Source organism: Phacochoerus africanus, chromosome 11 (genome assembly GCF_016906955.1).
Source record: "Phacochoerus africanus isolate WHEZ1 chromosome 11, ROS_Pafr_v1, whole genome shotgun sequence".
NCBI classification, from domain to species: domain Eukaryota; kingdom Metazoa; phylum Chordata; class Mammalia; order Artiodactyla; family Suidae; genus Phacochoerus; species Phacochoerus africanus.
Window position 1 is genome coordinate 51379761 of NC_062554.1, and position 133362 is coordinate 51513122.

Here is a 133362-nt window from a genome sequence, read left to right on the forward strand (position 1 = left end):
ACTCCTGGGCATCTATCCAGAGAAAACCATGACTCGAAAAGACACATGTACTCCAATGTTCATTGCAGCACTATTTACAATAGCCAAAACACGGGAACAACCTAAATGTCCATCGACAGAGGAGTGGATCCAGAAGATGTGGTACATATACACAATGGAATATTACTCAGCCATTAAAAAGAACGGAATACCAGCATTTTTTGCAACATGGATGGACCTAGAAACTATCATGCTAAGTGAAGTCAGCCATACAATGAGACACCAACATCCAATGCTTTCACTGACATGTGGAATCTGAAAAAAGGACAGACGGAACTTCTTTGCACAACAGATGCTGACTCACAGACATTGAAAGACTTACTGGGAGTTCCTGTTGTGGCGTAGTGGTTAAAGAATCCGACTAGGAACCATGAGGTTGCGGGTTCCATCCCTGCCCTTGCTCAGTGGGTTAACGATCCGGCGTTGCCGTGAGCTGTGGTGTAGGTCACAGACTTGGCTCAGATCTGGCAGTTGCTGTGGCTGTGGTGTAGGCTGGCGGCTACAGCTCTGATTCGACCCCTAGCCTGGGAACCTCCATATGCCGCGGGAGTGGCCCAAGAAATAGCAAAAAGACAAAAAAAGAAAAAAAAAAAGAAAGACTTACTGTCTCCGTAGGAGACAGTTTGGGGGGTAGGAGGATGTGCTTGGGCTGTGGGATGGAAATCCTGTGAAATCAGATTGTGATGATCATTATACAACTACAGATGGGATAAATTCATTTGAGTAATAAAATAAATAAATAAACTTCATGTACAAATAAAAACCTGTTAGGACATAAAAATTAACCTCATTTTAAGGGAAAAGTAAAGTAAAATTCCTAGGCCAAAATCTAAGAATTTTACAAAACCTCTATGACTGAAGATAGAAACACACCTAAAGAATATGGAACCGAAAAGGACCCTGTGGGGCTTCTGGGCACACGAGCCTTTCCGAGTTCCTCATTTATTGTTTTTAGAAACTAAGCTTCAGGCTCCAAGACCTTCCCTGAGTTCCAAAGAGCAGGTGCAAACATTTACAGGGAAGGGAGGGGATGCAAAGACCAAGGAGGAACAGTCAACAGTGACAAGAGACAACAGTGCAGCCTTTGGACAGGGTCCTGGTTCCTCTTCACTGAATATACATAGAAATATCTTTGCCTCCGAACTAAAAACCCCACCAAATGGAAGATATTAGCTACATGATGGAGCATTCTTCATTTCTGAAAAGAGGAAAGGAGGAACCAGTCCTGGGGCCACTAAACACCAGCTTTGAAAGACAATGCAAGCTTGCCTCTACCCTAATCCTTATCTGTGGCCCTATTTCCCACTTCCAAAACCATAAAACCACCTCCTAGTCTTTCCCAAAAGGGGCACAGTCTTTAAGGCATTAGCCTGCTGTGGCCTCCTTTGCCTGGCAAAGCAGTAAAAGCTATCTTTTTCTCCTTCACCCAAAGCTCTGTCTCTGCCTTTCTATTCAGCACTGGTGCACAGAGGCCAGCTTTAGGCAACAAATGCAAAGAAGATCTAAGAAATAGAAAGACATTTCATATTCTCGAATTGGAATACTCAACCAAAATATCAACTCTTAAGCTTGTTTATGAGTGTAATGTGATTTCAAATAAAAATAGCATCGGGCTTTTTTTTTCAGGAGGAATATTAAAGAATAAACAAACGAGAATAGCTTGAAAAATCCTGAACACATGCATTGTTTAGAAGCTAACCCTAACATATGAAAACATTATAGAGCTTCTATAATTAAAACAGGTTTAGAGTTCCCTGGTCACTCAGGGGGTTAAGGATCTGGCATTGTCAGTGCTGTGGCACAGGTTCAATCCCTGGCCCAGGAACTTCTCTGTGCCGTAAGTGCAGAAAAAAAAACGGTGTTAATACATGAATAAAAAGATAGAATGTTGGAACAGAATATAAAGCTCACATATAGACCCTTGAACAGTAAAAATGTAAAATGTGAGGAAGGTAGTATCTTAAATCAGTAGGGAAAAAATGGGTTCCCATTTTTTTAAATAGTGATGATACAACTGGATAGCCATATGAAAAATAATAAAATTTGATTCATTTTTCATACCATAAGCAATATAAATTTCAGATGTATTTGAATGCATATATTTATATCTCAAACAAAAAGCTAATGTCATTCATATAGAGCTTCTAAAAATTGAGAATAAAAAGACCTACAACCCAAGAGAAACTGGGCAAAAGGTATGAAGAGATTCCAGAGAAAAGAGAAATATTAATGTTTTTTAAACATATGAAAAAGATGATCAACTTTTATCATATAAGAAATGTACATTAAAACTTCAGAAAAAAATACTTCAAGAAAAAAGTGGGGTTGAGGAGTTCCTGTTGTGACTCAGCAGAAATGAATCTGACTAGTATACATGAGGACACAGGTTCAATCCCCAGCCTCGCTCAGTGGGTTAAGAATCCCACATTGCTGTGAGCTGTGGTATAGGTTGCAGATGCGGCTCAGATCTGTGTTGCTGTGGCTCTGGCGCAGGCCAGCAGCTACAGGTCTAATTTGACCTCTAGCCTCAGAAACCCCGTATGCTGTGGGTACAACCCCCCCCCCCAAAAAAAAGTGGGGTTGAGTCTTTCTTTTCCAACCATAATGAAGCAACAAGTTTCAGACTTTCCTTATGCCTCAAACAACTAGAAAAATAAAGTATATGAAACAACTATTTTCAGACATTGACAAAAGGCAGCAGGAGAATCTAATTCTGGGGGTAGGGGTGGGAGAAGGAAAACAAATGTGATCATTCTGACTTTCTTCCTAGAGGCCATTTCCAAACAGGGGTGCCAGGAAAGGAAAGCAACAGAGCTTGGTAGTCTCACTGAAGTGAGGAGACAGATGCTGGAGCTCAGGGAGCCCAGAGCAGCTAGAATCTGTGGAGCAGAATATTGGAGCAGAGGGAGCTAGGCAAACTAGAACTCCACCAACCTGCATAAAAGTCCAGTTGAGACTTTGACTAAATTCCAAATCTGAGTACAGTTAAATTCCATAAGGCCAGGTTTAAGAAGGAAGGAGGGAAGGAAGGAAAGAGAAAGACAGAAAGACAGAAAGAAAGGAAGGAAGAAAGAAAGAAGGGAGAGAGAGAGAAAGAGAAAAAGAAAGAGAAAAAAAGAATTAATTCCTTGGACAAAGCCAGTTATCAGAGAACAATAAGCAGAACAATTCTTAGAGCTCACACAGCCTGACATCTTTCAAATTCCCACCAGCCAGAGAGAAAAGATTTCAATAAATGCCTGGGACATACCCTAGGCTATTCTAGATGTACCCTGGAAAAGCTTAAAAACAAACTTCAAAGGGTCACAGTGATTCTAAAGATACATAAAACGTGCCAGAAGAAAGTCCAGCACACTTTAAAAGAATATAATAAAATCCAGGATTCAACAACATATAATCCATAATGTCCACATCCAATCAAAAATTACTAGATATGGGAGTTCCTGTCATGGCGCAGTGGTTAATGAATCTGACTAGGAACCATGAGGTTGCCGGTTCCATCCCTGGCCTTGCTCAGTGGTTTAAGGATCTGGCATTATCGTGAGCTGTGGTGTAGGTTGCAGATGCAGCTCGGATCCCACATTGCTGTGGCGCTGGTGTAGGCCAGTGGCTACAGCTCCAATTGGACCCCTAACCTGGGAACCTCCATATGCTGTGAGAACTGCCCTAAAAAGCAAAATAAATTAAATAGAGTTGGAGTTCCCTAGTGGCTCAGCAGGTTAAGGATCCAGTGTCACTGCTGTGCCTCCAGCTACTGCTGTGGTTCTGGTTCAGTCCCTGACTAGAGAACTTCAGCATGCCATGGGCGTGGCCCAAAAAAATGAATAGAGTTTCAATAATCTTCAGAACAATATCAAAAAGTCTAACATAGGTATGAGTTGAGTCCTAACAAGAGAAAGGGAAAGAAAAATATTTAAATAAATAATAGCTAAATTTTTTCCAAATTAGATAAAAACTATATGCCCACATAACCAAGGAGCTCAATGAAACTACAAGCAGAATAAACAAAAATAAAACCACACAAAGCTACATCATAGTCAAATTACTGAATATCAATTATAAACAGAAATTTCGAAAGCAACCATAGGGAAAAAAGCACATTACATTCAGAGGAACAAAATAAGAATGACTATAGATTTCTCAACAGAAATGCAAAAGATACAAGCAAAAAGATAATGGAATGCATCATTGAAGTACAGAAAGAAAAAAATGTCAATCTTGAATTCTATATTCAGTGGAAGCATCTTTCAAAATCAAAGGTGAAAGAAAGCTTTCTTCAAACAAACAGAAGCTTAAGAGAATCTGCTGCCAACTGACTATACTATAAGAAATGTAAAGGGAAATTCTCCAGACAGAAGGAAAAAGATACCAGATAAAAACCAGGGACCCCCTAAAATAACCTTGGAAATATAAAGTAAATGTAAACTTGGAGAGCACCTAAAATTATAAAATGTGTAGATTTTTAAAAAAAGATATTTTTCACTATTTTTTATTATGCTCAAAACTAAAGCAAATAAAGATGGTCGAAAAGGAACGTCATGGGCTACAATTTTAGGTCAAGTGGTGAGGTTAGGCCTCATTATGAAGGTAATATTTGTACAAATACTTGGAAAAGACAAGGCCAGAGTTGCGCTCTGTAATATCAGCTATTCTAATGTCCTATTGGGTAATCGTAGCTCAGTGAAACATCCCTAGTGGGCAAAACATTTTTATCATGCACTTCAGTAACTAACTGTACCTTAACCCAAAACACTGGCTCTAAGGGAGAAAATTTTAGATATAGTGAGATCTTAAAGAAGCAAAAGAACTTTCTGAGCATTTTAAGAAATTATAAGTCATAACATTAAGGTAACTATATACACCTAATTCTGTTCTCCAAACACCTAGTCCTGGCACCTTTAAATTCCATACATTGTATAACTGACTTCGGGAAGGGTTTCTCATAAAATCATTCCTTCAAGGACTAATAAAGCTAATGTAACTACCCATACTCCACATTCCTTATTAAGGACTCTTTTTTTTTTTTTTAATAAAGTCAGACTTTTCAGCCAAAGCAGTAAGTCTGTTTGGGGAAATTAAAGCCCAGTAAGTGGATAAGTTAGAAATATTTTTAGTCAGAGTTAAGTGCTGGAGTCCCCTTGGAGAATTTATGAAATCATGATACAAAGGCCAAAACCCATCTTCTTCAAGGCCTGTTGATGCTTATGAGTATACATAAATACCTAGCAATGATTGCTTTTTCTGTGGCCAATATTCAGTAAAGACTCAGCTATGATGGTGCCTTATTTATAGATCTTCATTTAGAACTTTGCTACATCCTTCAATATCATTAATAAATCCCAATCCCTGTCCTCAATCCCACTGCACAAAATTTATAAATAGAGAAAAATAATGCTTGCTTCAGCAGCACATACACTGCACATAGGGAAAACAATTCATTATCACAAACTTCAAATAAGTCCCAGAAGGCTGACTCTCCTTGGGACTCAAGAGCAAATAAGACCTCAGGGATTCATTAAAAGTTGACTTTTCTCTAAAAACCTTTGAGGTTTCTTGTCTGAATGTTGCAACATCAGGGACAGTTCTCTGAGTTGATGTCACTGCCGAGACTGTTGCTATGGAAGCATCATTTCAAGTGCATTTCAAAGCTCTTTTCTTGTTCTGTTTTTTATTTTTATTTTTATTTTTATTTTTATTTTTATTGAGGTAAAATTCACTATTTTAAGGATTTTAAGGTATACATATTGGTGTTTTTAGTGCATTCACAATGCTGTGCAACCATCAGCACTATATAATTCCAGAACATTCTCCTGGCTGAAAAAGAAACCTCATATCCATAAGCAATCATTCCCTATTCTCCTAACCCCAGCCCCTGGCAATTATTAATCTGCTATCTGTCTCTGTTGATTTCCATTTTCAGATCATTTCATATGAAGAAAATCATACAGCACATGGCCTTCTGTATCTGGCTTCTTGCACTCAGCATAATTGTTTTCAAGTTTTGTCCATGTTGTAATATATATTAAGTACATCATTTCTTTTTCTTTTTTCAGTCACACCTGAGGCATATGAAAGTTCCCAAGCCAGGGGTCTAATCAGAAGGGCAGCTGTAATCTACATTGCAGCTTGAAGCAACTCTTAATCTCTAACCCACTGAGCGGGGTCAGGAATGGAACCTGCATCCTCACGGAGACAATGTCAGGTCCTTAACCCACTGAGTCACGTCAGGAATTCTGGATATGTCATTTTTGAGGACTGAATAATATTCCATTGTATGGATATACTGCATTTTATTTATCCATGCCTCAGTTGATGGATATTTGAGTTGTTTCATTTGGGGACCATTATAAATAATGCTGCCTGAAGGTCAGCCAGAGGTGAGAGTTTGGAGTTTTCTCAGGTCTTGTCTGAGCATATGCCCAGCTGTAACCAAGTAGGTGGACTTCTAGGTTCTCAGGAAAATGTGGGCTCTTTTCAAAGCCCTTATTTTCAAAAACATCTCATTCCCTAGTTTTTCCTCCCAAGATTTTTGGCTAATCTATTGTTTGCTCCAACTGTTATCCCTTGTGCCAGGTGGCAATGACTAATACATTTTCTTTTAAACATTTTCCACAAATGGCCTCCTCCCCCTGTAGCCTCATCAGCCCTGGGAGTGTTCCATGTTAGACAAAATAGAGGCAAGCAAGCCCTTTGATAGTCTTTCAGAGAGGTCAAAACAAACAACCACAGTTTTTGGAGAATGCGGTCTGTTGTGCTCCTTCCAGTACTGGTGCTTAAACCAGGAATGAAGGCTGTTGTCTTCAATGCCAACACTGAGCTGGGAGCAGGAGATACATCCAGAGTAAGTTAAAATGCCATAAAGCTCTCTTCCCAACATTCAGATTTTTTCTTGATTGTGTTCCCCTAGTTACTACAACCCAGAATTGCAAGCCAGTTTATTGTGAAAGTTTTTTCCAGTTTATTTACTGTTTTGCAGATTGAAAGACTGTAAGTTCCCTACTCTGCCATCTTGGCTAATGTCACTCTGGACTCAACCCTTTTCAAATGTGATATATCCCAGTTGAATGACAAATTATATGACCCTGCTAAGTATTCAGATGATAAACTTTGGAATCAGTCTGGCATCAGTACAAATCCTGGCTCTGCCACTTTCCCAACTGAATGACAGTGGTAAATTTGTTTAACTACTCACTGAACTTCAAATCCTTTATCTTAAAAGAGGGATCATAAACACAACTCAGAGTTGTAGTTATGAATAAATAGTGCCATTTCTGGCACCATATTTTAAGGTACAAAGATTATGATGCAATGTGGATTTCCCTGTCGTTACCACTGCAGCCTGAAGCCTAAAGCAGCATGGTTGGGGCAGGTATTGTTAGTGGAGAGTGTGTGGGTGTGTGGGGGGGTGTGCGTGCACTGAGAGGGGAATCCTATGAAACCATGTTTTTTTGTTTGTTTCTGTTTTTGTTTTTGTTTTGCTTTTTAGGGCCACACCTGCGGCATATGGAAGTTCCCAGGCTAGGGGTCCAATTGGAGCTTCAGCTGCCGGCCTACACCACAGCCACAGAAACACCAGATCCGAGCTGCATCTGGCCCTACACCACAGCTCATGGCAACGCTGGATCATTAATCCACTGAGCGAGGCCAGGGGTCAAAAACAAGTCCTCATGGATACTAGTGGGGTTCATTACCACTGAGCCACGAAGGGAACTCCTGAAACCATGTATTTTAAAAGGCAGCCCAATAAAGTAAGTTATAAACAGTATATGTAATATGATCTCATTTCAGAAAAAAAGAAATATGTATCCATATCTGGAAAGATAGACATTAAGTAGTTCAGAATATAGAGGAAATATGGTATTTTAATTTCTCATTTTTTTCTTACCTACTTATATTTTCTCACTTGCTTCATACATATATAATGCTTTAAAAATCTTTTTAGGAGTTCCCGTCGTGGCACAGCGGTTAACGAATCCGACTAGGAACCATGAGGTTGCGGGTTCGGTCCCTGCCCTTGCTCAGTGGGTTAACGATCCGGCGTTGCCGTGAGCTGTGGTGTAGGTTGCAGACGCGGCTCGGATCCCGCGTTGCTGTGGCTCTGGCGTAGGCCGGTGGCTACAGCTCCGATTAGACCCCTAGCCTGGGAATCTCCATATGCCACGGGAGTGGCCCAAAGAAATAGCAAAAAGACAAAAAACAAACAAACAAACAAAAAAAAACAACAGCACATTACAGAGAGGACAGGATGGACTGGTGTCAGGAGTCCTAGGTTCTAGGTCATGCCCAGGTCTGCCTCTTGCTCTCTCTGTGACCTTGGGTAACTTGAGTAAACTTCTTGAGCTTCAGTTTCCTCGAAGATGAATGCAGCATTCCTCTTTTTCCCTATGCTATGCTGATAAGACATCAAGAAAATCACCCACCTGAGAAATACAGGTGTACAGATTTAAAAAGCTCCAAACTCTAGCAGTGGTTCTCTAATATTAATGTACAGCAGAACCAGCTAGAAAAGCTGTTAAGACTCAGATTACTGGGCCCCATCTCCAGGTTTTTCCATAGGTCTGGGCTGGGCTTAAGGATTTTTTTTTTTCTTTTTACTGCTGGACCTGTGGCATATGGAAGTTCCCAGGCTAGGAGTCAAATTGGAGCTGCAGCTGCCAGCCTACACTACAGTCACGGCAACGCTGGATCCTTAACCCACTGAGCAAGGCCAGGGATCGAACCTGCATCCTCACAGAGACAATTTGAGGTTCTTAACCCACTGAGCCACAACAGAAACTCCTGCCCTAAGGATTTATATTAAAGTTCCCAAGCAGTGCTGATGATGCTGGTCTAGGGACCACATGTTGACAACCACTGAACTAGAGGCAAAGAAAAAAAGCAGAGAATCTTCAGGTTCAAGTTCCAAGTCACCTTTCTTAGTTTTGTGACTTTGAAGAAATCTCTTCATCTATCGGCATATGAGTTCCTTCACCAATTAAAAAATACATACACACACATATTATGATTCTTGCTAATAAATACCATCTGCCCCCAAGATTTTTATGAGATTAAAAGATTTAAACTTGTGAAAAGAATGCATAAACTCTACTGAATTATGCAAATAGCATTAATTATATAAGTTAGGCAACTAAAGTAGCTAGAATTTAAATTATTTTTATTTTAGGAAATACATCTCAGACACAGAGATGTCAGTTTAGATTCCCAACAGTGAAGATTCATGCTTCTAGAAAGCATGTCTGATATTTGAGTCCTTTGCCACTGCAGATGGAGATAAGAGTGCCTTAGTTAGGTACCATGAGATGAATATGTAAATAATAATAATAGTAAACAACATGAGTTAAAATTTATTGAACACTTACTATTTACCAGGTATTGTGGTAATTTAAACCTTACAATCCATGAAATAGCTGCTATAGTAATTCCCAACCTTTCTAAAGCTTTCTAAAAAGCTGGGGCTTCATACAGTCAAATAATTTGCTCAGGGTCACACAGCAAAGATTAGAAGCAGGGTTTCTAAACAATATGCTTACAGTGCTCTTTGTTGATTCATCTAATTTAGACATTATTCATTGATTCAGGGCCTAGAGTAGTAGCTAACCCATGATAGTTATTGCATCATGTTTTGTTTAGGAAATTACTGCCAATTAGATTTGATTGGGATTTAGACCTCTTATATTCCCCCACCCTCAGTTTGCTTCTCTTCTCCCAATGTGGGTATATCACGATTTGCATTTCTCAGCACTTAATGTCTGCTGTGCTATGGTTACATTCCCTTACTTGCTCCATTTTATTTTTTCCCAAAGTAGACATGTCCTCACAGTTTCCTATGTGCCTCTTCTTAATAATTCCATATACTTCAATATCAGGGGTAGAAGCTGACATGAGAAGAAGTCAGGGACAGACAGACTTCTTGAGACCCCAGTACAAAGGGCACAGAGCAGAGGGGATCTGGTTCCCCACTTAATCATTTCTCTTTTGATCTGTGAGTGTCATATTCTATTTCTAGTTCCACCTACTTCTAACCTGACCTAACCTGAATTTGCCTGAGCTCCTCTGAGCACAAAAGGAGCCATAGACCTCATCTTTTTTTCTTAGTTCCCTTATTTTACTCAGAGTAAGTTATAACCCAAGCCTGATATGCCCAATTTTTTAAAAGCTACAGACTTATTCTGATTCTCTAATTTTTCAAGCTACAAAATTCTCAGTTGCTATAATCTAACCTTTCTCTAGTAGAACAATGCCTTCAACCTAGAGTCAGAGATGCTGGCTTTTCAGCAATCATAGGACTTAAGCCCAATTACCAATTTGTTGGACTCAATTTCATATGCAGAATAAACCTAGTTCTTGGCCTAAATACACATAGTGCTATATCCTATTTCTTTTCATCATTTTAAACAACAAACATATATACAGTTTTCCACAAATATATAACTGTAATAGCATGCATGTTTTTTCAGATGTGTAGAATTCCTTGTTCTTTATTCATTTCCTTCCTCATTGACTACCTCAGGCCGTGCCATGGACAGGCCACATGCAGGCATTTAACACAGTCTTCACGGTCTCCTTTTACATCTGTGTGCATTAAAATTCAATTAGGAGTTCCCCTTGTGGCTCAGTGTATTAAGAACTCAACACAGTCTCCATGAGGATGCAGGTTCAATCCCTGGCCTCTCTCAGTGGGTTAAGGATCCGGTGGATCCAGCATTACTGTTGCTGTGGCTGTGGTATAGGCCTGCAGCTGCAGCTCCAATTGGACCCCTAGACTGGGAACTTCCATATGCCACAGTTGCAGCCATAAAGAAAGAAAAAATTCAATTAGCCAAGCTCCATCAGTGCTGATATGCATGGCCTGTCAGGGTGCCCATCATACTCCTTTAAGGAATGGCTTCTCAAGCTCTAAAGTGTTAAGTGTACTTTTTTTAATATTACATTTTAATATTATATAAGCTGTGCCTACATGTTAACCACAATAATGAGATTTGGGGGAGGAGTTCTGTATAGAAGTTTTTAATTCCAAATCAAACTCAAATCTTGAAAACCGATTTTTTGTGTTTATAAAAGTCCGTCACTTATAACCTCGTTTCAGATTTTTTTGCTTACAAAATAACATATTTCTTTTTAATAAAATACAGATATGTCTCAATGAAAAAGTATCATTATAAATGTAAATCACATTGCTTCTAAATACCACTGGTTTGATTAAACTATAAAATGGAAAAGAAAAAAAAAAAGGAATGGCTTCTCAGGAACTCCCACATGATGCTTTCACCCCAACTACTGCCCTCTGATTCACCTGGTAACTGACCTCCCCAAAGTAGGCATTAGATCACAGAGCCTCAAGTCCAGGGAAAAACTAAGGTCAATCTCCAGACGTCTAATGACAATTCACGTTTCTATAACAGACCTATTACATGTTAACATAGATGTTTTTGTGAAAAGTAACTATATTTTCCCCAAAAAACCCCACAAAAATGTAGTGAGAAGAGTGACACTGCTTTATATAAGTTTTGCAAATCTCTTTAATTCCCTTAATAAAAAAACAGATGGAATCTCCTATCTGCCTCTGCATTCAACCCATTGAAATATCACAGATCATGTAGCCTCCAGAAAAGTTTACGTTCATGAAAGAATGAGAGTTAAAGAGCACATAGTGCCAACATTATTATGAAAATAGTTTTGACCTTGCAGATCCCCTAAAAGGGCTTCAAGGACTCTCAGATTTTCCTGGACCTCACTTTGAGAACACTTGCTTAACATCCAATAGACTAACAAAAAAAATTTTTTTGTCTTTTGTCTTTTTAGGGCCGCATCCACCGCATGTGGAGGTTCCCGGGCTAGGGGTCAAATCGGAGCCGCAGCTTCTAGCCTTCCCCACAGCCACAGCAAGGTGGGATCCAAGCCACATCAGCAATTTACACCACAGCTCACGGCAACGCCAGATCCTTAACCCACTGAGCAAGGCCAGGGATCAAACCCACATCCTCATGAATGCCAGTCGGGTTTGCTAACTCCACTAACAAAAAATTTTTAAGTTGAATGGTCTGAACTTTTGATGAAAATGTAGGAATAAAGGAAACTTTGTGCACCACAGCCATTCCAGGAGCAATATACCACTTAAGAAAAGTGCTACCCTATTATCTAGAAATTCTAGTCCTGATGTATTGAAATCCCTTGTAGGACCATAAGGGGAAATGTGCATTATTTGTGGTATAAGGAGCACAGGCAAAATGAATGCTCATCAACAGGCAAGCATGTAGATAAAATGAAATCTTTTGCAGCAGTAGAAATAACACATTATCTGTGTACATAGCAACACAGATGGACTTTAGAGATACAGAGCTGAGTAAAAAATAAAGAGACAATAAAACATAAAATCACTTAAATGTATTCTAATTATAATGCACAGACTTTCAGGCAAAGTACAGAATGTTATAGCAGGCAAATGCTCCTGCAGCAAAAAGTAGAGGAGGCTGCATTAATTACAAAAATTGGAGTTCCCATCGTGGCTCAGTGGAAACAAATCCAACTAGGAACCATGAGATTTCAGGTTCGATCCCTGGCCTCGCTCAGTGGGTTGAGGATCCGGCATTGCCATGAACTGTGGTGTGGGTCGCAGACAAGACTTGGATCTGAGACTCAGATCCTGTGTTCCTGTGGCTCTGGTGTAGGTCGGCAGCTGTAGCTCCAGTTATACCCCTATCCTGGGAACTTCCATATGCTGCCGGTACAGCCCTAAAAAAAATATATATATACAAAAATTATGTTTTGTGGATATCAGGAAGTTGCGGAAGAAATGACAGCAAGATGAATTAAAATTCCCCAAGAGACAGAATGATTTGGGGGTAAGAAGACAATTTCCAGGAATTTATACCCTGGAGAAATTTTCTGCTTCTGGATGCCAACTCACCGTTGGTCTTGGTCCAAGCAGAGGGCCTCTGTGAGGGAAAAAAAAATGAACCACCAAGCTTTTAGTGGTTGTTGCAAGGGTGGAGTGACAATAGGAAATTTGAGAGACTGCAAATGCTTGCCCGGTTTTCCCCATAGGACATTTACTGGGTGCTGGGACTAGACAAAAAACTTCTAAAATGCAAAGTGAAATCTCCTACACTCCGTGGTAATTAGGAAACAAATACACTGCAAAGGAAAGGGCCCTACATTCAAATCACTAACGCAGACTCACTGAGGCTGTCTCTTCTTCAAAGCATTTGCCAGACTGAGAAGCTAAATGCAGTGGGAGTATAATGAGCTAAACTGAAATCCTCTGAATAGAATAAAAGACCCTCTCACAGTCTCTCAGAGTTTAAGGAACAAAGACCTAACAGACTCAATCAAAATCCTGGGGAGATCAGGCTCTAGGAATAGGAAAAACTAAATGTACACTGAATCTTAGTAAAACTCCAGTTCAGATCCTGGTTGGATTCAGTGGTCAGCTCCTTACCCTGTATGCCTAATAGAAGAAAGGGGGACCGTCTTTGGTGAAAGACATCATCCAGAGCATCTCTGGTCCATATGTTCCCTCATCCAAAATGTTCAGCATACAATGCAAAACTTCAAACAGCAGTTTTTGCAAAAAGTAGACAATAGAAGCAGATCTACAGATTACCCCAATTCTGGAGTTACCAGAAAGGATTTTAAAATTACTCATTAATATGATCAAAAAAATAGAAGATGGATGAATTAGGTGAAAGTATGGAGATTTTCACCAGAAAACTAGGATCTCTAAAAAATAATTAAATGGAATTTTCTGGAGCAATGACTACATCCTGGTCCTGACGAGGTGTTAATTACACAGGTGTATGCATTTGTAAGAATCTGTGTATGCATACTTGAGCTTTGTGCATTATACTGTACATAAATTTTGCCTTAAAAGAAAAAAACTGTAAACAAGTATTGAAGTATAGTTAGTGATGTGCGTGCTGAAATATTTAGGGAGACGGATATCAATATTTACAATTGGAAGTGTATCCAAAAGAAAATTAATGGATAGAGGGATGAATAGATAAACATGTAACAAAGCAAGCCAAGTGAAATACTAATGATAGAATAAACTATTACAGATGTTTATTGTAAAATTCTTTCAACTTGGCTCTATCTTTAAGTTAGTTTTTTTGTTTGTTTGTTTTTTGTCTTTTTAGGGCCCCACCTGGGGCATGTGGAAATTACCAGGTTAGGGGTCAAATCTGAGCTGTAGCTGCCAGCCTACACTGTAGCCAAAGCAACACCAGATCTGAGCTGTGGCTGAACCACATTTGCAACCTACACCACAGCTCACAGCAATGCCAGATCCTTAACCTACTGAGCAAGGTCAGAGATCGAACCCTCATCCTCATGGATACTAGTCTGGTTTGTTACTGCTGAGCCACAGCTGGGACTCCTATCTTTAAATTTTTAATACCATATAATGAGAGACTATTATGAATGATGGTATGCAAATAAATTTGACAATTTGGATGAAAAATGGACAAAAAAATTTAACTTATTTAATGTAATGGTTTAAAATATTCTACAAATTCTTTGACACTCCCTTAAAAAGGTGGAGCCCAATTCCTCTCCCCTTGCAGATAGACTGGATTTCATGACTTCCTTCTATTGAATAGGAAAGAAATAGAAGTAGCAGTGGCAACTTCAGAAATTAGGTTATTAAAGGCACCATGGCTCCTGCTTTGCTCTCTCTCAGATCATCAGATGAGAGGTGGAGAAGAGGCCCACGTGGGAAGGAACTGAGATCTCCTGCCAACACCCAACAAGGAACTGAGACTCCCAGAAGATATAAATTAAGCATATATCTGGTGATGGTCTCATATGCAGAATATAAAAACAAATTCTGCAGATCAGAGTTCATGTCGTGGCTCAGTGGAAACGAGTCTGACTGGTATCCATGAGGATGCAGGTTCCATCTCTGGCCTCACTCACTGGGTTAAGGATTCAGTGTTGCCGTGAGCTGTGGTGTAGGTCGAAGATGAGGCTAGGATCTTGTGTTGCTATGGCTGTGGCCAGCAGGTAGAGCTCCAATTAGACCCCTAGCCTAGGAACCTCCCTATGCCATGGTTGCGGCCCTAAAAAAAAAAGACAAAAAAAAATTCTACAAATCAATTTTCAAAAGCCATACAACTCAAGAGAAAAGCAGGCAAAAGACATAAACATACACCTCACAAAAGAAGATATCCCAATGGTCAAAGTGGCCACCTAGGTGTTCCCATTGTGGCAAAGTAGAAACAAATCTGACTGGTATCCATGAGGACGCAGGTTCGATCCCTGGCCTCACTCAGTGGATTAAGGATTCAGTGTTGCCATGAGCTATGGAGTAGGTCAAAGAAGTAGCTCGGATCCTGCATGGCTGTGGTGTAGGCCAGCAGCTGTAGTTCCAATTAGACCCCTGGCCTGGGTACCTCCATACACCCTGGGTGCAGCCCTAAAAAGCAAAAACAAAAAACAAAAACAAAGTGGCCAACTACATTCATCGTCAGAGAAATGCAAGTTAAACCCCAATCCAATGCTATTACACACCTTTTGAAATGGCAAACAAATTTTAATTGCAAAAATGTAAGGATATGGAGCAAATAGGACTCTCACAAAGTGTTGATAAAAATGTAAATTAATACAACCACTTGGACAACGAATAAAGATAAACATATGCAAAGCATTGTGACCCAGCAGTTCCAATATACTAATTCTCTTTGGTATATAACCAACAGAAATGGCATACACAGGGCTTCCCTTGTGGCTTAGCAGTTAACAAATCTGACTAGCATCCATGAGGACGCAGGTTCGATCCCAGGCCTTGCTCAGTGGGTTAAGGATCCAGCGTTGCCGTGAGCTGTGGTGTAGGTCACAGATGCGGCTCAGATCCTTCACTCCTGTGGCTGTGTCATAGGCCAACAGCTACTGTTCTGATTAGCCCCCTAGTCTGGGAACCTCCATATGCTGCAGGTATGGCCCTAAAAAGAAAAAAAAAAAAAAAAGAAGAAGAAATGCATACACATATTCACCATAAGACACAAATTAGAATGTTCATAGTAGCCTTATTTTATTTTATTTGCTATTTTTCTTTTAGGGCCACATCCTTGGCATATGAAAGTTCCCAGGCGAGGGGTTGAATCCGAGCTGCAGCTGCTGGCCTATGCCACAGCCACAGCAAGGTGGGATCCGAGCCACATCTGCAATTTTTTTTTTTTTTGGTCTTGTTGCTATTTCTTGGGCCGCTCCCGCGGCATATGGAAGTTCCCATGCTAGGGGTCGGAATCAGAGCTGTAGCGACTGGCCCACGCCACAGCCACAGCAATGCAGGATCTGAGCCACGTCTGCAACCTACACCACAGCTCACGGCAACGCCGGATCCTTAACCCACTGAGTGAGGCCAGGGATTAAATCTTCATCCTCATGGATACTAACCAAAACTAGAATCTCAAATGTCTATTGAGAATCTCAAATGTCTATTGGTGAATGGATAAACAAATGGTTGTGTTTCTGTGCAATAGAAAGGAATGGAGGAGTTCCCGTTGTGGCGCAGTGGTTAACGAATCCGACTAGGAACCATGAGGTTGCGGGTTCGATTCCTGCCCTTGCTCAGTGGGTTAACGATCCGGTGTTGCCGTGAGCTGTGGTGTAGGTTGCAGACGCAGCTCAGATCTTGCGTTGCTGTGGCCCTGGCGTAGGCCGGCGGCTACATCTCTGATTTGACCCCTAGCCTGTGAACCTCCATATGCCGCTGGAATGGCCCAAGAAATGGCAAAAAGACAAAAAAAAATAAAAATAAAAAAATAAAAAGGAATGGAAATCTGACACACACAACATGGATGAATCGTAGAAATATGTTAAGCAGAGAATCCAGACATAAAAAATATGATACATATGATTCCATTCACATAGAGTACAAAAACAGGCAATAAGGAGGATGATTCTCATAGATGTAATATAGAGCAATAGAAGCTAAACACAAAAAAGTATATACATACGATTCCATTCCTATAAAGCATAAGAAAGGCAAAACTAATGTATGCTATTAGAAGTGAGGATAATGATTACCCTTTGGGAAATGATGGTTATTAGAAAAGAGCACCAAGATGGCTTCTGGGGTGTTAACTAAGGTTCCGTTTCTATAAACGAGATGAGAAGTTATAGGACTATACACTTATTATATGTACATAATAATGTATGTATATTAGTTTCATCAAAAACAAAGTATTTTTAAAAGGAAAAAGAAAATTCATGCATATAAACCAATAATATTTAGCAAAATACATTTGACAAAAACACACACAGTGGAAAGAGACAGAAATGGGAGTGTGGAGAGGCTAACGGGGAATAGAAGTAAAGGATCATTTCTCCTGCTCCCAGGCCTGGATCGCTGCAGTTAGTACACGCAAGACAGCTCCAAATCAGAGTTGGCCTCCAGCCTGTGGATGGGGAGAGAGGCATTGCCAGCCCAAGCATTTGTGGGCCCAGGAATAGAGGCCCACATATCAAATATCTTAAAAAATTAGAAGTTATAAATCAAGCTAGCAAATTGCTAAATAAACTGTGCTCTATCTGCCTACTTTGATAAACATAGACACACACACACACCCCTTAATAATGATCGAGAATGCCAGGTTCACATTTAGAATCCTCAATGTGAGGATTCCCAGCACAGCTAAGTCTCACATTGCAGAAAGCCTCACAATGACATATGTGGATACCCAGGATTTCTAAATTCCATCCAAACTCCCACAACAAGCCATTCCTTAGGCCCAAGTGTGCACACCTGCACAGGCCCTGGACGCAGGCTTGGGCCATCTGGGCAGGGGCTTAGAGTGCCCCAGGTGCCGGAAGAGTGGTCTAGAGCAGGTGCATGGGCTCTGAATGGGCACATCCTCTTGGCCCCATGGACTCTTTGCCTTGTGGGAAGGCCACAGCCGAAGGAGACCAGCATGAAAGCCAAGGTCAGGGCCTCTCCTGCCACATCTCAGGGCAGTACTATAAATCAGAGTGCCCTGTGGCCCAGTGATTGCTTTTTCCAAAGTAATTTCACCAAATTTAAGTGAGTTGGCATTTACTTTACAGTTTACAAAGCATCTTCCCACACAATACTCTTCATCAATCCTCAGAATGTTGTACAATCAATATACCATTTAGTAGATGAGAATACTGAGCCAAAATAACTTCCTGCAGTCACGCAATAAAAAACAAGTACTGCTAGGTCTCCAGTGGGAGACTTTTCCCTCCAAATTTCAAAAATCATGTTCTATTACTCCACACTGCCACCCATCCCCCTGCTTTCTAGAGAACTGATGGGAGCTAAAAATAATTTTTTTAAGAAAGGGTAAATATACGGAAATTGTAAATAAGCAGTTGAAACATTTTAGAGAAGGAACAGAGGCAGGGAAGGGAATGTAACACCAAATACAGATCAGTTTCTGGGAAAGAGCCTGGCCCCAAGCAGAAATCATCACTGGGACAAAGAATACTATGTAGGAGCAGCAACTCTAGCTGAGTCTTAGGGGCTCCATTCCCACCCCAAACCACAAAATGAGGGCCTTCAGCATATTCAAGCAATCTCCACCCAAATTCTACACCAATTACATGGGGGGCCTGCTCCACAGCCCTCCTCCCTCCACCAAAAATACTTTATTAATGAGAGGGCAGCATAAAGCCACAGGCTGTATCTGCTCAGTGACAGTCCTGAGGGCAGCCTGGCACCAGCCCCAGATGACACCGGACCCTCCTCCAGTGAGGACCCACTAGGCTAGGCCTGCCTCTAATTACCAGGTGCCTGGCTCAGGGCCTGGCCAGTTATTTAAAGAACCAGTGCCCGCTCCTCACACAGATGTCCATGAGGCGGGGCGGGGTTGCAGGCACTGTCTGCTGAAAGCCGGCTACCTGAAGCTGCCAACTCCTGACTCCACTCTCCTAGAGCCCTCCTGCCACCTCTGCGTCCCAAGCTCGGCAGCATCATGTCACTCGCGCACACAGCTGCAGAGTACATGCTCTCGGATGCCCTGCTGCCCGACCGCAGGGGCCCCCGCCTCAAAGGACTGCGCCTGGAGCTTCCCCTGGACCGCATGGTCAAGTTCGTAGCCGTGGGCTTCCCCTTGTTGCTGATGTCCCTGGCATTTGCCCAGGAGTTCTCCTCAGGTAAGTGGCTTCCAAGACCCAGGGTACAAGAGAGACTCACTCTGCCTGGTCCCTTAAGTGAGACAGGCACCGCACTGGCTGAATGACTTGGGCCAGGCATCTCCTGAAAGGCAGACTGTGCATCAGTTCAGGGCATCTGCAAAGCGGAGGCACCAAAACACTTTGAAAGTCATTTCCAAAATATTGCAATAAAAAATATTTAGTGTTAATTTCAGTATGTATATTGTGTCATTGAAATAATTAAACTTTTATTTTGATTTTCGTGTAGATGAAAGAGATTAGGATCCTATAATCTTTGCAAGACTTTTGACCTCTAGGGGTCTTAATTAGCCAAGCTTTAGATAAATCCCTTATCTTCTCGTAGCTTCCTTCCTCCAGGGTTACTGACTTGAGAACATAAGTTAAGTTCCTGGCATAGCCTGGCTCATCACAGGTGCTGAATAAATCCATTCCATTCTCTGAATAAGTTCATTCCATGAACTGCAGCTATACTCACAAACATTAACAAACACACATATCTAGTGTTCCAGGTGCCAGATTAACTCAGCAAATCTACCCCTTTATTAAAGACAAAGTGGACTTTCTGAGAATTGGGATTTCTGCCTTTCTTCTCTGGCTGTTTGGTGAGCTTACACCCTTTCCCAAGGAGGTTTGTCCCCCTCCCACTGCCTCGTCATTCACCCACAGTGCTGAGCCCAGAAAACTGGGGCCTGGGAATAAGAAATTGCCTGCCAGATACAAAAATTAGCAGAATGGACAAGGCCAATCCCAAAAAGCACTTAGCTGCATGTCCCCTGGATTCCCATCCCTCCACCCCAACTCAGGGCTGCCTCAAAACTATGTTCCTATTCCAGGGTCACCCATCAGCTGCTTCTCTCCTGGCAACTTCAGCATCCGGCAGGCTGCCTACGTGGACAGTTCCTGTTGGGACTCACTGGTTCACCATGAACAGGATGAGTCTGGCCAGTTCAAGACAAAATCCCTCTGGCCTCACAAGGTAAAGCCGGCTGGGACCTTACCAGGCCGACTTCATGGCCCAGTGGGAGAGAGGGGTGGAACTGCCTTGTTCTGGTCTCTCCTGCCTCTTCACCACTTGCCCCTGCTTTTATATTTTGGTCATTAACTTTCATGTTTCAGACATTCTTCAAATATCTGGTAATATTTGCTCACCCACTTTAATGTGATTGCAAGTTTTGTGCCTAAGGTTGAGGCTGTCAGTTTAAAGTAATCCTTTTGGGCCATTGCACAGGGAAAACCTCAAATATTGATATCTACTATCATTTCTTTTGGGTTGATTGGTTTTCCCAGGAATTAAATCCCTTATTTATGCATTCAGTATTCACTCAACTTATCCCTTTTCTCAGTATGGTCCTCCTGCCTTCAATGGACTCATGTGCAGAATCTTTCCAGTTTAATATTTCAAAGAACAAACCACAGGACTTCTAGGAGAGGGAAAGAGTGGTTGGCTGAGTGCATCATGTTACAGAAGGGATCCGCATGTCTATTTTCTCAACATTCCCATCTCCAACCGCACCTACACCCCCATTTTTAGACATACCTCGTATCTCCAATTCCTGAGTCTTCCTTTTCTGTGGTGAAAAAGAGCTTGGCTGCCCCCACCTCAACTCTGCATGCTCCTCTCAGGCTGGCACCTTCTCTCATGCACCTGCTTCCCAGATTTTAGTGCTTTGTTATTCTGGTGTCCTCTCCTATTTCTTTCATCCTTATAGGATGGGTCCCTTTATTGTCTTTATAGTGCGGTTTCATAAGGCAGCAGAAGTAATATGGATGCTCAATTCACATTTTAATCAGAAGTCATTCATAACATTTTCTAGTTATGACAATGTGCAGGGCCTCAAAATGCCATAGTTCGAGGACTCAGACCAAATCAGAGACTTAGTAAAAAGAGTTCATGAGATGTCTGTCCTTGAAAGTGTTAAAGCAGGATCTAGATGGCAAGTTCCAGGTACATGCCAAGAGGGGATTTGTGTGTCAGAAAAGAGTCAAGCTGTCTAATCATCACATCACCTGAGAGCTCTTTAAGCCCAGATTCTCTGGCTTCACTTTACACCTACTGAAACAGAAGCTCTAGGGGTGACGAGTTTATTTTCAAGAAATGTCATTTCTTAGGAGTGAAAGGTTCTAATTTTTTCTCATGCCCTAGAATACCTTTCCTAACCTGTCTCTCTAGTTTAGTTCCAAAACACACACACAACCAAATATGCAACCCTGTCTCTTTTTGTTTGAACTGTCCTCTAAAATAAAAAGCATCCCAGGAGTTCCCATCGTGGCTCAGTGGCTAACGAATTCGACTAGGAACCATGAGGTTGTGGGTTCAATCCCTGGCCTTGCTCGTGGGTTGAGCATCCGGCGTTGCCGTGAGCTGTGGTGTAGGTCACAGACGCGGCTCGGATCTCCAGTTGCTATGACTCTGGCGTAGGCCAGCGGCTACAGCTCCAATTCGACCCCTAGCCTGGGAACCTCCATATGCCATGGGAGTGGCCCATGGCAAAAAGACCAAAAAATAATTAATTAATTAATTAATTAATTAAAATAAAAAGCATCTCTGGTTCAGGAGATGCCATAGTCAGTAATCATTAAGGGAATAAGATCCAAAATCAGACTGCCTGGCTCCAAACCTTGCTCACTCACCTACTAGACCTGTAACCCTATACAGGTTACTTCACATCTTCATGCTTCAGTTTCTCTGTCTGTAAAGTGGAGATACTAACGTACCTACTGATAGCACCCTTGAGGAGATGGGATGAATAATGCACATGAAGCACCTGGCACAAATGTCACTTAACAGAACCTCTACAAGTAGAGTTTTTACTGTGGGCAAAATAGTGGGTCCAACCTGTTAGGTGTAGTGAGTGTTGAGGAAATATAAGGAAGCAGTCAGAGAAAGAAAAGTGGAAGATTGAGAATGAAGACCCTCTCTCCTAGGATGCCATGACCACCACTGGCCATGATCTCTAGTTAGCCTAGTTTGCTATCCAAAGTAACATCCAACATGCATGGGGAAGGGGAAGGAAGCTAGCTCCCTTTCCCTCTCTCTCTCTCTCCCCCCACCCCCTGACCCCCTGCTCAAGCAGGAACAGGAGTGAGAGCCCCTCACTCAGCATTCTCTCCCCGAGGTCTCAGCCCCCTGGGCCCCCTCCTCAGCTAACTCTTGCCCCACAGGCTCTCCCCTATTCCCTACTGGCCCTGGCCATGGCCATGTACCTGCCAGTTCTGCTCTGGCAGTATGCAGCCGTGCCAGCCCTCAGCTCAGATCTGCTGTTCATCATCAGCGAACTGGACAAGTCCTACAATCGTGCCATCCGCCTGGTACAGCACATGCTGAAGATCCAGCAGAAGAGTTCGGACCCCCATGTGTTCTGGGATGAGCTGGAGAAGTGAGTTGTCTCTCCTACTCTTTTCTGAGAGACTCTGTCGAGCACTAAAATGATATCCTTGCAGAGTAATTTTAAACTATCTTCTGTGCCATCCTTCCCAAGAATTCAAAGTGCCTAACACATCATCTCCTTAACTGTCTATCACTTCTGTACAGAGAAAGGGAAAAAGGACTCTGCCTTCAGTTTACAGCTGAACCCACTGAGACACAAAGGGGTTGTTAACCTCTAAAATATCACTTTTTCAGGACCTGGAATAGTTTCTCCCAAGGCCAACACAGAAAGAAATATACAAATTCTCCCAAATAGTTTTCCTTAGGCTTTCCACACACCGTCATCAACTGCTTTCTCAAACTTCTTGTGAACTACCAAGTGACAGAAACCTTCCACTCCACCTAGGCAGCCTCTTTCTTTTCTCCTGAACCAACCATTCATTTATTTAAGCATTCGTCTGTCCCACACTGAGCACCAGACACAGCTCTAGGTGCTATGGATATGTTGAGAGGGGGCAGAGGCTTATATTCGATTGAGGGAACACAGACAATGAATAAGCATAACACAATGTAGAGTATATGGTGGAAGATAAGTGATGTAAAGAAAACTAAGGCATGGAGTTCCCTGGTGGTTCAACGGGTTAGGGATCCAGCATTGTTATTGCTAAGGCTCAGGTTGCTGCTGTGGTGCGGGTTCAGTCCCTGGCCTGGGAAATTACATATGCCCAGGCTCAGCCAAAACAATACAAAAAACAAAAACTAAGGGCAGGGTAAGAGACTCAGGAAAGCTGAGAGGTGGGGTGAGGGAGGGAGGTGCAGCTTTAAATAGAGTGGCCAGGGCCGGCCCCCTGAGCACAGTTGAACTAGGATCTGAAACCATATTCTGCCTCAAGTTTGTACACATCTCTGTTCTCTGGAACAGTTCCTTTCCCACCCATCTTTCTGAACCCTATCTGCCTTTTGAAGGCCAGTCTGAGACAGTATTCTCCACAGAGGTTTCTGAACACTCCAGCCCACACTGTTAGTGTCCCTCCCAACTTTTACAGCTACCATAGTTTGTGGCCATCATTTTAGCAACAAATCAAGCATTGTTTTTACTTCTTATCTGCAAGGCTCATCTGCCCCTTCCCTACAAGCCAATTTCTAGGCTTCAGAGCAGAGACTGGATTCCATGTACCTAAAATACCACAGCTCTCAACAAATACTTGTTAGCACACTTATTTTTATAAACTGAATGAACTGGCCTAAAAGTGATACACAAAGTAAACAGACTGAGAACCAGAACATGGTTACCTAGACTCCCAGTCCAGGGAGTCTTAATGCTTCCTGAGGATCTGATTTCAGCTTTTATTTAGATTTAGTCTGCAAAAATCCAGAGTGACCATTCATTATTCAAAGATCATTCACTGTGTTTACGGCATTGCACTCGTTTCTTGGAGAATTAAGATACATTCACATACCTCTTTTTAAAAGGGGAAAGGAGTGGTTATGCTCGAAGGCAGATATCCACATGAGCCAAGAATGCCATGTTGGACACAGAGGTTCTGTTACTTCCCTACGTGGCCTCCTCAGGGTACAGATCTAAATGGTCCCTCCTAATCATGCCTCCTTTCTTCCCCTGCCCAGGGCTCGGAAGGAACGATACTTTGAATTCCCCTTGCTAGAACGGTACCTGGCATGTAAGCAGCGCTCACACTCACTAGTGGCTACCTACCTCCTGAGGAACTCCCTCTTGCTCCTCTTCACCTCGGCCATCTACCTGTACCTTGGCCACTTCCACCTGGATGTCTTCTTCCAAGAGGAATTCAGCTGTTCCATCAAGACCGGGCTGCTAAGGGACGAGACCTACATCCCCGATCTGATCACATGCAGGCTGACCTCCTTGTCTGTCTTCCAGATTGTTAGTCTCGCCAGTGTAGCAATATACACCCTAATGGTTCCAGTGATAATGTACAACCTCACACGGCTATGTCGGTGGGACAAACGACTCCTATCCATCTATGAGATGCTCCCTGCCTTTGATCTCCTCAGCAGAAAGATGCTGGGATGTCCCATTAATGACCTCAATGTGATCCTTCTTTTTCTCAGAGCCAACATCTCTGAGCTCATCTCCTTTAGCTGGTTGAGTGTCTTATGCGCACTGAAGGACACAACCACCCAGAAGCACAACATCGACACAGTGGTTGATTTCATGACTTTATTGGCTGGCTTAGAACCCTCAAAACCTAAACATCTCACCCACGGGATGTGTGATGAAAACCCATAGTTAAGAAACCGTGAAGCAAGACGTTTTATGGAAATTAAAAATCTCTCCCCTTCTTCACAATCCTCCCACGCTGATATACAAAAACATCCGCTCTAGGATTGCTAAGCTTGGATTTAGCTGAATCATACGTCAGTATTGTTATCCCAAAGGTGAGAAGATATAATCAATACATGGAAACACATCTGAAAGTTGGAGATAAAGAGTTTAAAAACTAGGGAGTTCCTGTTGTAGTGCAGTGGAAATGAATCCAACTAGGAACCATGAAGTTTCGGGTTCGAGCCCTGGCCTCGCTCAGCGGGTTAAGGATCCAGCGTTGCCGTGAGCAGTAGGTCACAGACGTGGCTCAGATCTTGTGTTGCTGTGGCTGTGATGTAAGCTGGCAGCTGTAGTTCCGATTAGACCCCTAGCCTAGGAACCTCCACATGCTGCAGGTGGGGTTCCCCCCCCCAAAAAAAAAAGTTTAAAAACTAAAAAAACTAGGTCTAGGGCATAATATAAAGATGGGGACAAAAACTAAAACTAAAAGAAGTGTAGCCATTGTACAAAGGAAGAAGGTTCTGTAGGCTATTTATGGAGGCAGTTTCTTCTCACTGTTTTTATTTACTCCTTGGCCTTTCCAGGATATACGTTCAGTTTACCTCAAAGAGCAAAGGGGGTAATCTGATAAGAAAATAAAGATATGAAATCCCTGGAAACCCTCTGGTGTGCCTCAAATCCCAGGAATTTGCCCAGCCTGTTTTGTAGAAATCACTGATCTTGCCCAGGCACTCTGGCCTGCAAAGTGGTTCAAGAGATACTGTTGACAGGAATTTGTAATCTGCTATTGGAGCTTAAGGCCAGGGTCATGCATCAGCTATGTTTGGAGCCTAGAGGTGTATAGATAATGCTTTTTTCATCATTTACACCAGGAACTCACTTCACCAAAGACTGGGAGTATGGCCTGCGGACCCCTTCACAATTCTTAATGAGCCCAGATATGCTTTTAATATCCCAGGGGATGCTCTACCTCCACTTACAGCGAATCACTGATAGCAGCCACTTAAAACTAACAGGATAGACACTTAAGTGCCGTTGGGCCCCATCTCTCTCTTCTGCATCTTAGCCTCTAACTCCTATTCCTATGCCCGGATTTAATAGGGCCAGGCTCAGCCCACAATATCATGCTGTCTCTCATTTGCTATTTCTTTTTTTTTTTTTTGATTTTTTTTTAATTGTCTTTTTAGGGCTACACCCACGGCATATGGAGGTTCCCAGGCTAGGGGTCGAATCAGAGCTGTAGCTGCTGGCCTACACCACAAACACAGCAACACCACATCCGAGCCTCATCTGCAACCTATGCCAGAGCTTACGGCAATGCTGGATCCTTAACCCAGTGAGCGAGGCCAGGGATCGAACCTGTGTCCTCATGGATACCAGTCAGATTCATTTCCACAGAGCCCCAATGGGAACTCCTCATTTACTATTTATTTCTAGAGCTGCATGTGATGTATTTCTTCAGAGAATTTTTGCATAAGTCATTTACACCATTCTTCACATAGGTAAGTAGAAAGAGACAAATTTAGATACATTTACCTAAAACAGCAAAGGGGTTGATATACAGACATTCATCATCATGTTGGCTGTTCTCAGTTGGTACACAAGACCTCTCACAATCCAAATCCTGCCTGCTCCCTCCATCTCACCTCTTGCCTCTCTCCATATACATCTTTCACGCTAATCAACGACTTGCAGTTCCCACGCTTTTCATGATGCTGAGCCTGTGACTATGCTGTCCCCACTGCCCAAGATGCCCTTTTTCGTTCTACACTGGGCCAACCATTAGCTATCTTGCAAAGTCTGCCCAGGCATATTTCCTTAAAAATGCCTTTCCCAACTCCTCCCTCCTTCCCTAACTGGGTGCCGCCATATCATCCAATACCTACCTCTGAGATGAAACTTATTATACTGTATTCATATAGTCCATGCATTTTTCTTTCCCTCTCAAACAATTCTCCTAAAGGTTTTGTCACCAAAGGCACTAAATAAATACTCTCCTGAATACACAAGTCACTGAATCAGTTGCTTGGGGAACATTACATTGTTTGGAGCACACAGACCCAGGCACTAGATAACCCTGTATGTAAAAGGCTTTCTGCACCAAGATGCGCTTCACAGCAATTGATGACCAAAAAGTTAAACATGGAGATAATTATGTAAAATTACTATGCCATAACTGGAATATTAAGCAGTCATCTAATATTGCATTTATAAAGAAGTTATAATAACACTACAAAATGACTATAATAATGGTAAGTGAACAAAAAAAGGGAACGTTATATTGAGTATGAACTAACCTATATTAAAAAATATATTAAAATATTAAACATATGCTCTACCACATATAAAATACATAAGCAACAAGGATATATTATCTAGCACAGGGATTCATAGCCATTGTCTTATTTTAATAATTTTTAATGGAGTATAATCTGCAAAAATATTGAATCACTATACTGTGCACCTGAAACAAATATATTATAAATCAACTGTACTTAAATTTAGAAAATTACACATACATGTTAAAAATGATTCACTTAGTGTGGCAGCATTATGAATTTTCTAAAATCTTTGTATTATGTTTTCTAAATTTTTAAATTTTGCGTGAAATGTTTTATAAGTCATAAGGAAGTGTTTCTAATGAAGAAACAATAAATGTGTTAATGCAAATTCCACTAAAATCCATTTGCTAGAGTAGCTTGCAAACTAAGGCAAGTGGTAACACTTTCCTCCCACTAGGTATGATCTATGTATGTGAAGAGGAATAGTGAAAATAAAGCCAGATCACAGAGCCTGCCAAGGACAAAATACAGCTGAAAAGCAAATAAATCAGATAGTTAGTAAATAATGTTTAAAAAGGAAAAGAAAAAGAAAAAAAAGGGAGGGAGGGAGGGAAGGAGAAAAGAAAGAGGGAAGAAAAAGAAAGAGGGAGTTTCCATTGTGGTGCAAGAGAAAGGAATATGACTAGTATCCATGAGGATGCGGGTTCCATCCCTGGCCTGGCTCAGTTGTTCAGTGGGTCGGGGATCCAGCGTTGCTGTGAGCTGTGGTATAGGTCTCAGACATAGGCCTAAAAAGCAAAAAGAAAAAAAAAAAAGAGGGAGGAAGGATGGAAGGACTCTCTCTGCTAATCGGAACTATCTATTTTCAGGATCCAAGGCTAAATGACAGTCTACAGTATGAAAAGCATGAGTATGGATATTTTGTAGGCTGAAAGTATCCCTTGCAATTTCCAAAAATGAATCTATACTCCTGCCTTGCCTATGCTTGTAAAAGCACACTAGAACCATAAGGAACTGCTCTTTTGAAACCTAGCTATGTCCAACAGGGAAGCTTACAATATGGATGGACCAAAAGGACTTTTGTAAGCTTTCTCTGTTAAAACCATTTTGTAAAGACTCTTGTCATTATTCTTACAATTTCCAAAAATGAGGTACCTGGGTTATCGATTCTAAAACTCTTTTTTTTTCAAACTTATTTTAGCGTAAGCTTTTTCTCCAGTAACTTATTGAATTTATTGTTTTAACTCTGCACATATTTTCCTTAATTTCCATATACAATTCTAAAAGCCTAAATTTTGAGTATATAGAACAGTAATTATACATCAACAGAGTACCTTTCAATTTATAACTTTCACTTCATTATTCTAAAGAGTATATTCAGTTTCGAAAGGAAAAACCGGTAACCCAGAGGCTCACTCAGCTAGTTAGTGGAATTGCTGGGAGAAAAAATGAATACTACAAGTCTTCTGCCTTTCAGCCCAGCGCATTTACCAAGATTGCATTCTAAAAAACTGTTCACCTTACTTACTTGATGATTTTAGATAGTCTTTGGTTACAGAGAGCTTTATAAACACAAGTGTAGGCACGGAAACATACTTTTGATTTCATTAGGCAGATATTTACTGAGTGCCCACTTAGCGCAAGTTATTAAAACTGCCAGTTAAATCCCTTCCATCTTCCATACTAGATTCTAATCTGAGAGCAGAAGCCTTTTTTTTCTATTCACCACTGTAGTCCCAGCTCCCAGTAAAGTCACAGTGTAATAGGCTCTCAAGAAACCTGTGCAAGCTGTATAAAGGAAGGAAGAAAGGAAAGCCACAGTCCCAGCACTGCTTTCATGTGCATCCTACAATCTAGGAAGGTCAGTCTGTATGAAGTGTGGAAAAGTGATGTTGAAATGCAGTGTGGTGGAATGGATTAGGGGTTTGGAGTTAGTACATGCAAACTGTGACATTTAGAATGGATAAACAAGGTTCTATGGTAGCACAGGAAACTATACCCAATCTCCTGGGATAGAACATGATGGAAAAAAAATATTTAAAAAAGAACAGGGGTTCCCTGTAGTGGCTCAGCGGAAAAGAATCTGTCTAGGAACCATGAGGTTGCCGGTTCTGGATCCGACGTTGTTGCCGTGAGCTGTAGTGTAGGTCGCAGAGGCGGCTGGTTTCCGGCATTGCCCGTCGCTGCGGTGTAGGCCAACGGCTACAGCTCTGATGTGACCCCTAGCCTGGGAACTTCCACATGCCATGGGTGCGGCCCCCCCCCACAAAAAAATATATATACACACACATATATTGATATATGTGCATATATATTATATATGTGTATATATGTGTGTATATATGTATCTGCGGGACTGATTTTATATATATATATACACACACATATATACACATATATAATATATATGCACATAATAAATCTTTTTTTTTTTTAATTCAGTGGCTCGGCTTGGAAAGCGTATATGAGATAGGCTCATGTAAGATTTTTTTGTTTGTTCCTCTTTAGCTCGACAACAACACGCCTCAGCTAAGCACACACAGGCGCGAATCTCAGAGGGTCACTTCCCGCCGCCCTCCTTCCCACTTAGACCGCCCACTTTCCGATCCCCGCCTCCGGGGCCTCAGATGGGCGTGCCCTGCGGACCGACCCGGCTCCCAGCCCCGGAAGTTACACGCGGCCGGCGCCGAGACGTAACTTCCGGCAGAACTGACTTCCGAAGCAGACGCGGAAGTGCAAGGAGGCACCAGGAGCCGGGTTGGCTGCTGGGTTTCTGGCTCCGCTGTGTCCTTCAGGGACGTTCTGGGGCGGTCGGTTCCTAGAGGCCCGCATCCGCCAGCCCAGACCCGTACGAAGCCGGCGCTTGAGGCCGCTCTGAGTCCGAGGAGCTGATGCAGGCCGCGCCCTGGAGCCCCCGTAGCGGGGCCGGACCATGAGCCTGCTGGGCGGCCTGGCTTCCTCGCCGCGGGCCCCGCTGCAATCCAGCAGGGCCAGGATGAAAAAGCTCCCGAAGAAGAGCCAGAACGAGAAGTACCGGCTCAAGTACCTGCGGCTGCGCAAGGCGGCCAAAGCCACGGTGTTTGTGAGTGACCAGCGCCCAGCCCTTCTCCGCCTCGAGACTCTCCTGACGCGCGAAATCTTTTCCCCAAACTGTGCCCTTTCCCAGAGTGGCAGTATTAATACAGTGTTAGCTTTTACGATTTACATTACTTCTTGTAAGCCTTGTGCCTTGGACAAATGGTGTAATATCTATAATCCTGTTTCCTCATTTGCAAAAGCGATCAAATAACTACCTAGCAGAGTTCAAGAAGATTAAATGAGGAAAGTAAAGACCTCGTCAGCCAGAAGCGCCAATAAGTTTTAGTCATTATCGTTATTACCGCAAAACTCTTTGAAAGGCTTTTTATTCTCTAGAGAAACCTGAGAATAAGGCACTTTTTAGAATAGCAACACCGAAGCCGGCAGAGATGATTTGCTCACGGCCACTGTGTCAGGACCCAGACTCCCAACTCAGAACACCTGATTCTAGTTTCTTTATTACTTCCATTACACAGCCTGTTTCCCAAGGCCCGTAACACACGCGGTAATTGACCCTTTTTTTTCCCCCGAAAAGGCACATGAAACTTTCAATTATCCCTCCTTCCAACCACTTTTGAGTCTTCTGAGTGTTTCTACCCTTCGTTATTGTAGAGGTCCTGGGTTTATTGGATGAATGAACTGGTTTACCAGTCATTACTAAGAGTTACAATATTCAGGCTTGCTCAGGCTCACTCCAGTGCTTGGAAATAGGAAGTGGAGTCCTCAGATGTCTTCCCATCTGAATCACCACCTTACCTTTTCCACCTGAAGCTTGAACGCCCCTCAGGTCTTTGGAAGTGTGAGGAAAGTTTTAGAAATTAGAACATTCATTCCAAAAACATTTATTTAGCATTTGGCACGTGCACTAGAGAGAAATAAGAAAAGTGGAATTAAGAGGATTTGGTATCTAATTGGTGTTACCATTCTTTTGTCGCCTAAATGTCAGAGATGCCCATGTTGTTAGAAGGGTATTTTTTCCATTAAGCCCCTGAAGTAGATTTTGTGTTTTGAACGTTCAAATTTGAGGTCCCAAGTATGGAACACCCAGATTGAAGCACTCCCCTCAGGACTCGTGCTTGGGAAATAGATTGAGTCATCAGTAAAGAAAGATGACCCTTCAGTATACATAAATAGGTTATGAAGTTTAAGAGTTTTATAAGACAAAAGACAAAAAAAAAACTCAAGAAATGAGTTCCCGTTGTGGTGCAGCTGAAACGAATCCGACTAGGAACCATGAGGTTGTGGGTTCGATCCCTGGCCTTGCTCAGTGGGTTAAGGATCCGGCGTTGCCATCCTCGGCTCGGATCTGGCGTGGCTGTGGCGAAGGCCGGCAGCACCAGCTCCGATTCAACCCTAGCCTCGGAACCTCCCTATGCTGCAGGTGTGGCCCTAAAAAGACAAACAGACACACACACACAGAATTTTATGGGTTAGACTTGATTTTGTTCCATACAGATTTTCTCTTAAAGGTTCATGCTGCATGGGATCCTTTAGTGTGGGTTGGTTTTGTAAGCTCCCCAGGTGTCACTTGGGAATGAACTTTTCTCCATATTATAGCATTGAATTTAAGCTTCTGTGGATTTTAGCAGTATGCCCTTTTCTCTGTTAAAAGCTGGCCCTACTAAAGGTGACCATACATTTTGGTTTGCCTAGGACATACCTACCTTGCCATGTTCTGGCAAAATCATTAATAGCTCCTCCTTTTCACTCACAGGTGCCCCAGTTTCCGTAAATTACCGTGGCGCAGAGTAGAACTTGACCCTACCTTTACTTACAGGTTTACAGTTTGTAAGGTAGACAGATTAGAGCTCCTCAGCCACACAGACTTCTTTGATTTGGAATATTGCTCCTCTTCCCAACATAATACTTTGACTTTGTATTCATTTTGTGTGATTATATTCAAAATTTTTCTTAAAGGAAAATGCTGCTATTTGTGATGAAATTGCTCGTCTTGAGGAAAAATTTCTTAAAGCAAAAGAAGAAAGACGGTGAGCTGGGTTCATTTTGTGTTCAGAATCATTTTGGGTGATTGCTACAGTGTTACTGTTCCCAGGGATTTTTCCTCCAGTGGGATTTTTGTGCTTTGCACAGCCCATTGGCCACTATCTAGTACAGAGAAACTTGCAACATGTGGTGTTGGTTCCTGTTTACCCAGGTTGTGTCGGAACATGGTGATAAACCAGCTCTTTCCAGGCATCCCCGCCATGGCACAGCAGAAACAAGTCCAACTAGGAACCGTGAGGTTGCGGGTTCAATCCCTGGCCTCACTCAGTGGGTTAAGGATCTGGTGTTGCCATGAGCTGTGGTGTAGGTCGCAGACATGGCTCAGATCTGATGTGGCTGTGGCTGTGGCTCAGGCCGGCAGCTATAGCACCAATTGGACCCCTTGCCTTGGAACCTTCATATGCCGAGGGTATGGCCCTAAAAAGCTAATCTTATAACTCTGCAGTTGTAAGCCAAGGGACAAAAGAAACTGTATTTCACTTTCAAATATATATTCAGTAGGTACTACTCTTTGAGTATATATACATATATAGTTCATGATATTTGCCCTTCAGAAACCTGACACCTTCCAACATCCAGTTAGAAGAGCCCTCCACATGCAAAAAAGTTAGTCTATAATCCTTTATCCTTGGCATTTTGAGGTATTATCCTCTAGAGCTTCATTTTTCCTCAGGTCTCGTAGGAACCCTAGTTTTGTGAATGCAGTAATCTTTGTATATAGTTCTGGCTTTTCCCAATCCTCAAATAAAATATTGAATTGAGTATAAATAAAACAGAAGCGGGAGTTCCCATCATGGCGCAGTGGTTAATGAATCCAACTAGGAACCATGAGGTTGCGGGTTCGGTCCCTGCCCTTGCTCAGTGGGTTAACGATCCGGCATTGCCGTGAGCTGTGGTGTAGGTTGCAGACACGGCTCGGATCCCGCGTTGCTGTGGCTCTGGCGTAGGCTGGCAGCTATAGCTCTGATTCGACCCCTAGCCTGGAAACCTCCATATGCTGCGGGTGCAGCCCAAGAAATAGCAAAAAGACAAAAAAAAAACCAAGCAGAGTTCCTGTTGTGGCACAGCAGAAATGGATCTGACTAGGAACCATGAGGTTGCGGGTTTGATCCCTGGTCTTGCTCAGTGGGTTAAGGATCTGGCATTGCCATGAGCTGTGGTGAAGGTTGCAGATGCAGCTCGGATCTGGTGTGGCTGTGGCTGTGGCTGGCAGTTGTAGCTCCAATTGGACCCCTAGTCTGTGAACCTCCATATGCTGTGGGTGCAGCCCTAAAAAGCAAAGCAAACAAAGAAACAAAAACCAGAAGCTTATGCCTCTGCTCCCTTTCCTTCCCAACCTTAGGTACTTGCTAAAGAAGCTCCTCCAGCTTCAGGCTCTAACTGAAGGGGAAGTACAGGCTGCCGCTCCTTCCCACAGCTCCAGTTTGCCCCTGACCTATGGTGTGGCCAGCTCTGTGGGAACTGTACAGGGAGCAGGGCCGATTTCTGGGCCAAGCACTGGAGCTGAGGAACCATTTGGGAAGAAATCCAAGAAGGAGAAAAAAGAAAAAGGCAAAGAGAACAACAAATTGGAAGGTACCTTGGGAAGAGGATGTCACTTGCCCCAGTGGCTCAGCAGCTAATGACAAAGAGCTGGTACTAACTGGTAGACACTCGGTCACAGAAACAACTTAAACTCTCACCTGGTCCTGAAGCAGCCCTGGTAGCCCTGAAAAAAACAAGTGTCTTAAAGCCACTCTGGGAGTTCCAGCTGTGGTACAGTGGGTTAAGGATCCAGCGTTGTCTCTGTGGCAGTACAGGTTTGATCCCTGGCCCAGGAACTTCCATGTGCTGCAGGTGCAGCCAGGGGGGGTAAAAAAAAAAAAAAAAGCCACTTTGGGCAGAAACGCTGCAGCTAGACCTGATTAAACGTGGTGGGAGCAGGCCAAGGCCTCTCTCTTCTCCCACACGCTAACTCTCTGGGTGCCTGCAGTCCAGACTCTCCTAGAGGCAGGGAAATGGGCTCGGTGGCCTTTTGAGCACACAGATGGTTTGGGAAATTTCTTATAAATGAAGTAAGAGGCCTTAAAAAATATAAGGCTTTTAGATCTTAAGCACTGGTACTAAAATTGGTGACTGCCAGGTGGGTGGGTGAGAAAGGTAACTCAGGGCTTTGGGGAAAAGTCCCATGTGCCCATTCAGTGAGTGTGTAGAATCAGGATTGGCTTATTGCTCTTAGCATCGTGTACATTTTTCCCTTCCCCTCAGCATTGGGAGGGGTCTAAAGTGGGTGACCCCAGATTTGCGTTTCAGTTCTGAAGAAAACATCCAAGAAAAAGAAAATGGAGGGAGGTGCTCGCAAGCTGGTTCAGCCCATTGCCCTGGATCCCTCAGGACGGCCTGTGTTCCCCATCGGACTGGGGGGTCTAACAGTATATAGCCTGGGGGAGGTGAGTGAGACCAGCGGTAAAGAGAGAGGAGAATCAGAAGTACGGGAATGGGGTTGAGCCTTCCCTCCCTGGTCCCATTAGCAGCAGCCCCTGGCTGATCCAGACCAACCCCAGAAAATCTCCAGTCCCTAGGAAACCAGGTCAGTTTTGTCCACTACACATCCTACGCTCTCTCTCTTGTGGTTTGAGTCACTCTTGGCAGCCCCAAGGTGGTTCTAGAGGCTATCACAGTACCCTGGACTTTTTTAATTCTCTAGGAATCTCAATGGCAGGTTGGGTAAATCTTTTTTTAATAGATCATCACCGACCGACCTGGCTTTCATGACGAGAGTGCCATCTACCCTGTGGGCTACTGCAGTACTCGGATATATGCCAGCATGCAGCACCCAGACCAAGAGTGTCTGTACACATGTCAGATCAAGGATGGTGGCACGGGTCCCCAGGTAACCACTCTTAAGAATAACCGCTTCCCTTTTTTTTTTTTTTTTTTGAGAACATTCTCTGCAATAGGTACTTAATATTTATTACCTATTCAGACACTTTACAAGATACATAGTGTGCAAGATACAGAAAGTGATTGGCTCTGAGTTACACCTCCATTAAGTGATTAAGCTGGGATGTGAATCTGCATTTGTGTGGTTCTCCCGACTCCCTTTCCCTTGACCATGCTTCCTTTGCTGTCAATACAGTGACCATGTGAGGCCCGATCAAGCTGCTTTTTTGTTAAGTGCAGGCCTACATTCAGGGAAGATTGACACTCTCCCAGTTCAGGTGGGACCAAAATGGAGGTAGCAAAGAAATAGCGTATTTGTTTCTGACTGCACATACTCTTAAAGACCTTGGAGAACTGAATCCTACCAGTCTTGTTAAATATCTTTGTTCATCCTTCTCAATGCTGTGGTTCAAGACAGTTCATTTTACCAAACCATCACCTCTGGTCATTAGGGAAAAATAGACCATTTGTGGAGTTCCAGGCTTCACTGCCTCGTGATGTTAACAGAACACTTGAAAATGGGGTGGGAGAAGATAGGAGCAAGGGAAGGAACCTTTGAGCAGAAGCTAAGAGCCTGCCTGACACAGGTGGATAATATTGCATCATTCCCATCTTGGTTAGAACTCTGTTGGATGCACCTTGAGAGTTCAGATGACCTTGGCCACACAACATTTCTCTTTAGAAAGTGCTCTAACAGGAGTTCCCATCGTGGTGCAGCGGAAATAAATCCAACTAGGAACCGTGAGGTTGTGGGTTCAATCCCTGGCCTCACTCAGTGGGTTAAGGATCTGGTGTGGCCGTGAGCTGTGGTATAGGTCGCAGACACGGCTCGGATCTGGCGTGGCTGTGGCTGGCGGCTGGCGGCTGTAGCTCTGGTTCAACCCCTAGCCTGGGAACCTCCATATGCCACAGGTGCGGCCCTAAAAAGCAAAGAAACAAAAGAAAAAAAGTGCTCTAACAGACAGATTCACTATTGTAACAGTATGCCATATTTATAACAAATCTGTACATTCAAAGATCTAATCAAAATCCTAATAGAATGTAAGTGACAACTGACAAGCTGGTCCTAAATTTCCTCTAAAAGACAATTGCTAAATATTTTTGAAAAATAAGAGTGTGGAGTTTTCTATTTTCTTTTTTAGGCCATTAACCCATCTGGACATGATTTTTAGGTGTATTGTGAGCTTTAATTTTTTTTCCCAGCTAAGATCAAATGACACCCTTAGTATATACTAAATAAAATGTTTGAACACGTTTCTAGACAATTTCACCTACTTGTCTATAAATGCCAAGGACTTTAAATTTTTTAGCTTTATAGAATGTTTTATGTTATAAATAGGTTGAAAGAAAATATAGAAGAATATTTTTATAATCTTTGGGTGAGGTGAAAAGCTTTTCTTTAGCAAGACATGAAAAGTAGAAGCCATAAAGGAAAAGAGTAACAGATTTAACTATTAAAAATTTAAATGCTTCTGAATGACAGAACCCACCGTAATCAAAGTTAAACTTAAGCAGCAAACAAGAAGATATATAACAGTGGATTAATATCCAGATGAAGTGCTCTTATAGTCTGAAATAAAAAGCAATCAGGAAGTTCCCGTCATGGCGCAGTGGTTAACGAATCCGACTAGGAACCATGAGGTTGCAGGTTCGGTCCCTGCCCTTGCTTAGTGGGTTGATGATCCAGCGTTGCCATGAGCTGTGGTGCAGGTTGCAGACCCAGCTCGGATCCCGCGTTGCTGCGGCTCTGGCGTAGGCTGCCGGCTACAGCTCCAATTCGACCCCTAGCCTGGGAACCTCCATATGCCGCAGGAACGGCCCAAGAAATAGCAAAAAGACCAAAAAAAAAAAAAAAAAGGCAATCAGATATACCAGGCATTTAACAGAAAAGTGAGGATAGACAATAAGAGCAGACCTCACTAGTAGTTAGGGGGATGCAAGTAAAACAGATCTTATTTTTCTCATAGGCAAATATTGGAGAGATTGACAATATCAAGTATTGGCCAGAGTGTAGGAAAACAAGTAAAAATGTATTAGTAGGAATAAAAATTTGTGAAATCTTTTTGGAAGGCAACTAGGCAATAATAACAATTTTAAAATGTATATCCTTTGATCGAGAATACTTCTAGGTATTTCAGTATTTCTTAGAGAAACATGTAAGTGTGAACAAAAGAGTGTATAACAGTATAATTGCGATATGATTTGCAACAGCAAGAAGTTAGATGTAGCTTAAATACTCATCAGTAGGAGAATAGTTAAAAATTAAAATATATCCATCTTGTGTAATAACAAATGAAGTAGATAGAACTTGTTACAGAAGAAATTTTTTGCAAAGTCATTGAACTTTATAGAAAACTAGTCAAGTAATAAAGTTGAGTAGACAGCACTTGTTACAAAAATACTCTCTTGGCAAAAATTCCTCAGTATAATTTTGATTTAACAATTTCTTTTTATAAATAGTCAAGTTATTTTACAACTCAAAAAATAAAGTGAGGAGTTCCCATTGTGGCACAGTGGAAACGAATCCAGCTGGTATCCATGAGGATGTGGGTTTGATCCCTGGCCTCACTCATTGGTTAAAGAACCGGCATTGCTGGGAGCTGTGGCGTAGGTCATAGATGCAGCTCAGATCTCACGTGGCTGTGGCATAGGCCACTGGCTACAGCTCCAGTTCAACTCCTAGTGTGGGGACTTCCATATGCCACGGGTGAAGCCCTAAAAAGCAGATAGAGAAAGTGAAATGAGGATTTGCAGTCAAAATAGCCTATACTTTTCCTAGATATTATAAAAGATTACATCATTGGAGAATGATCTTGTTTTTAAAATACCATTTATATTTGTACTTATAAATGTAAGTAAGTGAAAAGAAAGCATCTGGAAAGTACATAACAAGTGTTGACCTCTGGAGAGCAGTCACGTAGAGAGGAGAATTAAAGGACTTTCTGTTTTCTTGGCTTGGAATTTTTATTAGCCCTCTAGGAAATTGTGCTGGCCTCTTAGCTGGGATACTCAGCTTCAAGTTCCAGAGTGAAGAAATAGTTACACCAGGCAGATGACTGTACTACCTTCTCCTTGAATACTGAGCTCATTGCTCCTTTGTCTTTCTCAGTTTGAAATTGTTCCTGAAGATGACCCCCAGAATGCCATTGTCAGCTCTTCCGCAGATGCCTGTCATGCCGAACTGCTCAAGACCATAAGTGCTGCCATGTAAGTTGACAACCAGCTTGAAGACAGGCTAAAAAGATCACTTTTGGTACAGTAAGACCATCTCTCTTGCTTTCAATGAGTAGAGATCCCTTATTTTATAGAAGACTGTCCTTTGAATGTCTTAGCAGCTATGGTCTTCGGAGTATCCATGTCCAAAAACCCTATTCCATATGTTTGTACCCACAGTCCACTCCTAACCCATTGTCATCTTCCTGTCCTATTTAAGGGGGAAACTAATGCCCAACGTGCTTCCATCCGGAGCTGATTTTTTTGGGTTTTCTCATCCAGCCATCCACAACCTGATCCAGAGTTGTCCAGGAGCTCGAAAATGCGTCAGGTAAGTGGGGTCAGCTCCATCCCCTTGAAAGAAGCTCCATGATCAGTCGGCCAGGGACCTAAACTGTCAGTTTCCGTGCTGCTCATTCATGTATTTACTGAGCTGCTTCTGTGCACAAGGAACAGGCTTCTAGATGGTGAGCAGGACCCAGTACCCGGTACTGGAGTTGTAGTGTTTTTTGTGTACATCATGACAGCAGAAGAGTTGGGAAGTCCTGCAGGATAAGTGTCATTAAGAAGCCTCTCTGTGCTCTTTTCATTTTTTTGGTTAATATGTTTTTCCGATATTTATGGGAAAGACCTAAAGAAAAAAATGCCTGATCACTTTGGAGGGCAGAGTGGGTTATTATGGCCAACAGACAATTCAGTAATGGTCCCTTTGGCCCTGCAGTTACCAGTGGGTGAAGTTTGATGTGTGCAAACCTGGAGATGGGCCACCGCCCCAAAGGCAGCTGGAGGATGACTCAGCAACAAGCTTTGAAGCCTTTCAGAGACAGACCTTCGGTGAAGATCATAATGATCCCATTCTACAAGGTATGTTTATTTTTCCTTTCTGGTTTAAATATTGACCATTTTTGAGGCTCCCCTTCCCTCCTCATTGCTGAGTTCCCCACATGTCTGGGCAGTAATTGAGAGAAGCTTCCCCTGTTCCAACAGTCAAGAACCCTGGGCTGGGGGTCCTGCTGAGATTCTAGGGTGTCTCATTTCCTAACCTAAGTAAGACCTAAGCAGCACTACAAGGCAAAGTTCACTGTGGGACTCAAGTTTCAGATGAAGTAAAGGGAATAGGATCATGGGCTCGGTCCTGCCTTGTTCCATGGATTCCCTCCCACAAGTGAGTGATCAGGGGATCCAGCATTGGAGTCAGGTGTGGAGAGCTCGGGACTTGAAATAAGAAAATAGAATTAAATTCTCTCTCTTTGCCTCAAATGCTCTATAATCCTAGGCAAGTCACTTAATTTCAGCCACAGCTTTCTTCATTGTAAAAGTATCTATCCTGTCTTAGCAAGCAAGGGCAAAATGGGGCTGACAGATGCAAGGGAATCAAGAATTGAAAGGACATACATGTGTCTGATCAAGCCAGTCCTCCTGAGATTCCCAGGCAACAGTGAAACTTAAGGCATTTTTTCCCCTAGGATCCTTGGACCTCCCGGAGCTTCAGCCTACAGCCTTTGTGTCTTCCTACCAACCCATGTTCCTGACACACGAACCATTGGTAGAAACTCACCTACAACACTTGAAGTCTCCATCGCATTGTAGCCCAACTCAGTCTTCAGACTAAACAAGAAGGGATCAGATACCACATCATCTTTAACATGATCAGTTTTGTTAACTTAAAACTTAGACTAGAAGAAGGCAGCAACTCAGGAGTGAAGATAGTAAATTAACACATTGTGTCAAGGAGGTTCCCATGGTGACAGCTTTCCTGAGAAAAATTTCAGCTGCTTTATTTTTAGTAATAAATTTCTCTTGAAAATTCTGCTTATTTTCATCTTGCAATCAGGATATAATCTTTTTGCTTAGCTCTGCCTGAGGTAGAGTGAACTTAGGTCCTTTATAAACCGGAGATAGCTGCTGACTCATGAAGAAAAGAGTAAGATTCTAACATCCTTCTACCCTTGATTCTGATCGTAGTTCAGTGTTAAGTTTCCCAGACCTAACTACCAGCTGCTGCTTTATTTTCCTGTCAGTGTCATAGAATCAAATCCTGCTTATCCCAGTCCAAGGCCCACACTGTTCATCTTGTTCACATTTCACACATTCTTCCAGGGGATCTAAAAACCCTCTCTAACGCTTTATACATCCCGTTTATGGTTCCTTACTGGATAATGTGCTTTTAGCTAAATACATTGAAACTGCAGGATAACACAGATTTAGTTAGGACATGAACGGGGATTGGTTCCCATCCTCCATAACAGACTCACCCCATCAGCTCATTAAATCCACTGTAATAACTTTGTATTCTGTATAACTGAATTTTTTGGACCCTACTTATGGCATAAAGGTAGAGGCTTAGGGCATCACCGAACACCAACCAGTACAACCCCACACCCTGTGGAATGCCCTCACTGCCCATCCCACCAGGTACCAGGGCTGGCTGGCATGGGAAGGAACGGAAGTGTTACCGACCACAGTTCTTGGCCTTCCCAATCAGTAGAAATTGATGAGGCCAGACGAGAAAGTCAAGCAAGGCCTCATTCCAGGAGGGAGCTATGGCAAGAGGGAGCAAAAACAGGTAACGGGTTCTTTTGCCCGATCCCCCCAGGGGGGCAGGGGTTTGCTGGTTTCTCTATGGGGGGAGGGGCAGGTCCATGGGTGAGGCTACCCCTTTGGTGCTGGTTTGTGCTGGGGGAACATGCAGTACCCTGCTTTTGCTCCCAGCTCTTCAGCAGTGGCACTTGGGGATTTTTGATCTTTTTGTATCTTGTCTATAACTTGCCCCAACTAGGCATGCATGCAGTTTTTAGTCCCTTATAGTTTCTTTGTATTTTTGTTGTTTGAGGAGATGTTTTTCTGGGTGCAAGCACTGCAACAAAGGGCCCCAGGTCCCAACTGTCTCAGAAGGATCCCAGAAGTAGAAAAATGGGGAAGGATTGGTAAGAACTGGACTATTACTGTGTGACAGTCCGTAACTGCTAAACGGGGAGAGATCGGAACTAGCACTTTACAGGAATATATGTAGACAGCAGAGCAAGGGGATCAGATGCAGCATTTAGAGCACACCATATTGGCCACTGTAAATTATCAGAAACTAAAGTAGCTAATACTAATTTTATGACTCTTAATTATAGTCTTATAAGTTTGTATAGCTTTTACCATGCAAAAAAAATAATTAAATCTGGATAATAGCAAATCAGGAATGGGAAGGAGCTGTTAATGTTTTTCTTTTGCCTTTTTTCTGTGCATAAAATGCCTGAAATCTATTTGCACTGACAGAGAAATATATACTGCTTTTATCATATAGCAAATATCCATGCAGTTACAGCCTGAGCAAATCACAAAGTTTCATTTTAAGAAAGATTTTTTAAGAAATTTTTGGGGAATTCCCTTGTGGCAAAGCAGGTTTAAGATCCAGCATTGTTACTGCAGCAGCCCAGTAGCTGCTGCGGCAAGGCTTTGATCCCTGGCTCAAGAACTTCCTTGTGCTATGGGCATGCCCCCCCTCCTTTTTTGTTAAATAAGTTAGCGCACTGCCTACAAAATATAAAGCTACTTTGTAAATTTCCCAGAAAAGTGTTTTTCAAACTACAGATCTCATTAGTTTTTGTTTGTTTTTCTTTAGGGCCACACCCAGAGCACATGGAAGTTCCCAGGCTAGGGGTTGAATTTGGAGCTCCACTACAGCTACCAGCCTACACCACAGCCCCAGCACCTTGGGATCTGAGCCACGTCTGTGACCTACACCACAGCCCACAGCAACAACCAGATCCTTAAACCCACTGACCAAGGCCAGGGATTAAACCCACAGCCTCGTGGATCCTAGTTGGGCTTGTTTCTGCTGAGCTACAAAGGGAATGCCAACCCTTTTTTTTTTTCCTTTGCTTTTTAGGGCCGTGCCTGTGGCATATGGAGGTTCCCACACTAGGGGTCGAATCAGCTACAGCTGCCAGCCTGCACCACAGCTCACAGCAACACCGAATCCTTAACCCACTGAGCAACACCAGGGATCAAACCCGAAACCTCATGGTTCCTAGTTGGATTCATTTCTGCTGCCCCACAATGGGAACTCTCCAACCCATTAGTTCTTAAACTAGGTAATCAAGACATATCTTTAGGACCCTATGGAGTTGTACTTTATGGTGTTTGCATGTAACAGTTAACAGTATTCGCTTAATAGTGAAAAACCCTATATGTTCACTAATGGGAAGTTGGTTAAAGTAAGGGACTCCCAGAGACTGAAACAAACTAAATCTATACTCAATCTATATAAGAAAGTTATTTTGCTAGAAAACATCAAAAGCACAGATTACAAAACAAGATACCGTGTAATAGTATGTAAAATGTGACCCAAATAAATCAAGTGACTGTTCACCAAAATATTGTTTCCAAACGAATTTTGAGGCGGTTTTTACTTATACGTTTCTTTAGTATCCAAGTCTTCTGAAGTGATTTTATTTAAATTGTGTTTTTCAAACAGTAAAAAGTTATTTTCCTTTGGGAAATAAACTGAATGCCCACACAGAATGTTTTAAATTATTCACCCATTAAAAGTAAATGAACTTTCACTTGGCTTTTCATTAACATATCCACTGCCTAAACCTAGTTTTTTGTCCTGGTGTGCCCAGGGCTACTGGAGGTGCAGGGAACCTGGAGCCAGAGCTCTGGGCTCTCTGCTGCCTCCAAGTTAGAACAGCCCCTGAGCGGTGTTGGGGTGAGGAGGGGTGAATGGATGTAGATTCGCTTTTTCTCAGGAGTTTGTTACTGGGTTGGTGGTTCCCATCAAGGCAGATGAGCAAGAAGTCGAGGTTCACGCAGGGTGTTAGGAGGTCTTCAAAGGATCCAAGGAGTTCCTTGCAAACTGCGGAGCGGTTTCAAATTTTTTGTTTTGTTTCTTTGCTTTTCAGGGCTGCACCCGAGGCATATGGAAGTTTCCAGGCTACGGGTCCAATCGGAGCTACAACTGCTGGCCTACACCACAGCCACAGCAACGATGGATCCATACCACATCTGCAACCTATGCCATAGCTCATGGCAACTCGTCAGGGATTGAACCCCAATCCTCATGGATCCTAGTCAGGTTTGTCCGCTAGCCACGAAGGGAACTCTGCTGTTTTGGTTCTTTACTCACTAAAATCCTGGCACTGACTCTTCCTACTGCTCGGCAACACACCAGGACCCCAGGGAGGGCAGCTGGGAAGAGAGTGAAGCTTCTGCTGTCTTCTCGTTTCACATTAAGGGGATGGAAGCTACCGACAGGTAAGTCTCATTATTCTTTTCTCAGTTTCAGAGGACAGTGTGCAAGCCCGCTCCTAAACCAGTTTTGACTGGATATAAACATGTACACATGGCTAATGATTATACTTTTATTTTCAACTTTTTGCAGATTACAGTTATCAAGTGCCATTAGCTGTCTTAATCAACCAGTATATAGCATAATGATTCTTAACAGTATACGCAAAAGCCCCTTTCACATTGTCCCATCTGGATTATTTGTCTAAATGCTTTACTTTCAGCCTCACTTTGTTCTTCCATCTGGATTAGCCTTTTTGTAGTTAAACTCTCTTCCATCTAAAGAGCATGGTGTCTGTATTTGCCTCTCAGTGACCTATACTGTCACGTGGTTCTCACTGGGCAGCTACCACCTTGCCCTTGCACTTCCCTCCCCAGGCAGTCCCTTAGTGCCTCCCAAAGGCCCACACATGGTTCTGGTTTGTTTTATTTTTTTTTTATTTTATTTTTTTTTTTGCCTTTTCTAGGGCCGCTCCCGCTGCATATGGAGGTTCCCAGGCTAGGGGTCCAATCGGAGCTGTAGCCGCCGGCCTATGCCAGAGCCACGGCAACTCGGGATCCAAGCCGTGTCTGCAACCTACATCACAGCTCACGGCAACACCGGATCCTTACCCCACTGAGCAAGGCCAGGGATCGAACCTGCAACCTCATGGTTCCTAGTCAGATTCGTTAACCACTGAGCCACGAGGGAAACTCCGGTTCTGGTTTGTTTAAACATTCACATCATCATTATTCAGAGTGAAGGAACAGAACTATTTGGCTTAGAACAAAACAGAGCTATCTTCAGTTCTCTGAAAGACTGCTGTAAAGAGAAAGATTTCAGTTCCACATGAGGAAAAACTGGGCAAGTTTAAAATGGAAATTTTATACAGAGATTTGATAACCATTTGTCATATTTGGTAGAAAACACATAAATACCAGCTAGCTTCTTCCATAGCCTTGAAATCTCTTCCAACCCTGAGTTTCCATGCCCTGGATGTAAGGGGACAAAAGTGTTAGGACATTTCACTCCCAATAATTAAGGAAGTGAATGACATTGAGATTCAAGTTGTTTGCAGTTCAGAATTAAGTCTAATACAGATACCTGGCCTCATTGAAGGACAGAAGGCAAGCATTTCATTTGCCTACCAGCCTTGGCATCTCAGAATATAGAAACAACCATGTGCTAGTTGGGTGCTGTCAATGAGACAGTTCTGTTAATTTCCATTAAAAATGACAGTCGTCATTTAAATTCCTAAATGCCCAAATAAGGATCCATACTTACAGCAGGATGTGATCATAATGCATTGAAATCATTTGCCCCCTTGCTGAGATCATCAGGAATCTGGTTTGTAATGAAAGCAGTGAAGGGAGGAGCTGGCAGGGTACTGGTGGGGTGGTACAAGGGACATTGTTTATATTCACAAGGCCATGTGCTCCAGGCATAGCGAACAGCAACCAGGGTGTCCTGACAAGATGTGATATCCAGGGCCAAGGTCTGAGTGGAGAAAGTGTCCATGGGAGCTGGAAGCCACTTGCACTGCTGGTCACTGCAACATGAGACCTAAACGGAAGAGTCATAAACAGGAATGGTCAGGACAGAGGGATGTACTGAGAGAAGGAGCTGCCCTTTGAGATGGACTCAAAGGAGAGAAGGGGCCACTCTCAGCTAAGGACACATTTCCTCCAATAACCAGAACAAACCTGAGTCAAGATTGGGTCTGGTCAGCACGGCCACAAATGGATAATAAAAGTTCACATAAGATAAATAGCTTTTGTTGGAGTTCCCGTCGTGGCGCAGTGGTTAACGAATCCGACTAGGAACCATGAGGTTGCAGGTTCAGTCCCTGCCCTTGCTCGGTGGGTTAACGATCCCGCGTTGCCGTGAGCTGTGGTGTAGGTTGCAGACGCGGCTCGGATCCCGAGTAGGCCGGTGGCTACAGCTCCGATTCAACCCCTAGCCTCGGAGCCTCCATATGCCGCGGGAGCGGCCCAAGAAATAGCAACAGCAACAACAACAAAGACAGACAAAAGACAAAAAAAAAAAATAGCTTTTGTGTAACTTGGTCCCCATGCTGTACAGCGGGCGGGGGGCGGGAGGAATAGCTTAAATCAAAAACTAGAGCACTGAGTTACAAGGGAGACAAGGCAGTGTTGTCACGTGAAGCATTTAGGGACAGCTCTCCAGAACATTCTTCCAGTGATCCTCCTGCCAAACAGCAAAGCAGGCAGAAATTTGAGTGAGTAGAGTTTCCATTGTGACTCAGAGGTAACAAACCCAACTAGTATCCATGAGGACGCAGGTTCAATCCCTGGCCTCGCTTACTGGGTTAAGGATATGGCATTGCTGTGGCTGTGGTGTAGACTGGAAGCTACAGCTCCAATTCAACCCCTAGCCTGGAAACTTCTATATGCCATGGGTGTGGATCTAAAGAAAAAAGAAATTTGAGTGAAGCAAATCTGGAGAGCAAAGAAGGGGCCCAGAAGAACTATGGCTGAGAAACTGTCCTCAGGCCAGAAAGCAATCCACTGCAGGGAACACAGAATATCCAGCTCACAAAGGTTAAATTCTGTCCTGGCCCCAGCTGTGATTCCAGGTTCTGGCGATGTAGTCCGGGTCCGGACTGCCAGCTGGGGTTCCAATTGACTACAGAGAACTCAGAATGCAGACTGCTCGGGAGCTAGAATTCACCTAAAATCTAGCATCTAAAGAAGCTAAGTAGAGCAAGTGCTGAGCACCCAAGCCAAGTGGACATGGTACTTAGGATTCCAGAGGAGGAACAGTCCTAGACAGAGTCCTGTGTAATTAGTCTTTTACATTCTTTCATCCTCTCCAGTGCCCTATTTTCATACACAGCTGCCCACAACCTAGTCGCCTAGGAATCCTAAACACTCATTTAAACGCTCCATCTAGGAGTTCACGTTGTGGCTCAGTGGTTAATGAATTCGACTAGGAACCATGAGGTTGTGGGTTCGATCCTTGGCCTTACTCAGTGGGTTAAGGACCCAGCGCTGCCATGAGCTGTGGTGTAGATGGCAGATGAGGCTCGGAACCAGCATTGCTGTGGCTCTGGTGTAGGCCGGCGGCTACGGCTCCGAGTAGACCCCTAGGCTGGGAATCTCTGTATGCCACGGGAGCGGCCCTAGAAATGACAATTAAAAAATTTAAAAACACTCCATCTAGGACTGCCTCCATCCCCACCTTAGAAGACCTTAGAAAACTCCTAAATAAGCTCTTTAATACCCCAGTTCCACAATGGAATAATCGTCACCAGATATTAGAAGAAAGTATGAAGATTCATTACAGAAATTCACAGTTATAAATCACCAAGCTTAAACCTCTTAAAGGTGACATTAAACTCAAAACAAAATCAGAATTTAGGACAGTGTGACCAAAAAAGACATGTATAGATGAGGGGATATTCTGGAGCAAGGATCCTCTCAAAAGGTAACCTACTAGTAAAGCTGCTGGCCCTTCCCTGAGGATAGACAGTTGTGGAAGGGAAAAGAGAGAAGGAGTATCATTTTATTATGGACTCATTTCCTTTCCTTAACTGTCTATCAACATTGCCTCTGTGGGAATGAATTAACAGCTGCTTATCTGTCACTCTGAGATACATAAACGCAGCCCCCTACCAACCAAGACCTGCCTCCTAGTCACGTTATAATCAGAGACGGGCCTCGGCGTGGAGATCCTGACTCCCACGTAGTATGAACCCCTCTGACTAGTCTCACCTCAAATATCTTTTTGTCCTGCCTCTGCACCAGGATTTGCTGGGAATATGTGAGGTTAAGCAGCCCCCTGTCGGCCAAAAGTTCCATCTTCTGAGGCAGTGGTCCTTGGAAGGTCAACTTCTCCCCATACGCCACGGCGCGGGCCCCCAAGTGCAGCCTGTAGGCCACCGTCTGTTTATCTCGAGGGTGGGCACTACAGGACAAAGAACAAGTAGAGGACTTTGGGTTTGAGCTCAACAATAATCAGATTAAAAAGAAAACATACAAAGCACCCTTTAAGGAGGTGAGCACCAAGTTAACTGATCCTAGCCAGTGATAAATGGCTTGTCAGCCCAAAAGAAGTGATGAATGGTAACCACAGATGGGGCTCTCGGCCTTCTATGGGCCAGAAATCTTGAAACAACTGGGGATTTGGAAGGAAGGAATAAAGGGAGAGAAGGGAGGGCAGGCAGGCATTGGTACTAACCTGGGAGAGCTCTCAAGAAGCTACTGCAACCACTAAAAAAAGCCCTGTGGTTCATCTGAATCAGCTGTTCATTACCTGGTCCCCTCCAGGTTTTATTCATTCAAAAAACATTCATTCATTCATCAATAAATATTCATGCAACCTCCTAATATAATCCAGACACTCTGTGTGGGGCTCCATTTCACACTGAAATCTCCTCGTATCCTACAGCTAGCAGGTGGCAGTCACCAGAGCTGTTCAGATACTCCAGTGGTCCTCCTCTGAGTCCACAGCAGAATTGATTTTCTGCTCTTGCTGAAGACAAGCATGGCCATGGGACTTGCTTTGGCCACTGCGATGTTAGCAGAAGCGACTTCCATTGCCTCTGGTGGAAGGATTTAATTACCAATATCAGACCCTGACAGTGGAAACACAGATCACCTTGGAGCTGCTGTTGCTCTGGATTTGTGAATGACAATGATAGGAAAGCCTCTCTATTAACCTTCTTTGGTCACAGAGTGTGAAGAAGAGATAAGGCTCTGCTGCACTGAGGCACTGAGATTCGCGGGAATTTTTGTTACTGCAGCACATGATTAATAGATCATGCTTTTAAGGTCCAGTCCTTAGGCCACCTACTCTCTGCCCCCTCACAAGTGAATGCAGAGTGAAGGCCACAAAAAACATACATTATTGTTTAGGCAAAGACAAAAAAGCACCAACCTGCCAAAAGGTGAATTCCTATCACAGAGATCCATAGCTACAGCCATGAAAGTGTTGGGCATCCTTAGGTTGGGAACGTAGCCAAAGTCTGCTGTTTGATGCCATCGAATGTGGGGAAGTCCATCACTGGAGGTTGCACCAGACAGAAATGAAGATAACTAGAAAGTAGACATTGTTGTGTCAATTTTATTGCATAAGAACCCTACACTGGAGTCTTTCACAAGTAGACCCTGCTTCTGCTTCACCTGCTTCGCTCACTTGCTCATTCAACACATTATTTACTGAGCCTCCTATCCTTGTGGCTGAACCTCTCATCCCACAGGCCACAGTGTAACTCTGCCACCCCTCTCAGCAGGAAGTGAGTCTATTTCTCCTCCCACTGAACCTAGGCTGAGCCTGTGATTTTCTCTGACGAAGAGAATACTGCAGGGGTGATGCTGTGCAGCTTCTGAGTCTGCCCTTGCCTCTGACTTCATGAATCCTGAGATGGCCATGTAACAAAAGTGCAGCTACCCTTCCTGGAGAAATGTGGAGAGAGCAGCCTTGGAAGTTGGAAGGTCATGAGGAGAGAGGCATTAATGTCCCAGCCATCCCAGCTGAGGGACAAGTTGTGTGAATCCTTCAGACTGCAGCCACATGAGCAAGTCTGGTTGACATTACAGAGCCAAGATGGGCCATCCCAGCTGAGCCCTGCCCATAAAATCCTAAGCAAACATAATGGCTGACGTTGTAAGCCCCAAAGCTCTAAGGTAGTTTGTTACAAAGCGATAGGTAACTGATATATCTGTGTAGAATACATGGCCAAACACTGCAGGGAAGCAGAGAGGAATTTGCCCTGGAACAGGTGGCAAATTGCAACAAAGACCCCAATTCTTCACACCTTCCACTAGCCACACCCTGTCACCATATGGCTTTATGGTTTCTCCCACTAAGAGAAAGAGTGTATTTTCCCACTACTTGATTTTTACTAAAAATCTCTTATGCAAATTGGCATTAACATATGACACGATAAAAGGTGCTGAAGCTTCACAATGAAATTTCATGAAAACTAGAAAAAGGGAATAAAAAGATCCAGTGAGTAATCCTACCACGTCCCATACAACACCAAAAAGAAAATTCAAAGTGGAGCCATGTTCAAACCAATACAATGATAAGGATCACTGAAACAAGGACACTAGAAAGTGTTGAGTGTGAGTAATGGCCTGAAGCCCTCAGGGAAAAGTGCTAGTAGCAGTCACTCAAGCCAAGGAAGTTGTCTCAAAATGGCAGTTTGCTGAGTATTCCTGCCACAATTTTCCATTCTAGTTCATGGTTGCACAACTACAAACCGGCCACAAGGGGGCACCAGCATACTCCACACCCCAGTGAAATTCCTGTGTTTTTCCTAAACTGAGATAAAGCAGGGCACTTGTCCCACAGTGATTAGTAGAAATACTGCTGCTAATGAAGTCATATAACAGCCAAAGAATACGAAAGTGGCCACATTCAGAGGGCTTTACAATAGCTCTGTAGTTTGTAGTGTATAAAAAACACACTCCTGGAGTTCCTGTCATGGCTCAGCAGAAACAAATCTGACTAGCATCCCTGACGACGCAGGCCCGATCCCTGGCCTCGCTCAGTGGGTTAAGGATCAGGCATTTCCATGAGCTGTGGTGTAGGTCGGAGACATGGCTTGGATCTGGCGTTGCTGTGGCTGTGGCCTAGACCAGCGGCTATAGCTCCGATTTGACCCCTAGTCTGGGAACCTCCATATGCCATGGGTGTGGCCCTAAAAAGACAAAAAAATAATAAAATAAAAAGCACACTCTTAGGGACTCCAGCCCTGGACCCTGCTCCTCTCTCTCCCTCTCCACCAGATACATGTGTCTAGCCCTGCTCTCTCTCCATGTAGTTCTGAGTTCTGCCTCTGTAACTGTGCTCCAGTTATTGCCACCATCATTTCACACTCAGCACTTTTATCAAGCCACTTCAATTTTCCCTATAGACCAACTGTCCCTCCGGATTTTTCTGGCTTCTCGCATTAATAATAAAAAACACTGACATGATCTAGCATGTGCCAGGCTTTACATAGATTAACTCAATGAATACTTAACAAAGAAGTTCAGTATCTTGTAACAAAGATGGGTCAGAGCTGGGATCTGACCAAGCAGACTAGCCCCAGACCATCCTCTGAACCATTACACTGTCATATTTGATAGTTCCCTTTGAAGGTATACATTTATACTCCCAGTTTTCTACAAACCAGCATGATGATGATAAAGTTAACACCCAAGGTGAAGGGGCTTCTACTAAACCATGAGGCACAAGTGCAAGACCACTCTCTCTGCTTTATGTTCTATTTCCAGCACCTCACACAGTTCATAGCATATAATAAGCATGCAACACATATTTCTGGTCTGAATTGGTTGAAGTCACATTCAAATCAGCATGTACACAGGCTGAGAGACAAAAAAAGTACCCCAGAAGACCAAATGCAGTTGCCACCAACAGTAACACAGAACTGGTGACAGGAGTTGCTATTTTGAAAATAATGAGCAGAATAATCTTGTTCAAAGTCAAAACAAATGCAAGAAAGAAGAAAGAAAATAACTGTAAAGTAATTATAAGTGGAAACAAGGTCTATAAAAATCTTTATCCAAAAAAGGTATGTGAAATAGGACGAGGTAGAGGAGATGGGAGGATGGTGAGAGGAAAGCCTGTGTGGGGTCTGCAGAGGCAGACGCCTGGACGTAGGTGTGTCCAGCCCAAATATTAAAGTCTATTCCATGTCTATGCTATGAGTTGGGCCTTGTTTTTGTAGCACCTTACTTATTCAATTCCTGTGTTCCAGAAAAGTCAGAACCACCACCCTGCTAGAAGGTCTAGGTCTTCGAGGGGTCATAGGAACAGGTGAAGCAGAGCAACTATGAACTTCGTTAAATATGTTTATTTCTTTTAGACAATGCTGAGAGCAGAATCCCCCTGACTAGGTACCACTGACTGAAAGTATGGTTTCCCTTGATGACAGATATATTTATTTGGGGGCGGGGGGGGGCCTTTTTTTTAGGGCCACACCCATAGCATGTGGAAGTTCCCGGGCTAGGGGTTGAATTGGAGCCCACAGCTGCCGGCCTACACCACAGCTCACAGCAACACCGGATCCTTAACCCACTGAGCGAGTCCAGGGATCAAACCTGAATCCTCATGGACACCAGTCAGACTTGTTTACGCTTCACCACAATGGGAACTCCTTGATATATTTTTTCATTTGTGTGCTAGACCACATTTAATGAGTGCCAATCAATTAGGTACTAGGGATGGAAATGTGATTCAGGAAAAGTGGTCATGTGCACCTGCATGCCAGCCAAAAGGGGATGTAGAAGGGAGCAGCCACACCTATGGGGACAGAGTCTGGATAGTCCAAGAAGGCTTCCTAGCTGATATGCCGGCTGAGATCTACGGGAGGAGTGACAGTTACCTAGGGGAGTTCAATGGGCACAATGGATTAAGAATCCAACTGCAGCAGCTCAGGTCGCTGTAGAGGCAGTGGGTTAAGGATCTGGCGTCGCAGCTGAGGCTCAGATTCAATCCCTGGCCCAGGAATTTCCATATGCCATGGGGTGCAGCCATTAAAAAAAAAAAAAAAGTTACTCAGGAAAGCATGGCAGAGAGAGATTGTTCAGGCAAGGAGCATGTGCAGTGGGCTGGCGGTGAATGTGCATCACTCTAAGAGGTGGAAGGGCTAACACCAAGTTCAGGAGGGTGTGCAGAAGTGGACACTCACACTCACTTGCTAAGAGTATAAATTTATACTAATTGGCAAATTGCCACAGAGAAATTTGGGGACATGCTCAAAGCCTTAAAAAGTATCCAATTTAACCTAATAATTTCATTTCTAGGAGCTTATCTTAGGGAAATAATTAAGCACGTATGCAGTGATTTAGCTACAAGGAAAATAAATACACCACTGCTTATAGAAGCAAAATGTTTAAAGCAACCTGTGGAGACCTAGTTAACTAATTTATAATACAGCCACATCTCAGAATCCAATAATTATAAATTGTGCTGAAAATATCTACTGGCATGGAAATAAATTCACAATATGACACATGTTCATACTAAGAAAAAAAGCAAGATATGGTACAGTATTATGGTGTGGATCCTATTTCAAAAACATATGAGCAGAAAAGGTGTGCTTATTTCTGGATTGTGGAATTGTGGATGTTTTTAGCTTATTTTTTTGCCTTTCTTTTAGATATTTCTTTAATGAACGTGTACTGTTTTTTAGTAAGAAAAAATATTAGTTACTTATTAGCTTTTCAAAGATTGAATTGTCCCATCAGTGAATTGAGATGAATTTAATTCCTACATTCAGTTCTTGACCAGTAGACAGGCTATGAGGGCAAGAAAAGGAATAGAAAGAGACCTCACCAGCACCTCCCCACACCAGTGCCCATGAACCCTCTCCCCTGGGCACATACCTGGACAAATCCAAACGGGAAGAAGCGTTCTGTCTGCCCCTGGGAGCCACGGTGGAAGGTTTGGCGCCAGTCTTCGATCAGCGCAGGGAACGTACAATTGTACAGGTCCCTGTTAAAATTTATATTGGATTCCCCTAAAAACAGTCCATACTGTGAGACTGGGATAGATACAAAGATGGCCACACATCCCCCCCTCCATCCATGCCCTTAGATCATGGGCCTTCTTGGGGTCTCTCTGGACAGGCCTTATGCTTGCTCAGGCTGATGGGGCATCAGTGAATGTAACGTAAGTAGAGGCTTGGAAAGCAATTCAGCTCTGGGGTTTGTTCTCTCCTGATAGACTTGGAGCCCTGAAGCTTCTATGTAAATGATAAATAAGTCTGAACCAGCTTTCTGAAGGATGAGAGGCCCCAGCAGACAGACAGCCTGGGTCAAAAGACATGAGGGAGGAGTTCCCGTCGTGGTGCAGTGGTTAATGAATCCGACTAGGAACCATGAGGTTGCGGGTTCGGTCCCTGCCCTTGCTCAGTGGGTTAACGATCTGGCGTTGCCGTGAGCTGTGGTGTAGGTTGCAGACGTGGCTGGATCCCGAGTTGCTGTGGCTCTGGCGTAGGCCGGTGGCTACAGCTCCGATTCAACCCCTAGCCTGGGAACCTCCATATGCCGCGGGAGAGGCCCAAGAAATAGCAATAGCAACAACAACAACAACAACAACAACAACAACAACGACAAAAAAAAAAAAAAAAGACATGAGGGAGAGGCCATTTTAGGTCATTCAGCCACCAAACAACCTGGCAGGTGGCCAAAGACATATAAATGATTCTAGCAGAAATTATCTAAAGCAGCCCAGACAGAAAAACTTGCCCTGCTAACCTAGAAAACAGTGAGCTAAATAATTATTACTGTTTGAAGTCACTAAGTTCTAGGTTGGTTGGTTATACAGCAAAAGCTAACTGCTAAGAATGGGAAAAGCAAATTGAACACTCACCCTGGTACCATATCACCCCTTTCAGAGTCATGTTATGTAGTGGATGGACCATGGCATTCCAGAGAACAGAGTTTTCACTGGGACCGGTTTCAAAATCAGATGGTATGAACCTGAAATCAGTAAGGTGCACAAGTGTCAGGAGAGAGCTGGTGACTGATCACATGATAACCCCTAAGCTGGGCATCTATCCAGCTTCACTTGGGGCAAACTCCTGATGAAAGCCACAGCGTTTAAGTCAACCACTCTGTCCCCATGAGGAAATGTGAACAGTCTCTGAATTTTACTCCAGGCTCTTCCCGAGGTAAGTATATCTGTCAGCTTTCTCTTAAGTTCGGAGTGGGGTCATCTCCATTTCCAGATAAAGTGGTTAAAAACAGAGAAGGGTATTTTATAATGAGTCTATCACACAGGCAATAAATTTATTTAACTAATATTTAGATTGTTGTAAGCTCTTTGCTTTTATAAGCAATGCCGTGATTACCTTCCTTGAAGCTAAATCATTACATACAGCCTTACTTATTTCCTTTAGATAAATTCTCAGAGGTGAAATTGCCAGGTCAAAAGGCACAGGTTTTTGGTTTTTTTTTAAGACTCTGAACATGTCCCTAAACTGTCTCTATGAAATACTTTATGAATTTACACTTGTAGCAGCTGTGTATAATTTCCTGGCAGGCTTTTCCACAGAATGGTGGATGCTTTTTTATCCTTACCTAGGGACCCCACAGGCTTTCAGTGACCTTTCAGATGACCAGGCTTCAATGGGCGTCCCAGCCCAGGAGGAGGCGATCAGCCCAACGGGATACTGCAGAGTGTCGTACAGGTAACGCCCAAAGAGCCAGCACACTGCTGACATGTACTTAAAATCTCCATGGCCCAAGTTTTCTGTTCAGAGAAACAGTTAAAGAAAAACAGGGAAAAAGCAGATGGATACAGACTGTGGCTCCTAAGTGGGTCGAGGTGAGAAGAATGGGTGTGGGTTAGGCCTTGCATTCCTTTCTAAGACATTCCAAGACTAGGATAAGACTGAGAGGCAGCTGTCTCGACAGCAGAAAAACTAAAGCTCTCTGCCAGGCATGCAGGCTTTGCCCCTGCTTCCCCACCAACATGCAGGTCCCTGAGAATCTAGGACTATTAAGACTCCTCTTCCACAGCTGAGAAGCAGAAAGGCCTTGGGCCCCTACTCCTCTTACCCAGCATGCATCCCACTTAGCTCTGAAAAAGGGAACAAGCAAGCATGGAGCATGTGGAGAAGAAAGGTATTTCTGGGAGTTCCTCTTGTGGCTCAGCAGTAACAAACCTGACTAGTTTTCATGAGGATGTGGGTTCAATCCCTGGCCCCACTCAGCAGGTTAAGGATGTGGCATTGCCCTGACCTGTGGTATAGGTTGCAGACTCAGCTCAGATCTGGCATTGCTGTGATGGTGGTGGAGGCCGGCAGCTGCAGCTCTGATTTAACCCCCAGCCTGGGAACTTCCATATGCCATGTGTGTGGCCCTGAAAAGAAAGAAAGAAAAAGAAAAGGAAAGGAAAGGAAATCTTTTTCTGGAGAGTTTCATACCCAATTTTATAGCTGTGGTAATGAAAACAAGAACAATCAATGGGGAGTTTGGCCAAAAGGGAGCAACAGAAACCAAAATCAGTATTTAAATGTTCAGCATCGCCTAGCTGGTTCATCCATACAGCCCAGAAACCAAAAAGGGCCAGAATGGGCAATTTCCATATCAGAAGAAAGCTGATGAACAGGGGGACATGCACACATATAACTGATAGGATCAATCCAATTCAGTAGCTGTTAAAGAACCGTTACGTATAAATCACTGGCAAGGCACGTGGACAATCCAATCTCAGTACAGTTCTGGCCCTCAAACCTCTGATAGTGTAACAATGGGAACTGAAATCAATGGATTGAGCACCTACCAGGTGCCAGTCACTTCTAGATGACTGGGATACAGTATTTAAAGACATATGGAGAGACATGGAACCTCTCCTCAGAGGTCTTATATTTCTACAGAATAAGACAAATATCTAGCTGAGTAAAGTACATGGCAAAATATGGTTTAGCGCGTTAAGAGGTACAAACAAGTGTGAAGAGGTTTCAACAGCTGAAGAAAGAATATGAAATGAAAGGCAGATTGTAAAAAGCCCAGTAAAGATGGATCTTCCCTGCGCTCCCATAATATCAGGTGCTTAGTGCCTCCCTCACCCACTAAACCACTAGGACTTCATCTCATTCGCTTCCATACTCCCCATGTCTGGAACCCAAGAGAGAGTCAGTGAATGTTTGTTGGCTGGTGTTGGGTGGCTGTGGGTAGCTGGAGTAAAGGTGGGTTCACTGATGGGTAAGTAGAAAGAAAAGGTATTTAAGAGCTAAGGAGAGGAACTCCCATTGTGACTCAGCAGGTTAACGACCCAACACGGTCTCCATGAGGATGTAGGTTCGATCCCTGGCCTTGCTCAGTGGGCTAAGGATCCAGCATTGCCACAAGCAGCAGCATAGGTCACAGATGGTCACAGGTCACACTTGGATCCGGTGTTGCTTTGGTGTAGGCCACAGCTGCAGCTCTGATTTGACCCCTAGCCCAGGAACTTCCACAAGCCCCAAGCGCAGCCATAAAAAAGGGGGGGTTGGGGAGAGAAGTGACAAGGCCTTGAAAGATGGGCAGGAACTCAACAAACAGGGCTTGCATTCTAGGCAGAAGAAACAGTAGGCACAAAGGCATGCAGAACTGGAAAAAATGTTATAAGTATTTGACTAGAGCATAGATTACAAAAGGAGATTAGTATAACCTGAAAGGGAGGCTGGAGTCACATCTTGGACTGAAGAAAATGGAAAGCCACTGGAAAATGCTTGAGCATGAGGGTGTGTGCTGGGCAAAACAGCCTGCAACGACGTCCATGTTCTGAGGCCTGGAACCTATGGATGAACCTTATGTGGCTAGAGGCTCATTGTAGATGTTACAGGGGTAAGGACTTTAAGAGGAGGTGGTTGTCCTGGGTTTTCCAGACAGGTCCAATCTAATTACAAGAGTCTTTAAAGTCAGAGACCATTCCCAGCTTGTTCCAAGCTACAATCAGAAACATGATGACAGCAGAAGAGGCAGGAGAGACCTGGAACGTGAAAGGGGCCTGACCTACTATGCTCGTCCCCAGACACGTGTGCTGCCTCACCTCTTTCAGGTTATTACGGAAATGCTGGGATTTCCATGGCCACTCTAAACCAGAAATCATCACCCCATCCTAGGCCCGAGAGCCAAACTGCCACCCTTTCCTAATGGTATTTTATATACTTATTTTTGTCTCGATACGCATCGCTATCTAAACTATCCCTTGAAACTCAAAAATTTAAGAAGTTTTTTCTCTCAGGTTCAGAGAATAAAGGGAGCCAGTAGCAAGGTATATCCTGAGTGTTGGATGGCAGTAAGAGAGTGTCTGCCATGGCGAAGCAGGTTAAGGATCCCACTGTGGTTCGATCCCTGGGCTGACACAGTTAAGGATCCAGTGTCACTGCAGCTGTGGCGTAGGTTACCGCTATGGCTTGAATTCAGTCCCTAGCCCAGGAACTTCCATACGCTGCAGGTACAGCAGGGAAAACAAACAAAAAAAAAAGGGTTCACAGACCAAAGGAGTCATAAACACATGGACCCAAATCTATTCAGTTCCTGAGTTCTTGTAGGGAGAGCTCAGATGGTGCAGCACTGAATAGTACCAGACACAGTATATAAATCACTAATTTTACTCCTCATTTTCTATACCCACGACCTCCACCCCCACAGGGGACTGTCAGCTCCAGGAGACCAGGCGCTCTTGCCTGCTCTTTATTCACTGCTATACCCCCAGCAGTTAGAATAGGGCCTGGTGCATAGTAGGCACTCAAATATTTGTTGAATGAATTACAACTTGAAAATGTAGGTGCAACGGAGGTTACCAAGGAACGCTCATACAGGTGAAAGAGGAAAGGGACTAGAAAGGGCACGAGGGGCCACATCTGGAGGAAGAGGTTGAAGAGAGGAAAGAAATGAGGAGGGAGAGGACAGAGCAAGAGAAGAGGGCAAAGGAAGTACCACAGGGCTGAGAGGAAGGTGCAGTCTCTAAAAGCAGTGGTCAGCGGTGTCAGTGCTACAGGGCGTCCAGAGTGCAGCCCCGGAAGGACAGCAGTAACCTTGGGGGAACAAGGTGCTGAGATGGACCAGAAGCCAGGTTACAAAGTGTTAAAGAGCGAACATGTGGGAAAGCAGTGAAAAGAATGAAAAGATGTTCTTAAAAGGCCTAAACAGGAGTTCTACTATAGAGATACACGTTCGGTCCTGCCCGGCGCAATGACCTAAAGATTCTGCATTGGCACACCTGTGGCATGGGTCACAGCTGGGGCTTGGATTCGATCCCTGGCTGGGGAACTTCAATATGCCTCCAATGTGGCCAAAAATAAATCAATTAATTAATAGGTTTAACAAAGCAAAGGAGAGAAGGGTGTGTGTTGTCCTTAGCTTTTGGTCTTGTTAGAATAAAAGAAAAGATAAGCTCTGAATGAAGGGACTGTGTCTGTCCTGCTTATGCTGTATCCTTGGGGTCTAGAACAGAGCCTGACGCAGGGTAGGCCTGAAATTGAGCAGACTGCACAGTGGGTAAAAGAACAGAGCCTGAGGAGTTCCTGCTGTGGCACAATGGCATTTCTGCAGCACCAGGACGCGGGTTCGATCCCCGGCCAGCACAGTGGGTTAAGGATCTGATCCCTGGTTGGAGAGTTCCATCTGCTGGGCAGGGCAACCACAAAAGAAGAAAAAAAAAAAGCAGAGCCTGAGGGACAAGAAGAGGCCCTGGAGGAGTTAAGAGCCCACATCAGAGGCAGCCCTGAAAGAAAACAGCTGGTTGTATTCAGCCACAGAAACCAAGCAAGAAGAGGGAAAGAGCACCAGTGCTGAAGAAACGCTGGCGGAGCTCGTGCTGAGTGGCCTCCATTGGGCCAGCGAAGTTAGAGGAAGGATCATCTGCTCAGAGAAGGGGGAAGGCTCACTGTGGAGTTTCCAGAAAAAATGTAGGAAATGGGTCCCATCAGGAATAGGGGTGGGGGAGGGCCGATGAATAAAAGGATGGGTGAACCATGACAGAGAGATCAGAATCAATTCAGGATCAGATTCCATGCAGGCTACCAGCCCCTCACAGAGAGGTGGCAATCACTCACCTGAGGTAGGCTTAGACCATCGCAGGTCAACCCCAGCAAGGTCCTCCAGCTCTTGCAGGGCCTGACTGAGGGACACGGCGAGGATGCGCACAGACTGATAGGCGGCAGTGTCAGACAACTCGCTTGTGGCATTAAATATCTGGAAAAAAATAGGAATGTCATTTCTTATCTCAACCTAGTGGATGGCCAATGGTCCTACTGCCTCCTAGAAAATACTACTAACGCTCTTAGCTCCTTCTGAGTCTTCAGGACACCAAAACCAAAGGAACAGCCAAAACCAATGATGGGCTGCTCCAGATGACCTTGATCCACCTTGACCAACAGAGACCATGATAAACCACATCCCCCAACAAAGAAATCTGAGATGTCAAGGACAAGTCTGTACTAGATGAGAGGAGCTGTGGACTGGTTTAGGCTGAAGAAGGCCAATATCTTGAAACTAAAATACTTCTATTCAGAAAAAGAACCTGCTAACATAAAACCATGGCATTAAGTTATTTCAAAAATGGAGCCAAAAAGGCTGTGGGGAGGTAGGTTTATATAATCCATTCCCCACAAGAGGAGTGTATTCAAAAGGAACACATCTGAGAAATGTTCGCTGAACAACTAAAACATACTGAAATCAGTCTCAAAATGCCTGTCTTCTCATCTCAGTCCTGGCAAATTACCAAAGAAAAGCACACGAGGCCTGGCCATGTAATAGGTGGTGTTTCAGGTAATTGCAGAGAACGTCCCAAAAAGCCAGACAAAGAGGGTCCATCCACAGACACATCACTTTCTCCCAAACCACTTTATGAAACCTCATCTGTCGCCAAGAGCATGACAGGAATGGCCTAGGGTTCCTCCTACATGGATGCCTATGCTACACCAAGGGGTTCCTTTGTTAGTCTTATTAAGCATCAACGTCTATGAGCTTACACATAAGCGCGCTTTCCTTCAATCCTGATTTTTCAGTAGTTACATTTCTTTTGGGTTTTTTTTTTAATGTATCATGAATAGATTGTTTTTCTTTAGTATTAGTGTTGTTTTTTCTAGTCTTCTCTCCATCCCTCTGGACAGTCTGGTCTTCCCAAAACAAAGGGCTAATAGGAGGCTCAGGAAGCCCAGTTATCCCTGGCCTCAGGGAACAAGAGCTCCAGCTGAGACAAGACTGCTACAGCAGAGGCACAGGAGGCCCGGACGCTTTCCATTGGCCGCTGGCCACAGAGCGTGCAGCTGGCTTGCTTCTCCTCCCACCCACCACAGAGAATACAGCTGGCCCTGCAGCCCACAGTGTGGGGGAACCTTGGAGCAGCCAGAGTGTCCCCCACAGAGCATTTCATTGAAATGAGCTGCCCCTTGAATCGCCTTCTGACTTGCCACTGAGCCTGCTGTGGCCAACAAGATGGCCAGATGCAAAAGAAGTGGCTCTTTTGGCCACAGTGGGAGCTGCAGCCTGAAATGCTCCCTGGGTGACAGCAGCTCTTAGGCCATCAGGGTTACTGGTCCTTCACATGCGGCCTCAGGAAAATTCCACAGGAAATCCAGACCTGCTTGGTTCAGGCTCTTGCCTGGCAAGTTTCATGTAAAATAAACATTAAAGAGTAAGAACAGGATAATGTACTCACAGTGTATTTTGGCAGGGAAATTATTTTTCAGCAGCAAGTACCTGTAAAAAGTCTCCTCTTGAAATTCAGTTCTGCACCAAGCGCTAAGGATCATATGTTGCTTCCATGGAAACAGTGGATAAAACTGCTTTCATTCTCTCCACCCACACCAGCTTCCGCACCGACTGGGAACTCCTCCTCACACTGAGCCGCCAGCTTGGGGAGGCAGCGCGGCCAACATGCTCCTGTCTTTTAGACCCACTGCTAACACTCTAGACTATTGCAAGTCCAACAGAATTGGGGGGATGGGGGTGGTTGGCATCCTCCTCTATTGTTACCAGCATACAGGACTGCATCCAAGGCATTGGCTGGAAAACCTCCATTTTCAAACTCACATTTGTGCATTATTTCAAGCCGAAACCCAAAAGCCACAGAAAGTGTTAGCAGAGATGGGGGATGGGAGAAAGTCTGCTGTACCTGGTGACAATTACTTCTGAAATCAGTATCCTTTCCCAGAATCGCCACGCCTTTTTGACGGATTCATTTCCTCAGGGATATTGGCAGCAAACTTAGGAATAAAGAGATTTCAGGAAGATTTTCATTTAAATGACACTTGGTTTCCCTGCTGATGAAAGGGGAAGCCTTACTCCATCTGCTGAGATCAAATTTCATCTCATCAAACACCTCAGTGTAATTATTTTTCTACCAAGTATTGAAATGAGGATGTAAATGAATACCAAGGTATTTGAAGTCATTAAGGCTGCAGCGACTGGGAGAGCCTCTGCTGCCTCCCTGGGGACCTGTGGTTCACCATCAAAGCAGCTGCTCACTGGTGTTCATTTTGTAACCTTTATACCACATTCTTGAATTAATGAAGAAACGTCAAGAATCTATTTCCTTGGAGAATCTTAGCATGGGGTCTTTGTGGGGGAGCAGTGTGTGTGTGTGTGTGCGCACGCACTGAAGGACACAGGGAAACTTAAAAGACTGTGAATCTGTATGTTACTTTACCTTCTCTTACAGTAAAATACAGCAAATTTAAAGTTGAGAGAATAACTATAAATAAGCCCCTGGGAATCTTTTATTATAATGTGGTAACCAGCAGCCTTTCCGGATGTTAACTCCCCTATTTGTAAAGTAGGAGAGTGGGGGCTGCTGAGATACTGACAAAGGGGTTTCCTATCTAACACTGGTCATCATCTTCTGAGCCTAACTAGAAATATCCAAGTCTTCAGACATACCCTGACTTAGGAGGAGACAGATAAACATTTAGACTTTCCTCCATTTATAAACATCTCACTCAGTGTTATAAATAACCCTTGATTTTAAAATTCCACTTTACCCGAATGACAAAATGGGCATACAATCTGCCATTTCCTTCATCTGGCTGGTTATAGTGGAAATATTATCTCCTCAGAAAAATCACCTGGAGGGAAGAAAAGAGACACAGAAACACCGTGTGTGCACGTGTGCGTGCGTGTGTGTGTGTGTGTGTGTGTGTGTGTGTGCGCGTGCATGCACACGCGTGCACGCGGGGGGGGTCCTCAAGGGAAAAGGAGCAAAAGGAATAAAGGAATTATGTGATGCATCCTTTTGATCAAAAAATAAAGTTCTACAGAGTGTTAAGAGACTAGAAAACTTGGCTTTTGGTCCTGTCAGCACCTAAAATGCTGTCTTGCAGACTAAGTGCATGATTTTAAACAAAAAAAATAAAAAATTAACACTTGGCTGTTTCAAATAGAATCTTTTTTTCTCTTTTCCCTGTATCTCTGAGCTTATCGCCTTGGTTTAATATAGAAGATGCTTAACAGCAAATTCTAGGCAGAAAGAATGTGTTCACTCTTAATCAAAATCTGATTTAGGAGAGTTCCTGTGGTGGCTCAGTAGAAACGAACCCAACTAGTATCCATGAGGACACAGGTTCGATCCCTGGCCTCGATCAGTGGGTTAAGGATCCAGCATTGCCATAAGCTGTGATGTAGGTCACAGACTCAGCTCGGATCTCAGGTTGCTATGGCTGTGGCACAGGCCAGCAGCTGTTAGTGCCAATTTGACCCCTAGCCTAGGAACCTCCAGAAACAGCCCTAAAAAGCCAGAAACAGGAGTTCCGGTCGTGGCTCAGTGGTTAACGAATCCGACTAAGAACCATGAGGTTGTGAGTTTAATCCCTAGCTTTGCTCAGTGGGTTAAGGCATTGCCGTGAGCTGTGGTGTAGGTCGCAGATGCGGCCTGGATCCCAAGTTGCTGTGGCTCTGGTGTAGGCTGGCAGCTATAGCTTCGATTCGACCTCTAGCCTGGGAATCTCCATATGCCGCGAGAGCAGCCCTAGAAAAGGCAAAAAGACCAAAAAAATAAAATAAAAAATAAAAAGCCAAAAACAAACAAAAAGCTGATTTAGATGGACAGAAAATGAGATGCGATACCCTGGCACAGACTGCTCTTGAAAACCAAACTGCATAGCTACAAACAGATCTAGTCCAGGCTTTTCTGTGTGAACAGGAAACTGCAATTAAAGCATTAAGGAAGGGAGTTCTCATCATGGTTCATCAGTTAATGAACGTGACTAGCATCCATGAAGATGTGGGTTTGATTCCTGGCCTTGCTCGGGGGGTTAAGGATCCGGCATTGTCGTGAGCTGTGGTTAAAGTCTCAGATGCGGCTCGGATCCTGCATTGCTGTGGCTGTGGCATAGGCCAGCAGCTACAGCTCCAATTGGACCCCTAGCCAGGGAACTTTCATATGCCTCGGCTTCGGCCCTAAAAGACAAAAAAAAAAAAAAAAAAAAAAGAAAAGAAAAAGGCCTTAAGGAAAATACTGTTTTCCTTAACAGCAATCCTACTTCTATATAAAACCATGCTTTTCATCATGATATAAAACTTCAATTTTGCTTCTACTCACTTATGTTAAAAGGGAGCCCAGTTAAAGTCAAGTTTAATAAATGTTTCAACACAAAAGTTTCCATATATTTAAGTAGGGCAGGAATCAAGACTAAGTAAAATATTGGTTAGGAAGATATAAATGCAAACATTTAAATTAGAAAACCAAAACCAAAATGAAGCAGGTATGTCCGGATTAGAATCTTTTTAGTAGCACTATCTAGTAATTGGTTAAAAAAAGAAACTAGAAGGAAGAGAAGCTACGGTAACAAAATGCAAGTCATAGAGTATGTGCAAGGTCTTGATTTTATAAATTTTTTTAAAAAGATGAATTGAGATCATGGTCTAGTTGTAGAGTTTTTGGTTTTTTTTTTTTGTCTTTTTCTTTTTTCAGCTACAACTACAGCATGCGGAAGTTCCTGGGCTAGGAGTCAAATCAGAGCTGCAGAAACACCTGATCTGAGCATCATCTGCAATATACATGGTACCTTGCAGCAACGCTGGATCCTTAACCCACCTGGTGCAAGGCCAGGAATCAAATCTGCATCCTCACAGAGACAACACTGGGTCCTTAACCTGCTGATCCACAATGGAAACTCCTCGTTGTAGAGATTTTTAAATCCCAAATGTGAATATTTCTCAAAGGTGGAGAAGTAGATAATGAAAAAAAAATAAAAATAAACTTGAGAAGGAATTGAGTTTTAGAGGAAGACCTAGGGAAGACAATAATCTCTTCAAGTTCTTAACCTATTAAAGGAAACAAATGAAAGTACACATCAGTGTACACAGAACATAGTTGTTCTAATAATGCAAATTAAATCATTTATTCCTAAGATTCTCCCTTACATGATATGCCTCTTTATCACAACATTAGTCTTTGATAGATATTTCAGATATTAGTTAAGTGGATATAAATTTCTTGCTTTTATAACTTCCTCTCAAAAATTATAGTTATCTCCTGCCAATTACAGAAAAATCAGAAACTACATGCAAGCAAAGAAAATCAATCTCAATTTCAAATTGTGCCAAAGAATTTCACTCACACTAATTTCGCTGAAGCTCTAATACCAAGTAAAAAATATTGACTAATTGTGCAGCAATATTTTAAGCTGATATACTTAAATATGTCTATGAACTTGCTATTGTCCAGCCCTGATCCTAATATTTAATGAAACAGCAATGGTCTCCCTTACTTTTATTTTTAAAGCAGACAGCTTCCACTAAACAAAGCAATGGCAATTCCGAGGTCCAAAGCAATAACCCTATCACACGCTATCCACAATCTACTCTTTTTATTCTAGACTTTTTGGTGTGTTCACAAAAAAAGTAGAGGAAGTTCATGTGTGGCTCAATGCATTAAGGATCTGGCTTTGCTGCAAATGTGGTGCCCAGGCCAGGGATCTGTGGCGGGCGAGGGATCTGTGGCGTCGGTTCAATCCCTGGCCTGGGAACTTCCTCATGCCATAGATGTGGCCAAAAAAAAAAAAAAAAAAAAAAAAGAAGAAGAAAGAAAGTACAGTTGTTCCCCAAAAGAAATCTGAGTGCTAAAGACATAGAGCACCAATGCTTTTATTCAACCACTGCTGTCTTGATAGAATACAATTGGGAGCGTAGGCCCTTGGTAAAGTTTTCCAATGTCCTTTTTATCCAACTTTACTTAAGAGACTTCACTCAGAGTCTATCGGAGGGGCTCTGATGGCAATGGAGACAGGAACACTTCAAGATCAGCAATCCCTTGTTCTGACCCACTGGCTTCTCCAGGTACTGTCTATGCCCCACCCCTACCTGGGATCCCAGGCAGTGCTCTCCGTCCCAACATTCTATCAGGGTAAAGAGAGCCCAGTGAAGTCTCTCTATAGTTATAATAAGGGGGGAAAGGTTAGGTCTCAAAATTTAAGAAAAGTTAATCTTCAAAGGCCATGATTGAAAGAAAAAAAATCGATGTTAACAAAAGAAATCCTGGGCTATGAAAAAGTTGAGCAAAAAGAGTCATCACTGGCCTATTGTTTCTCCTTTATTTGACATATGAATATATGTATCAATTTGACATACGACACCTAATTGAAGTATCAAGATGTCTGAAGCTTACCCTGAGATGGTTCATCAACAATAGCAATGACAAATAGATAAACTAAATGTGGCAAAATACTAACAACTGTCAATCTAGATGATGAATACATAGGTGTTTATAAGTCTCAACTTTTGTGTTTCATTTTTTTTACAATAAAAAGTTTTTAAAATAATGACATACAGACAGCACCGTTCAATTTAGATGGACCTTTTTTTAGAGACAAATAATTAAATCTTCATAATGGCCCTGTAAATTAGGTCAAATATAATCCCTATTATAGTACACTCATTAAAACTACATCTCAGATATTTGACAAAATTCAACAAACTTTCATGATAAAAACTCTAGGAGTTCCTGTTGTGGTTCAGCAGGTTAAGAACCCAACTACTATCCATGAGGATGCAGGTTATACCCCTGGCCTTGCTCAGTGGGTTAAGTTTCCGGCACTGCCATGAGCTCTGCTTTGACCCCTAGCCTGGGAACTTCCAATATCCCACAAGTGTGGCCCTAAAAAGCAAAAAGCAAACAAACAGAAACAAAAAACCTCTAAGAAAACTAGAAATAGAGGGAAAGTTCCTCAATACGATAAAAGATATTTATGAAAAATCCACAGATAATATCATAGAAATACTAAAATTTTCCCAAAACCAGTAACAAGACAAGGATGTCTATTTTTGCCATTGCTTTTTGACACTGTACTACAAGTTCTAGCCAGAGCTGTTAGACATGAAAAAAAGAAATAAAAGGCATTCACATTGCAAAGACAGAGATAAAACTATCTCTAACTGCACATGATATGTTCTTATACAGAGAAAACTCCAAAGAATTTACAAGAAAGCTACTAGAGCTAGTGAACAAATTCAGCAGTTGCAGGATACAAGATCAACATGCAAAGAACATTTGTTTCCATACATCAGCAATAAACAATCCTTAAAGAAAATTAAGAAATTCCATTTATAATAATGTCTGAAAGAATTAAATACTTAGTAATAAATCTAGCCAAGTAGTAAAAGACATAACTGAAAACTATAGAACATTACTGAAAAAATTAAAGAAAATCTAAATTAATGGAAAGACATCCTGTGTTCATGGATAGGAAGACTTAACATTGTTAAAATGTCAATGCTAGCCAAAGCAATCTATACATTCAACACAATAGCTATCAAAATTCCAACAACCGGAGTTCCTGTCTATCATAGCTCAGCAGAAACGTATCTCACTAGCACCCATGAGGACGCAGGTTCGATCCCTGGCCTTGCTCAGTGGGTTAAGGATCCAGTGTTGCCATGAGCTGTGGTATAGGTCGCAGACACAGCTTGGATCTGGCATTGCTATGGCTGTGGTATAGGCCAGAGGCTACAGCTCCAATTCGACCCCTAGCTTGGAAACCTCCGTAGGCCATGGGTGTGGCCCTAAAAAGGAAAAAAAAAAAAACTCCAACAACTTTTTGCAGAAATGGAAAATCATTTCCTTATATTCATATGGAATTACTAGGGATCTTGAATAGTCAAAACAATCTTGAAAAAGAAAAAGATAGAGGTCTTAGACATCCCAACTTTTAAACTTACTACAAAGCTACGGCAATTTAAAAAATATGGTCCCGCCATAAAGAGACACATAAAGACCAATGGAACAGAACAGAAAGCCCACAAACAAGCCCTCATATATACAGGCAGTGTGTTTTTTTAAAAAAACCCATGCCATTCTTAGCAACATGGATGGACCTAGAAACTATCATGCTAAGTGAAGTCAGCCATACAATGAGACACCAACATCAAATGCTTTCACTGACATGTGGAATCTGAAAAAAGGACAGACGGAACTTCTTTGCAGAACAGATGCTGACTCACAGACATTGAAAAACTTATGGTCTCGGGAGGAGACAGTTTGGGGGGTGTGGGGATGTGCTTGGGCTGTGGGATGGAAATCCTGTGAAATCAGATTGTTATGATCATTATACAGCTACAGATGTGATAAATTCATTTGAGTAATAAAAAAATAAAGTAATTAAGGGGAAAAAAAAAAAACATGCCATTCAATGGGAGGACAGTCTTCTCAACCATTGGTACAGGGAGAACTGGATATCCACTTGCAAAAGAATGAAGTTAGACCATCACCTGACACCATATACAAAAAGTGATCAAGAATGATTAAAGACCTAAGAGCTAAAACTAAAAAACTCTTAAAACATTGGGGAAAATCTTCATGTCATTGGATTTGGCAATAATTTCAAGATGACACTAAAAGCACAGACGACAAAAGAAAAATACATAAATGGAATTAAATAAAAATTAAGAACTTTTATGCATCAAAGGACATTCTCAAAAAAGTGAAATGACAAAGTACAGAATGAGAAAAATATTTACAAATCATTTATCTGAGAAGCAATATCTAGAATATATAAATGATTCCTATAATTTAACAACAAATAATTCAAAAATGAGGAAAGGGCTTAAAACATTTTTTCCAAAGAAGATGTACAAATGGCCAACAAGTACATGAAATAATACTCAAAATCACTAGTCACTTGAGAAATGCAAAACCACATTAAGATACCACTTCTCAACTACTAGCATAGCTATGACCAAGAAAACAGAAAGTAACACATGTTAGTAAGGATGGAGTGAAATTGGAACATTTGCTTATTGCTGGTAGGAATGTAAAATGGCATAGCCACTGTGGAAAATGGTTTGGTGATTCCTCAAAAGTTAAATATAGAAATAACAGATGACCCAGCAACTCCCCCCATAGGTACATATCCAAAAGAATTGAAAGCATGAACTGGAACAGATATCTGTACATCAAGGTCCATATCAGCATTACTCACAAGAGCCAAAAGGTTGAAACAACCCAACTATTCATCAATAGATGAAAGGATAAACAAAATATAACATATACAATGGAATACAATTCAACCACGCATGGGGATAAATTTTTGATATATGATACATGGATGAACCTTAAAAGCATTATGCTTAGTAAGATAAGTCAGATACAGAAGGACAAATACTATATGATTCCACTTATATCACGTACCTAGAAGAGGCAAAGTCAGAAAAAGAAAGCAAAATAGAGGTTACCAGTGGATGGAGGGAAGGGAAAGGGGGATTTACTGTTTGATGGGTACAGACTATATGTTGGGGATAATGAAAAACCTTTGAGTATAGAGAGTGCTATGGATACATACAGCATTGTGAATATATTTAATGCCACTCACTGAACTGTACACTTACTAATGGTTAAAATGATAAATACGTAATATTAATTTTAACCACAATTTTTAAAAGCGTGTTTTAAAAACAAAGTCTCATAAATACCGAGTGATTTGCTACAAACCATACAACTAGTAAGGCAAAGTCATCATTGTCTCAATTTTTTAATCTCCATGACAACTAAGGACAGAGTATGTCAGCTGCTCAGCATTAAAACAAAATCTAATTGTTTTGATTGCCTAGGCTCAATCCAGAAGGTCATCTTTTAAGATCAATCAAAAACAAGAGTAACCTACTCTGCCTCTGATTCCCCCACACACACTCTTTAGGGCCGCACCTGCAGCATATTGAAGTTCCCAGGCTAGGGGTCAAATCCAAGCTACAGCTGCCAGCCTTTGCCACAGACACAGCAACTCGGGTTCCAAGCTGAGTCTATGACCTACACCACAGCTCTCGGCAATGCCAGATCCTTAGCCCACCGAGAGAGGCCAGGGATCAAACCCACATCCTCATGGATCCTAGTCAGGTTCGTTAACCACCTTCGTTAGGCTAACGACAGAAGCTAGAGAGTTTCTGATGGTAACTGAGATTTTATATCAAATTGAAGGCAGGAGTTCCCTTCGTGCCTCAGCAGTTAACGAACCTAAGAAAATAGTGCTCCCTCCCTGCACACCGACAGCAGAGTAGCCATAATAACGAAGAAAGCAGGCTCAGGGGTCGCATTCATACCCTGGCCACTATTTTATTAATGCTATGACCTTAGGCAGGGAGCTTAAGCCCAGTTAGGGCCAGTTTCTTCATCTGTGAGATATGAGTAACAGTACTTACCCCATAAAGTTTTAAATTGAATTAACATGTAAAAACAGCACTTAGAGCAGAGCGTGGCACAGGCTCCCCTCCTCCTCCTCCTTTTTCTTCATACCTATCACTGAGAGTCTGCAAATTACCTGTGAAACCGTCATCTGCATGTTACTTTGCCCACTGCAAAGCCAGACATCTCCAAATAAGACATCATGAACTCTCAGGGTGAAGTTCATCCTCCCATAAGTCTGTTGGGCTACAACTTCATAAGGTCCACCAGGCTTCACAGGGTCCAATACCACCATCCAGCTACTAGAGGGTGCTGAAATAACAACAAGGCACCACGGAATTAATCAATCAACTAACTAAAATGAAACTCAAGCAAGTCCTGTCACGTATCAGACTTATTTATGGCTATTCCCAGCTTCTCTGATGAACTGAATTCAAAGCTAAGAAGACTGGCCAAATTTCATACAAGTGAAGAGAAATAACAAAAGCCGAGGCCTGACTAACCTTAATCTGTATCAATCCCTCTTTTTTTTTTTTTTTTTCTTTTTGCTATTTCTTGGGCTGCTCCCGCGGCATATGGAGGTTCCCAGGCTAGGGATCAAATCGGAGCTGTAGCCACCGGCCTACGCCAGAGCCACAGCAACGCAGGATCCGAGCCGCGTCTGTGACCTACACCACAGCTCATGACAATGCCGGATCGTTAACCCACTGAGCAAGGACAGGGACAGAACCCGCAACCTCATGATTCCTAGTCGGATTCGTTAACCACTGTGCCATGACGGGAACTCCTCCAATCCCTCCTTACTTTAACGAAGCAGTTACAAGAAAAATAAATTACCCAGTTATAATCCTAAATGAGGACAGACAAAAATACTCAGATTAAATTCAAGGGAGTTTAATAAAAAAGGTAAAATAGAAATTCTTACTATCCTATCCAACTGTCAATATTGATATAATCATAATCTAATAGATTACAGAGCACCCCAAATTAACTTGTAATTGTCCGATCGAATGAGGGGACAAGTCAGAGAAAATCATTTATAATCTGAAATTCCTTACTTGACGGTACCATCCTTGTCATCAATCCCCTGACCTCCACCCCATGTTGCTCTCAGGGGTTAATATCACCAGTAGTTCTGGGTTCTCTTATCAACAGTTAAACACGTGAGTGGAGAAACTCACACATAAAGAAATAGTAGGAGGTATATAAATTAATCTCTCTTTGAAGAAGATATTTAGACTTGTCCAATTAATTATTTTCAGAGTTATTTACCAGACTTAAGGTTTTCGGACTCAATTAGGGAGATGAAAAGCTATCCAAGACCCTATTTCAGAAATTCATAGCACTTTCCTAGGGAACCACCTCCCTACCACCTTCCTACCTCTCACCCACTCACACCACCACCGCTGCCAACATCAGACTCGGAAACTTAAGAAAAATATCTTCCAAGTGGCAAAATGATGCCTAGGAGGACCAAACAGCATGAGCAAAGTTGTAGAAATGAGAGTGAGAAAATGGATAAAATAGAGAGATAATGATTTTTAAACAAAAATTCTTGGCACAATGCTGAGGAATATGAACTGACTTATAACTGTGCCCATCAGATCAATGTAAATTCGAGGGGAAAAAAGTGGCAAGAACTGGAAATGGAGCATCCTAAAGTTATGATGCCAGCCAGAAAAAAGTAACAATTATAAAAATACTAGCCAAGTGCCTACTCTATGCCAGGCACTGTGGTAAGTTCTTCCTAATCAGCAAGAGGTGAGGGGAGAAGTCCAGATGCACGGCAGGACTTTGGTCAAGGCTCAAACTCTTAAGGACTGCTCAGAGTCCTTGCGGAGATATGCAAAACTACCAGGCCTCCAAGAAAGGAAGCAATTCGCTCCTCTCCAGAGCACAACCAACCAAGCTTCCTACTCCCACCCCTGAGAGGTCAATTAAGCCCAGGATCAAATGCTCGCTATTGTTTTTAATACCACCAGGAGGCAGACGTCAACATATTAAGTGTAGAATTCACCTAAGCAGAAAAATCGCTGTTTTGGAAACAGTGGGCAGCCAGTACAGACTGCGGCGCCCAGGTGTGATGTGCTCCGTATGGCTCTCTCGGCTGAGCAGGCAGACACTCCAATCTGTCCTAATGACAGCCTTGCCAAGGTCTTTCCAGGCTTCTTGCACCTACATGACTTACTGGAGCTCTGTCCTCCTGCCACCAACATTACTCCTGTGTGATGATGAGGTCAACCCCCAGAAAACCCAGGATGGAACTATTTTTTCCACCTTCTGCTACGAGTTATTCCCAGGCACAGCTGTTAATGAGGTATTTACACTTAGCCTCAAACCAGGCCATATGGCTGGTGGGGAAAACTACCCTCACCAGAGCATCTGAAAAAGGGTGGCTGCCCAGAAATAAAAAGACAAGGAAGGAAAGGGGAAGACATTTAGGCCAAACATGGCAACACCACCCTACTACACCAGAGATGAGCTCCTCTAGAGCCTAAAGCGTCTGAAGGAAACTGAGCCTTGTTTCCAAGAACTGCTCTCCCGAGTAAGCCTCTCAACTTCCTCAAAGACCCTGGAGAACTTCCTTGTGTTCTAGTCTTCAAGTTCTTTTAGTTTGCTGCTTTTTCCTTCTCCCACTTCAGAGGAGAAAAACAAACCCCTGACACGATCATGGGCATTAAGCAAAGTTAACTCCAGACAGGCAGGAGAAAGAGATGCACTCCAGAGAAGTTATTAATGGTCAAACTAACTCAGAAACAATTGGTTTAAAATAATATGGACTAAGAAGAGAAAAAATTTTAAATATATTTATGTTTTTTTGTTTTTTGTTTTTTGTTTTTTTGCTTTTTAGGGCCACACCCTTGGCACATGGAGGTTCCCAGGCTAGGAACGGGATTGGAGCTGTAGCTGCTGGCCTACACCAGTCACAGCAACGCAGGATCCAAGCCGTGTCTGTGACCTACACCACAGCTCACAGCAATGCCAGATCCTTAACCCACTGAACGAGGCCAGGGATGGAATCTGTGTCCTCATGGATGCTAGTCAGATTCGTTAACTGCTGAGCCAGAAGAGGAACTCCTAAAAAATTTGAAAAAGGAGTTCCTGTCTTGGCTCAGTGATAATGAACCCAACCAGTATCCATGAGGATGCAGGTTCCATCCCTGGCCTCACTCAGAGGGTTAAAAATCCAGCGTTGGGAGTTCCTGTCATGGGGCAGTGGAAATGAATCCAACGAGGAACCATGAGGTTTCGGGTTCAATCCCTGGCCTCGCTCAGTGGGTTAAGGATCCGGCATTGCCATGAGCTGTGGTGTAGGTCACAGACTCTCGGCTGGGATCTGACATTGCTGTGGCTGTGCTGTAGGCCAGCAGCTACTGCTCTGATTAGACCCCTAGCCTGGGAACCTCCACATGCCACAGATGCGGCCCTAAAAAGACAAGAGACAAAAAAAAGAAGAAAGAAAAAAAAGATACAGCGTTGACAAGAGCTGTGGTGTAGGTCACAGACGCAGCTTGGTTCTGGCATGGCTGTGGCTGTGACACAGGCTGGCAGCTACAGCTCTGATTCAACCCCTAGCCTGAAAACTTCCATGTGCTACAGGTGCAGTCCTAAAAAAACAATAATAAAAATAAAAAATAAAAAAAATGTAGATTTATTTTCACCTAAATATATACAGAGGAGAGCAGCCTTTGTAAAGGCTGCTTCTTTGACTAAAGGCAAGGGTGGGACATTTCACAAGGAGAACTTGGCCTATCCATTTAGCACTGGGAGGGCTAAAGTGGAGCTGACCACAGGCCCATGAAGTCCAGCCATAGATTTCAGAAACTGTGTTGACCCACCAAGCCCATGAGGTTGAGTCCAAATTATACAATCGAGTCACTGACCACGAGGAATTGAAGTTCACCATCCATCTGGCTTCTGCTGATCCTGGTGGCTTTCTGAACAACACTTGCTCTGGTTCCTTCCTCTGGGCCCTAGTCACTTGCTGACTTGTAACCTCTTTTACCCATCTAGGCCCAGGTTTCTATAAATTCTCACTACTGATGCATTCAAATCTCTGCTTCTTCACATTCTTTCTTCTCCCATCTAGGAAGATTCATACCCTGCCTTCACGGTACAGCTACTTAAGAGTGCTTACCATGTGCCAGGCACTTGAGCAAGTAAACGGCAGAGTAAACCCCCACCCTGGGTTATTGGCAAGAAAGCCATGCAAACTGATCAGGGCTTTGTGTTTTCCTGCCTAATGGTCAGTGTATCTGGTGGTCTATTTCTCACTGTCCCTCTGCTCTTCATATTCCAGCCAAAGGCATAAGTAAAGAACCCTCTCCATCTCCTCAACCAACCCCCACCTCAAAATGGGAAGAATAAACAATCAAAGGCAAAAAATTAAAATAGTTTGTCTAGAGACATAATTAGTCATAAAGTGCATCTTGCTTTCTTCTCTTTGCTATTCACATCAGATGTTAATTATTTTTCAGGTTATTGTGCCAAATCTCAGAAGCAGAGAAGAAAAAAAAAAAGGAAAATTATCCATGACCTTTCCCTTCCCAAGAGGAAAAACCTAAAGCTGAAAGCAACCCTAATCACTTCTTCCCCTAGAGAATCCTGGCACTTCACCAGCTGCAAACTGGTCCAGTGGTTTATGGAAGTAACTTGGAGGTAAAGAAGGCCTTACTGCCCAAACTGCCCCTTCCTGATCTGCATTATTCTGTACAAAGTTCACCTGCACCACCACTAAAGATGACTTGTTAAAAAAAGTTTAAATATTTTTCTATCAATAAAACTGTTTATGCAAGTTACTTATTGTATGCTATGGCTGACATCCCTAAGGTGACCCCCAATAAGTCACACCCTTGTATAACTCCTCCCCTCAGGTGCAGGCAGAGCATATGATTTGCTTTCAATCAACAGAAAATGGCAAAGGGGATGCAAAGCCATTCTTGTGATTAGGTTACATAGAAAAAAGGAAGGGGTTTTGCAGATATAATTAAAATCTCTAATCAATTGGCTAAGTTTATAAAAAGGGAGGTAATCCTGGCTATGTCTTGACCTAAATAAGGAGAGCCCTTTAAATAAGGTCCAGAGGTCAGAGACTCAAAGCAGCAGAGATACTGGCACAAGGAAATGAATCTGCTGGAAACTAAGGGAGCTTGGAAGCAAATCATTCCCTAGTCAAGCCTCCAGACGAGAACTCGGCCCAGCCAAAGCCCAGATTTCAGCCTTCTGAAAGTCTGAGAATCCAGCCTCATCATGGCCAGGCTTCAAATCTATAGAAATTGTGAGATGGTAAAAGTGTGTTGTTTGAAGCCCCTATGTTTGTGGTAACATATGTGGCACAGAAAACTAGCACATGTGTAACACTGCAACCAGGAGCTTTTTATTTTTCTAAGGGTTTTAATTAGGCTTTTTGTATTTTTCTATTTACCTCAATTATGATGACAAACTCAGACAGACACACCTTCATTTTATCACCTATGTATACATCCCCCATGTGTGTCAAAGTGAAAAGATAAAGCTTTTTGCCTCAATTTTACTCCTTGTGTCTGAAAGAATCACTATGCATCATTTGACAACATGGTTTGGACAGGCCCAGAACCTGAGCATATTCCCAGTCATCCTTCAGGTTTTAATTTTCCCATTGCTTAACTGTCAGTCTGCTGGACAAAAACCTTCATGTTGTTAAATTCCACTTTGCTGTGGGCACCTAGGGGTTTATAGGTAATAAGTTAAATATTAATAGAAATAGAACAGTGAACTGAGGCAGTCTGGCTGAAAACCCCAGAGTCGTCATCAAAATTTAAACAGAAGTCAACCCTTCAAATATACCCTGTAGTATTTCCTTTGAGGAACATTTTCTCCGCTGCCCTGGGAAATTTCCTACATGTCTATCTCCTTTATTCCAAATAACACTTTACCCATTTTGCCTCATGAGCAGGACGGAGCAAGCTGTCCACTGAAGTAGGTTTGCAGATCTCTATAAACTAAAATACCTTTCTTCTTTACCCAGTCAGTGTGGAGAGCCTAATAAACAGATCTGTCTACCCCTCACCCCACTAATAACAACAATCTCTTTTTCTGTGAAATTACCATCAATAGTCCACAAATCACTTGGTTCCCTTAAGCTGCTGCTGAATATTTTAACTCCAAATGACGCCTCACTTTGCAGTGAAGCAACTGAAGCACAATTTGAACCTAAACTGCTAAAGGTGAAAGGACAGCATGAGCGAGTGAGTTCCTGGACGGTGGGCACTGTTTACAATTTTCTTTGTATTTTCTAGGGTCTCTGGCTCAGCGTTTTATACATAATAAGCTCTCAGTTGATGTTTATAGAAATGAACTCCAGAAAAGTGAGCAGGTTCACTGTCACTATAAAGAAGAAGAGGGGTTGATCCCCTAATTATTACCTTTTATTCCTTCTTGTCACCACCTACCCTCCTGCCTCGACTGTGGCCACTCCAAATATTGGTCCTGCAACAGCCATGAAGGGGGAAAAAACTAAAAATCATGCATAGGAACATTTTTAAAAAACCGAAATGCTATATATTATGTGCTTTCTCTACTTCTACAGTACTGTGCAGTCTCTGTCGCCTATTTATTGGTAATGTTAAGTATTAGCACCAAGGAAATCCTATTCCTTATTTTTAAACTACATCAATTCTTTAGGTTTCAAAATCAACATTGTTTTACTGACAGTACCACTTTTTGTACTCTGCACTGTTCATTTCTAAGATGGATACAACACAAAAAGAAAGCACTGCTGGTCTCCTGATTTCCTCATTTTCAGTATAACCTCCAAATCACCAAAAAGTGTTTTTGTTTTTTCTTTTTTTTTTGCTTTTTAGGGCCACACCCTCAGTATATGGAGGATCCCAGCTAGGGGTCTAATCAGAGCTGTAGCTGCTGACCTGCACCACAGCCACAGCTATATGGGATCTGAGCCATGTCTGCAACCTACACCACAGCTCACGGCAATGCCAGGTCCCTGACCCACTGAGTGAGAACAAGGATCAAACCAGAATCCTCATGAATACTAGTCAGATTCATTTCCACTGCTCCACAACGGGAAATCCCCCAAAGCACTTAAATCTGTCAGATGACAACTTCTCAATCAGCTTAAGCTTCCCTTTCAGGTTTCTGAGCTTTACTCAGTAACATTCTTACCTTTAAAAAGTCTTAAAACCCAAGAAACAGAGGCACTTACCTTGCATCTATGTTTGGTACTCAGTAATTTTTTTAAATGTGTGTTGAATGGAAATGAATCATTAAGAGTCTGCACCAGGGTCTGGATCACTCTGGACTGGATATCAGCCCTGTATACTGACAAAACCAATCAGGCAATCCTTGTGTACAGGGGCCAATAAAATGTTCGCAAGCTTTGCTGACCGGTATATATTCAAGTCCCTTCTCAAACCAGCAACCCCCACATTAAGCTCACCCCCCCCACCCCCGCCTCACCCATTCAGACCCTCACCTCAACATCTCTCAGCAACATAGTTACCTCTCACTAAGGTAAAATCAGGTATCCACTTGACCCATCCCTGAGCATGCCTTCTAGTTCCTCCACACATTGTCTTACACATCTTTCTCTCTGCTGGACAGAGACTCCTTTGTAGAACCTCTCTGCTCATGAAGCCTGCTAACTGCTAATTATCATCTTCCAGAACATCCTCACAGCCACAATTTGGGGTCAAGCATTCAACGCCTATTGCCTGAATGTCATAACAGCCTGCTAATTGGTCCCACCACCTCTGGTCTTATCTACCTCCTGTCCTTCTTCCAGTGCTGCCAGAGTAATCTAAGATAATAAATCTGGTTGTGTTATCTTGCTGCTTAAAATCCATCTATCCAAAATAGAGTACACACTCCTTGGCAATGACAAACCAGCCCTCCCACATTTCCAACCTTGTCTCCTGTCATCCACCACCAGTCACGTATACCAGTGTTCCAGGCAAACCAGCCCACCTGGCATTTCTCCACGGACCCAGGCTCACTCAGGTCTCTATGCTCTTGCCCAGGCTATTCCCTTTACCTGGTCTGCCCAGCACAGCTTTCAAGATAAGCCTTAGACTATGTTAATTCTCCCTCCTAAGCACTCCTCTAGCACTCGTACTCCCCACTACAGCACGGACCACACTTCACTGTATAACTACTCAATATATTTTTATATAGATTATTTTTCTGTCTCCTCCCCTAACCTATAAGCTTCATTAGGGGAGAGACCACATCTGTTTTGCTCATCACTGTATAACCAGTACCCAGTAAAGCACCTAGCACTTCATAGACACTCAATAAATACTTGAGTGCAGACTAAATATCAGAATAAAAATAATATTAACAATGACAACACCTAACACTCAGTACTGACTGTGTTCCAGGCACTATTTTAAGTACTTTACATGTGTTAACTCGTATAATCCTCACAATAATCCTAAATAATATTTTTATCACTTGACAAATAAATTGTGACACAGAGTTGTTAAATAGCATTGTCCAAGGTTATGTAGCCATTAAGCAATAGTCAGGATCTGCATGGGGAAGGGAATTCCAGAGCCTAGATTCTTCACCTCTCATCCATACCACCTCTCTTTTAGATGCAATTCAGTTCAAATGTTACCACCTTCAGCGGAAACCTTCCCTCACCATCCAATGAGTTAAATATTTCTTTTCTGTATCCCATGACACTCCACACCCATTTTCATCTAAGCATCACATGACTTGGTGTTTGTTCCCATTATTCCATGAGTTCCTTGAGGACAGGGACTTTGTATCCTCAGGGCACATGGTAAATACTCAAATAACCTGGATGGATGGATGGATAGATGGATGGATGGATGGATAATCTGAGCTGAATCATTAGCATTCATTTTCAGATCATCCAGTAGGTGGCAGAAGAAGATAAAAGCTCAACAGAAGATGAACTGTCTTACCTTTAACACTGGTCACTTTCTTCATGATGGTTTCCTGATCTTGGCACAGAGTCACTGTCACTGTGGCTCCAGATACGCCATAGCCCCAAATCACTGCCCCTGCAGGCTCCTTCTGCAGCACCATGTAATTATCGATGTAGGAAGCAAACCGAAAACCAACGTCTAAAAAATTTAGCAAACACTTAGAAGAGCACCATTGGGGAGATTCATCAAAGACTGAATCTGGTTAAAAAGCAAGGGACATAGAGTCTTTATACAAGAGAAGCTGAAGATACCCAGTGCTCTTAATTTTCTAAAGCTAGATCTTATTCCTCCTAATTAGGTAAAGCAACATAACAAGAACAGTTTCCAGCAATAAGCACCATAGTCAAGATGATCAATAAGGAAAATTCAATGAGCCTAGGGTAACCCATTTGCCACAAGCCTCTTCCCCTTAAGAGCTCTTCATCTTCCACTGCTTACAGGCTTGGCCCTAATGCTTGACTCTCTCCCTGAAAAATCACAAAAATGCTCTTTTTATGCACCCCACAGATGGTATTTATGAGAAAAATAAGCCACTTCCTTCCCTGAATTTCCATCACCACTCCCACTCCTCATAGCTGGGAATAAAAAGACCTGCCTTACTCCAACTTAGCCCTTTCTAATCCCCCTCCCATCTCCCCCTTCCAGTCCTCCCAGCATCAGTTTCCCTCAAATAATTCTCCTTATTGTGTTTTTTCAACAATCCACTGAAAATTCTAAATAAGCATTTATGAATACCTATGACAAGGCTGCTTCCTTCTAAGGTAAATTCAGATAAATTAAGATAAAAAAAAAAACAAGGTCAGTGAGAGACAGAAGGTCAAAATGTCTAAACAAAAGATCTTTCGCTGCAATTTACCCAATTCACAAGCTAAATTATACAAAAAGAGCAAGAGAAAGAGGGCTTGAAATTGTGGATTCTATTCTAGACAGTCACTAATAAGACTGAATAAGAATTCACTTTAACGAGATCATTCCTATTTTTAACATCCAGCCTATATCGAACTATTTTATTAATAACAAGCATCTTTCCAAATTATCTCAGGGAGTTTTTCATAAAAATTTAACATGAGAAAAAAAACTTTTAAAGTTCCATCCCAATTTGTCTGAACAAAACAGAAAACTCCCCAGAGGAAAATAATTAACAAAATTAAGATTTTTCTTAAAGATTTTAAACAAAAATGATAGGCAGGAAAGAGAATCAGAACTAACAAGGTTGACATTTTCCTCCCTGGAAGCGACAAATGATGACAGCCCCTTAGGCCACACTTAACAGGGCAGCACAGCTAATAGGGTCTCCTGCACAGACTTGGTGGCCTATTTGTCCTGCACTTGGAATAACAGCCCAGTCCCTAGACATCGCTTAGCTCTCTCTCTCTTATGAGTTTGTTTCATCATAAAACCTACATGACAATCAAAGATCATCCAGAAGACTCACTAGGCTGGAGATGCACAGCTACCAGGAGCAAAAATGCTCTAGGAAGAGACTACAATGGCCCAGAATTGCATAAGCACGTTGGCAGTCTGCTGGAGGAAAGGGGAGAGGCACGTGTGGGGAGGCCTAGTGTTGGGTGAGTGCTTCATATGCCAAAAAAAACCCTGAAAACCAAAGGCCTAAGAGCTAAGCAGAAAGAAGATGGGGTACAGGACAGACTGAAGAAAACTGGCTGCATTAGGCAGGCATAGGAGCCCATGCAAATGAGGGGCTCTGGATGTGTGCAGCTGCCCTCTCATAGGCCAGGGAAAATACCTTTCCAAGTCAGTCCCTTTTTGACATCACACATTCACTGAACCTCTGTGTGCATATCTCCATTCTGAGTTAAAGAATTATAGAGGTGGCTGGAGTTCCCTTCATGGCTCAGTGGTTAAGGAACCAGACTAGGATCCATGAGTATGCAGGTTCAACCCCTGACCTCGCTCAGTGGGTTAAGGATCTGGCGTTGCCATGAGCTATGGTGTAGGTTACAGACTCTCGGCTGCGATCTGCCATTGCTGTGGCTGCGGCGCAGGCCAGTAGCTACAACTCCCATTAGACCCCTAGCCTGGGATTCTCCATATGCCGCAGCTATGGGCCTAAAAAGAGAAAAAAAAAAAAAGAATTTTAGAGGCGTTAAAGAATCTCTTACACTCTGGGGGATAATCATGTTATTTACTGATCAACACACTGAGACTCAAGAAGAGTAGGTAATTTTTTCAAATAGCTTGGCCACTAATTAATTCAACAAATACTTATCGATGCCTACTATGTACGAGGCACAATTTTAAGCATTAAAGAAAGGGGGAAAAGCAGACAAAACTCCTTGCCAGCAGGGAGCTTACATTCTACTGGGGAGCTTACTTATGGCAAGCACAGTGCTAAACACATTACAGATGTTAAACTTCTTTGGCCTCAAATCACATAGGGGTAGTTTAGGACCAGACAAGAAGCCAAACCACCTGATTCCAAAGTTACAGCAATTTCTACTCTGCCACCATTAGAGGCTGGTGATAAATCAAAGAAAAATCATATTCCCTGTCCTTATAAAGCTCACATTCCAAGCTGATAAGCATAGACAGTGGAACATTACGGAGGAATTGAGCAATGGCCAAACCCGAGAACAAGAAAGGAGGCAGGACTAGTAATTGTTTTTTGTCAACTACAAGACATTTAATATTTGATTTTTTTTTTTTTTTGCTTTGCCTTTTTTTAAACTAAGACCACACCCGTGGCATATGGAGGTTCCCAGGCTAGGGGTCAAATCAGAGCTACAGCTGCTGGCCTACGTCACAGCTCACAGCAATGCCAGAACCCACTGAGCAAGGCCAGAGATGGAACCCCCAACCTCATGGTTCCTATTGGAGTCATTTCCACTGCGCCACGATGAGAACTCCAACAGTTGAAATTTTTTTAAGTCTTTAATTTTTTTCCTTCATTTGCGTGTTGGAATAGAAAAAGAGAAATTAGTGTTCTGGGAAGTTAAAAGTGGTCATTAAAAGTAGACTGACAAAATTAGGACAGCAGTTATCCCTGGTGAGGAACTGTTAGATGCACTGGGGAGGAATATCCATGGAGTCTCAATAAAACTGGCAACATTCTAGTTCTTAAGTTGGGTAGAACTTCCCTGGGTGTTCATTTTATTATTTCATTGCTACATATTTTTGTACATTTCAAATATTAAGTGATAGGCATTCCTGTCTATGGTATAGGTCACAGCTGCAGCTCTGATTCAAGCCCTGGCCCAGGAACTTCCATATGCTGCAGCTGTGGCTGGAAAAAAATAGGTGATAAACATGGGTGCAGGGGGAATGATTTGAAGGAAAGAAGTCAGGATATGCAACCAAATAAAAAAGAAAGAAAATTTAAATCTTTAACGAATGAAAAATCAAGTTATTGTTAATGAAGGTGATGTAACAATATGACCCAAAGGCAATGATAAAATAGTAATATTAAAGTTAACAGCCTTTAACAGAAAAACTAATAAAATAACAATCCTGCTCTCTTCTTTTCCTTTTCCCCACCTAATATACTGGACTCAAAACTCACCAAGTGGGGACATAAGTCAGGAAATGATACACAGAGTGCTGCTAGTTTACACTTTTGATAAACCCTGAAGAACCATTTATGGGCTGCAGTTTGTCTGCATCTGGGCACCGTGTAGGTTCTTAGGCAGAGCTGCAGTCATTTTTCTTGACTCTGTTCTCCCACCTCAACTTTTTTTTTTTTGTCTTTTTGCCATTTCTTGGGCCGGTCCCACAGCATATGGAGGTTCCAGGTTAGGGGTCCAATTGGAGCTGTAGCCACCGCCCTACTACACCAGAGCCACAGCAACGCTGGATCCGAGCCAAGTCTGCAACCTACACCACAGCTCACGGCAACGCTGGATCCTTAACCCACTAAGCAAGGGCAGGGATCAAACCCGCAACCTCATAGTTCCTAGTCGGATTCGTTAACCACTGAGCCACGACGGGAACTCCTCAAATTTCCTTTCTTAACAGGGACCTTTGGGGTCCACTATTTGAGTGGTCGGATGAAGAAGGAAAAAAAAAAAAAAATCCAGCATTATCCCTTTACTTGCATTTCTGGACAAGGTCCCTCTTCTGGTTTCTCCATGGCTGTGACCCAGCGTCCAGCCTGGGGTATTCAAACGAAACAATATGACCTGAACAATAGTCAAAGTGAGTCACCCTCCTCCTCAATGCCACGCATATTATCCCACCACCAATATCTGCGAGCTGCAGCAGGAATCAAAGCTGTCTTAAATATTCTGAGCTAGTGAGGGGGTTTATTTCTTAGCCCTAATAACCACTTAAAACTAGTAAAATTTAATTCCCCCAAGGAACCCAGCCTGAAGGAAACCCTCCCCAAGGGTGCCACTGAGGGGGCAGCACTGAAATGTTTTGGATGACTGAGTCATCAGTTTCCAAATATTATCTAACTAGCTTCGCCCCCTCCCCTTCGAGTTCCCCTGCAATTATTCAGAGACACTAAGGGCCTCGGTCTGGGAACATTTGGGCTTTCCCCCGCTTAGATAAACCCAACTCTCCCACTCCCTGCATCATAAAGGCAGTGGAAGGGAGTGGAGAAAGAGGACGGGCGGGGCAGCCTAGGCCTTACAAGGAGAACCAGGCTCCGGCCCGGGGTCCCGTCCCAGACCTACAGAGGGGGACTCGGGGGCCGTCCTACGGAGTAACTCAGAGTCCGCATAGGCGGACGGACGGACAGGGGTCGGCCCGAGCCGAGCCCGGCCGCCTCACCTGCACTTGCGTCGGCCGGCAAGAGTAACGACAGCACCAACCCAAACACAAACCCCAGAGCGACCATGTTTGCGAGGAGGGCGCACCCCTGCGCCGCCAGGGCGGTGCGGACGCCAGCAGAGGTGGAGCCTTGTGGGCGGGGCCTGCGCGGGGCCGATAAGGTCAGACTCCGCCCTTGCCAGGTCATTAATTCCGCGAAGCCGTCCGCGGCCGCTGGGCTGGCCCTTGCTCTCCTCGGCCGCCGTAGTTGAATGGTTTGAGGGGGAACGGTTTCCCGGCAACGAGAAAAAACAACCGGAACTTTCAGCTCCAGCTCAGAGAGATTGAAGAGGTGAGGCTGTTTACCCCATTTCCTCTCCGAAATCGACACCTCGCTTTCCCTTCGCCTCTTATTCTCTCAGGGTCCCCTGGGAAACATTCCGGGAAACTTAGGGAAAACTGGCCCCCAAGCAGCCCATTCTGCTAGTGTGAAATCCCAGATCCTCGACGTCACGGCTCAGACTAGACCTGTGTTCCCCCTGCGACCCCTCTCCTCGCCCCACCTTGGTTGAGGGTCTCTACCTTTTCACCTTAGAATGATTTAATACCCCATCTCCTGTTCCCTCAAAAAGAGAAAGGGAAAAAATCTTTACAGATTGGGCCTCACTAAACCACGTAGTCCCAACCTAGACCCCGACCCTACCTTACTCGGCAGCGTTGACACAAACAAGCCAGGTCTCTGAGTGTTATTTGAACACTGAGTAGCCCAACATGCTGCCTAGCGGCTATTCTTACCTAGCTCTGGTATTCCAAGATAGGAAAAGAAACCTGTTCAAGATGAATCCAGAAAATGTAAGACTCCCCAAACGTTGAAGACTGGAATTGCAAAATCATGACCTTGCCCCCAGCGCCCCCCTCCCCGTTGCCCCTTCCAGAGTATACAGATGCTTCGACGAGGCATTGCAGGTCATGCAGCAGAAGTGAAAGCTAAGGGAAAGACTGTGTGAAACTTATTCGACAAGTTAGTTTTAACAAGGACTAGTTTTTTTGTTTTTTAATTTTAGACCCTTAACAGGGCCTTTTCGGCAATTTAAGATGAATTTATAATAATCACTCTAAATCCCCGTGGGATAGCAGAAATTACTCTGTCTTAAAATACTTAGTATTATAGTGAAAAATCTGTGATTTTTCTAATTTTAAAAAATGATTTACCTATTAAAATAGACTGTTAACAGTCTAATAAGGGAAAATTTCAAAAATCTTTGGAAGAAATGGATAGACTTGGGTTGGGTTGGGGGTAAAAAGGATTGAAGTCCAGAAGTTTGGGGTCTCAGAAATAATTTGTCATAGTTGTGGTTATATAAGTAAAATCAGACAAATTTAAAAACAGTATCTTTAACGAATCTCTAGGTACAATAGACAGTTCCTTCCAAGGAGATGTCGATTCCATTCTCCAACACCCACTACCGAATTCCACAAGGATTTGGGAATCTACTTGAAGGGCTCACACGCGAGATTCTGAGGGAGCAACCCGACAATATACCAGCTTTTGCAGCAGCATATTTTGAGAATCTTCTAGAGAAAAGAGAGAGTAAGCTTTTTTAAAAATAGGCATTGGAAAAAAAGAGACTAAGCCTTTGATTATGGTAAAACTTGCTTAAGACCATTCCTATTACACAGAAAGCCTTTATGAGGCAGGTAGCTTTAACAGTTATTGCTTTTTAAAACAGCATGTGCCTTTTTGGCAGGTTCTCTTATGTCACATTATTCCACCTTATGGAAGATTACCAGTTTATCACAGACTTTCTTCACTGTATTTCTCATGAACACATGCAGTGGAAGGGGAGGTCGGGAGAACATTCAGCCCAGCTCTCCATTTTCCAGCATGCTGTCCACCTACACCCTGGGCAGTTGACTGTCTGTTCTTCGTAGGAGGAGTTTGTGGTTTTCTTTACATTTTGACTCTTCTTACTCAAAAAGTATTATTAAGTATTGCAAAAAATAATAATTCTGTGCTCCTTAGATTAAATAAGTTGGTATTCACGGGAGTATATGAAACTGCTCCTCAAAAAAGGCACACAGAAAAACTGCTTTTGAAAAGAAAACTTTTCAAAAAACTTCAGCTTGGGAAGGTGATTTATATTCTTTTTCTGTATTTCCAAGGTCCCATCCTGTCCAGAGACAGTGACTCTATGCTTAAAAGCCAAAGCATAGTTTCTTTGCTTCCATAAATAAAATTTCCACATTCCCAGCCTTGAAGGTCTTTGACTATCAAGACCTGACTCACTGGTCAAGATGGAAATTATTACAGCTGTAGGTTATTAAAAGCCCTAACTAGGAGTTCCTGTCCTCCTGGCACAGCAGAAACGAATCCAACTAGGGATCATGAGGTTTTGGGTTCCATCCCTGGCCTCGCTCAGTGAGCTAAGGATCCGGCATTCCCCTGAGCTGTGGTGTAGGTTGCAGACTCGGCTTGAACCTGGCATTGCTGTGGCGTAGGCCAGCAGCAACAGCTCCGAATGGACCCCAAGCCTGGGAACCTCCATGTGCCACGGGGTGCAGCCCTTAAAAAAAGACAAAAAATAAAAAAATAAAAATAAATAAAAGCCCTGAGTAGAACAACCATTTTGTTTAAACTGTAATCATCATTACTTTTGATTACATTATTTCAAGAGTAGTAAAGTTAACTAGAAATAATCACAAGCAAATAAACATTCTATTTTAAATCATTTCACTGAGGAGGAAACCTACCACAAGGCTTGAATTGAAACAACACCCATACACATAACATAGACTCCACCCCCTTCTCTTTGCTCTACCCTAACAGAGAAATTTGCTATGCCAATTTCCTGAATTGCTGGTCTTTTCCATTTCCAGCCCTGTGAATATTTGTTGCACAACCTGAAACCTAACTGCCACTAAAAAGCTATTAAGAGAAATCCTTTAGAGTAAGAAATGAATTATAATAATCATTAATTTAATTTTATTATAATGTTAATTTTACAAATTCATGAGTAAGAGGTTTTTAGTCATTTTTTAATTTTAGACCTCAGAAACATCTCATTACAAAAACATTTGAGTCATTTGTTGCTAGATCATGATAATTAAAGCAATTAGTAATTCAGACTAAGGGTCTCAGGGTCTCTAATAAAAATTGGGTGAAACTATTTGAAAAAATTTTAAGCACCACACCCATTTCTACTCATGTAAACCAAGGTGAATTCTCCAACTGATAGATGGATCAGAACTTAGTCTCCAAAAAGGAAGAAAATAGTCCTCTAGCCCAGTCTCTTACACAGTACAAGAATTCTCATGCCAGCATCCCACAGAAGTAATTACTAGTCTTAATTCTTCTTTTTGTGACAGGAAATGTTTTAGTATATGATATAAGTGGTCTCTCAAATCACTAGGGAAAAAGTTGGCTTTCTTTTAAATGATCAAAAAATAAAGATGTAAAAAGATCAAATTGGATCTATTTCTTACATCATATACCAGGATAAATTTCCAAGTTTTTCAGAAATTTAAATACTTTTTTAAATGAAATCATACAAATATTGGAAGAAAGCATGAATTAATTTCTCTATAACATAAAAGGAAAATTCTGCTAGCTAAGTTGCTATAATTACTTTAAAAATCCAAAAGCAATTAGAGAAAAGATTGATAAAATTGGCAAAAGTAAACTTTCACATGGCAAAAATCATTGTATGGAAAATAAAAGTACAAATGATAAACATTTGCAATTTATATTCACAACAGGTTAATAAACCTATGAAATAAAAAGGTTGTAGAAATGGTGAAGAAAAAAACAACAACCCTACATAAAATCTGGGCAAGTGATATAAGCAAACAATTTGCACAAAAATAAATACAAATTGTCCTTAATATATGAAAACATAAACCCGTAATAACAGAATAACAGAAGTCCATATCAAAACTACACTGAGGAGCAACCAACACAACTCCCCCCGTCAAATTGGCAAAAGCCAGAAGTTAGGCAATTTATTTTAAGCAAGCCAGAAAAGAAATACATACTCACATACATTGCTGGAGGGCATACAAAATGATACAACCCCAAGAAAGGGAAGTTGGCAATATCTACCAAAATTATATGTATATATATATATATTTTACATTTGACCCAGAAATTCCACTTCACTTTTCAATGTATTCTTACTTGAGGAAGCAATCCAAATATTCATCATAGGGGGTTCATTGAATAAACTTGAGTACATCCACACTACTGAATAATATACTGCTGTAAACAAAAATGGAATGAGGAAGATCTCTATATGATGCTATGGAGTGATCATCAGGATATATTAAGTGAAAAAAACATGGAAAATGTATTTAGTATACTACCAATTATCTTAACAGAGGGGTGTTGATGTGAATACATGTGTTCCTTTATATTTTTTATTTTTATTTTTTCTTTTACAGCCACACCTGTGACATATGGACGTTTCCAGGCCAGGGGTTAAATTGGAGCCGAAGCTGCCAGCCTACACCACAGCCACAGCCACGGCAACACCAGATCTGAGACGCATCTGTGACCTACGCTGCAGCTTGTGGCATTGCCAGATCTGTAACCCACTGAGAGAAACCAGCAATTGAACCTGCATCCTCACAGAGACAATGTTGTGTCCTTAACCTACTGAGCCACAACAGGAATTCCTATTTATATACGTATATATATATATATATATATATATTTTTTTTTTTTTTTTGTCTTTTTGCTATTTCTTGGGCCGCTCCCGCGGCATATGGAGGTTCCCAGGCTAGGGGTCGAGTCGGAGCTGTAGCCACTAGCCTACGCCAGAGCCACAGCAACGCTGGATCCGAGCCGCGTCTGCAACCTACACCACAGCTCACGGCAACGCCGGATCCTTAACCCACTGAGCAAGGCCAGGGACCGAACCCACAACCTCATGGTTCCTAGTCGGATTCGTTAACCAATGCGCCATGACGGGAACTCCTCACTGTAAATAATATTATTCTAAAATGTTTTATATATTGTAGGTCATGCAAATAAGTAACTACTATTATTAGAAATAGAATTTTTAGTGTAAATAAAATGACATACAAATATAAAAAATTAAAGTAAAAACCCATAATTCTAAATTGAAAAATATCAGTATGACTTCATGATGCACTTTCTCTTTTAGAAAATGAAGGTATCAGAGTTCCCTTCATGGCTCAGGGGAAATGAATCTGACTAGCATTCATGAGGAGGCAGGTTCTGAAACTAACAGCACTAACGGCCTGAATCTAACCAGAACACAGACTGGGACCTGAACCCATGTGCCGGGACGCAAACCCAGCCAAAACCCAAATTGGGACTTGAACCCACGGTTTTACATTCAAGTTACTCACCCTCTGTTCCGACTCACTGAGGTTCTGGTTCTTTACGCCTCCAAACAGAAGGAATTCAGCGAGAGACAAAGTGATAGGCAAGAAACAGATTTACTAGGATAGGACACTTGTAAGAGATGCAAGCAAGCAGGCAAGGAAGCTCTGCCCAAGGATCAGGTGGGCCACAGTTTTATCATCCAAGGGGATGGGGGGCTGGAAAGGCCCGCCTCTTCCTTTCTGGGAGTAGTAGCTCCTCCTTAGTATCCGGTGAGGTGTGTATTCAAGTCAGCTGAAGGGAGATCCTCCAACTCCTGCCCTAGGTCTGAATCTGGATGCAGGCCTCAGCCCATCCCCCCACCCAATGACCTGAGGCAATTCTCCCACCTCCACTAGTTAAGCAAGCCTGCCTTTTCTTGAACTTACAGTGGTCTCCCCAAATCCCCCAGGTTTCCCTCTTTATCTATGACCCCCTCTTGGGACTTCTACAACCACCTGTGCCTACTCTAGCCCTATCAGTTCAATCCCTGGCCTTGCTTAGTGGGTTAAGGATCCGGCATCGCTGTGAGCTATGGTGTAGGCTGGCAGCTACAGCTCCAATTCAACCCCTAACCTGGGAACCTCCATATGCCGCAGGTGCGAGCCTAAAAATAAAAAAAAAATTTTAATTGAAAGTATCATTTTCTGGCTCTATACGTTTTTTAAAGGCCTCAAAACAATGACCAACCCTGTACCAGTGAGCACCTAGTCCCTAGATTGTGGCCTCTTAATTATCATTTCCCAGGATCCTGGGCTTCTTGGAGAACTAACCAATCCCATGTACTGAGCAGGAAATATGCAAGATGAACCTCAAAATTTTGCCTTACAAGAAAATAAGAAAACTATCAACGATTATTAGAGTTGTTTCCAAAGGACTCAGGAACGTCTGAGCACCTAGTAACTCCTGCTGGACAATTTTGGACAATTAGAGCATCAATAAGAATAATAAATGCAGTAAGTCTGAAATTCATCCTATGCGTTAAATATTCATTAGTTCATAATGATTTACCGAAACAAACAAAACCCACCTTGAGAGGATTCTACGGAACCAACTGATTAATCTTAAAACTGATAAATAAAAGGAAAGAACCAAACCTTTAGCCTACCTTTTCCTTAAGAACTATATTTCAGGGTAACCAAATATGGAAAATAGTTAAAGTACTCCAGAAATAAAAAAGTAATGATCAATTAGAACATTGCCATTTCAACTCCTAAAGAAATTATCGAAGCAGTCATCATTAATGGGCCCATAAAAACTGTAAAATGAGAAAGAATCAGATATTATATATCTCCGGACAGAATTACACTGCACTACCTATAAAGTATTCTTGAAAACGAAAACTCAAACTTGAATCAGATGGAACCTATAGATCTAAGAGCAGTCTACAGGAAATTCAGAGGCAGAGGAATTTGTTTAAAAAAAAAAATTACAATGGAAATGGAATCAGAAATTTCTAAACTATGGAAAACTCCAAAGGAAAAATGACTCAATTTCCTCAACAAATAAATTGCAAGGAAAAAAATGTGGAATGGGAGGGAAGGAGGTTTCAATTAAAAGAGATTGAAAAGACATAACAAAAGGCTGTATGTGCCCATTGTTTGGGTCCTGATTTGAACAAACCCACAGCAAAAAATAAATAAATAAAAGGTAACCAAAAATATATTAAGCAATGGGAGAAATTTGGATAGTTGATGATATTAAGGAATTATTATTAGTATTTTTAGATGTAGTAATGGTTTGTGGCTTTACATCTTAGAGATACATGCTGAAGCAAGTATCTGTAGATGAAATAGATTTCTGGAAGTGGCTTGAAAAAAGGGCAGGAAAGTGAGTGAAGTTACAAATCAAGTAAGATCAATAGTGAGTTTATAATTGATAAATATGAATAATGTGCACATGTGAATTTCCTACATTATTCTACTTTCTAAGTTTGAAATTCTTGATAATGAAAAGTTAAAGAAAAAGTCTGTTTAAATATAAATACTTCAACTGACTACAAAATATGCCTAATTTTAAAAAACTCCCATCCTTCACTTTTCCAAACTTCCTTACTATTCAGCATTTATGTTTATACATTTTCCCATTGTGGCTCAGCTGGTTAAGGATTCCATTCCAGTTCCTGGTCTTGCTCAGTGGATTGAGGACCTGGCATTGCTGTAAGCTGTGGTGTAGATCACAGATGCAGCTGGGATCCCACGTTGCCATGGCTGTGATATAGGCCTGCACCTGCAGCTCTGATTCGACTCCTGGCCTGGGAATGTCCATATGCTACAGGTGCAGCCCTAAAAATGGAAAGAAAAAAAACTTACATAAGGTTATGTAATTAAATAGTAATGTTTCTATACTTATATTTAAGTATTGGCATCTGTTTTTTCTCTCTCTCCCATTTTATTATAAATTCTATGAAGGCAGCAATTCAGTTTTTTAACTGCTTTTCTAAATGTCCTCAAGGGTTCATTTAGTATTTAATTCACCATCATATATTTAACAATCTAGTTACATCTACAGCACTAGGCTCTGTATAACATCAGTAACATTTTCAACTGGCAGTAAAGGACCTATACTTTGAAAAAGAAACATGTTTTATGTTACTAGTCTGTATTTACTTTAATGAACTCAAGTCTGAAATTATTTTATTTTTTTGTCATTTAGAAACCAACTTTGATCCAGCAGAATGGGGAACTAAGATAGAAGACCGCTTCTATAACAACCATGCATTCAAGGTATGGTCCCATGAAGCTATTGGATTTGGTTAATTCTTCTCCCTATCTCTAATACAGAGATTATTGGGAATCTCCCCCAAATTATGAATATTGTAAGAGGCATTACAAATGTCTTATTAAATCTATTTAATTGTACTGTTCTTTCTGTCAAGAAATTCTTTTCTAAGGTATCTGAATCATGTACAGTACTTAGCTTAAATCTAAAGACGACGAACATGTTTTATATGAATACCGACTGTGATGCAGTAGGTTAGGGACCCAGCATTGCTGCAGCTCTGGTGTAGGTCTCAGCTGTGGCTAGGATTCCATCCCTGGCCTGGGAACTTCCATGTGCCATGGGTGTGGCCAAAAAAATTATGTTTTATGAACTAAAGGAGCTCTTCTCATAGGTTATAAATTAGCAATGCTTCCATTCCGGAGAAAGATTTTAGTAACCATGTCAAAACAGAGCTGGTTTCCCTATTTCCTATATAAATTCTTCCCCATAGCAAAAATTACTTCTTCGACTTAGTTTTTAATCTGCAAACTTCATCAAAAAAGTCAACTTGACCTCACACTATGGAATACAATAATAGCACTTATTTCATTACTATTTGAGAAACTACTAGCACCTCTTTTTTATTCTCTGATGACAATTCATTACAGCATCATATCACATTTTAGTATAAGACAGTGCTTTGTTTTTAATATAATATTACACACATTCCAAAAGCAAAAGATCAAATTTTTTTTACCAATTCTTTGGTCTTTAGTATTTTTATTCATATTCCCTTGAGAGTTTTCTTTTTCTGCCTACTTTCCTTGTTAACAAATCATATTTAATTCCCACTACATATCAATAACTTAAGGTAATATTTAATTACCTTTAAGCTGTTAGATTCAAGACTTTACTATTTTGGAAACATTGCCTATTTGGCCCTCTCCCCTTTTTCCAGGAGCAAGAACCACCTGAGAAATGTGAGCCTGGAAAAGAAAAGTCTCAGACATCTATGGAGGATACACCAGCCTTAGTAAGTTATATTTTCCATATATTATTGGATTCCTACAAAGAATGACATCACTCAATTTAAAATTTTTCCAAAGATGAATCTAGTCTCTTATCCATATTCCTAAAATTATGATTTTGCTTTCTAGATAACTAGCGTCAGTGATACACTAACTGGTGGATCATTTTTAGCCATGCCTCTTATAAAGGAAAACTCATTCTTCCCCTTAAAAATAACAATCTCATTTTCCAAGATTGTCAATGGAGGGGAGAATCTCCCCAAGCAATACAAACAGAAATCACAGCCTCAGTATTGATCCTTTGGCTTCACCTTCCACTTTGGAAAATTTTCACTAATTGATGCTGTCACCACCACACAGTGGCAAAGGTTCAGATGGGGAATTACATACAGCCAAATAAAATGGCTTTATCCAATGAGTCCTACTCATCTTCCATGCATTTTGCCCTGCAAAAATGACTTCCTGCCTGACAGTCTACTCCCAAGCAATATGTGCTAGGTTCAGTCCACTCTCAAAAATGCCTATATTCAGTGGTGTGCTAAAGTCAGCTCTTAAGAGACAATTGTGCACATGCCTACAGAACCCCACATTCAGTAGCATCACTTTGATAGTTTGAGATCAGCCACAGTGGGAGCATTAAGATCATGGTAAATACATAAATCAGGACCATTTTCTTTCTGGAGAGTCAGTTGTTAAACATTTACCAGCATATCATTCATTGTCTATATGCTTCATAGTCCAGACTCAAGAGGACCAAGCCTAGTGAGAAAAAAGAACTCACTATGTACAATGTTGAAGGCCAGACTTCTGAGTTTCTTTACATGCATTGATGTCCCAATTATTGGCAGATATTTACCCAAGAATTGACATCAAAAATGGGCATTCCCCCTCAAGGAATACCTTTCTTCCTACCCAGTGGGACATAATTTTTCCCTGTAACCTTTACAAGTCATTTCAGAATTGTATCAGTACAATTCAATCAGCCCAGCGTTAGCATACGATGAAGTAGGAGGTCAGGAAAGAAGGAAAGGAGTGTCATTTCCTTATGTCTTTAATAGGTGCCCTTGCACAGACTCTTATGACTTTGAATTGAGATCCCACTGATTTCCAACATCAGTATAATTCATTTTGCCCATACTAGGGCATCGTCTCAGAGGATTTTATACCAATCTGTTTGTATTATTAAGTTTAAAAGAGCTGGATTTGCCTCATTGTTTGTCAAGGGGAAGGGAGAATTTAAACAACCCAAAGGGCCATTAATAAGAGAATGAGTAAATAAATCAAAGTACATCGGTACAATGGAATACAATGGTGTCATTAAAAAAATAATGGATACAGAGTTCTCCCTGTGATTCAGTGGGTTAAGAACCCGACTAGTATCCATGAGGATGCATTTTCGATCCCTGGCCTCGCTCAGTGGGTTAAGGGTTCAGCATTGCCATAAGCTGCAGTGTAGGTGGCGGATGGAGCTCAGATCTAGCATTACTGTGGCTGTTGCATAGGCCGGCTGTTGTAGCTCTGTTTCTATCCCTAGCTCTGGGAATGTCTACATGCCATGGGTACCACACTAAAAAGAATAATAATAATGGACAAAATTATATACTGAATGACAAAGAGAGAACCAAGATACATTGTTACATGGAAAAGTAGTTGCAAAACTTTGTGATTAGCATGATCTCATTTTTTAAATAAAAAGGCAAATATATATACCCAGATGAGTACATTTGCATATAGAGAAATTTTAGAAGGATATTTATACTCAACCCATAGTAATAATTACCTCTTAGGAGTAGGATTTAGGAAGAGGGAGAAAACTTTCACTACCGGTGATATTTAAGTTTTTAAATGTATATGTATCACTTTTATAATTAAAAATCTATTAAAAGCTGTATATCTATTGAACTGTACACTTAAGATCTGTGCATTTCACTATCTGTAAATTATACCCACTTTTTTTTAAAGAGGCTGTACACAAAAATTCAAGAGCTCTCATTGTGGCTCAGCAGTTTACAAACCCAACTAGTATTCATGAGGATGTGGGTTTGATCCCTGGCCTCACTCAGTGGGTTAAGGATTCAGACTTGGCTGGGATCCCGAGTTGCTGCGGCTGTGGCGTAGGCCACCAACTGCAGGTCTGATTCTACCCCTACCCCTGGGAATTTCCATATGCTGCATGTGTGGCCCTAAAAAGAAAAAAAAATTTTTTTAATTAAAATTAAAAATTAAAAAAATTCAACAAACCAGGATAAAACTGACTTTATTGGACTAAATAGATTTCTCTTTGGCATTTCACTTTATTATTATTTTTTTTAACGTTTTTGCTTTTTAAGCCCGCACCTGCAGCATATGGAGGCTCCTAGGCTAAGGGTCAAATCAGAGCTACAGCTGCCGATCTACGCCACAGCAACTCAGGATTCAAGCTGAGTCTGCAACCTACACCACAGCTCACGGCAATGCCGGATCCTTAACCCACTGAAGGAGGCCAGGGATGGAATCGCAACCTCATGATTACTAGTCGGATTCGTTTCCCCTGTGCCATGACGGGAACTCCGGCATTTCACTTTAAATGTATAATTTTGATTAGCTAATCATTGAGAAACGAAGAACACTTTAATCCATTTTACGTAATGATGATTCTTTTGAAACAGCCCGTTTACTATACTTCTTGGCATTTTTACTGCACTTCAAGGATTCTTATTTCCCCCCCAAAAAAAAGTTAAATAGGAAGCTGTTATGTGGGAGCTGTTTGGGGGGGGAGAAATTGGCAATGATCTTTTATTGCAGAGACATATCAAAGACTGACAAAACAAAATGCCTGATGTTTTAACATTCACCATTTGGTACATAAACAATGTGACAATATATAAAATTCCCTCAGGAAGCAACCCATCTCAGTTATTGCATCCCTAAACTGTTTAAATTTGTGCTCTTATTTTTATGGCATCAAAATCTGGGCTATTTAAGAAGTCTCTTCTTCCCACGAAGGAATCTTCAAAAGATAAGAACATGGAGGAGAATGCTGCTCTTAAAATCCAAGCAGCCTTCCGGGGACATTTAGCCAGAGAGGAGGTAAGGAAAATGAAATCAAGTGAGCTTCAAGAAAACGAAACAGAAGAAAATGAGTGAGAAGACTGGCTTTACCCTCCAGAAAACACAAAAAAATCCGAATCCATCAACACTGTTCTGATTGTCTTTTTTCTTAGTGAGATTTGATGTTGTGAAATAACATTTGTTGCTGTTGTGAAAATCTGTCGCGAGCATTTGTTTAATAAACATGCCATTGAACACATGCCTCTTGAAGATTTCTCTGAGATCATGAGACTTATTTATACTTCTCCCAAGTCTATCTATAGAGACCCTTGGATTTAGAGTTAGGAGTATCTGAATTTTCAGAGATCTCAGAGGCTGGGTCATCTAACCATCATCTAATGAAGAAATCCGCTCTATCACATCCCTGAAAAATAGTCCTTTGGCTCCTGTTTCACTCCAGTAGTAGAGAACTTCACTGCCTTTCAAGGAGAGTCCATTTAATTTTTGAATAACTCAAATCTGTCTCCCTGTAAATTTCACCCATTGGTTTTCATTTGTCAGGCATGCATTCAATCTTTTATTGAAAAAAATATATTGATTACAATTCATATGCTGGGATTTAGTAGTTAATATCCATTCTTACAGTCATGTAGCTGACAGGTTGTTTCTTTTTTTTTTTTTTTTGTCTTGCTCTCCAGAACCATGCAAAACAAGACTAATACGTAATATTTTAAAAAAACAAAAGCTATCATAACATCATAAATACTCTTATTTAGCTAAAACGTCCCACATTTCTTTAATGTAAAAGATAATATAAACTCAGAGGCCTATGTCTTTTTCCAATGAACTGCTCAAACTCCTTGTACCTTATTTTTATAAAGTTCAGCTTTCCTTTTTTGAGGCTTCCTCACCCTTAAAAATCTAAGACAAGATGCAGTTCCCTTCCCAACATGTGAGAAAGTGGAGTCTTATTTAATTAATGCTGTTGCCCTACATGAGCAGACTGAAGGCATGTCCTGGCTGGTTCAGACTCCTGTCTGCACCACAGTGGATGTCCCATGCTTTGGTTCTAGGATGACACTCTTAGTTCACAGACATTGTTCCCCAAAGCTCAAAAACAGGCCTGGGTGGCTCAGACTTGAGGAGCTTGTAAAACCCAGCTGTATGTTATGTAAATCAAGTGCATATACTGTGATCCTTATCCTAAGCTCATTCTCTTTTTGCAAAGCAGAAAGGTACCCCATTGCCCTTCCCTCTCACCGAGCTTTCATCAGGCTTTACAACAGTTCACCCATGTGAGTGATCTTCTCCCCCCAAACAAAGATGACTTTCAAGATTGTGACATTCATTCTCTAATCTTTACTCACATCCTGGCAGCCAACCCCCTTCCAAGATCTTACTGCCAATAGGGAGCTGCATGCTAGCCAAACACATCTTTAATACCCAATGGACCCTTTCCTCCTATCCTTAACCCCCTTCTCCCAGACTTAGAGGGGAAAAAAAAACCAAAAAACTTTCCTCCAGGATTTCAGCTGCTCATGCCCTCATTACTTTCAAAACACCTGTTCCAATCCATACCTTTCCTCCCTCTTCTTGATGTAGAGACCTATGAATAAAAAGAGCAAGTGTCTTCTTCTCTATGGCCAACCTACAACAAATAATGGACAGGGACAATATAACCACCAAAAAATACTGTCATTCAAAATGGGGGAAAATGGAAACAAATAGCAGCCACTGGTCCATAACAATTACAAAATCCCATGGAGCAAAGTTCATCAGGTTCCGCTACCTAAGGAGGGAGAATGTTGTTCCATGATTAGGTACTGGTTCTGCTCCCTAATAACGATTAGCCATTCTATTCTCTATAGCTCTTGGTTCCACAATCTAGGCAATCATGCTTTTTTTTTCCGAGGGCCGCACCTGTGGCATATGGAAATTCCCTGGGCTAGGGTTGAATCGGAACTACAGCTGCCGGCACCACAGCAATGCCAGATTCCCACCCACTGAGTGAGGCCAGGGATCAAACCTGCATCCTCATAGATACTAGTCAGGTTGGTAACCCACTGAGCCACAATGGGAACTGTTAGGCAATCATTCTTTTTCCATTATCTTCTATGCATCTTTTCTTGGAAAGTGCATTGGAAAATTCCCCTTTCTTGATAGATAAGTAGGTTTCTCAACCTGATTCCTGCCTGTAGAAAACTGAAAGCACAAAATTGTTTACATCCTACCCATCTTCAGCCTCTTTAAGCAGTTGGTAATGCTTTTGCCAATAAACTTTTCCCCAAAAATATATGGGTTTTCTATGTGTTTGACCCCAATCAGCTTCATGTGTCAAAAGCAGCACGCAAAAATTTTTAAAGGTATGCCTTCCTCCCTCTCTAGATTAATTCTATTAAGAATTGGAACCAATATTTCAATATCCCAAAGCCTCATAGGTGTCATAACTCATCTCTGCTTTTACTTTCTCCCTTTCAACACAGAAGCCAGAGTATCCTATTACAGACATACAGTCATATGTCACTGCTCTGCCTAAAACCCCCAATGGTTTCTTATTTCACTCATAAAAGCCAAAACCTTCACAACAGTATACAAAGTTCTATGCAGATTTTGCCTCCTATTACCTCTCTAACCACTTTCCCCTTTTTAATTTTCCTTCTGGTTCCAAACATCATTCCATGTAACTCGTTTACTTTCTGCTTCCTCCTTCTAGAATATATGCTCTTTGAAGGTAGAGATTTGCTGTTTTGTTCACAACCTAGTGCCTTTTTTACATGCAGCAAGAAAGAATGAATTAAAAAGAATGAGTGAATTATTTCTAGCGCCTTATACAGAAGTGGGAGAAACTCTAACAAATATCTCTTCCACCAAATTAGCTTTGATTGAGTTATACATCCATCTCTGAATGAATCATTGAGGTATGGGGGAAAGTATATGCTAATGGGAGTACACCTATCACCATCAGAACCCATCCCTGGAATAGGGGGTCACTTCTGCCCAAAAAAACCTGGTGGAGGACTTCCCGTCATGGCTCAGTGGAAACGAATCTGACTAGCATCCATGAGGACACAGGTTTTATCCCTGGCCTTGCTCAGTGGGTTAAAGATCCGGTGTTCCATGAGCTGTGGTATAGGTCCCAGACATGGCTTGGATCTGGCATTGCTGTGGTTGTGTAGGCCCTCGGCTACAGCTCCATTGGATCCCTAGCCTGGGAACCTCCATATGCCTTGCATGCAGCCCTGAAAAAAAAAAAAAAAAAAAAAAGGCAGGAAAAAAACCCATGAAAAATGTTGCTCTGTGGGAGGCTAAGTGTGAGAGTTTGCCAGCATGAATTTTTCATAAAACGTTCATGTGAACACTGTACCTAGGGAAAAGGAGTCTTTGATCAAGATCATCGATCGGTCCTTTTTAATAAATTTAAGTCCAAGGTAATTTGGAAGGACGTGCTCTCTGTTGCACGGTGTATGGAGCACGATTGGCCCCTCTGTGAGTGAGATGAGGCCAAGATAAGAATCTGATTCTGCCTCTAAAGATATTTCACATTTGCTGTTGTTCTAAAGCAAACTAAAAAGTGACTTCTCTAATTTCTCAATAAAATTAACCCAATAGTTCCTCTTCGTACCTCAAAGCAACCTCACTTTTTCTAAAACTTGAAACCATTTCAGCGGGAACTATATTTTCTTCAAACTTTGGGTTTTTGCCTATGAAGTCATCCCCATATTCTTATCTTATGGGATGGAGACGAGGTTATACAGAAGCCAGGAACTATGCTCTCTTGACCTGAGGATCTTTCTAAAGAGCACGTTACAAACATAGGACTTTGGCAGTTTATTTTTAGCCCTATTTTCCCTCTCCCATATATCTGTAATGAGCATATGATGATGACAAATTTTCTATAAATTTATGGTAAACTCATGTCCAATCTGAGGTGATTTTGACAAATAAAGCTATTGAGGTTGACAGTTATTTATGCCTGTGAGGCTCTCAGAAGAGACTGAACATGCAAAATATTCCACAATGTGAAATTATTTTCATGAATGAAATGTGCTTGGGAGTGGGCAGTCTCTGTTGTGTGGAGCAACAAAGCAAACACCTGCTGGGTGGTGATATTCTAACTAAAATCTCAAGAGTCACCACACTCATCACCAACCACCTTGGCAAAGGATGGTCAACACTCCAGACCAAAAGATCACCAGAGGATGGACGTGTCCTGTGTCAAGAGGGAATCAGATATAGAAGAGAAGTTGTGAACACTGACCATCATTCTGTCCCTGAAGACACCTGTCTCAGAGGCTTCTGACCAAGAACTGAGGTGTTTTATTCAATCGAAACTGTATTACTAAGAAGTAGGGGTCCATTTGATAAATCAGTCATTAAACCAGTTTTGGAATCTATCCAAAAAGATTGTTTTTGAAATCCTTGAGACAATAGAAAGTACACTTGCCTGGAGACCTAAGGAGCAGTTGGAGGAAAACATGATCACTGCAATGCAATACCCATGATGAACTTAGAGGTACTTGCTTTCTTTTTTTTTTTTTTGTCTTTTTGCCATTTCTAAGACCGCTCCCGTGGCATGTGGAGGTTCCCAGGCCGTAGCCACCGGCCTACGCAAGAGCCACAGCAACTCGGGATCCGAGCCGTGTCTGTGACCTACACCACAGCTCACGGCAACGCCGGATCCTTAACCCACTGAGCGAGGCCAGGGATCGAACCCACAACCTCATGCGTTCCTAGTCGGATTCGTTAACCACTGCACCACGACGGGAACTCCTAGAGGCACTTGCTTTTAGACTTCCTTGGGGAACGGAAGACTGAACCTGCCCCCATCCACCCCACTTTTTCAGGACTGAAGGCTTCGTCCTTTCTAGGAACTGCCTTCACCAGGCTGTACCCTCCTTGGAGGCAGCTTTCATCCAATGACTAGTCATTGCAGTAGCTCAAGGGCTACTATCTAAAAGTGAGACAAGCCTACAGCGCCATCCCAGCTCGCAGCCCAAAGATCAGAGGAGCCTGTGTTGTAACTTCATCACACTTCAGCTTGGTCCCCTAGCCAGTCCTGCTTCCCTTCCATCCTTACAGATGTTGTTCCTGAACATACTCATTTCTAAATCAGCTCTAGGCAAACATACAAAGCCACTGGTCTCAAAAACCATTCCTGATCGGTGAGTTGAAAATCTCTGGCATATCTACATGTTTAAAAAGTCTTTTCTGGTGTTCCCTTTGTGGCTCAGCAGGTTGAGAACACAACCTAGTGTCTGTGAGGATGTGGGTTCAATCCCTGGCCTTGCTCAGTGGGTTTAGGATACAGAACTGCTGCAAATCTGCGGTCTCAGATGCTGCTTGGATCTGGCATTGCTGCTTAGGCCGGCAGCTGCAGCTCCAATTTGACCCCTGGTCTAGGAAATTCCATATGCCACAGGTGCTACTGTATAAAGGGAAAAAAAAAAGTCTTTTCTTCCTCTAACGAAAACACTCATTATTTCTTCTCTCAATGAATTATAATTACCAAAATTCCAAATAGTAATACTGGGTACTGAATTGTGTCCCCTCCAAAATTCTTTGTCTTTTTAGGGCTGCACCCATGGCATAGGGAGGTTCCCAGGCTAGGGGTTGAATTGGAGCTACAGCTGCCAGCCTGGGCCACAGCCACAGCAATGCAGGATCCAAGCCACATCTGCAACCTACACCACAGCACATGGCAACACCAGATCCTTAACCTACTGGGTGAGGCCAGGGATTGAACTTGCGTCCTCATGGATGCCATTCAGATTCATTTCCACTGAGCCACAATGGGAAGTCCCCCCTCCAAAATTCTTATGTTGAGGCCCTAATCCTGGATGTGATTGTATTTGGGGTCTTTGGGACATAATTACCTTTAGATGAGGTAATGATGGGGGGTCCTCATGATGGAATTAGTGCTCTCCTGAAAGGGGAGATCCCAGATCTTCTCTCTCTCCCCTCCTTTCCATTACAGTGGAAGAGCTAATAGTGATGGCTTTGCACCAAAGGATTATCTTATTAAAGTGGGAAAGAGTAGCAAGTGTCCTTAGCTGCCACTTTGGGCCTCATATTGGATTTGGGAGGAGTGGCCATTTCTTGACTATTCAGTATCACTTCCACTATCCCCCCCCCCCTTTTTTTTTTTTTTTTTTGCTATTTCTTGGGCCGCTCCCGTGGCATATGGAGGTTCCCAGGCTAGGGGTCGAATTGGAGCTGTAGCCACTGGCCTATGCCAGAGCCACAGCAACGCTGGATCTGAGCCGCGTCTGCAACCTACACCACAGCTCGGCAACGCCAGATTGTTAGCCCACTGAGCAAGGGCAGGGACCGAACCCGCAACCTCATGGTTCCTAGTCGGATTCGTTAACCACTGCACCACGACGGGAACTCCCCCCTTTCTATTAGTACCTAGATTTTCTTTTTAGTTTCCACCCTTCATCTACACAGACCAAAAGTTAAGCCCGCTCTCGAAATAAATCCAGATCAGCTTAAGCTAATTAGCCTCTTTCATCCTTCAGCAGGCTCTCATTATTCCAAGACCAGACATGCAATTTAAACCCATCTAATTAGGATAGAAGCTCTCGACCAGGAGTGATTTCACCCCCAGGAGACAATGTCTGACAATGTCTGGCAATGTCTGGAGACATTTGGTTGTCACAACTCAGGGTGTGCAGGAGGGAAGCTATTGGTATCTAAGGGTAGAGGCCAAGGATGCTTCTTATTATCCTACAACACTCAGACAGACCCCCCCCTCCCGCACCCCAAAATTATTCAGCCCAAATGCCACTAGTGTCAAGGTTAAGAGATCCTGAATTAGGCATAAAAATGTCATGTGGGTGCGAGGGAGAAGATTTCACCCAGTAAGAAGTAGGGCAAAAAGAAAGACATAACTGTTCCCTTAGTGCTCATATCTATGACCTACTGAATCAAAGCTGAAGTCTGAAGACCTTCCACCTGTATGAGTCAATTATCTTTATTTTTATAGATTTCCAGCTGCAGCTGATATTCTTATAAACCTGTGAGTCCTGCATAAAAGGATAGGAAGGAGAAATGTAGATATGGGGGAAAAAAGGAAAAGAGAGGAAAGGACACAAGACAGTGACTAAAGAGAGCAGCAGCTACAGCCCGATCTACAAAGAAAAACAACAAGCTGCTGTCTACTAGTTGGGTCTTTCTGACCTACAGTTGGAAGTTACTGGAATTGACATTGCAGAGGATGAAATAAGCACAGAAGTCATGATCCTTTCCATCCTCAAGGGACCATAGACATTCACCGATTCACCAAGGAGATAAAATGTACATCTGCAAAAAGAGTACACAAAAGAAAGACAAAGGATTTTTCTAATATAACACAAAAAGCATAAACCATAAAAGAAACATCTGATAAATAGGATCACATTAAAATTTAAAACTTTCAAATACCAAAAAACACCATAAGCAAAGCAAAAAACATAGTGCAGAATGAGAGGAGATATTTGCAATTCAAAATGCATAAAATTAACAAAAGATTAGTATCCAGAATATAACTCCTACTCAGTATAAAAACTGTGCATGAGAACGATAAATACTAAATCCATGATAGTGATTTCTGTGGGAGGGATGGAGGAGAATAGGACTGGAGAAGGGAACCAAAAGGATCTCAAGAGTATACAGTTGTCCCTCAGGATCCATAGGGGATTGGTTGCAGGACATCCCCCCTGCCTGCTGGCCAATACCAAACTAAGAAGATGCATAAGTCAACTCTACCAATGTGCAGGGTGCAGAACCCGAGGAGTGTTCATTGTGTACATTTTTCTGTTGTTGTTTTGTTTTACAGCCACACCTGCAGCATATATAAGTTCCCAGGGCTCTTATCCAATCAGAGCTGCAACTTTGACCACAGCCACAGCAACACTGGCTCCAAGGCTTGTCTGTGATCTACTCTGCAGCTTGCACCACCACCAGATCCTTAATCCACTGAGTGAGGCCAGGGATCAAACCCTCATCCTCACAAACACTATGTCTTTTTCTTAACCCGCTGAGCCACAATGAGAACTCTTGCTTTGTTTCATTTAGTTTTTGCTTTTTAGGGCCACATATGGAAGTTCCCAGGCTAGGGATAGAATCAGAGCTGCAGCTGCCAGCCTATGCCACAGCCACTTGGGATCCGAGCCATGTCTGCGACCTACACCATAGCTCACAACAACGCTGGGTCCTTAACCCACTGAGTGGGGCCAGGGATCGAACCCTCATCCTCATGGATCCTAGTTGGGGTCGTTACCACTGAGCCATAATTTTTGTTTTTTCTAAGCTGAAGCAAATAAGACAAACGAAAACAAGACAATTCATATTTAATTAAAAACATGAATATTTTTATATTATCATCTTATTTGTATGTTTGAAATAGGTTTTACCAAAAAAAAAATATGATTTCCCGCAAATGACTAAGAAGAAAAAATTAGACAAATGGGCAAAAAATATGAGTGGAAAAGAAAATTCAAGTACAATAAGGAAATGGCAAGAACATGTTTGACCTCCCCAATAAAGAAGTATTAAACAATAATGAGATACAATATCTCATTCATAAACTGGCAAAATTTAAGTCTAACAATATGAAGTGGATGGTGTGAAACAGCCAGAACTCACTCACACCACTCTTGGGAAGGGAGGTAGAGTGGCACAGTAGCTGATAAACTTGTTAATGATAAGCACACCTATTAGTCTTTAAGAAAGTTTATATATAATACCCCTCTCTTCTCAACCCAAATTATAAACCAGTTAAGGGAAAGTAAGGAGGAAAATTGGGATCAAAAGATAGTGTTTAGTGGAGTTCCCTTCATGGTTCAGTGTTAACAAACCCATCTAGTATCCACGAGGTTGCAGGTTTGGTCCCTGGCCTTGCTCAGTAGGTTAAGGATCCAGCATTGTCGTGACCTGTGGTGTAGGTGGCAGACGAGACTCAGATCCTGCGTTGCTGTGGCTGTGGTGTAGGCCAGCAGCTGTAGCTCTGATTCAACCCCTGGCCTGGGAACCTCTATATGCCGTGGGTGCGGCCCTAAACAGACCAAAAAAAAAAGGTAGTCTTTAGAAACAGAATATCCTGGAGTTCCTGTTGTGGTACAGTGCTAATCAACCCAACAAGCATCCATGAGGATGTGGGTTTGATCCCTGGCCTCTCTCGGTGGGCTAAGGATCCGGCAAGTGTTGCCATGAGCTGTGGTGTAAGTTGCAGACGCAGCTTGGATCTCACGTCACTGTGGCTGTGGTGTAGGCCGGCAGCTGCAGCTCCAGTTCGACCCCTAGCCTAGGAATTTCCACGTGCCATGGGTGCAGCCCTAAAAAGACAAAAAAGTAAGGCAAGGGAACAGAATATCCAGATGGGATTGTGACCGCATTTGTTCAATAATTAATGTAGCTCAGGAATAGACAGTGAGACCATCTCTCACATATGGAAATAATTTTTGTTTGGACTTTGTGTCTCCTTCTTTGGAGAGAAAGTGAGGTTTTGTGAGAAGGTATAAACAGAGTGGATCTATTGTCATATGCAAGTTCACTTAGGCTTAGCAGGATGCCTGTGAATCCAAGCACCTCAAAGAACAGACTATTATTAAGCTACTGCCCCTCCACTCCAAGGCCACCTTCTGGTGGGCTCTGTGATGCTGGGACTGGGCTCTGCACACCACATTTCTCCTTTGCGGGCTGGACCTTTTAGGTTCCTTCAGTAAGGCCATTAGCGAGAGACTGTGAGGCTGGAGGATGAGGATGACACATGCTCCTTTCTGTCCACTTCCTGTTGACTTCCTCTGCCTCTCCATGTCACATTGCTTTTTCCTCCCCCCCCCCCCCCCCGCACCCAGGGCAGCATTCAGTGTAGAAGCAGCTGAATCCCACTTTCTAAGGGTCACAGCCAGCCTCAACATGTCCCCTTAGAGGCACTAGCCCCAGACTAGCAGTGCTTGTCCTCAGAAATCTGAGTCTCAGCACCATGAGGTCCTTTCACTAAGTTTCTAAGTTTTAATAATTCCAACTTCTCTGTGTTTCTCCAGGCCTAGGAGTGATAGCTGCTTCCTGCAATGTCTGTCACCACAAAAGCTTTTTTTCCTCCCTTAGCTTCTTCAGTCACCGTGTTGACAATTCTTTCCACCTGATTAACAAGCCTTTATGTTAAATTCTGTTTATTAAGATAAGTATAGTGGGTTTTGTTCCCTGATTACGTGGTGTCTAATTCAGGTGGGAATCAAAATACCAGATTTTTTTTTTCTACTTAAAAGGGTGGATCACAGACTTCTGGATTAAGGAAGAAAACTGAACACGTGCATCTAACTCTGTATCCTCCAGAAACCCCACTGAAACATCATCAAATGAATTTTTTTTTTTTTTTAACATTCAAACATGGTTAGTGCAACAGGAAATGAGGCAAAATCAAGTTTTGGAAGCTGGAGACCAGGATTCAGCTGAACTAAGAGTCACATCCCAAGGCCAAGGTGAGTGAGGAAGGCTGAGAATCAACACAATTTGCACCACAACATCTGCAGGAAGAGGCAGTATCAGCCCTGGAACTGGAAGTAAATGGGGGGAAAGCTGCATAAAGGAAAATGGGGTAAGAGCTGCATGAACAGCAGTTAGATCTCCTTTTCCCACTCCATGGCACTGAGAACCTGCCCCACCACCCCATCCTAGCCAAAATTTGGAGGTTTACCATCCAAAGAGACTAGAATAGCCCCTAGACTGGGAAAAACTGGCCCACTTGAGGACAGAACCATCATGCCCACAGAATAGTGACCACGTGCACTTTGAATCCAGAGACACCCAGCTCTCCTCCCCATTCACCCCTCCGAGCACAGGTAGAAGGATCCTAACCTCCAGATTAGAGACTGGAAGGTCCTTCACTGAGGAATCTGACCGAAGTAACTGTCATCAGGGGTTCTCAACAAACAGCCCATGAAATCACTTTGAAACTCAAAGTCAACAAGACTACCCACATGATAGAGCATGATCCAATCAGTTTTTTGGTTCTTTATCCTCGAACAAAATCACTCTTGATCAGCCAAGGATTATGAGGCATAGACATATTTTTTCATTTTTTAAAGTTTTATTCAAGTATAGCTGATTTACAAGGTTGTGATAATTTCTGCTATACAACCAGGTGATTCAGTTATACATGTACACACACCCATTCTCTTTCAGATTCTTTTCCCACATAGACTGTCACAGACTATTGGGTGAAGGTCTCTGTGCTATACAGCAGGTACCCATTAGCCAACCTTTCCATATACCTCAGGAGGCATAGACATTTGACATTCTTTTTTTTTTTTTTTTTTCCCTCCTTGGCCATGCCTGTGGCGTGTGAAAGTTCCCAGGCCAGGGATCAAACTCAAGCCATAGCGGTGACCACACCAGATCCTACACCCACTGCGCTACCAGGGAATTCCAAGGTGCAGATATTTGGGCAAAACTTTTAATGTAGAAAACAGAGGTTTTTTTAAAAAAATTTAAATTAACTTTTAATTTTTGAGACAGACTAGGCAGGGAGAGGAAATCTTTTTTAAAAATTTCATTGATATCCTCAGAGAAGAGAGAGATTACATGCAGGCTTTTTTTTTTTTTTTTTTTTTTTTAAAGGATAAACACTCAGGAAATGAAAAGCTCTTAGAAATGTCAAACTTGGCGGCAGAATTTTAAAACTCAGTAGACTTTGGCAGTTCCTCAAAAAGTTAAACATAGAAGTGCCACATGACCTAGCGATTCTACTTCCAGGCAGGTGTATACCCAAGAGAAAGGAAAACATACATTTATACAAAAACTTGTACATGAATGTTCAGAGCAGCATTATTCATAACAGCCAAAAAAGGGGAAACAACCCAAATGTTCGTCAACTGATTAGTGGGTAATTAAGATATGGTATATCTATACAGTTGACCTTTGACCAACAGGGGTTTGAATTGCAGGGGTCCACTTACATCTGGATTTTTTTTCAATAAACACACAGTCAGCCTTTCATATTGATGGATCAGCAGATATGGAGGGTCAACTCTATTCCTTGTACTATGCCATTTTATGTAAGGGACTTGAGCATCCATGGATTTTGGTATACACGGGGGCTTCTGGAACCAATCCCCCACCGATAGTGAGGAACTATTGTACAACTCAATATTATTCTGCTATAACAAGGAGTAAAATATTGTTACATGCTAGAACACGGATGAACCTTTAGAACACTATGCTGGGTGAAAGAAGCCAGACACCAAAGTTGACACATAGTGTGATTCCATTTATATGAAATTGCTGGAATAGGTGAATCCATAGAGACAGAAAATAGATGAGTGATTTCCAGAGAACAGGAGTTGGAGGGAATTGGGATTAACTACTAACAGGTACAGGGCTTCCTTAGGATGTTGGAAATGTTCTGGAATTTAAAAGTGGTGATGGTTGCACAACATAGTAAATATTCTAAAAATCACTGCATACACTATAAAGTGGTTAATTAAATTATATATGAGGCACATCTCAATTTAAAAATGCTATTAGGAGTTCCCGTCATGGCACAGTGGTTAACGAATCCGACTAGGAACCATGAGGTTGCGGGTTCGGTCCCTGCCCTTGCTCAGTGGGTTAACGATCCGGCGTTGCCGTGAGCTGTGGTGTAGGTTGCAGACGCGGCTCGGATCCAGCGTTGCTGCGGCTCTGGTGTAGGCCGGTGGCTACAGCTCCGATTAGACCCCTAGCCTGGGAACCTCCATATGCCGCGGGAGCGGCCCAAGAAATAGCAAAAAGACAAAAAAAATTAAAAAATAAATAAAAATGCTATTAGGAGATCCCATTGTGGCTCAGCGGTAATAAACCCGACTAGTATCCATGAGCACTCACTCAGTGGGTTGAGGATCCAGCGATGCAGTGGCTGTTGTGTAGGTCACAGATGCAGCTCAAATCCTACATTGCAGTGGCTGTGGTGTAGGCCAGCAGCTGCAGCTCTGATTCAACCCCTAGCCTGGGAACTTCCATCTGCCACAGGTGCGGCCTTAAAAAGACAAAAAAATAAAAATGCTATTAAAATAAAACAATATAGTTGAAGGGAAAAGTTGAGGAAGTCTCTCAGAAAGACGGGTAAGAAGAAAAAGATGGCAAATAGGAGAGGGAAAATTGGAAATTTAGAGAGAACAGGAAAGCAGAATAGGGTAAATTATCAATAAAATAATTCTAGAGGGAGGGGGTGGGAGCGGGATGGATTAGGAACTTGGGGTTAGTAGATGCAGACTATTGCCTTTGGAATGGATAAGCAATGAGATCCTGCTGTGTAGCACTGGGAACTATATCTAGTCACTTATGATGGAGCATGATAATGTGAGAAAAAAGAATCTATACGTGTGTAACTGAGTCACTGCGCTATATAGCAGAAAATTAACAGAACACTGTAAACCAGCTATAACGAAAAAAATAAAAATCAGTATATATAAAAATGATAATAATTCTAGAAACTCTTTCAGAACTGAAGGACATAGATTTCCAGATTGAAAAGACCCCATGAGTATTTAGAACAATGACTGAAAGTAAATCCACTGAAAGGTACGTGGAGAAGAGTTGTGAATATTTGGGACAATAAGATTCTACTCATTTCAAGAGAGAAAAAAATAATAGGTCACACATATAGGGTAAGAGATCAGAGGCTCAAATCTTAAAACCTGGAATGCCACCTTGGTTGATTAGTCAGAGTATGTTTTTATGAAAGTCAGGTAAAAGATGAAACTTCCATCCAAACTCAGTGGGACCATGGATCTATTTCATGGTTCTCAGTCTCAGAAGGTATATTTAGAACAGATATACTTATCAACTGGAAAAATCTTCATGTTGGTTCCATGACCCACAGAGTGAGTTCCCTAAAGGAGAACCAAGTAGAAGGCCCTAGAACTGTCCTACCCCAATCCACTCCCTTCTGCTAAGCTAGTGACCCCAAAGCACACCAGGAACAATCCCAGAGGAATTACACCATTAAAGACTTAAAAGAGGCAGAGGTGTGATTCCAACCACATCTCCATTTAACTTCCTTTCTGGCTCTTTCAAAAAACAGATGGTCTTGGAGAATGGCTGTAGATTATCACACACTTAATCGGTGATGCCACTTGCAGCTGGCTCTGGATGTGATAACTTTGCTGGAGTAAAACAACAGAGCCCTTGAAAACTGGCATGCAGATATTAGCCGAACTAATTCTCCCCCACTTCCCATTCCTATTCCTAAAAATAATCAGAAACAATTTGACTTCAAGTGGCAAGGACAACAGGTAATGCCCCTGCTCTTTGTCAGAACATAGTCTGGAAAGACCTTAATCGTATTAATAACCTATGGAACATCATACTGGTCCATTTATGACAGAAAGTTCAAGAACTTGCCATATCAGTGACTTCCTAAGGATCTAGTGGTCTAGTTCATGTCAGAATATACCCTCTAAAGTAAAAGACATTTCGTTGCATCTACCAACAAAAAAGAGGCTCAGTGCTTCACAGGACTCTGGATTTTAGAAGCAACATCAACCACATATGAGTATGTTGCACCTACCTTCCTATCAGGAAACTCATAACAAGGCTGTCGGATCAGTGGTGGGTGGGACACATAGTACATTCTCCATGAGAATTACTTCACACAGGAAATAGATCAAGGAAAGCATCTTAAGGGAAAAAGAGGTATGGGGTCATACGTTGGGAAGGAAGGATGAGTCCATTCCATTCAGGGAAAACCAGTAAAAGGCTCATATATTTCCATTCAGCTTTGCTTCAAAAACTCCAAAAACCTCAGGAAAATTATCAATCTTAAATTAGAAAGGTCGTATTGAAGCTCAGAGTTTCTGGTCCTCTGGGAACACAATCAGGATTAGGGACCATGGGCTGGCTTCTGTACAAGTTCTTCAAATCCAAATCCCAATGTAATAACAAGTGTTTTAAGGTGAGTCTTTGCCACCAATTCCATATTTGGCTAAAATTATATTGGAAAATGACCCAAAATGGGGGGTGGTGAGAAGAATGTGATATCCCTGAGCACATCTGCAAAACCGTTTCCATTCTATAATGGAAATCCACACCCAGATCCACACTCAAAGGCCAGAGGAAAGAGAAGAGTGGGGAAGTGTACCCTGCCTAGTTTTTGTTTTCGTCTTTGGTTTTTGTTTTGTTTTGTTTTGTTTTCCCCTTTTGGGTTAGATGAGGTTGGAAAAAAGTGACACCCCACACCCATCTCCCCGACAGCTGAGAAACGGCAGGAGCCAAGGGAGTCCAGCAAACAGTTGTGGGTCTCATTTGTGAGATCAGCAGAAAGGATTCCTGAGATATGGGCTGGAGTGCTTCCCTCACCCCGCGTCTGCCCTTGCCCCCCCGCCCGACCATCCTTCCGGGGAAAGAAATTGTATCCGAAGCCTCTGCCAGTCAGAATCCTGCGACGGCTGAGGAGGCGGGGCCAAGAGCATCACGAGGGTGTAGGTAAATCGGCCGCCTTCAGAAAGAGGATGGAGAAAGGGTGGGCTCAGAAATCTTGGAGGCCCAGGCAGCCTGAGCAAGATTCTTGCTCCTCCTCCAGAGGAGAAGGAACAGGCTTGCAATACCTGCCCGCGAAGAGTCAGCTTTCCCCCTTCCCTGACGGGGTTTCCAACATCTCGCAGAGGGGCGGCCGCGCTGGAGGAGAAAAGAGCCAGGCGTGGGGACAGCCGGGGGCGGGAGTGGCTGCAGCGTGTCAGCAGTCGGGCTGCGAGGAGGCGGATGGTGGCGCCCTCAGTGCGGAGAGCTGTTCGGGGGCTGGGTTGCTGCAGGGAGAGTTTCAGGCGGCATAATGATTTGTTGCTGCTCCACCGCATTGTGGTTAGCGGTGTTTTTACTGTGGTTTAGCGCTCGGCAGCGCCTCGCTTCCTTCCGTGGTGCCCAGAGCTCTGCCAGCCCTTCTCGGACCCAGCCCCCACCAGGCGGGCTTCACTTGGTCTCCCCTCCTCTTCCACCGCCTCCCGGGGGAGCGTGCGGCTGGGGAGGGGGCAGGCGCGATGCTAAGGTACTAATTGTATTAATGAGAGTGGCAAACACACATCCTTTCCATCTGGCAGCACAAAAGGAGAGGCTGTTGGGGATGCAATTACCTACTACAGGAGAAAGTAAGATATTTGTCAGGTTTAGCAATGAAATTAATATCGCCAATTACCAGAACCTCACTAATGAGATGATCACAAATTGCCTTTCTTGGTTGCAAGAGGAAGAAGCTGTAGCATAAAATCCAAAAGGCCATTTGATCGCATGAATCTCTGCCACTGAAACAGGCACTTTCCGTGTGTGAGGATTCAGAGTAGTGAACTGGAGACCATGATCTGACTGTTGGTGACGCACACCCTGACATTACAAACTGAGGTTGTGTGTGTGGGCCTGTCCATCTGGAGCCGGGTTCCCAGGACTCCAGAGGGCTCTGGACAATCCCCAACCCGCATGATGGCCAAGGACGCCACGAACCCTTGGCCTACCTGGTCACTGTTCCCAGGCCATCTGTGCAGCCCTTCAGGTCTCCTGCAGCAAGTGGTTGTAGCCCACTTTGGGCCAGATATTTCTGCAATTTCTGACTTTTTTTCCTTTATGAAATTTGTATATAGCAAAAGCTGGGTTTGCTTTAGACAGAGCATATGCTTCGTATTTATTGGAATAAGTTTTCCAGTTCCTTAGCATTCTGTTCACTGATATTCCATATGTTAAAAATATCTCTGCTTTCCCCCCTGATACTCAGTAGTAGGCAGCCACAGTCTTCCTCTATAGCTTTTCTGGGTAGAAACCAGAACCTGCTCTCCACAGCCTGGGGGAGTATTCTATACCTTTGGAGAGGATGACCTGATTTCCTACCCATGAAGAGAAAGACAATTTTCTTACTCTCTACCGGTTTCATGGGTAATGATATCAGGCAGCCTGATTCCCCGGGAGTGAAGACCCATATTTTAGAAAGAAAAAAGCTAAGGCCAAAGACTTTGTCTCTCACTGAGGAATTTTGGAATTCTGATTCCTCCCGCAGGTCCATAATGTGTTGGGTAGAGGAAGCAAAAGAAGAGGATCTGAACACTCCAACGAATCTGAGACTCAACGAGACTGCAGACAAGCTCAGCAGATACACACTTCCCAGGAGGAATGGGGCCATAATCCCCTTGGGACCTCCTATGCTGAACCCACAGCTAGAACGGCCTCTGTGATTTCCCAGAGGTCCAGTGGGAAGGCCCTTGTCCCTGCTCATCCCCTAAGAGACACAAGGAGCAAGTACCTCAGCTATGGGAAATTGATTTTTATGACAGTTCCAGCAGCAAGAAAATAATGAATAAACCACATCTATCCACACTTGAAAAACAGGATTTGAAATTTAAATGGCAGAATCAATTGGGGCAGGGGGTGGGGATTGAGAGATAGTGTCAGAGAAAGAGAAGAGAGAGATGGGGGGGGGAGCCAAAGAGAGGGATTGCGACAGTGTGGTGGGTTGGGGGAGATGTTTACAATTAAGAGGGAAGGACAAACCACTCTTGGCGAGACCTCAGCTGCATACACCCCTCATCTGCTGGAAGAGTGGGATGGAGGATGGAGTTGCCAAGCCCGAGGCCGACTATCCACTTTACTGACCTCAACAGCCCATCAGAGATCTCCTGGGAAGACCCTCCCCCTCGTAAGCCATTTATATGAATCATGGCAGTTTGTTGTCATGCCTGAGCCAGGAAACTGTCCAGAGTTGGGCTATAGGTCATGGCTTGATAAACCCACCAGCAGATCAGATAACACACCCTGGATCCTGACTAGCCTTCTCTGAGTCTGGCCTCAAAGAGGTTCTGTCAGCAGACCAGAATGATGACTTCCTTATGCTTCAAATATTCTTTTGTAAGCTGGTTAGCTTGAATTTAAAATGCCTTTCCTCACATAAACAACGCATTAGTTCATTCACTCAACAACTGTTTATTGAGTGCCTACTATACCAGGCGCTGGGGACATAATGGAAAAAAGACGTAGACATTAGGTTCCCAGATCAATCATTAAAAATTCATTTAATCAATGATAAAGGGGAGGTAATTTTTGTGTGTGGGAGAATTCCATTCTGAGCTCCATCTCAGGCTACCTGGAAAATAGCATTCCCTGCCTTGGCAATAGCAGTCGAAACTCCCACCTGGTCCCTGAGCAACTGCAACCACAAGTAAGAAGTGCGGAAACCAGTATTTGTTGAGTGCCTACTGGATGTCTGGCTGTGCTAGCGCTCCACATACGTCTATGCAGTTCGGCTCTAGGAGAAAGACACAGTTGCTCTTGTTTTGCAGATAAAGAGTCCAATTCTCAGAAGCAAAGTCGAATAAGGTCATTCAGGTAGTCACTAAGCTAGAATTTGAGCCCAGGCTGTTGATGCCCAAGTTCTTTTTTTCTATTCATCAATCGACTGCCTCAATTCCATTGTGGGCTTTTTTTTTGGGGGGGGGGTTGCTTTTTAGGGCCATACCTTTCAGCATATGGAAGTTCCCAGGCTAGGGGTTGAATCTGCAGCTGCCAACCTACACCACAGCCACAGCAACTCAGGATCTGAGCCACGTGTGTGAACTATACCAGTTCATGGCAACACCAGATCCTTAACCCACTGATGGAGGCCAGGGATCGAACCTGCATCCTCATGGATACAGGTTCATTACCACTGAGCCACAACGGGAGCTCGTGCCTCAGTCCAGGCTTTGGCTGGGAGGGTGGGGCACCTTTCCAGGGCTTTGGCCATGAGGTACCCTGGGGTCATGGGGAAGTTAAGTAGGCAGATATATTGGTCATTCCTAGATCGGTGGTTCTGAATTCAAGCTCTGAGTACACCATTTCCCTGGCATAGCTTGTGGCTCTTGTCCACCCCATAACCCACCCTGGAACCCTCATGATTGTACCATGCACTCAAGCGGCCAAGACTTGGCTACATCGAAGAACGCTTTTCTTCCACCATGTTTTCTGGGGGAGAGGCTTTAGGAAACTTGCAGGGAAAAGCCAGAGTTTGCATAATAAAGGAGTTGTTATGTAAAAGAAAACCACACTGTCTAGGACACATGGGCCTCTCCAGGAGCTTGGGAGCCAGGGTTCTGTTTCAAGCTCTACCACACATGGGATCTGACCCTTTGAGCGAGTCACCCCCAACTTCTCTTGTCCCCTTCTTTGATGAAGTGGCGCTCTCCCTCCCCTTTCCTACTGAGAGACCCCACGAGCTCCTGTGCATGACAGCCACCAGGCACTGAGTGGCACTCTTAGTGACAACCCCCAGCCAATGCCCCCCTCATCTTTAGGGGCTCACTTTTCTGAGGCACTCCACAGGGGTTGTGGCCCCCATTTCTCTCTCGAATGCCTTTAGACTAATTTGCTGCACCTAAGAGTATTGGTCTGAGGGTTTTGGAGGCCTTTAGGAAGGCCTAACCGAAGCCCAGCAAGGTTATCATGGTATCTAATTGTCTAGCTATAGCCCGAGGAGGGCCTACAGCAGCTACAACTCAAAATAAAATGAATCTCGGCCTGGATACTTGTTTTCTAGTTCCACCCCTGTGTACTGTGAAAGTCATTTACTTCTTCAGACCTCAGTTTCTGCATTTGTAACACAAGGGGATTAAGTCAGTGGCTTCTAAGAATCTTTGCAGGTCCCCTCCCCTTGTATCTGAGCCTTCTATTTCATAACCTTAGGAATGATGACAAGGCTTGGGTGGGTTGATTCAAATGGACACATGGAAACATGCCCACAAATCCAGGCCCCTCCAAATCACACACCTAGTTAGACTCCTGGGGTCAGGTTCTGAGAGGCTGGTCAGGAGCTCTCTTAAATATACTGTGGCTGCTGCTGTGTCTCCTACCCATGCGCTTCTCCCCAGCACACGATCCTCTTCCTCCATCTAGTTGTCTAGTTCATTGCACAGCGGGCGGCTGCCCACCAGACCATCCATCCCTCTCTGAAGTTAAAGAAGCCAGGCTGTAAGAGGAGACTTGTTCCTCGCCCCAGCCACCCGCATCTCAGCCTCAGGACAGTTTTCTCTGCTCCACACGCCCTGCGTGGGTTGGCTCCTGTTGCTAGGAGAACCTGACCATTTGCATTTCCTGCTGTTTTTATTTTAGATTAGCAGCCGCACTGCTGCAGAAACACAGGGTATTTTAAGAAAGACAGAAAAGGGAGAGTGAGGGAAGGACATAGCATGGGACCTCCTTCCTAAAGGCCTCCAAAACCCTCAGACCAAGGTGGCAGCCATGCCTGCCCCCCAGCCCCACCCTGGCCTCTTGCCCCCTCTCCCTGAACAGCACCATCTCCCCGTCCAGACACCTTCACAAGCACTTTCAAGGCTGATGCTGCAGATCCGGTTGAGCCACAGCAAGAACTCCAAAACACTTCCAGATTCCCAAGGGAATTGTCCAGCCCTGCCCAAACACCTGATCTCCAAAGATTTTTTTTTTTTTTTCTTTATCTTTTCTAGGGCTGCTCCCGTGGCATATGGAGGTTCCCAGGCTAGGGGTCAAATCAGAGCTATAGCTGCCAGACTACGCCACAGCCACAGCAATGCAGGAGCTGAGCCATGCCTGCGACCTACACCACAGCTCACAGCAATGCCAGATCCTTAACCCGCTGATTGAGGCCAGGGATTGAACCTGCATCCTCATGGTTCCTAGTTGGGTTCATTAATCACTGAGCCATGAAGGGAATTTTTTATCCTCTTATTACCTCTAGAATATTTTTCTCTCTATAGATGTTCCTTAACACCTTTTAAAATTGGTCTATCCCCATAAACATGCACTGAGCCTGACCAAGAGCTGTCTTCTATAGATGATCACAAAACATTCTCTATCATCAAGGAGCTGTCAGCCCAGGGGACGAAGACAATTAATAGTTTTAAGCAATATGATGAACGTTGTAATAAAGATATGTTTGTTGTGGCTCAGCGGAAACAAATCTGACTAGTATCTATGAGAATGCTAGTTCAATCCCTGGCCTCACTCAGCAGGTTAAGGATCTTGCATTGCCATGAGCTGTGGTATAGGCTGTAGATGTGGCTTGGATCTGGCATTGATGTGGCTGTGGTATAGGCCAGCGCCTACAGCTCTGATTCAACCCCTAGCCTGGGAACCTCCATATACTTCGGGTATGCTCCTAAAAAAAAAAAAAAAAAAAAGAGATATGTTCAAAATTGCAACAGGTTTCCTGGGGAGTGGGGTGGAGACATCAGGAACAGGTCCATGGAGTTGACTCTGGACAAGGAACCAGAAGTCCACTGTGGGATGACCACTCTGAAGAGATGGAACAGCAAATGCACCAAGCAGTGAGAAGTGCTGAGAGAAATGGAGTGAACTGAATAATACCACCCAGGCCCTTCACAAGTGGGACTCTCACCCTGGTCCAGTTCACCTCTCTGACACCCACACCCCAGACCTGCCCCCATTTGCATCTTTCCTAGGAAGCACAAATGTCTTCCCTCTCCTCTGTCACCTGTTCCAGGCTGTGGAGTGCCAAGTACTGCCAGGAAGAAGATAATTATGACAGACCAAACAAAGCCATTCTGCAGTGCACACCACAAAGCCCGCTCCTTCTTCAGTGGAGCAAGCATCCATTTGTTTGGCCTCCTTTCAAATAACCTGTCACAGGCCATACCTGCCAACCTCACTTGAGAGCACCAGGCTCTGAGGAAAAAGTGTGAACTAGGAGTGCCTGATGAGTCCCCAAAACAAAGTGGGCACTTGGACCCTTGACCTTTGTCTTCAGTCAGCTTCATCTGGGCAGTGGGCACGGAGACCCTGGAGAGGTGGAGTATCTCCTCCTCAAATCTGAGATTCTTGTCCCTGAGTGAGACAGAGACTGTGGCAGAAATTCTTAATTATCTGTCATTCTCTCTTTTTCTCTTTAGGGCCACAACTGCAGCACATGGAAGTTACTGGGCTAGGAGTCAAATTGGAGCTGCAGCTGCAGCCCTACGCCACAGCCACAGCAACACCAGATCCAAGCCACATCTGTGACCTAAGCTACAGCTTGCAGCAATGCCTGATCCTTAACCCACTGAGTGAGGCCACACGGATTGAACCCCATCCTCATGGACACTATGTCAGGTTCTTAACCCACTGAGCCATGATAAGAACTCCTTATCATTCTTTTTTTCTTCTTAATGTAAACAGAGTGGTTTTGTTTTTGTTTTTGCATTTTCAGGCCTCACCCAAGGCATATGGAGGTTCCAGGCTAGGGGTCAAATTGGAGCTGTAGCTACTGGCCTATACACCTCTGCCACAGCAATGCTGCATCTGTAACCTACACCACAGCTCACGGCAACTCCGGATCCTTAACCCACTGAGCAAGGCCAGAGATTGAACCTGCGTCTTCATGGATGCTAGTCATTAACCACAACAGGAGCTCCAAACAGAGGTTTTATTTGAAGCTGCAACACAGTCAGATGAGAGACTGTATTTCCCAGCCTGTCTTGCAGGTGGATGTGGACAGGAAGATGGAAGTGGACTTCTGGAACAGCTCATGAACAGGGGGACAGAAAACTGGAGGGGAGCTTTTTGGCCCCTCCCTCCCCATCCCACCTTTCTCCTGCTTCTTGCCTGGAAGGCAGATGTTCGGCAGCCATCTTGAACCACAAGACAGGTACCATGGTAAGGATGACCTGGTGGAACATCATACAGGCTCAGATGGAAATTCCTAACTCTCCCCCAAAAGCTACGTGCACACACACAGCTTTACAAGCAATTAGCAGTTTCGTGAGCCCTGAAACCAATGCATGGACCTCAGGTTAAGAACTCTGCCTTAGAGATGTAGGGAGAGCCGGCTCTGCCCCAGCTTCTTGGGGAGAGCCTAGCATTGTGTCGAGACCCATGTACTCTGTGACCTGACAGCCCTCTCCTCCCTCTCTCTTGCCTCCTTCCTCCTAAGAGCTCTGCAGCTAGGCTGCCCATCTCTCACCTCCTTGCCTTCCCTCTCCCCAGCTATTCTCCCTGGGCTGCCAATCCCATTCCAAAGTCACTTTATACCAGGAAGGAAATTAGCATTTGTGTTGGGACAGAAAGTGACACTGCTCAGCTCTCACTGTCATTCTGCTCTTAATTAATATTTAACCTCAGAGAGATTGTGTAGCAGACGGAAGTGGCTGATGGGAGAACAAAGCCAGAGCTGGCTCTCCTTTTCAACACTGCCTCCCCCACATCCAGCTTCTCTCCCTGTACCTTCAGGCCCTGAAGGACCCAGGGGGCCCAATGGAAAGGGGGTGGTGGTGGCAAGGGACACCTCTGAGGACCCTCAGTTGTACTCTTTGGATTTGCTTCCCTGGATCTCTTGTCTTTTGCAACAAAATGAGAACAGCTGGAGCCCAGAACCTGATTCCCAGGGCACAGAACTAGACCCAGGCCTGGCCTGTCCGGAAGGATGAAGAGATAGGCGAGGGGGAGAGAAAAGCAATGCAAATGTGCCCCTCAACAGATTATATTTAATGCACTATTTTTAGTTGCCTTCAATCCCTCGGGGCTGTCAGGGCGGTTGCAGCCCCACTCCCCCGGGAGAGGAAATGACAGGCATTATTACCCAGCCCAGAACACTGGTGCAGTGCGTGGTGGGTGGGGGAGGTGCCTCCTTGCCAGCTCCAAAATTGGGGAATTTAACTTTCAACGGGAAATTGAGGACACAGAAGAAGATCAGGCCATGTACAGAAGGCCCACAGGACCCCCTCCTCTGTTCCCCACCAGCCTGCCAGACCATCCCCAGACACAGTCCCCTGGGCGGGACCAGGAGTGGGGGAGTCTCTCCAGTGCCCAAGTGTCTCGAAAAGTAGGTTATACAACATCCCTTACTGCCAAGTTCTTCCTTCTCTCTAATCTTAGCCCTGCCTTCCGTCCAAGCCCGTTTCCCCTTGCTCCACGCATGCAGAGGCAAAGGGGGACAGCTGGTCACCACCCCCCAGCAAGAGCGCTCTTCTTTGTCTTGAGGGAAATGATTCAATTTCCTCGCGGCCTTCTCTTCTCCAACCTGAGTCATTCTGGTTGCTTTAACCTTTCCACACATGTCATGTTTTTTAGCTCATCTCCTTGTCACTCTTCTAACCCTGCTCTGCATATATCCTCAGGTTCCTCCTTGGAACCTGAACAGATGCTGGGCCTCTTTTTTTTTCGGCACACCCGCAGCATATAGAAGTTCCCAGGCCAGGAATGGAATCCAAGCCAGAGCTGTGACCTGAGCCACTGCAGAGACAATGCCAGATCCTTAACCTACTGCACCACAACAGAACTCCTCAGAGAAATTTTTCTAATTGTCTTAGTTATCCAGCCTCCACAGGATCAAATTCTCCTTACAGATCACATCCTCGACTTCTGCAGCCTCCCTCATCTTCTCTACACAGGCTAAGAGCAAGACTTCTCAGTAGTGATACATGCATTTTCATTGTGTTTAGTTTAAATTAGATGCACAGATAAACTTTTTCAGCAAAGTAGTTATTTTTTTTTTTAATTATCATTTACTTTGTAAATTATACAATGGCATCTAAGTGGTAGCTTTTACTACTGTGGTGCCTGCCAGAACTCTGGAGAATGTTTATTTTCTCAAGTGTAGCATTGCAAACCATAGCATTGTTTTGTACTATATTCATTGGTTTGGTAAACATTCATTGACTTCCTATATGTCGAGCACTATGCTAGATGCTGAGATGTCAAAGTGAAAGGCCAAATCTTGGTTCCATAGACCTTCACAGCTAGTGAGGAAGAGAAGATGTAGACAATTACTGGGCAGTGTGGTTAAGTGCTAATAAAATATTAGTGGGGAGTTCCCATCGTGGCGCAGTGGAAACGAATCCAACTGGGAACTATGAGGTTGCAGGTTCAATCCCTGGCCTCACTCAGTGGGTTAAGGATCTGGCATTGCCGTGAGCTGTGGTATAGGTTGCAGATGCAGCTCAGAGCTGATGTGGCTGTGGCTCTGGTGTAGGCTGGCAGCTGTAGCTCTGATTTGACCCCTAGCCTGGGAACCTCCATATGCTGTGGGTGCAGCCCTAAAAAGACCAAAAAAAAAAAAAAAAAAAAAAAAAAAAAACTAGAGGAATATTAAGAAGGAGACTGACCACAACTCTTTATGACTCCACCTTGTTAGTGGTTGATGCGTGTGGGTTTATGGCTGCCAGAATCCCCTCCTAGGCTTGGCCCAGTCCATATTGTCCTGGAGTATTTCTCAGTAACTTGGACATATACCCAAGTAGGACTGCACAGACCTCTTTCAAAAAAATTGGTATATGCAGGGAGTTCCCCACTGTGGCACAGTGGATTAAAGATCTGGCTTGTCTCTGTGGTGTTGCCGGTTCAGTCCCTGGCCCTGTGCAGTGAGTTAAGGATCTGTTGTTGCCGCAGCTGTGGCATAGCCTGCAGATGCATCTCTGACTACAACCCTGGCCTGGAAACGTCTATATGCTGTGTGTGTGGCCAAAGAAGAAAAAATTGGCTACATACAGAGAGATTATCTCTCTTTCTTTTGCAGTTTTGGGCCTGTCTGCAGCCCTCACGCCAATGTAAGAGTAAAGCTAACACAAAGACTCTGAGGGAAGCTGTGCTGAAAGATAGAAAGGGAAACAGAGACCTGACAACACCGTTCTCAGCCCCGGGGTCCAGCTGTGCCAACCCAGTTAAGTGGCTCAATACGTTCTTGGTTTTGTTTAGACTAGTAATTCCAGAGGGAAGCAGAAGCCTGACAAGAGCCTTAATCCCAAGGTCCTTTCCTAGAGGGGAGCAGAAGGAGAGAAGGTGGTTGTCTAATATGCAAAGTTAGACTGATTTGTCTTAATGGTCCATAACTCTAAGACACATGAATTGAAGAGAAATTCCTCTAGGCAGGAAAGGTGGCAAGGTGATGGAGCAGCTTCGGAGTCAGACCTAAGTGGAATCCCAGCTGCCTGCTGGCTCTGTGACTTGATGCTCAAGTTACTTAACCTTTCTTTATCCACATATTCCTTCCCAGTAAAACATGGACAATAGTATTTATTTTATTGGGCCATTGTGAGTATTATACGATGTAATGTACTGAGATGGACATGCATTCATTACTTGGCCTGGTCTGGAGCAACCCTCTTTCTTTTGGGGAACTGCTCTTCCTCTACTCTGACCAAGTGGTCCCGGAGGGCACCACCAATCAAATAATCCAGCTAGCCCCACGGTCACACACAGGTACAAGATTTCATCCTTCTAGCCACAGGGATGGGCATGCAACCCAAGTCAACCAAGAAGCCCCAAGAGACTGCTCCCAGGAATTTAAAAATTATTATTATTGAAGTGGAGATTGAAGAACACATTTCCTCTTTGTTCCCAAGGCTATATTGGCTTAAGTTCAGAGATGCCTATAGCCATAATTCTAGTATTATGGGAATGACAGCATCATGCAGAAAGAAGCAGAGACAAAAGAAAAAAAAAGGAAGAAGAGAGATTTGATATGATTTTATATTGCTGGATCTGGTTGTTTCTGAATCCCCATCTCTGGCATCACAGTGCAGAAAGAAGGGATAGAGAAGTCAGGTTTCTATCCCTTACACCCAAGAGAGTCTTGATGGACACCACATGTGACGTCCCTAGTGTAAGGTGGCTGGCACGGAATAAACGTCCATGATAAATATTTGCACAGAAATTGCTCCCAGAAAAATGATTTGAGATCTTTCAGACTTCTGAAAGTTTTAGTTTAAGGTAAATTCAGAATTCCCTGTGTATCTGTATATACTGGTGTACCACAATAAAGATGACCATTAATAAATGCCCTCCCTAGTGTCTCAGAGATTTCTGCTTCTGCTCCTAAAATATATATATTTTAGGGCCACACCCGAGGCTTCTGTAAGTTTCCAGGCTAGGGGTCAAATCAGACCCTCAGCCGCCAGTCTACACCACAGCCACAGCAACACCAGATCTGAACTACCTCCAAGACCTACACCACAGCTCATGGTAACACCAGATCCTTAACCCACTGAGTGGGGCAAAGGATAGAACCCACATCCTCATGGATACTAACGGGGTTCATTACCACTAAGCCACAAAGGGAACTCCAAAAATGATGGCTCTTTTAGAGGAGACAAGCCTACTTTACCCAAAGAACTGGTGGAAAATCTTTGTCCTAAGGACATCTGCTTAACTCTTCAGCATATTAGCGCAACTAGACTGGCAACTGCATGTGGATTACAGTCCTGTCCACAGGAATGGTGGGGACAGCATCCGTATTTTAATTGGTTTTTATAAAAAGACTTAACATGAGGTATGATTTTTACCTTATTCTTTAGTCCAGTTTAAAGATCCTCTCTCCTTTTGTGGTGTAGCTGGACAATCAGAGAAAAGCATTCCCGGTTCTACCACTAAGTGTTTGTGTACAAACAAGAGATTCTGGATAAATATCTACTCAGCTTGAATTTGTCCCCTTCCACTGCTAACCCTGGAGGGTTTTTAGTAAAAAAGGGGGAAGTTTCTTCAGTGGGTGACCTGATACGGTTGATCCCAAATTGAATAAGTTTATATGTTAATGATTTCTCCAGGACAAGCCTATTGGGTGGCTGAAGACAATCCTGTCACTGCCACTTATAAGGAATTAGGGCTCTCCCACTTATCACTTTCAAACAAACAATAAAGATCAGCTGTATGACTAGAGATAAAATGCCCAAACTCATCTAGTCCTCCACTATCTCTGGGTTCTCTTCTCAGTGTTAAAGGAATTTTCCCCACTCGTCAGTAATTCTAAGTATAGCACCCACACACCAGACATGGGACCACAGAGAGGTTGATGTGATAGCAATGCTGAGAGAGACCAGGGGACAAAAGCTTTGAGCGTGACTACAGGAACTATAAATGGTCACCCAGAATCCTGCAATGGTTCCTCAGCTAAGCAGAGCCAATCTAGGACAACCAAGGGGCGTGAGAGCACATAAACTCATGTCTGAAATGTTACCTCTTCGAACTTAGAATATTCAGGGTCTGTCATCAAAGAATCCCTGGAAATGACTTGCGCGTGCTGCCCCCATCCTGTCAGAATGCTAGATACATTGATCTGATGCACTCAAACATCTCTGGTATTATTATGGCATATTAGGGACTCACTGGGTTAAATCTTATAGAAAGCCTGAATGATACTGGCTTGAATATAGAGGAGGTTTTTTCCTCATGGTTTTAGCACTTGATTTGTTGCTTGGTGGTCAAAAGACAGCTGGCGCAGCTCTAGACTTCAGTTCCGTATTCGAGGCAGAAAGAGGAGGGACTGGTGGTGCCAGCTGCCTCTGCCTCCTTCTAGTTGGAGAACAAGAGCTTCCCCACAAGATTTCTCAGCAGAAATCTGCTTATATCTCATTGGCCGTATCTTCGCCTTGTGATCAGCCCTAGCTGTCGCAGAAGCTGAGAAAGTGGAAACAGGCTTAGACTGATTATGACACGTTATCAGGTCCAGACTCATAATGGCCCCAACAAAACTGTGCTCTGTTAGGAAGCAAGTGTAGGGAATGCATGGATGTTGGCTGTGTAACCAGTGGTGTCTGCCATGATGGTTTCATTAAGATCTACACATCCCGGAGTTCCTTCTGTGGCTCAGCAGGTTAAGAACGCATCCCAGTGTCTGCAAAGATGTGGATTCAATCCCTGGCCTTGCTCAGGAGGTTAAAGATCCGGCATTGCCACAGCTGCAGATTAGTTCACAGATGTGGCTGGGATGCGGTGTTGCCATGGCTATGGCATAGGCCTGCAGCTGCAGCTCTGATTCAACCCCTAGACCAGAAACTTCTATATGCTGCAGGCAAGGCTGTGGGGGAAGGAAAAAAAAAAAGAACTACTCATCTTCCCATAGTAAAACTGACAGCACTAATGGACTGAACCTAGCCAGAACACAGACTGGGACTTGAACCCACGTGCCGGGACTCGAACCCAGCCAAAACCCAAATTGGGACTTGAACCCACGGTTTTACATTCAAGGTACTCACCCTCTGTTCCGACTCACTGAGGTTCTGGTTCTTTACGCCTCCAAACAGAAGGAATTCAGCGAGAGACAAAGTGATAGGCAAGAAACAGATTTACTAGGATAGGACACTTGTAAGAGATGCAAGCAGGCAGGCAAGGAAGCTCTGCCCAAGGGTCAGGTGGGCCACAGTTTTATCATCCAAGGGGAGGGGGGCTGGAAAGGCCCACCTCTTCCTTTCTGGGAGTAGTAGCTCCGCCTTAGTATCCGGTGAGGTGTGTATTCAAGTCAGCTGAAGGGAGGGCCTCCAACTCCTGCCCTAGGTCTGAATCTGGAGGCAGTCCTCAGCCCATCCCCCACCCAATGACCTGAGGCAGCTCTCGCACCTCCACTAGTTAATAAGCAAGGCTGCCTTGTTCTGATGGTTTTCCTGAACTTACATTGGGCTCCCAACATCCCCCAGGTTTCCACCTTTATCCATGATCCCCTCTTGGGACTCCCACAACCACCTGTGCCTACTCTAGCCCTATCAACAGAATCCCAAGTGTGGAACTTTCCTGTCGTTTTGATATGACATATGTTTAGCAAATCATAAACTTAGCTCAGTTCCACTGTCCTGTTCCAGGAGAACAGAAAGTGCTCTTTCTTCCTTAAGAACCAGCCTGAATACTCTTTCACTTCTGAGGGACATCTGCTACATAGGATCGTGTCTACAGGACAGAACTTTGACTCAGTTTCCTAGGTGTATGTGAACACCGAACACCTGTGGGAAGATCATTTGAATGCCTTAAGGCTTTAGTGTCAAAGGGGCAGAGTTGTTTTACCTAAAATGCCTTCTTTCTAAGCAGCAGGAATATTTCCACTAACAACCCAATCCAAAAACAGCCCATGTTCTAGCACTCCCCACCCTCACCCCACTCCAACACACGATCCCACAGCAAGCAAAGCAAAAATAACAAAAGTATATCAACCCAAATAACTACCAGTTCTTACCTCATTAAAAGCAAACATGCCACACAGCTACAGAATAACCGAAGTTTGTAGTTAATAATCCTCTGCTTTTTGGTGTTTTAATCTGACCAAAAAAGGGACAAAAAGTCAAACCAAGCAAACATCACTTCCCAATGTGAAAGCCAGGGTTAATTCGGGTAGAACCACTCTCATTTTCACATAGGGAAAGACAATTGACTGAATGTCCAAATTCCTATGTCATGATCCAATCAGAGGGGCGTGTGACCTGCCTTTGATGTTGGCTGGTGCCCTAGAGGAAGTTTTCTCTTGCAGATGGCCTGCCACAGGCCCTACAATGGCTGAGTTCCAATATCTGTTCACCTATATCTGGGCCATATTGGATGACAGTCCACGAGGGCAATTCTGTCAATGTCTCCTTCCTTTTGAAGTCTAGGTAAGAGACCTTTCCATGCTAACACTAACTGTTCTCACAGAAGCTCACACGAAGACTCAATAGATGATTTTTGTTAACACCATCCTCAGTCAGATGGCTGATCTGGGTTGGTTTAATGAAAGTGATGGGCCCTTCATTCCTAGTGAACGACACTGGCAGGCTCATGTTCATCCACCCAAGAGGCCATTGGTTGGGTCTGATGGGCAGAAGTCATTAACATACAAACTTTTTCAAGGAAACTAGGGTCAACTACATCAGAGTACCCAATGAAAGAAACTTCCCACTTTTAAAAATCAAAGTAAACCCCTCCAAGGTTGTCAATGGAAAGAGAATATCCGAATAAAAAAGGCAGCAAGAGGAGTTCCCACTGAGGCTCAGCAGTAACAAACCTGGCTAATATCCATGAGGACTCAGGTTCTATCCCTGGCCTGGCTCAGGGGGTTAAGGATCTGGCGTTGCCTCAAGCTGTGGTGTAGGTCGAACAGCTAGGATCCAGTGTTGCTGTGGCTGAGATACAGGCTGGCAGCTCCAGCTCCAGTTCAACCCTTAGACTGGGAACTTCCATATGCCAAGGGTGCCGCCCTAAAAGAAAAAAAAAAAGAAAAAGAAAGAAAGAAAAAAGTACAAAGGCAGCAAAACCATAAAGCTGGACTCTGATCTCCTGAGAGCCATTTCCTCATAAGGTCCCTCACTGATGGATGCTGCCACCCGGTTGGCCATTGAGCCTTGGACACTGGGGTCTGAGTATACAATTCTTCCTTTAATGTGCTTTTGCATAGCCAAGACAAAGTTGAAATGCTTAACCAAACTAAAGGAAGGAAACCATAAAACAGAAATAGAAACATTAAACTAGATAAACTGGTTGTAAGTTTCCTTCCCAGGCTGGCAGGCCTGGTCTTGTTCTGTCTCCCATGCTCCTCCCATGAAGCGGGGGCCACTCCAAAAAAGACTTTCATGGAACACGTGTCCGAATGTCTCAGCTCTTCAGAATGGAAGCCCTGAGACTGAACTTCAGACAGATGAGGAGTTGCCTCCCGATTTATGGCCCGACTACCAAGTTCTTAGTGAAGACATACCTGGGCCTCTAATAGAATCATGGCCAACTGCAAATTAGGTCATGCCTGACCACAGAAATATGCACTTTTCTTTACCCTTTGCTTCCTCTAGATGATATTCATTCACCCCCTTCTTCATCCAATCATTCAAAAAATGTTCTTTGAATATCCACTATATCCCAGACATTGTAATAAGGCTACAGTGGTAAAGAAAACAGCACCAATCTCTTTCCTTTTGTGGGGAGAAGGGGTTGTTTTTTCTGGGTTTTTTGTTTTGTTTTGTTGGCCACATCTGTGGCATACAGAAGTTCCCAAACCAGGGATCGAACCTGTGCCACAGCAGTGATAATCCCAGACTTTTAACCTACTGCACCACCAGGGAACTCCAACTAATCTCTTTCTATATGGGGTTTCCAGTCTAATAAACATACAATTGAAAGATAAGTATGAAAGAGTCCCTATACTTCAGAAACACATACCTGAATATTTATGACAAAATGGTAATGGGGGAATCATACAGAATATAGATTAAGTAAATTTGGTGATGAGCTGAGACTTAGTGAATGTGAGTCATGGGTACAGTGGAGTTCATTATATATACACTACTTGCTTTTGCATGTTTGTTTATTTATTTATTTATTGTCTTTTGTCTTTTTAGGGCCGCACCTGCGGCATATGGATGTTTCCAGGCGAGGGGTCCAATCAGAGCTGTTGGCCTATCACAGCCACAGCAACTCAGGATCCAAACGGAGTCTACAACCTACACCACAGCTCACAGCAACACTACATCCTTAATTCACTGAGCAGGGCCAGGGATCGAATCTGAGTCCTAATGGTTGCTAGTCACGTTCGTTAATCACTGAGCCACAACGGGAACTCCATGTTTTACACATGTTTAAATTTTTCTAAAGCAAAACAGAGGGTAAAAACAAACCAAAAAAAGTATTAATACAAGACAATAATCTCTAGATACCAAATGAATGACAGCCATGGCCAGTGGATCCAAATCAAAACCACTGCTCCATCCAAGCTCTCAGACCAGAGAGTGTCAGCACCAAGAAGCGTGAGACTGGGACACTGGCCTCACACCCTCCAAGAGACGCTCTTCAAGAGAGTCTCCCGGGAGTTCCCATTGTGGCTCAGTGGAAACAAACCCAAGTAGTCTCCAGGTAGATGCAGGTTCAATCCCTGGCCTCCCTCAGTGGGTTATCAGGTGTTGCTGTGACCGTGGTAGCGTAGGCCAGCAGCTGTAGCTCCCATTCAATCCCTAGCCTGGGAAATTCCATATGCTGTAACTGTGGCCCTAAAAAAGAAAAAAAAAGCGTCTCCCTGTCCTGGATAGGTATTTCCCCCTCTTCCATAAGGGAGACAATGACAGGGAGAATGGCCTGCGTCCACTGGACACACTCACTGGTAGAACCAGGAATTTATTTTCTCTGTCCAGCAGAACCACAAAAGGAAAGAGGGTCTTTAAATGGACCAAGGAATAAGGTAAAAAAGCATACCCCAAGTCTTTTTTTATAAAAACCAATTAAAACAAGCAATTGTTTGGACCAAAATTGAGGTGGCTCTTAGATTTGTGTTAGAGTTTAAAATATTATCCAAACAGTGGTTTCCTTGTTATAAAAGTGACGATGTTGGTGCAATGTTTCCAAGGTAGGATCTGAGGCCCAGCGGGTGCACACGCTGCTTAGCCATCACTGACTTTTATTCACGGGGAAAGGTGGGGAAGCACCCTGAGCAGGGGGAGGTGGAGTACTGTCAAATCAGCAAATGTTTGGGGCCATACAGGAACAAGGAGCAAACCACATCCAGGGCCTTGAACTCCACTGAGACCCCGAGTAAAACAGTGTGGAGGCGGAGGAAGCAGGGACAAGGGGCAGGTGTGTTTCAGAGCTCCAGGGAACAGCAGGGCTGCAGAGCAGGCGTGAGCACATAGCTGGTGTGACCTAGAGGTCCAGGAGTTCTCCTGTGACGTAAAACCTGGGTGAGAGGAAGGAGGCTGGGATTGCTTGGCCCTGGGCCTTCCTGGACTGGGAAAGCATAAGCTAACAGTGACAGTAAATGCAGTGGATGTCTCATGACATGGTCCTTCTGCACATTCTCAGCCCCTCCACTACTCTGAGTCCTAGTCTTCCTCCAAACCATCCTCCTCCAGGAACTCTCAATTATTTCCCCACCTCTCAATTCTCATAACACTTACTGTCTGCATCATTCCTTTGGCATCTAGCATTTATTACTTTAGGATATATAACTACATCTCATGCATATAAATATGCAGATAGATATATACATCAATATCTATATATACACACACATATATATATATCTCTACATATATCTACATACATATACACTTTATCCGTAAGACCCTAAGAGCCAAGAGAAAAAAGACTATGTGTGTTTTGTTAACCACTGTAACCCATTCCTTTCAGCCCAGTACAAGTGCTGGGAATCCTAGAGGTGAAAACCCACAGTATTCAAAGCTAGAACAGCTGCATTTTAGTCCCATTTCTGCAGTTCACTAGAGGTCTCATACCGGACAAGTTGAAACTGACAGCACGAAGGGCCTGAACCTAGCCAGAACACAGACTGGGACTTGAACCCACGTGCCGGGACTCGAACCCAGCCAAAACCCAAATTGGGACTTGAACCCACGGTTTTACATTCAAGTTACTCACCCTCTGTTCCGACTCACTGAGGTTCTGGTTCTTTACGCCTCCAAACAGAAGGAATTCAGCGAGAGACAAAGTGATAGGCAAGAAACAGATTTACTAGGATAGGACACTTGTAAGAGATGCAAGCAGGCAGGCAAGGAAGCTCTGCCCAAGGGTCAGGTGAGCCACAGTTTTATCATCCAAGGGGAGGGGGGCTGGAAAGGCCCGCCTCTTCCTTTCTGGGAGTAGTAGCTCCGCCTTAGTATCCGGTGAGGTGTGTATTCAAGTCAGTTGAAGGGAGGGCCTCCAACTCCTGCCCTAGGTCTGAATCTGGAGGCAGGCCTCAGCCCATCCCCCACCCAATGACCTGAGGCAGCTCTCGCACCTCCACTAGTTAATAAGCAAGGCTGCTTTGTTCTGATGGTTTTCCTGAACTTACAGTGGGCTCCCAACATCCCCCAGGTTTCCACCTTTATCCATGATCCCCTCTTGGGACTCCCACAACCACCTGTGCCTACTCTATCGCTATCAAAGTCATACGTCACTTAACCTTTCTAGACCTCATTTCCTCTGCAGAAAAAAAGGGTTAAACATACTAATCCCTCCTTACACAGTTCTCAAAAGCACAGATTAAACTGTGGATGTGAAAGCACGTTTTAAGTCTACTTGGTTTGAGGCTAAGGTTATGATTCTGTTTTGAGTTTCATCCAGACTCTTCCATTTAATGATGGTGTAACCTTGTGCAAATTCCTCAACCCCTAAAAGCCTTTGCTTCCTTATCTGTAAAATAGGCAACAGAATGCCTAACTCACAGTGTGGTAGTAAGAATTAAATGAAATCACACATATAACGTGGCTAGCACAACACAGCACCTGGTGCTCACTCAGAGGTCCTCACCTCTTCCCCCCAACTCACAAATGTGTCATGTGAAGCTTTCTGTATCATGTCCCCATGAGCACCCTGCACACAGCACAAGTTTAAGAAATATTTACTCCTGACACATCTGTTAATGAGAATGATGTTGATGATAACACCTAGCGACTATTAGTAAAGATGACCTAATGGTTGCCTAATGCCCAGCAAATCTTTTAAATTTGAACACACCCCTGAGCCCTGGACGTTCCCCTCTTGCCATTATGACATGTGGGGTGAAGGTGGGAGGAGGCCTCCGTCTGGCAGAGGCCCCTTTAAAAATGTACCCGGGTTCCTCCTCTGCCAACCAAGTTGCTAAAAATATTACTCCAGCAAAAGCTGAAATATTTGCAGAGAAAACTGAATTTCCTGCTACCCTCACCCCCTCCACTCAAACGGGTACAATCCTGACCTGAGAAGCCCCCAGATCAGCTCCACCAAAGGCACAGCCTCCTACTTTCCACCCCCGCCTCACCATGGAGTCCCTCTGTGGGCTTGAGCTGGGATGTTATGTTCAGACAGTTCCCACTCCAGGGAGGGGAAGCCACAAGTATTGGCAAATAGATTGCCATGTGCCTTGGCTTTCCTCTCTGCTTACGAGGACCAACTCTCTCCAAATCCCCCTCCATCTGTCCCAAGAAGGATCTGTATTGGACCCCAGAAGCTTGCCACTAATCCATCTTTTATCCTCTCTTTTGTTGAATCATCTCCTCCTTGGCTGGCCCTGCCTTCTATCCTGTGCCCTCCATCTCCGTGCTCCCTGCTGGGTCCACCACACCCACAGGCCCCAGCTCCCTCTCTAACCTGGCCCTCCCTGCCTTCCTCTCCCTTCCAGGCCTGCTGCCATCCTTCTCCCTCAACTGTGGGGGCCAGCGAAGACAGAGGAGATGTTTTGAAATCTGAAGAGTCAAGGAGGATAACTGCAGCACCGAAGGCCAGCAGGTTAACAGGTAACACTCCGAAGGCTGACCTTGGCACCAGGCCTGAGGCCAGGCAGTCTTCCACGGCGAGTGTCATCTGGTCTCGTAGAGTGAGGTAGCCTGCTGCCCAAAGCAGCCTGGCCCAGCATTCCACGGTGTTTCTGTCCCCTTTCCTTGTTCATCTATTCAAGAATCAGAGGCTCAGTTTCACCCGGCCGAGCTCGCTGACAAACTCCAGCCACCCAGTCCAGAAAAGGAACCCCTTCCCAGGAGAAGTGAGTGCCCTTAATGCATGGTGGTGAAGGGGTCCGCTCCTGTGCATGTCTTTGGATGTCAGTGTGCCCACAGTGCGTGGCTCTGTGGATGTGTGGACAGTGTGTTTGTCTGTGTGTAGGTGTCATTAAATGGGGCCATCCGTGTTGCTGCTCCTGCCTCTGGATAGTTGAGTCCATGGGTGTCTGTCTTCCGATTCTGGCCTCTGCCTTCTGTCTACCTTTTCCCCACTCGGTGCCTGCCCATCCCCCAGGACAGCACTGAGGCCAGTTCTGTGTAGGCGCCTCAAGAGGGCTGTGGCTGAAATGGTTTGGTTTTGTGGCTTGAACCGACAGTTGTGTATCTGTTCTCCCTTGGGCCTGGTGGTATTCAGAGACACCTTGCCCCACACAAAGGTATCTTTTAGGAAGAGGAAAGGGCTATGCTCCCTGTGTGGGGGTGCATTATAAAGATACCCCCCTTCAGCTCTGACCAGCAGGAAGAAGGGCCCAGAGGCAGCGCAGCCTGCAGAGGGATGTTGCCTAGCAACTTGGGAGACTTTACTGCAAACTCACTAAATCCCGAATTCCTTGGCTCTAATTTGGGAAGAGAAAAGCACGGAGTCCAGGCCTGATATCCAGTCTGCCCCCAACGTCCTCCTTCCCTCTCTCCTCTGGATTCTGGAGTTGAAATCCAACAAGAATTAGCACAAACCAGGGTCCTAGAGACGCCCATCAGACAGGCAAGGGCCTGAGTTCCCAGGACATCTTGCTGTTTGGTGGAGGTGGAGGGTATAGAGGATGTGCCAGAGACAGATTGGGGAACAGATTTTCAGTTACCAGGGTGGGAGGGCCCCAAACATGCCGGGAGAGACACTCTTACGCCCCAGGATCCCCAGCCAGCATCCAGCTTGGCTTGGGTGCCCACACTGGCTAACCCTGTTCCCAACCTGAATGGCCATGGGAATTTCCCTCCCATTCATTTTCCCTTTGGCAAGCAAAGCCCATGGCCCGCACGTTTAGGTAGGAAGCATGTTACAGTCCCACTAAGTAGGACTGGCCAGTGGTTGAGCATTCGCAGCAGTGCTGTTCCAACAACCCTGCTCCAACCAGAGCCACAGGGCATTTTTCCCCTCCTCCCTCTGCTTCAGTCAAAGGACCTGAGCAACAGTTGTCCTTTCTTCCTACCCTCTTCAGAGACCTCAGCTGAAAAACACATTCTTTCTGGTTTTCTCAGAGATGTCCCACCCATTTCACGTACCACACCACACTGCTGGCTCTAGTAGTCTGACAGATTGGGGGAGTCTGGAGACCACAAAAGTGGCAGGCTGCTCCTCCATATCTCTCGTCCCAAGCCTCTCACAAGACCCACATTCTTCCTCCATCAGGAACCCAAAGAACTGATGATTTCTGGTATTTCCCTACACTGGAGTTGAGGGTATTTTTCTTCTCCCCAGGGGCAAGGGTGGGAGTGGCCAGTTTTTATCTGATTCAGAAGCTGTGTATCAAGAGCTTGGGGAGAGTCTGGTATGGGGAGTGAAAGAGAAGGGGGTTTCTCCCATCAGTATCTATGCATAAATGCATACAAAATGGGTGTTGTGATTATTTGATTTTTGTCTGGTGCAGGGCACATAGAAGGATGGATAGATGATAGATAGATAGATAGATAACATAACGTAGACATCTCGGGTAGGGTAATTGCGTGTTTGTGCGCATAACGGAATCTGCACGTATCTGCACAGTGTGTGTACAGGGTCTACGTAGTTGTTTTTGCAGACTCTGCCTACATGTT

The 133362-nt window shown here is 43.4% G+C and overlaps 4 protein-coding genes across 13 annotated transcripts; 3 read left to right on the forward strand and 1 right to left on the reverse strand.

The window, feature by feature from the left end:
- The first annotated feature begins 18953 nt into the window (after nt 1–18953).
- PANX3 (pannexin 3) lies at nt 18954–25048 on the forward strand. Its single transcript, XM_047753559.1, has 4 exons — nt 18954–19152; nt 20007–20149; nt 22336–22550; nt 24167–25048. The coding sequence occupies exons 1-4, from the start codon at nt 18972–18974 to the stop codon at nt 24804–24806; spliced, it is 1179 nt and encodes a 392-aa protein (XP_047609515.1). The 5' UTR covers nt 18954–18971; the 3' UTR covers nt 24807–25048.
- Nucleotides 25049–29827: 4779 nt separating this feature from the next.
- Nucleotides 29828–40631, forward strand: TBRG1 (transforming growth factor beta regulator 1). Its single transcript, XM_047752590.1, has 9 exons — nt 29828–30206; nt 32120–32190; nt 33549–33781; nt 34499–34635; nt 34932–35078; nt 38238–38335; nt 38562–38672; nt 39063–39205; nt 39808–40631. The coding sequence occupies exons 1-9, from the start codon at nt 30057–30059 to the stop codon at nt 39951–39953; spliced, it is 1236 nt and encodes a 411-aa protein (XP_047608546.1). The 5' UTR covers nt 29828–30056; the 3' UTR covers nt 39954–40631.
- Nucleotides 40632–43681: 3050 nt separating this feature from the next.
- On the reverse strand, nt 43682–83488 carry SIAE (sialic acid acetylesterase). Of its 7 annotated transcripts, none has more exons than XM_047752165.1 (10): nt 83366–83488; nt 78611–78772; nt 69820–69995; nt 59128–59266; nt 54659–54830; nt 53949–54058; nt 52961–53094; nt 48501–48658; nt 47336–47528; nt 43682–45164 (listed from the first exon to the last, which is right to left on the reverse strand). In XM_047752165.1, exons 1-10 carry the CDS (start codon nt 83430–83432, stop codon nt 44898–44900), a joined length of 1578 nt encoding a protein of 525 aa, XP_047608121.1. In that variant the 5' UTR covers nt 83433–83488; the 3' UTR covers nt 43682–44897. The 7 variants fall into 7 exon arrangements, with proteins under 7 accessions (XP_047608121.1, XP_047608122.1, XP_047608125.1 ...); XM_047752166.1 differs by lacking the exon at nt 83366–83488 and adding an exon at nt 76088–76151 and having other exon boundaries at nt 44244–45164; nt 78611–78741; XM_047752169.1 differs by lacking the exons at nt 78611–78772; nt 83366–83488 and adding exons at nt 56736–56862; nt 61191–61281 and having other exon boundaries at nt 44244–45164; nt 69820–69921.
- A 65-nt stretch (nt 83489–83553) lies between these two features.
- Nucleotides 83554–95747, forward strand: SPA17 (sperm autoantigenic protein 17). 4 transcript variants are annotated; one of them, XM_047752173.1, is made up of 5 exons: nt 83554–83696; nt 84755–84935; nt 91383–91453; nt 92389–92463; nt 95423–95747. In XM_047752173.1, exons 2-5 carry the CDS (start codon nt 84782–84784, stop codon nt 95582–95584), a joined length of 462 nt encoding a protein of 153 aa, XP_047608129.1. In that variant the 5' UTR covers nt 83554–83696; nt 84755–84781; the 3' UTR covers nt 95585–95747. The 4 variants fall into 4 exon arrangements, 3 of the variants coding, with proteins under 3 accessions (XP_047608129.1, XP_047608130.1, XP_047608131.1); XM_047752174.1 differs by having other exon boundaries at nt 95426–95747; XM_047752175.1 differs by having other exon boundaries at nt 95444–95747.
- The last annotated feature ends 37615 nt before the right edge of the window (nt 95748–133362 follow it).

Excerpts from the sequence above, each read along its gene's own strand:
- TBRG1 (XM_047752590.1), top strand. The coding sequence starts at position 30,057 with ATGAGCCTGCTGGGCGGCCTGGCTTCCTCGCCGCGGGCCCCGCTGCAA. Across the intron at positions 32,191-33,548 it reads AAAGCAAAAGAAGAAAGACG|GTACTTGCTAAAGAAGCTCC; the intron begins GTGAGCTGGGTT and ends TCCCAACCTTAG. Across the intron at positions 39,206-39,807 it reads TAATGATCCCATTCTACAAG|GATCCTTGGACCTCCCGGAG; the intron begins GTATGTTTATTT and ends TTTTTCCCCTAG.
- SPA17 (XM_047752173.1), top strand. The coding sequence starts at position 84,782 with ATGTCGATTCCATTCTCCAACACCCACTACCGAATTCCACAAGGATTT. Across the intron at positions 84,936-91,382 it reads TCTTCTAGAGAAAAGAGAGA|AAACCAACTTTGATCCAGCA; the intron begins GTAAGCTTTTTT and ends TTTGTCATTTAG. Across the intron at positions 92,464-95,422 it reads TGGAGGATACACCAGCCTTA|AAGTCTCTTCTTCCCACGAA; the intron begins GTAAGTTATATT and ends GGGCTATTTAAG.
- PANX3 (XM_047753559.1), top strand. The coding sequence starts at position 18,972 with ATGTCACTCGCGCACACAGCTGCAGAGTACATGCTCTCGGATGCCCTG. Across the intron at positions 19,153-20,006 it reads TGCCCAGGAGTTCTCCTCAG|GGTCACCCATCAGCTGCTTC; the intron begins GTAAGTGGCTTC and ends TTCCTATTCCAG. Across the intron at positions 22,551-24,166 it reads TTCTGGGATGAGCTGGAGAA|GGCTCGGAAGGAACGATACT; the intron begins GTGAGTTGTCTC and ends TCCCCTGCCCAG.
- SIAE (XM_047752165.1), bottom strand. The coding sequence starts at position 83,432 with ATGGTCGCTCTGGGGTTTGTGTTTGGGTTGGTGCTGTCGTTACTCTTG. Across the intron at positions 78,773-83,365 it reads GCCGGCCGACGCAAGTGCAG|ACGTTGGTTTTCGGTTTGCT; the intron begins GTGAGGCGGCCG and ends TAAATTTTTTAG. Across the intron at positions 54,831-59,127 it reads ATGGTCTAAGCCTACCTCAG|AAAACTTGGGCCATGGAGAT; the intron begins GTGAGTGATTGC and ends TTCTCTGAACAG.